At 46.6% G+C, this 142,160-nt stretch overlaps 5 protein-coding genes across 11 annotated transcripts; all 5 read right to left on the reverse strand.

Moving 5' to 3' along the window:
* Positions 1-7,365: 7,365 nt before the first annotated feature.
* Tom1 (target of myb1 membrane trafficking protein) lies at positions 7,366-43,430 on the reverse strand. The gene is made up of 15 exons (XM_057754065.1): positions 43,313-43,430; positions 30,043-30,127; positions 26,452-26,530; positions 25,216-25,365; positions 24,820-24,954; positions 24,581-24,727; positions 22,273-22,389; positions 19,581-19,714; positions 18,667-18,700; positions 18,048-18,141; positions 16,276-16,396; positions 13,411-13,486; positions 9,964-10,023; positions 8,313-8,352; positions 7,366-8,220 (listed from the first exon to the last, which is right to left on the reverse strand). Exons 1-15 carry the CDS (start codon positions 43,362-43,364, stop codon positions 8,066-8,068), a joined length of 1,479 nt encoding a protein of 492 aa, XP_057610048.1. The 5' UTR covers positions 43,365-43,430; the 3' UTR covers positions 7,366-8,065.
* Positions 43,431-44,782: 1,352 nt separating this feature from the next.
* Positions 44,783-91,396, reverse strand: Hmgxb4 (HMG-box containing 4). Of its 4 annotated transcripts, none has more exons than XM_057754364.1 (11): positions 91,348-91,396; positions 86,123-86,226; positions 85,351-85,499; positions 85,167-85,245; positions 83,450-84,402; positions 56,943-57,024; positions 54,730-54,794; positions 53,092-53,197; positions 51,620-51,786; positions 47,079-47,201; positions 44,783-46,707 (listed from the first exon to the last, which is right to left on the reverse strand). In XM_057754364.1, the coding sequence occupies exons 2-11, from the start codon at positions 86,151-86,153 to the stop codon at positions 46,663-46,665; spliced, it is 1,800 nt and encodes a 599-aa protein (XP_057610347.1). In that variant the 5' UTR covers positions 86,154-86,226; positions 91,348-91,396; the 3' UTR covers positions 44,783-46,662. The 4 variants fall into 4 exon arrangements, with proteins under 4 accessions (XP_057610347.1, XP_057610346.1, XP_057610349.1 ...); XM_057754363.1 differs by having other exon boundaries at positions 91,229-91,396; XM_057754366.1 differs by lacking the exons at positions 86,123-86,226; positions 91,348-91,396 and adding an exon at positions 91,229-91,343.
* A 3,467-nt stretch (positions 91,397-94,863) lies between these two features.
* Positions 94,864-99,046, reverse strand: LOC130863979 (leydig cell tumor 10 kDa protein-like). Of its 2 annotated transcripts, XM_057754307.1 has the most exons (4): positions 98,822-99,046; positions 98,681-98,736; positions 97,765-97,809; positions 94,864-97,235 (listed from the first exon to the last, which is right to left on the reverse strand). In XM_057754307.1, exons 1-4 carry the CDS (start codon positions 99,033-99,035, stop codon positions 97,095-97,097), a joined length of 456 nt encoding a protein of 151 aa, XP_057610290.1. In that variant the 5' UTR covers positions 99,036-99,046; the 3' UTR covers positions 94,864-97,094. The 2 variants fall into 2 exon arrangements, with proteins under 2 accessions (XP_057610290.1, XP_057610291.1); XM_057754308.1 differs by lacking the exon at positions 97,765-97,809 and having other exon boundaries at positions 94,865-97,235.
* Positions 99,047-99,911: 865 nt separating this feature from the next.
* On the reverse strand, positions 99,912-105,586 carry LOC130863397 (methylthioribose-1-phosphate isomerase-like). Its single transcript, XM_057753341.1, is given in 7 exon segments — positions 99,912-100,072; positions 101,971-102,195; positions 102,285-102,461; positions 103,943-104,060; positions 104,062-104,119; positions 104,705-105,087; positions 105,560-105,586. Coding segments are annotated over 7 exon segments (1,149 nt in total).
* A 649-nt stretch (positions 105,587-106,235) lies between these two features.
* On the reverse strand, positions 106,236-120,351 carry LOC130863737 (probable splicing factor YJU2B). Of its 3 annotated transcripts, none has more exons than XM_057753974.1 (10): positions 117,709-117,748; positions 116,190-116,422; positions 114,227-114,280; positions 113,757-113,839; positions 112,945-113,000; positions 110,156-110,216; positions 108,467-108,609; positions 108,202-108,390; positions 107,011-107,146; positions 106,236-106,833 (listed from the first exon to the last, which is right to left on the reverse strand). In XM_057753974.1, the coding sequence occupies exons 2-10, from the start codon at positions 116,190-116,192 to the stop codon at positions 106,428-106,430; spliced, it is 1,131 nt and encodes a 376-aa protein (XP_057609957.1). In that variant the 5' UTR covers positions 116,193-116,422; positions 117,709-117,748; the 3' UTR covers positions 106,236-106,427. The 3 variants fall into 3 exon arrangements, 1 of the variants encoding a protein (XP_057609957.1); XR_009055747.1 differs by lacking the exon at positions 117,709-117,748 and adding an exon at positions 120,322-120,351 and having other exon boundaries at positions 106,707-106,838; positions 107,018-107,152; positions 108,218-108,390; XR_009055746.1 differs by having other exon boundaries at positions 106,707-106,838; positions 107,018-107,152; positions 108,218-108,390.
* Between the last annotated feature and the right edge of the window lie 21,809 nt (positions 120,352-142,160).

A 142,160-nucleotide genomic window follows, 5' to 3' on the forward strand; every position in this document is an offset into this window, starting at 1 on the left:
AGGCCTCCATGTGGAGGCTCACAGACACCTGTAGCTCCAGTTTGGAAGACAAGCCCTCTTCTTCTTTCTTTCTTTTTTTTTTTTTTTTGGTTTTTCAAGACAGAGTTTCTCTGTAGCTTTGGAGCCTGTCCTGGAAGTAGCTCTTGTAGACCAGGCTGGCCTCAAACTCACAAAGATCCTTCTGAGTGCTGGGATTAAAGGCGTGTGTCACCACTGCCCAGTGACAAGCCCTCTTCTGACCTCCATGGGCACTGTATGCAAGTAATTCACAGACATACAGCAGGCAAAAACACCTCTAGGCTGAAGAGATGGCTCAGAGGTTAAAAGTTCTTTGCTCTTAGAGGGGACACAGGTTCAGTTCCCAACACCCACACCAGTGGCTCACAGCCACCTGCAAATCCAGTTCCAGGAGTTTCAATTCCCTCTGGCCTCCATGGGCACCTGCACACAGACTGTACATGACCTCACAAAGGCACACATGCACACACATAATAAGTAACAAATAAATCTTTTTTAAAAAGTCAAACCTTGACAGCTAAACCTTAAATCTCACGAGTACCCTCTTCTTGTGCTTCTGCAGCACCCCAGGTGCCTCGAGGGCTCCTGGTGTCTGGAGGGCGTGCAGGCCTATGTGCTGACACCACAGCTATGATGGCAGCATGGCAAACGGGCCAAGGCTGAGCTGAGAGGAGCCTGATAGAAGAGGAGGGGTTGGAATGCACCACTGTCCGGATGTGGAATGCTCCAGTCGGTCTCCAAGCCACACTTTGTGCAATACAGGAGAAAGCATAGGTGTCTGCTCCTGACCTGCAGCTAGCTGGTGGACTAGAGATAGCGCTCCTGGCACAACAGTGACTGAGGAGGGGTGAGGACATGGACACCAGGAGGGGATAACACAGACAATGGCAGTAAAACAAGAAGCCAGTGAAAGGCATAGGCTGCAGAGAAGGAGAAACGCCTTCAAGGACAGTGTGCACTACTGGGGGTTAATGAATGAGCATGTCCACAAGGTTGAGGTTAAGGTTGGCCAAGAGTATCAGAGGCTGTAGCCCAGTGAGTCTGGTTATCCTTAACTCCTGTCCTTTAGGGTCAGGGCTTCTGCCTCAGGCAGCAGGGCTGCACAGACTAAGGCTGGGCAGGTAGAGTGTCTCTGATGGGCAATACTGGATCCAGTTTGATTACTGAATTGTAAAAGGGAGAAACAGTAACTGCTTAGCATATTGAAATACAATGCAGACAAAACCACAAATGTGTACATCTATACATGAATGTAGACACAATGATGTTCCCAGCCTCCATCTAGCCCCATGCACAATCCCAGAATTTAGAACATACCAGCCTAATGTCCTCAGAGTTCCTTCTTTACCTTTTTTTTTTTTTTTTTTTTTTTTTTTTTGGTTTTTCGAGACAGGGTTTCTCTGCGGTTTTGGAGCCTGTCCCGGAACTAGCTCTTGTAGACCAGGCTGGTCTCGAAATCGCAGAGATTCACCTGCCTCTGCCTCCCGAGTGCTGGGTTAAAGGCGTGCGCCACCACCGCCCGGTAGAGTTCCTTCTTTAAAAAAACTTTAAAAACAATTTGTTTTTATTTCATGTGTATTGGTGTCTTGCCTGCATATGTATGTCATTGTGAGGGAGCCAGATTCCCTGAAACTGGAGCCACAAACAGCTGTGAGCTGCCATGTGGGTGCTGGGAATTGAATCTGGGTCCCCTTAACCACTCCAGCTTCTAGGGTCCCTTCTTTTTTTTTTTTTTTTTTTTTTTTTTTTCGAGGCAGGGTTTCTCTGTGGCTTTGGAGCCTATCCTGGAACTAGCTCTGTAGACCAGGCTGGTCTCAAACTCACAGAGATCCACCTGCCTCTGCCTCCCGAGTGCTGGGATTAAAGGCGTGCGCCACCACCGCCCGGCTTAGGGTCCCTTCTTGAAATGAGGCAGAAGTGGACCTTGACCTAGCTGGCCTCACCAACCTCATCCCTAGGGCTCTGGTAAGGGTTGCATCCCACAGGAACACAGTTACTTGCTAGGGATGGGACCAGGGGGCAGGAATGTACTCTAGCCTGAATTTCACTTCCCCCGCTTTTTTTCTTGAGACAGGGTTTCTCTGTATAGCCTTGGCCATCCTGGAACTCACTCTGTAGATCAAGCTGACCTTGAACTCAGACATCCTTCTGCCCCTGCCTTCTGAGTGCTGGGATTAAGGGCCTGTGCCACCTCCCAACTGGTCTCTTTCTTTTGAGACCTGCTGGATCTTTTCATCTGCCTATCCATCCAACCTGCCGACAGATGCTCTCCTCCCTTCGTGGTCTGGTGGGCAGCATAGTCTAACCCTGCTCTCCTGTCTCTACAGATGACTTGTGCTTCTTGTCTTGTGTTCTCTTCAACCTTCTCTGTTTTGAGACAGGTATCCTTCTGTAGCCCAGGACAGCCTGAAATAATATAATCCAGGCTGGCCTTCTATAGATGACTTGAGCTTCTTGTGTTCTCTCCAGCCTTCTTTGTTTTGAGACAGGTGATGTGAGAGTTCCCTCTGTGTGTTGCTTTTCTTGGTTAATGAATAAAAAAAAAATGCCTTGGCCGGTTGATAGGGCAGAACTTAGGTAGGTAGGGAAGACAGAACTGAATGCTGGGAGAGGGAAAGAGTCAGAGAGATGCCATGGATCCTCTGCCAGAGATAGATGTGCTGGAACTTTGCTGGTAGGCCACGACCTCATGGTGATACACAGATTAATAAAAATGGGTTAAATTCAGATGTAAGAGTTAGCCAATAAAAAGTTAGAGCTAATGGGCCAAGCAGTGATTTAATTAATACAGTTTCTGTGTGATTATTTCAGGGCTAAGCTAGTCGGGCAACTGGAAAATGAACAAGCGGACCCCTGCTCCTACAGACAGGAATCCTTCTGTAGCCCAGGCTAGCCAGAAATAATGTAATCCAGGCTGGCCTTGGACTTCTGAACATGGAGATGATAGGTGTTTCATTCTTTCCTGAAGGGGGTGGAGAAGTTTGAAGGCAGACTGGGAAGAATAGCATAGCGGGTGACACTTCTATGGGTTAATGGGGCAACTGGAGCCATTTGCCTCAAAGCAAACAGTATGATACATGGATGTGTGAAGCAGAAGCTGGTCCTGCTTGTTGACTCCCAGGAGGACTCCAGCCAGAAAGCAACTTTCTCAGAAAAGGTAGGCCTGGGGGTCCCCATGCTCTGGCCCCGCACTGCCTCTCCGGTGCTCACATCTGGCTGGGAGCTGTCTGTTCCCTAGGCTGAAACAGTGGTTATAGGTAGAGGTCTGAGTTCAGAGGTTGCCTGCCTCCTGATTTTTGTGCTCCCCATGCCTGACTAAAGATTGCACTAGGGACATATAGTTAGAAACAAACTAGAGACTGTTTATTAAGAACGGGCAAACAGCTGTGCATGGTGGTACACACTTTTAATCCCAGCACTTGTCAGGTAGAGGAAGGTGATCTAGAGTTTGAGGCCAGCCTGGTGCATAGAGCGAGTTCCAGGACTAGTGAGCAGTGCTGGTGAGCAAGGAAAAGACTTCAAGTCTCCTCAGTAAGTTGGCCTGAGCATACTCCACTCATTGTATGTGGCCTGGGTGGGGGAGTTTTCCAGTCTTTGTCACCTGGCTTTTTTTTTTTCTGGTATGTTAATCTTTTTTTGTTTTTTGTTTTTTTGGTTTTTCGAGACAGGGTTTCTCTGTGGCTTTGGAGCCTGTCATGGAACTAGCTCTTGTAGACCAGGCTGGTCTCGAACTCACAGAGATCCACCTGCCTCTGCCTCCCGAGTGCTGGGATTAAAGGCGTGCGCCACCACCGCCCGGCTTTTTTTTTTTTGCTTGCATATATGTCTGTGTTAGGATTATGCTGGCCTTCCTTGTCACCTGGCAGGATGAGCCCCAAACAGTAGCCTTACACAAGCTCCGCCCACTCCCAATATCTCCCTTCCCCCAGGGCAAGCTGCCCCCCCTTCGCCCGGTCCCATTCTTCTGAAGAGGCAGCCTCCTTCTCTCTCTCTCTCTCTCTCTCTCTCTCTCTCTCTCTCTCTCTCTCTCTCTCTCTCTGTCTCTCTGTCTCTGTCTCTCTCTCTCTCTCTCTCTGTCTCTGTCTCTCTCTCTCTCTCTCCCTCCCCTGTACACTCACCTTTTAATAAAACTTCACTCTCAGCACTCTCAGTCTCTGCCTGCAGGCCGTATTCCCGTCCACGTTCCTAACCCACCATGGGACCCTCTAGGCTCGCGCAGTAAATCCGAACACTATATACATGTCTGGAACCCGTAGAGGCCCAAAGATAGCTCTAAATTTCCCAGGAACTGGAGCTTGTGACGTTGTAAACTATCATGTGGATGCCGCTGTGGGGACGGGAATGCAGGATGGTATTTGGCAGGGTCAGAGTGCAGAAAGGCTAAGCAAGGGGGCGGGGAGGATGGGGATCCAGATGGGGGCCAGTGAAGCTTGCTTTTTGACCGGTAGGTGCTCCTTTTAAATGGGTAGGCAGAGTGAGCAGGTAGAAGCCCCAGCCGTACTTTCTGTCTCTTGTTCCAGCTCTGCTCTGGGTGGTTCTGGAGCTGGGCCAAGGATGAGCAGTCATTGCAGATCTCCATGATGGAAGCAGGTGTTACATGCCACTGCTCTGCGCAGTGGAGTCTGTGTGTGATAGTTATGGACAGGACATATCCTTTCAAATGCATATGTTGAAGTCTTTGGGTGTGACTGTATTTAAAGACAGCACCTCTGAAGAGACTAAGGTTCTATGTGGTCATTGGACAGGGGATAATCCAACAGACACCTTCCTAAGAGGAGGGTGTCAGGGTGAGGATGGCTATCTCCAAACCAAGGACATCTTTGCCACACCTGAATCTTGGACTTCCAGAACAAATGTCTGTTGTTCACTCAACTGTGACTCTTTGCTGGGGAAGCATGCAAGGGAACTGCACGGACCAAGGATCTCTGTGGAGCTTCTTGATGCTGGAGGTGGGGAGACCTCCTCCAGGGACAATTACAGAACTGCTCAGATGTGGGGGTCCGCCTCGACAGCAGGTTGTAGATGTCACTCCACTGTCTGCCCTTTCTCCCCTCTTCTTCCCTTCCTGTCCCAGATGAGTAGCAAGATAGCCACTGGTAGTGAGGGGACTGCAGTGGCCCAGAGGAAGTACAGGAGCCTGACACCCATGGGGTCCAGGGGATGATGGCCTGGAGGACCTCAGATAGGGACAGCAACAGATTGGTGGTGATGGGACAAAGCAAGAAGCAGTAAGAGTGGACCAAGTCAGCCATGACATGATGCCCGAAACCACAGCATTCAGAATTTGAGGAGGAAGGTTAGGAAGTTTGTTCAAAAAATGAAAAGTAAGTGGGGTGGTGCCTACTTTTAATCCCAGCATTTAGGAGGCAGGGGCAGGTGGATCACTGAGGTCATGGCCAGTCTGGTCTTCAGAGTGAGTTCTAGGACAGCCAGGCCTACAGAGAGGAAACCCTGTCTTGAAAAAAACAAAAGCAAAAACCAACCAACAAACCAAACAGAAAAATAAAAAGTAAAATGTGCTGCTGACTCCCTACAGTTCAAAAGGCAGGTGGGGTCAAAGCTGAAGGTTCTGGGAATCAAGTCCTTACCTGAATTTTGAAGGAGGAACTTCAATCCTTCAGCCTCTAGCTCTGTTTCACCAGAGATGTGAGGGTAGGGGTGGGGAGGTACTGCGTGTGTGTGTGTGTGTGTGTGTGTGTGTGTGTGCGCGCGCGCGCCCGTCTGTGTTCAAGCTGGGGAGGAAGGAGAGTCCCTGTGCTTGCAGCACTGCTGCCATCTTGTGGTTACACGAGACACTGATCCTGAAGCCAGGCCCACACAAGTCAGAGCAAGACAGCCTTCCAGCTATCATGGAGTGGGCAGAGGCTTCATGAAGTGCTGGCCTGAGCAGCAGACCTAGAACCAGACTCTGTGGTCAGTCTCCGTTTCACTCCTATTGCTGGGATCGAGTCAATTGTGACTATCTTTGCAAGGGGCATTCAAGGTGGGGGAGGGGGGGAGCCTGTGCTGTCTTCTAGGTCTCCAGTAGTTGTCCTGAATGGGCACATACTGGGAACTGGGAAGCAACACTGTAGGCTGCACCAAGGAACCAGACAGCTGTGCGTCAAGCCATGCTGCTGCCAACTGACCACCCTGAAGTCTACAGACAGTGCCTGGTTTCCTGCCAGCATCCCCTCTGCTAGCTGTCTGTATGGTCGCCCAGTCTTGGTGGAAACCTGGGGGTTGATCGATTCCCACTTCACAGTTAGTGCAGTGGCCCCTTCATCTCAGATCTAACCTTTACAGTCCCTTCCCTTTATTTACAAGTCCCCAGGCAGAACATCTGTCACATTCCCATTTGTATCCCTCACACTGAAAACCATGTCTGCCCTACAACCAGCACTTACGACAATATCGAACCCTGATAACACACAAGATGGTAGTAGTGACTACTGGTAAGGTCCTAGGCTTCTGGAGTGGTCTGTGGAAACTTCCCTGGGATTTCTAGTTTAGACAGTAAAGCGCAGCCTTGGCTTTGATCATTCCAAAGTCAGCTTCCCTAAAGGGGTTCAGATATGGAGAGAATGAAGGAAGCAGGCAGAGAAGTAGACTGGGGTCCCTTTCTTCCATGACTTACTAATTAAGTTACCAATCAAACAAGGCCCTTATCTACTTGTAAAGGGTGGTAACACCATGGATGCTGTGGGACCAGGCCAGAGGTGATGGGCTTGGCTTGGACATGCATTCAGCCCTTCCCCTGCTTAAAGACAGAACAGTCAGGGGCCATGCATGCTATCCCTAATCTGGTTCCTTCATGCAACTGTCCCTAGAGAGCTGGGTCAGGTCTCAAAGTGCAGGTACCAGACCCTGTGTGCTGACTACTTCAAGCCTTCTGCTCTCTTGCTGCTAAGGGTTGGGTTAGCAGGTACCCACAGCTCAGAACAAGGCCTCTTGAGGGTTGTGTAGAACCAGGGAAGGTCTGGATGCCTCACCTGATGTGTATGGCCCAGTGCCGTGTCCTCCCTGTGGCCTGCTACCCCAACATGCCAACACTGTCTACCAATACTAGGCTTCTTCTCTTGACCAATGTGCCATTGTCATAGGATGGGCAGAAGCATGGGGGCAGTAGTGTGTGAAAGAACCCAAAGAGGCCAGTGCTGTCCTGTGCAGAACAGATGGAGGCTGGATTTGTGTGGTGAAACAGGGGTTGTATCTGTGAGTATGGCTGTGTGCTCCACCCTGCTGTGCCATGAGTGTGGTCTCCAGACCATACTACATCTACAGGTGCCCACCTCTCAGATGGCTCAAAGTAGGCCCTGCTCATCAAAATGCTTCCTGCCAGAAGCAGATCACACTGGCAAGTGGCTTTCTACTTTTATTTGAGGACACAAAAGGCACCTCTTCCTGTCTGTTCCTGAGGACCAACCAACAGACAAGCCTCAGGTGGGTGAGCCCTGCTGGAGGAACAGAGCACAGATGGGGGAAAGGCAGTGGAGGAACTGGGGGGCTCTGGATACTCAGAATCCCCAAGGTCTCATCTTGACACCTGGACTAGTGAGGTCTTGCCTCACTGGGTGCAGTTTCGTACCTGGGACTGAAGGTAGCTCAGCAAGGGCCACCACAGTCCACCCCAACAGCCAGTCAAGACCTTCTTTAGGCCCTGCTCTGCTGGTACAGGGATGGGAGAGGCTGTAGTAATGCCTCCTCTATCACCTAGACTGGAAGTGTGGATGCTGGAGGGCTCCCATGAGCTTCCTCGGGGAAGGAGCCAGGGGGATTTCATGGAAGCAGTCTCACACCAGGACAATCAGGTCACATCAGGTCAGCTTGTCTGGGGCTCCAGGTCTCAGCAAAGTCAGAACGGGCAGGAAGATAGAGGAGGCAGGACTAGTCAGGACCCCCGTGGAGGGCTGACCCATTCCCCCAGTTCATCCCACCGTTGCCCAGGCTCCAGGAGGAAAGAAGGGGGGAACACCCCCAAGCAGCCTTAACACCAAAGGAGGGAGGGAGGGGCCCCAGTGGGTATGAGAGTGCCAGGCCCTGGGCTGCAGGGTACCAGGCCCTACATTCATAAGGCAAATAGCATGTCATCATCCTTCTCCTGGGTCTTCCTTCGAGGAGCTGTGCCAGGAGAAGGTCCTGGAGGTCTTTCGGCTGAAGGGCTGGCCAGGTTGGGCAGTCGATCAGCAGCCTTGGCCCGTTCTTCCAGAAATTTGTCAAATTCTAGTGAAAAAGAGTAGGCTTGTAGGCTAGAACCGGGGAGGACAGGGCTATTAGTCTCAGGGGAAGAGCAGGTACATAGGGTGGTCTGTTACCTTCACTGGTGACACCAGAGGCATCCTCAGTGCTGTTACCCTGAGGATGCAGACAGAAAAAGACAGAGGTTAGTACTGCTGGGAGCACGTATAACCTGCCACACAGTGGGCAAAGGCAGGCCCTTGGGAGCAGGACCAGCCTTGATGTTGTGCTTAAGTTAACCATGGTGTCAGGATATAGGCCTTGGTTCACTCCTACCTGAGCATCAGGGCTCCAGGTGTTCTAATTTTGATGAACCATGACTTTATTCTATTCTCCCTTGAAACAGGGAGGCTGGGGCTTAGCAGCTGAAAGCTCACACTATTCCTACAGATGACCTGAGTTCACTTCCTAGCACACATATAACAGCCTATAACACCAGGTTCAGGGGGAACCAATGCCCTCTTTTGACTTCTGCAGGCACTGCACTCACATGAATAAACACACACACACACACACACACACACACACACACTTATAAAATTAGGGCTGGAGAGATAGCTCAGTGGTTAAGAGCACGTTTTGCTATTGCAGAAGACCCAGATTTTGTTCCCAGCACCCAAATGGCAGCTCACAATCAATTGTGACTCTAGTTCCATGGGATCTGATGCCCTCTTTGACCTGTTCAGGTACCAGGTATGCATGTGATGCATATAAATACATAAATAAATCTTAAAAAATTAAATCTTTTTGTGTTAAGAAACAGGAAAAATGGCTATGTGTAGTGGCACATTCCTTTAAACCCAGCACTTGGGAGGTGGAGGCAGGAGGATCTCTGAGAGTTCAAGGCCAGCCTGGTCTACAGAGCTAGTTCCAGGATAGCCAGTACTACTACTTAGAGAGACCCTGTATCAAAACAAAAATAAACAAAGGAAAGAAGATAGAAAGAAGAACCTGCAGCCAAGGCTAAGCTAGTAGATACTGGAAGCTAAACACAGATAGTCAAGCCCTGGTGTGGTACCCTGCAGCACATTCCTTTCCTCTAGGATTCAGAGACAGGGACTGTCTAGCTCCATGGATGGAAGGTCAGCCCCCACTGGGGCTGTTAGAGCTAAAGCTGTGCCCATGTCTGCTGGAGGTGAGCTACAGCCCATTAACCACGTGAACATGCGGGGGCAATGAGGCTTCTGCTCAGTGAGCAGGGCCTGAGTCTTGCCTAGTCCTTGGTCTGATTTGGTTAGAATCAAAGTCTTGCTGCTTATGGGCAGCGGCCCTTGGAAGTGCCCAAGTTGTCACTGGGTCTTTAGTGTCCACAGAAGTGGGGGTGGAAGCTGGGGAAACACCTTGATGCCAGCTCAGGACTTGTGCCTTCTGGTTCCTTTATAAAGTGGTAGCCAGGAGCTGGGTCCCTTGCAGTTATCAGCCTTTTTGATATGAAATGTGGTGAGAATGATGCCTCCCTAAGTGGATTTAGGTCTCTAGGGGCTACTGTAGGTACACAGTTTAGTATCCCTCTTGGTCTATAACCAATGCCATCTCCTGAATGATGGCGGAGACACACAATGACACACTGAGGTGTGATCTGGGACAGGGAGGCTGTTGCCTGGGAGAGTATGGTGGTTAACCAGATGAAGATATTAATACTTATCTCTCTTTACTAGTCATTCACCAGGCCCCTCTATAAGACAAATGGATCTTTGCTTGGTAGGCAAGAGGGGAACCCCAACTTACCACATCTGTGGACAGCCACTGTTCAATGTCCTCCATGATGCGGGCCTGGTTGGTGGGGATCTGGAAGGAAGGCAGTAGTGAGGCAAGTAGGAGCAGTAGTCTGGGTGCTGAGAAGGAAGCTGAATAGTCCTTGGAATTCACTTCCCCACCCGGATCTGAGTTTCCTCTATGTCCTGCTGGGGTATATATCCTAGAATTACCTGTTCCAGCTACTTAGGACCACTCTGCCGTGGTACCTGGCTGTGGGTGAAGATGCAGAAGAGTAAGGAGGACTGTGCTCCCAGCAGCTGGAGTAGGCAAGGGGCAAATAGGAGAGAATGCATGTCTGGTCCTGACAATGGGAAGTGTGGGGAGGTATTCCAACTGGATTCGGTTTTATGCCATGATCCAGGACAAAGACAACCCTGATCACAAGTGTTCAGAGCACTGCCAGGGAGGCTCAGTCTCCTGGCACCTTGGCAGAGTTAGTTAATGGAAGAAGCAGAAACAGTAGGATCCAAGAGGAAGGAGGCACTGAGTACTTCAGAAAGGCCAGGGTGGTGGTCTCAGGGTCTAGATGGGCACATTTGACTCTGGGCCCAACACATGATGGCTCCTAAAGGGAACAGGGGCTGGGGTCTTCCACTGCTAACAGTTTCCACAGTGTCTATCTGGTTGGAGGTCATGAGCACAGACATAGTCTGCTATGGCCCCTGGAGTGACTCCCGGCATCTTACACAATGTTCTGGTGCTTGTCTTCCTGACAACATGACCACCATTCAGAGTGCTGTCAGGAGGAGGTAAGGCAGGCAGAGCCCATACAGAGAAAGGCTGGAAACTCCAAGTTCCCATTTGGCTATTTTTGCACAGAGGAGAGTTAGAGTTTCTGATCAAACCAGTCTAGGGCCAAGCTTATCACCTAGTGCAGGGAAGAGGCAGGGGCAACTTTCCAGCAGCAGGTGCTCTTGGCAGGCCAGGCCTGCCCAGCTAAGTGTTGCCCCTTGACTGTGAGAGGAAGAAGTGGTTAAATCGGAGCCTTAGCCCTCCTCTCTTGGGGCTGCCTAGGGTCACGCTCCCTAGTACCAATTCTGTGGCCTGACAATTCATGTAGGTTCTTTATACGATCACCTCTCAACCCAGGGAAAAAGCCTCACCATGGTGGTGGACAGTAGCGTTAAGTTCAGGGATAGTGGCGGACTGGTAGCCACTTCCATCTAGATGTTCATGTGTACATATGTGACTGTGTGTAGGTGTGTGCATACACAGGTATCACAGCAGAGACAAGGGATAGAGGAAGCTATACAGTGTGTCTCACTAATGGGAGAACCATGATGGTAGGAACCCAGAACTTCCAGACTGGGTTAATGTGAAGAACAAATAAAAAAACAATAACTCCTCGCCATTCCCACTGAATCCCAAAGGGTGGCGTGCACACTCTAAACTGAAGAACCGTGCCTGTCAGCCAGATTAGTGACTGGCCAAGGGTTTCTGAGGGCCACCCAAGTTTCAGAAAAATTGCTTTTCTCACCGCTTTCATAGTGACCAACAGCAAACAGGAAGACTTCTAGGCCCCAGAACAGATGAGTGGTGGAGGGACTCTGGTCCATTATTCATTGACCTCCCTGTCCACTCTACACAGACCAGTGTAGGCCTAGGCCACTGCTGCATCTCATGAAGAGAAGGAAGAGAATCTGGCCCTTCGTGCAACAATGTACGCCACACAAGTTGTGAGTTCTGCTGAGTCTTGGACAAAGGTACTGCCTACCAGCTTCAGTTTGGACTTTGGTCTTGAATCACATCCAGGCAATCAGTGAATTATGTGGCCTTGACTGACTGCCTGGGAGTAGGTGCTGGCTTGGTCTTCAAAACAGACAGCTGCCCAAGTAAAGGGGAGAGGGCACAAATGAACGTCATGCTTGTCAGTGAGTGGGGCTGTGCATCTATTTCCTACTGTGGGCTACAGCAAGGTGCTGTGGGAGTCTGGAAACACAACACTGGTCATGCCTGTGGTGGCTGTTTGTCCTGAAAGATGCCCCCATTTTTGGGTGGCAGCAGGAGTGGACTATGTGCTGATTCCTATGAGGGGAATGTGAGGGCTTAATATAGGGCCAAGCATATAGAGCATAGGCTCAAGAGGTGATGGCTCAAAAGCATGGATAGGCACCAAGGCCCAGTGCAGGTGTGCTTTGCTCTACCCAGCTGTGGCCCTTAGACTCCATGAAGCCTGCCTGCCTCACTGTTCTGGGCCTCTTCTGCTCTGACTTGAAATGGACCCCAAGCAAGGAGCTAGGATGCACAGGAGTGCAGATGGAGAGTTCCTGGGAGTCACTAGGTCCTGCTCCATCTGAGCAGGACCTCCTAATGGAGCTCTGGTTTCTTTCTGGAGTTGAGTGAGGTCCCTCCTGTGCCCAAGTCTTTCAAATGACTTTTTATCTCACCTAGGACAATGTCCATGGTCCTACCCATCCCTTAGACCTCTTCTTCCACTTCTCAGGCCCATCTGGCCTCAGAGTCCACCTGCCACACTCCTCTGTGACCTCCTGGCCCTCCCCTACCTCCTAAGTGGGGTGTGCTGTTTCTTTTTTTTTTTTTTTTTTGGTTTTTCGAGACAGGGTTTCTCTGTGGTTTTGGAGCCTGTCCTGGAACTAGCTCTTGTAGACCAGGCTGGTCTCGAACTCACAGAGATCCGCCTGCCTCTGCCTCCCAAGTGCTGGGATTAAAGGCGTGTGCCACCACCGCCCGGCAGGGTGTGCTGTTTCTTGCTACCCTCCCCTCCCAGTGGAAATCTTGTCACTGGGAAGGGTGGCCACAGAATTCTCAGTCTGGGCATGTGGCTTCCACTCAACACACAGCCAAGAAATTAACTGGACTTAAAAGAGTACCTGGGAGCCTGGGCAGTGGTAGTGTACACCTTTAATCTCAGCACTTGGGAGGCAGAGGCAGGTGGATCACTGTGAGTTCCAGGACGGGCTCCAAAGCTACAAAGAAATCCTGTCTCAAACAAATAAACAAACAAAAAATGAGTGCCTGGGAATTGCGCCTCTTGTTCTAGGGACTCCATTTTATTCCCCTCTGCCCATGCTCCTGTTAGTGACAGGATGGTGTTTTCTCACAGGCTGCTCTAAACAACTACTGCTGCTAAAAGTTCCAGGAAAGAAGATGAAACAGGGCTCGTGGGTTAATTGCCTGATGACCCAAGTTGGTAGGGGATGAAGTAGGATGTGAACTAGGACCACACTGGACATCAGCTCCTGAGGCAGAACTGTGTCTGCATCCTTGATGGGTGAGTGCCTCCTTGGCTCTCAACTGGGGAAAACAAAGCAAAGCAAAGCAAAACAAAACAAAAAAACCAACAACTGAGAGGCAAAAGGGAAACGGCTGTGCCAATCCATTGCTGAGCTCATAGTAGGCCCATAGTCCCTTCCTTTTGGAAGGCTATGGGTAGAACAGGACTTTTTTTGTACTTACCGCTCCAGTGTTTTGCTGCCGGGCATCCAGGGCTCCAGCCAGGCCATCTGTGGTTTGGGGGGCTTCATATTTGACCCTGAAATACAGAGCAGCATGGTATCAGATGCTACCTGACCACACTGGGCCTGACAGGCAATGTGTGGGACTAGGAGAGTCAGACTTGGGCTGGCCTGGGCAGGAGTGCCTCAGGTCAAAGGATGGCGTGGGAAGAAGGGGCTCCATTTTCTGCTATTGGGGATTATGCTCAGATATGTGCCCCATAATGATGTGCATCCACCAAGCATGAGAATCTAGGGATGGCATGTGACCAAAGATCAGGAACAAAATCACACATGGCTATGACCACACTGGGCCAAGTTGAGGGACTAGGAAATAGATTCTGACCCAACGCCCATGGAGAATTTTTTTTCTTTTCTTTTTTCTTTTTTGTTTTTTTGAGACAGGGTTTCTTTATAGCTTTGGGGCCTTTGGAGCCTGTCCTAGAACTACCTCCGTATACCAGGCTGGCTTTGAGTTCACAGAGATCTGTCTGTCTCTGCCTCCTGAGTGCTGGAATTGAAGGTGTGTGGGACCACCGCCTGGTGAGAATTTTCATAGGTTCATTTTTGAGCAGTTCCCACCTGAATTTCATCAACTTGGTTCTGTTTAAGGGTATATTTGAATGGAGGAGTCCCTTCTACTGTCAAAATGAGTGTGACTATCTGACACTGGCCCCACCTCTCTGACGAATGTGTTACAGCTCTTCTACGTGTCCCCAAAGGGAGGTCAGCCGGGCAGGCAGGTGGAAGGCTAGGGCTGGGAGGGATGGGGTTGGCACCTGGCTGCTAGAACATGAGGACAGGGAACGAGTGTGTGGCGTGGTGTGGTGTGTCTGAAGTACAGCCTCAGGGAAGTAAGAGGTCACCCTGGAGTGGGAGAGAGGTTAGGACAACAAGGAAACTATTGGGAGAAAAGGTCATCCAGGTGACCACATGGGAGGATCTATCACAGCGAGAGGATGGGCTAGCCAGTCAAGAGAACAAAGAGAACCTCACAGCGAGGGCCCAGTTCTGTGTCTGTGGGTGCATTCTATAGGGTGGGGACCAAGCATAGTGAGGGGTACAGGGAAAACAAAGGCCTAAGAGGGCACAGAATGGCTATGCTAGTCAATGGGAGCTGCAGAGATGTAAATCTGCTAGGAAATGCTTCCCCTGCCCGTTGCCCCTATTGCCAACATGAGGTCCTCTAAGTATCTGCTCCCTTTCTCATGTGTGTGCCCAGTGAAGGGCCAGAGCTCAGCTCTCTCACCTTGCCTCCAAGCTTTTGCACATGCTGTTTCTAGAACCTAAACCCGTGTCTGGCCTTGAGTCCTCTGAGAGCTACCTGCCCCATCAGTCAAGCACTGCACCACACAATGGTCATGCACACTACTACATAAAGACTGCTGCCCCAAAGGGCAGGCTGCATGTGTGCCTTCCCTGTGGAGGGATGATGGTGCAACAGTGCATTCCAGCCATGCTGGCAAACCAATCAGCACCAGGCACTCTCCAGTGTGCCCAGTCGTTTTGTATGCTGGAGTCTACGTGGACAGGCCACACTCTTGAGTGCGTGTCCCACTAGACTCATTAGCTTTCATCTGCACAGCAGTCTCAGCAGCATCCTTAACTCCATGGCAATAGTAAGCTGCTAGTCCCAGAGCCTCTGGGCTTGGCATAGTATGGACCTGCTGGCTGCAGACTATCAGATTGTATATGGATCTGTAGTGTACACAGGGATTCCTCTCTGGCCAATTTCAAAGTTCCTAATGACAGAATAGTCACTAAGGAGTGCTGTGGGAGTATCATATATCAATCTGTTGATTTCATTGGTTAAAAATAAAGAAACTGTTTGGCTTAGGTTAGAACATAGGTGGGTGGAGTAAACAGAACAGAATGCTGAGAGGAAGAGGAAGTGAGCTCAGATGCAGGGCAGCTCCTCTGAGAGATAGATGCCATGCTCCCCTCTCCCAGAGCAGACGCGATGAAGCTCCGACCCAGGATGGACATAGGCTAGAATCTTCCCAGTAAGTGCACCTTGGGGTGCTACACACATGAATAGAAATGGGCCAAGCAGTGTTTAAATGAATACAATTTGTGTGTTGTTATTTCGGGTATAAAGCTAACCATGCGGGAGCCGGGCTATGGGAAGAGGCTCGCAGCTCCCACTACAAAGGAGTCATGTGGGAGCAGATAGGAGGCTTCTAGAACTTTCCTTGGTTGTAAGACCCATAGCTGCCCATAGCTCAGTCAAGATTGTAAACAAAGGGATAAGAAAATAGTAGCAAACCTATTTCCTTCAACAAGCCACATGTGGAGAAAGTATGAGATCAGCGAAAGCAGGGAGTGGCCTTTGGAGACCTACTCCATTATATAGGCTCTGACTGACGACATGGCTCCTATGGATAGCCATAGGAAAAGACATACCTTCTCTGGGGATGAGGGTGACTATGGGACAATCATCAAGACCTGGAAGTCCCTAAGGCTTTGTTAGGGGCCTTCTTTGCCCATGGGGGTTTGGGACTGGCTACACATTACATAACACAGTAGGCCAGCCAGACACAATGTTTTGAACAAATGGCCAAAGGCTCCCAACATGGTGCTGTCCTGTGGCTCATGGTCAGCTCTGGTTCTGGTTCTGGTTCTGGTCAGATGCTGACATTCCTTCCCTGCACATCCCTTCCTGTCTGTGGACCACAGTGATCTCCAGGCCAAGCTGGACTGAATTTAGGGACTGTGTGTCTTTCCTTATGTCTGCCTACTTCCAATCCATGTTTAGAGATCCTGAGCGATGCTCTCGCCAATGGAGAGCCCCCATCTTCAGGAGAGTAGGACGGAACAGAAAACTTACCCTTTCCGTTGGTCAGCCAGCGAGCTACCCCGAGTCAGAGCAAACATGTCAAAGTCATCTTCCAGGTGACCCGAGGTCTCCAGAGATTGCAGGCCAGCTCTCACACTGCTGGAGCCAAGATCTGCAGAGACAGAAAGGCCGGGTAAGATATCCACCTGCTCCTCCCATGTCCCATCAGGGTCTAGGGCTGTCTGCTGGAAGAGCATCAGGGCTTAGGTGGTGGGAGTTGGACTTCCTTTCTGTTGAGTATACTCATCTCTAAGGTGGTCACACAATCACTTTCTCCTGGCTGCGGTGAGGATTAGAGAACAGGAAAAACACCTGCTAGAGCAGCAGTTCTCAACCTGTGGGTCACGATGCCTTGGGAAGTTGAACAACACTTTCACAGGGGTTGCATATCAGATATTCATATTACGATTCATACCAGTAGTAAATTTACAGTTATAAAGTAGCAATGAAATAATTGTATGGCTGGGAATCACCACTGCACTAGTGGAAGAGGCTGGCAGCAGGACAGTGATGAGATCTGACTTTTTACAAGTATAATGCCAGTTATTCAAAGTGGGAGCTGAGTGGATTCTTAGGGCTGGGCATGGAGCAGGCAGTCAACAACATTACACCCAATCTCAAGCAGACCTGGTGGTGCAGGCCTGTAATCCCAGGTCTAGGGGAGACTGAGGTTAGCCTGGGTTACAAGGCATGCTCTAGGACAGCTCGGGGAACTTTGTGAGGTTGGGATACAGTCCATACAGTTCAGTGGTAGAGCATTTGCTTGGCATACTTGAGGCTTTAGGCTTAATCCTTAGCAATGCACTGTATAAAACAAAACATCAAAGGGGGAAAAAAACCCCAAACAACAACAAAAAGATCAGGATGGTAGCTGTCCACGTTTATCACGAGTATAGTCAGGTGCACTCACCTGTCATCTCAGCATTTACAGAACTAAGGCAGGAGGATGGAGAAAGCTTAAGGCAACCTAGATGGGTTACTAAACATTTTTAACAACAAAATACATCAAGCCAGTGGTGGTGCTGCTCACCTTTAATTCCAGCACTTGGAAGGGAGAGGCAGGTGGATCTCTGTGAGTTCAAGACCAGTCTGGTTTATAGAGTGAGTTCTAGGACAGTTAAAGCTACACAGAGAAACCTGTCTTGAAAAACAAAGAAACAAACAAACACATCCAAAACCATGAAAATCAAATAAAACCTAAAACTATCCACTCTTCTGAAAACAAAACACCAAAAGAAATCAATAAGTGAGCTGGGAGCATAGCTCAGAGGCAGAATACTTGTCTAGCATGTGCAAGGTCCTGGGTTCTACCCCCAAGTACCACCAAAACACAGAGTGCCTTCTGGCTCAGCCCTGCTGGAAGCTTGTTTCTGGCAGTGTCTTGTTCTACCCTCCCAACCTTGAAAAAGGGCCCACTCCTGCTTTAAGTAGGAACTGAATACTGAAGCTGAGCAGCAGACTTTCCCAGTGCCCTCAGGTTGTTCAGGTGGGGGTGGGGTGGGGAAGCTATCAGTGCAGAGGTATGGTCAGAGCACAGTGGGATTTATTAGACCCAAGGGGCTTTGGAGCCTTGTTACTACCAAGGCATTCTCACAAATTTTGTCTCAAGTGTTCAACCCTGCAGTAAGATTTGGATTGGGATCTAAGCAAAGTGAGACCTGGACCAATGCATTGCTGTTGGGAGTACAGAAAGGCACCCCCAGAACTTTGAGGCTACATATGCATTGTAACATACCCTTGGCTGGAGCCCCCAACATACTTACTCATTCCTGCCAGTTGGGAGGAGAGGCTGTTGGTGGCTGTGGGGTCAGGACCCATGTCAATCAGGTCAGCGGCTGACTCAGTTTCACTGGAGGCCTGAGAGAAGGGAGATGATCCTTTCTGGATGCAGTGATCTGTCTCCAGGCCCCAGTTTCTCTGAATGGGAGTTGGGGAGCTTCTCCCCTTCCACTTGGGCTCTAGTTTGGCTGTACCCCTGGGAGGCTGGGAAGGCCTGAGGTACCAGCTAGTTACGGCAAAGCCTTATTTCCGTTAAAGGGGCAGTGGTATAAGAAGTCAGAGGAGGGCTGGAGAGGTGGCTCAGAGGTTAAGAGCACTGACTGCTCTTCCAGAGGTCCTGAGTTCAACTCCCAGCAACCACATGGTGGCTCACAACCATCTGTAATGGGGTCTGGTGCCCTCTTCTGGCCTGCAGGCATACATGCAGACAGAAAACTGTATACATAATAAATAAATCTTAACAAAAAAAGAAGTCAGAAGAAATTTCCCTATGAGTCTAAAATGTACCAGTACCCTGTGCAGAGCTTCAGGGAGAGGGTGAGAACTTCCCTCTCACTTCCTATCAATACAGCACAACCTAGTCCCAGAAGAGATGCCTCTTACCTTGGCTGTCTGGCCTGTTCGGAACCGTTCAAACCTACAAGACAGAAAAGACCCCTGTCAAAATGTCAAACAGACACAGTCCCCAGAGGACCCCTATGAGGGTTTGAAACCACAGGTCACTGGCAGGGTGATGAGATAGATACACTGGTCCTCCCTAATAGATCCAGTGTATACTTGTGGTTCCCACATCACCACTAGTTGAGCCCCTCTTTCACTTGCTCAAGGGCTGGGAGTTATATTTTCAGTTAGAAATCCACCCTGTAATTGTCGGCAAGAAACAAGTTGACAAAAACACAGAGAAAAGAAAGGGACACTAGCAAGAAGAGAAGTGTGCTGTTTTGTCAACTGACTCAGCTACCTGCTCTACACTAGGGATGATCTAACCCTGATCATCAAGGGACTGAGGAGGTGGATGGAGAGGATCCTGTGCATCCTACTGGAGTTGTGGCTTGGTGTAAAGGACATCACTTCTGAATTCATCTTCTGGTCTGGTATAATGTCTCTGGGTACCTGCCTGCCAGCTAAGGTGATGACTTAGTTGAGAAACTAAGTAGCAGTGGTTGTCACTGGAACAAACTGATGAATTAGAGGTCTGATGACAGGGTATCAGGGGTCTACCACACAGTGTACCTCAAGATGGCAAGGAGGAGGTCTTGCATTCTACTGGGCTAATAAACAGGAAAAGCTGGCCCATTGTTGCTCTCAGGGGCCCAGCCTCTCTTAACTGATTGCACATCACACAGCAAGTGGGGAAAGATAGAAAAGAGGCACACAGAGTAGGACTCCTCACTACCCAAGCATCTCAGTGTCGGGCAGGGAGTTAGAGGCATGTGTCCCTGCTGGTGTCTGAAGAAGGCACAGGAAAAATGACTGTGGAGAAGTCAAAGCCAGGGCCCAGGGTGGGATGGGACTACCGTTCATGACGCAGAAACACGTTGTTGAGGTTGTCATTGACCATGAGCAGTTCCTCGGTCAGTTGCTCATTAGAGATGCGTGGAATGAGCTCCAGGACCCGCTGCTGCATGGCACGGCAAGTGCGATTGAGTTCCTGCATGGAGAAGTGGGACATTCAGGCCACATGGCAGGACAAGGCTATCCTTCATGGATAGTACTTCATCTGGGCCTGTTGTGGGGGAAGGGTCTTCAAGGCACCACAAAATAGGTTTTGGAGCTCTACAAACCTGTTTTCAAGATCAGTTCTCAGGGTGCTCAATTGCAATTACATTATTTAACTGGGAGATGGGGGTCTTACTATGTTGCCTAGGCTGATCTGGAGCTTTTGGCTTCAAGTGATCCACAGCTTCTGGAGTAGCTGGGACTGTTAGGTTTCACGCTAACATTTAAAGTACAGGAACTCACCATGTTAGTGATTCTGCTGGCTTAAAGGAACTGCATGCAGACTGAAGAGTCAAGTTTCTGATACCACATTTGCCTCCTTAAAAACCCTCAGACTTGTGGACTAGTCTGGCACATGTGGTGAAGCAGCACAAGGCAGACATTGTCTCAGACAGAGTGGAAGGGGAGGACTGACTCCCTAACGCTGTTCTCTGACTTCTATGTGCATGCCGTGGTGTTCGCATGTCCTCACTCTTACACACATCATACATGCAGATGCTCACAAAAGGGAAAAACAAAGGAGGAGGGGGATGAAGATGACCATGACAGGTCTGAGAATGGGGGTTGGTGATGGGAACAAGTTGTAACTTCTTTGACTGTTACCCCCACATGTCCTGATTTTGAGTTTTTGACTCATTATTCTCATTAACTGACTTTTTTTCTTTTAATAAACGTATTTTGGGATAATTTTTCAGATTTATTGAAGAGCTGCAATGATGGCTCAGAGTTCCCATGTGCCTTTACTCAGTTTGACATTTATCCAGACTAAGACATTAACACTGGTATTAACTAAACCACATGGTCATGTTTTTTACCACCTTTTCTGCTATCTTTTTTCTGTTTCTGGATCCTGCACTGCATTTAGTTATCATGTTACTGATTGGCTTTTAATCACAGTTAAACTTGTTTTGGAAAAAGAAAAATATCAAGAGGCTGGGTGTGATGCTATGCACCTGTAACACTGGCAGTCAGTGGCTGAGGTAGGGGGGTAGAATGCTCAAGACTAGCTTTGGTTGCATAATGAGACCTTGATTCAAAGATAAAAAAAAATAAATAAAACCTCTTTTGGTCTATAGGCAACTGGTAAAACTGGCCACTTCTTACCCAGTACCTGTCACCTGGCTATGGACCATGGTCACATGCCAGCATACTTTCTCTTGTGGGGATCAAAGATGAGGCTCTGCACTAATCTTTGGCTTCCTGTGGGCCTTGTTCCCCACCCACTCCTAGTTCAGGCCTAGGGTTTCTTTATCTGCTCAGGTGACTTCCAACATCCCTGGGTTCCCTTTCTGTGCCTCCCATGATGAAGCATACCTGAGGATTAGTTTGTTTCCTATTGGGCCCCTCTGGACAGCAGAAGAACACAGCTTGAAGCTGTTGCTTCAAGATATGAATCCCAGCTTTGCTACCTATCAGCCATATGCCCTAGACATTTTACAAGACCTCTCTTTGCCTTGGCTTCCTGATCTGGAGAAAAGGTGTGTGGTCAGGGCTATGAGTGACTATATATCAAGTACCTACATAGAGTTTGACACATGCAGAGTGCCCTTCATGTGGGCACAGACTCTGGGTCACCCTGCCAGTTGGTTACAGTCTTCAGAGTATCCCAGACTGCACATATCTACGTGAACTTGGCTTGGGACAAATAAAACTAACAACAGCCCTTAGTCAACTCCCTTTCTTCATCTAGTTCTCACGCTCCAGTGTCTACTCAGCTAAGATACTCCTATTTTACCCTGCCCCTACCCCCACCAAGTATGAGGATCTTTGAGCAGTCACAGGGGCATAAAGACCTTGCCCTAAACTGTTCTCTGAGGGCTGGTGGGAGAGCGATGCATGAACAGCCCACTGAGTATTCTGCACACAAAACATCCTGCCCTCCATGCATTCTGGAGATTCCTAAGCTTTGGCACTTTCCAACTTTCTTATCTCCTCCCTGAGTGTCCTCCATAGGAAGGCTGCCTAGCTCCCTTCACTCCAGTACCGCACCCCATATGAGGATAGGATCAAGTGAATGTCATTGACAGGAGCAAAATTCAGCATTTCCCACCTGCCTCAGCTCCCCAAGACCAGATATTCACTCTCTCAAAGCCCATGTTGCTTGGTTCCTCTTGCTTGCTCCCCCAAATACTGTGAAAGGTAGAAATCAGCCCTTCCAGCTTTTCCCAGTGCTGCTCATGCTATCAGTACTGGGTGTAGGACTAGCTGGTTCACATGTACTATCTCATTTAATTCCCATGCCCCACTTGTAGCAAAGCAGTCACATAGATGGAGAAAATGAGGGGCTAGTTTGTTCAAACCAGAAAGCAGCAGAATAAGATCTGATTTCCCATCTGATGAAAATCCAAGGCTCCTCTTTGTAATATTTTCTATTGCCTCAGAGTTTCCAGCAAAACCAAAAGAGTGCCATCTGGGCAGGGAAGAAACAGGTATGCATGTACACAGGGTCACCTGGGTGGGGCTGAACCTGGAGGCAGGCTCTTTGCTCACCTGCAGTAGTTCCAGGTCTGCAGGCTCTATCTGGGTGGGTACCAGCTCTGTCAGCATCTCCGACATCACTCGTACATTTCCACTCACCATCTCCAGCTCACTGCGCAGCTTCCCAATCTGAAATGCACCAGAGTGAGGGAAGAGAAGGCAGAATCTAGAGCCCATGCTGCCACCACAGACATATGGCCCAAGAACTGCCCCACCAACACTTTCTCTGCACAGTTTCTCTCCTGACTTCTGGGTATGGTCTGTACTCAAGAGTCCCACCACTTAGCCCCTCACAGAGGTGCTACCAACCGCTGCCATCTCTAATCCAGGAGTCAGGTGCAGAGGAGAGGCTGAAAGAAGTGTAACAATCAGAGGAATAAGCCAGTGAGTGTGGTTGGAAGAGCACCAGCATCTCTTGGGCAAAGATGGCAATTAATGAGGCCCTAGGGAGTGGCAGTTCTCAAGGGCGTAGAAAGGTTGTAGGCCCCTTATGTCTGAGAGGACAAAGTGCTGTTCTGTCTATGTCTTTCCTTCTCTTAAGAGAATTGGGAGTTTGTCTTGTCTCGGTTCATTTTTGGGCCCAGGCTCATTCAAAAATAAGTCCCAGGCCTGCTACCCACTCAAACATGAAACTCAGATCCAGTACTTGTACCCGTGATCAAAGGCCTGGAGACATATAACAATAAAGTTGGTCAGTGTCCTCAAACAGATTAGGTCGTGAGGATCACTGTGCAGTATCTTTTGTGAACTCCAAGAGACTTCATATTAATATGCTCATGGGCACTGTGTCTACTTTGAATGCTGTGAATCATACAAAGGCTCCCCGAAATATATCTGGATCAAGACTCACCTTATAATGGGATGGCTCATGAGTCTAACGGTTGGAAGACTACATTTTGGGAAATACTGGCATATTCCAAATTGTATGGTTGAACGAGAGTGAATTTCATGATTATGACAGCAGCTACCATTTACTGACTGGTTAATGAGTGCCAAGCACTGAACAATACCATCATGTAGGCTCAGACACCTTTAAGGAGCTTGGGGATGAAGAAACAAGCATGTAGAAACAAGTACCATATCCACTGAAGCTGACCAACAGCACACCCACAGTGTCAGGCAGGGTGACTCGTTTAATAACTCTCTTGGTGTAAGTGGACAAGCTGCTCATCACCAACTTGCCACATCCAAACCCAAAGGGACCTAACCACAAAGGAGCTAGGAGTTACATCACCACACTGCAACATCTTAACATGCCCCAAGAGGCAATGAAATCAAACAGAAATACTCAGTTTTGTTTAACAAGAACTTTCTAGCACTAAAGTAATCAAGCAGTAATCAATACATAGGCATTAGAAAAAACAGTTAAAACTAGAAGCAAGGTAGACAATTGCTTTGAATAGCAGGGTAATTTTACAGTTTTGTAGGCTTTAATTACTTGCTTAGCATGCCAGCCATCTCTAGTCGTGTTTGCTGTGGTGCATGGTTTCATAACTTGCTATAAGATAGCATGGGAATTTCTCTTTGTGGAGCTGAGACTATGCACTGCACAAAAGTGGTCAAGAGACCGTTCTTTAGAATGAAGCTTATCTACATCATGTTTGTGACCCTTTACCTCCATCACACTAAGCAGCTAAGTGAAGTATGCTTCACTGATGATGGTCGAAGGTCTGTGAAGACCTCCAGCCAGCCCCAAACCTCATCTCAAGTGTCTGATGATCTAGATTACAGCCACCTGGTCTGGGGCAGGTAACCCTCTATAGGCTAGGAAAATTTCCCCAGAAGCCAGGCCACCAAGCTTTTTCATGAGGCATGTGGGAGGCCTCACTGCACTTTCTCATTCTCCCCCTCTCTCCACCCCACCCTCTTTTTCTGAGATAAGGTTTTGCTATGAAGCTCTGAACTCACACAGAGCCACCCGCCTCTACTACCTCCCGAGTGCTGGGATTGAAGGTATCCCACCAATCCCAGCAAGCATATAGATCCTTTAAAGTTGTCCTCAACTAGAATCTTAATTCAAATGAAATTCTATGTGAGGCTATTACAACAAAAATAAAGTGGAGTGGCCCAAGTGGAAGAGACTGCCTGCCTGCTGGCCATTTCCTCTCCTTGGTGCTGTACAGGAGGCTCCATGGAAGGAGGAATTTGGAGGTACTGACTGCATGCCAGTACAGATAAACTGGAACTGGTATCTCAAAGGATTCTGAGTAAACATTATCCTGAACACGGCAAGAATAGTACACATCTGTGGGCTGCTGGGAGGACAAAGAAATCTCCAGTGCTGGGGACCTTATGGTTCTGTCACAGCTTGTCTGTTTACCTGTTCAGGAGTTGGTGTGATGGGTGAGTCACCTGGGAGGACAGCTGGAGTGGGCAGAGGGGCGGCATGTTGGCTTAGATCTCCTCGCTGACTGGTGTCAGAGACCACAGAGTTCTGTGCAGATGGTGTCTCTGAGTTGAACACAGTCTAGGGGGCAAAATAAAGGGTAAGTAAGGCTTCCTGGAAAGGCACTATCGGCCCCTCAAGATAGCTCCTGCCTCACTCAAAGTTCTCCTTACCCTCTGCGGTGTGTGGATGGGTGACAGCATGTCCAGGTCAGTCATGGGGAACTCCAGGCCTTTCCTTCGCAGGTCCTCATAGACAGCAACGACACCTGTCAAATCAGGCGAGCTGCGGAACGCGTCAGCCCAGGACTGAGAGGGGACAAGGACATGGCCGGTAACTACTGCTCACCTTCTTTTTGGTGAGACTGCCCCACCATGGCACCTAGACAGAGGACAAAAGTGCTTCCCCTTCTTCCTTCTGCCTGGTCTTCTAACCCCATGCACCAGGCTCAGTAGACAGTGATAAGAAGACAGTGATAAGCAGTCCGTTAGCTGACAGAGGAAGATCAGCCTCGGCACTCCCTGACCCCTTGAGGTTACTAAGCTACCCCACCCTGTCAAAGGGCTCACCTGGATGAGGTTCAACACCTTGTCATGAACAATAGTTGGTGGATTGTTCTTTGGCAGGATGGTCCTCACCAGTACACTCTCCACAAACTCCTGGCTGGCCACCAGTACATGGAAGCGGTGCCCGCAGTTCTTAACACATGTTTCCAAGACCTGTAGGTCAAGGTGCCCAAGAGAGAGTCCTATCAGAATAGGTGAAATGGCTGCTGCTCCAGTGAGGCTCCTCTTCTGTCCCAGAGGGAAGCCAAGCAGAGGAAAGGAGGGTTCCAGAGGGTATCTCCTAGGACATGGGGATGGGAGCATTGCTAGATTCGGGGGCTTGCCACCTAGGAGACTGGGACATGCAGAATGATCTGACAGACAGAACTCCCTTCCAAGTAGGCCAGGGACTACTATAACATAACCCTACTTCCTAGCTCATATGGTCTTGATCAGTAGTTCTCAACTTCCTAATGCTACAATGCTTTCATACAGTTCCTCACGTGTGGTCACCTCCAACCATAAAAATTATTTTCGTTGCTACTCTATAACTGTAATTTTGCTATTTTATGAATCATAATGTAAATATATGATGCAGAGGATATCTGACATGTGACTCCTGTGAAAGGGTCATTAGACCCCCCAAAGGGGTCATGACCCATAGGCTGAGAAGTTTCAGAGGTCCTCCAGTAGGAATCAGAGACAACTTGAGTTTTCCCTACTAGTAGGCGACACTAGGACTCAAGGACCAAGCACTGGCCTTCTCTTCCTATACCTAGCCAGAGTTGCTTGTGCTTTGCAGGGTAGTAGGACCATCTGGATCTAAGTACCACCATGGTAGAGGCTAGGACAGGGTGTTCTCCTACCCACTCTTCAGCCAGAATGTCCTAAAGACAGGATGGATGTCTGGTGCTTGGCCCATGTTGGCCTGGCTCAGTGCTGTGGCCAATGCTGTTCTTAGATATTGGCATTTGTTTTATGTTCATTTTTCAGGGTGCAGTTTTAGAGGGTTGTGGTTCTGGTGTGTCTACCTGCCATGCTAAGGCTAGGAGCTCCTTCTCAGGTCTCTTGCTTTGCCATCCACCTCTACTAGCACTGTGGATGGGAAAGCAATTTCCCCATGGTGCTTTCCTTCCTAGTCCTCAGACGAGAAAACCACACATGGATAGGAGCCCCAGTAGACCTAAGTAAGAAGAAGCAGCTTTCAGACCATGATCCAGCCATGGGAGCGATTATGGAGGGACAGACAGACATACTCACCGTGAGGGCCAGCATGACCTCATGGAAATTTTTATTCCCCACGATTCGCTTCTTTATTGCTCGGAAGGCATCTTTGGGGCTGGCAAAAAAAAAAAAAAAAAAAAAAAAAAAAAGAATGGTGGGCATAGGTCATAGGTCTAGAACCCTCTTCCCCAACACAGGAGGCTAGACATCCACGTTCAGGAGACTCTGCAAAGCTAGAGTGGGTAGGATCTTCCCTCCTGCCTCTGCATGATCTGTGTGCCCTGGTTCTGATCACACCAGGATACTGTTGCCCCACTGTGGCCTTCTCAGGAAAGCCTGATCCCAACACCATGTAGACCCTGGGCCTCCTGTCATAGACTCATGTTGGGCAAGGTGTGAGTGCCTGTCAAAATTACAGACTCCTAGGCCTCAGCTGAGAGTTATCAGAACTCAAGAAGGGGGGAAGTCCCAGAATTTGCTATTTGTCATGTACCTCACAGCTCTCAGGGCCTTCTGGGTGTTGGTGTTAAGGACAAATGACCACAGGGAGAGTGTTCTAATCCCATATCTTAGATAGTTCCACTATCCACCTTTCGGCCAAGTCTAGCCAAGCACCTGTGTGTGCATGTGCGCATATACACTACTTCCAAGGGATCTGGGATAACCAAAAGAAGAATCAGTCTTGAGGGAAAATGGGGTAGGGTCTAAAAGACTCTCAAGGAAGTAGTCAACCCTAAAGGATGGGGAGGACAAATGGGAGGATAGCCAGAGAGAATGGGTTCAGTGCAGGGAGGGCTTGGTGGGGAAAAGCTGCTTTGGAAGGACAAAGGACAACACAGTGTAGAGGTGGAGGGCCAGGAACCTGGATGTGCCTACATACAACAGGTGATCAGAGGGAGCCTAGTGGCCTCCTGTCCTCCCTGTTCCATCTGCTAACTATTCCTCCCTAGCACTGCCAGAGCTGCTCTGCCCTGAAGGCCTCTGTGGGACCCTGCCCATGGTCCAAACCCAAGGGAAGATCCACGAAGCCTCCAAGGAGTTTTCCCCTCTAGTGTGTCTTGTCATGGAACACCAACCTATCTGGGCAGAGAAGACAGTTCCGAGAGAGCAGGCAGGCAATGTCCTTTAAACAGTGTCTTTCAGAAGAGCTGGCCCACTGCAGGTGCCCTGGCAGAGGGCTTTGAAGTTTATTCTGACTCTGCCTGTCTGTCAGGCTGACCTTTAAGGGCCACATGGAGACAATATGGGACCCTGGTAAGGCCCTCAGCAGAAGTGGAGGCAGAGGCACACAGTGCAGAGGCCAGGGCAGTACAGGAGCCCGTCCGGAAGGGTGGCAACAGTCTGCACTCATAACCTTAGACAGCTCCTGCTTTCCCTGGCCAGTTCCAGAGGCACCTTGACTTCAAGAGTCCTTGGTGTCGCCAGGCGGTGGTGGCGCACGCCTTTAATCCCAGCACTCGGGAGGCAGAGGCAGGCGGATCTCTGGGAGTTCGAGGCCAGCCTGGTCTACAAGAGCTAGTTTCAGGACAGGCTCCAAAACCACAGAGAAACCCTGTCTCGAAAAACAAACAAACAAACAAACAAACAAACAAACAAAAAAAGAGTCCTTGGTGTCAGACTCTTTGGTGTCTGCTATATTGTTTGGATCCTGAGTATCCCCCAAAGGCCCATGTGTTTGAAAAATGTTTTCATGCTCACAGTGGCACTGTTGAGACACTACAGAAATGTTGAGGTGGGGTCTAGGCTGGGGGAATAGCTCAGTGACAGTGCTTGTCAAGCATGGAAGACCTTGGGTTCCACCCCAAGCATGGTAAATAAATGGGGGGGGGGCGTGATGCTAGAACCTGCTGGTGGTCTGTGTGCCATCAGAAATGTGACTTCTAAGGGCACTGTGGAACCCTGGTCCCTGTCACTTTTCTTTGGCTCCTTGGCCATGAGGGGTGTGGTTGTAGCTCATTACACATTGTTCATGGTGCGTAACATCAAGACTGTGAGGCAAAATAAAAACTTCTGCTTCAGCTCCAAAGTGAATTTGAGGCTAGTGAGACCCTGTCTCAAAAACAATCAAAAAACAAACCAAACCGAAAAAAATAAATTTTTTTCTTTACAAGCAAATATCTCAAGGAGATTGCTATAGTTATAAAAAGGTGACTGACATAGTTGCTGACTTGTGGACCACGTTAGTATTTGTAAGGTACTTATTCCTACTTATGGAGTGGCATGGAGAAAAGGGGGCAGCACTGGCAATGGGCCATGAATGCACAATAACACAGATAAAGTGTATGGCAATGGTATGATTTCAATGAAGACATAAAAGTTTAGATAAGATTAGTGAGGCCAAGAGTCATGCCTGTCATTGCCTACTGCTGGATCCTCAATGCCCTGTGCTCAGATGAACAGTGACATAGCCAATGAACTCTGAATACAGTGCTTTCCAAGTTACCATGGAGATGGGAACACTGCCTGCTAGGCCTTTTCAGAGGCTCAGTAAGCATCTCTGCCTTCTGTCTTCTTTCCTGGTGGTCCTGACACCTGCCCACTTGCATCCCACCCTCACTAAGGTCTAGATGCAGATGTGGGAGTGAGTCACACAGCACAACTGAGGTCTCCCTGTACTTCCCACTGTACTCCCTGTCTCCTGACTGGGAGAATGTTCCAATTTACTAGAGCAGAGGCTCATCCTGCTGTACTCCCTGTCTGCTACGGCTACCCACACTCCATATTCACCCTACTTTCTACTTAGGACTTAGCCTAGAGTTTTGGCAGTTTGAGTAAACGTCCTGGAGAGGCGATGTGATTGTCTGTGGTCCCATCACACAGCTGGCTTGCATTAGGTAGAGGAAGACAGAACTTTAACACCTCACCCACAACACACCAAGTGCTCTGGCTGGGCTCAGCATTCTGAGTAAATGCCAGGGCCCCAAGCTTGGTGGCCTGTAGACACCCATTTTGACCTATAGCTCTGCTCTGCTTCACCGACTGCCCTCTCCACGCCCCGGAGGCCCTGCTGCTCTCTAGCCTTAGGAAGAGAAAGTGAGGAGACCCAGCTGTCCTAGGACCCCGGCTCTCAGCTGCAGACAGGCACCAGGATCTCCAGCTGGCTTTGTCCCAGGGAGGTGAGGCACCAAGGCTGGGGCTCCAGATCTGTGTGACATCTGGGCACAAGTTCAGAGATACTGTGTGTGTGTGTCACAGGACGTAGGGGCCAGCTGGCCACACATTGTGCCTTCATTTTTTTTCCCCCTGAGACAGGGTATCTCTGGGTAGCCTGGTTGTCCTGGAACTTGTTCTGTATACCAGGCTGGCCTTGAACTCAGAGATTTGCCTGCCTCTGCCTCCTGAGTGCTGGGATTAAAATTGTGGGTCACCACCGCTTGACTTACACTGTGTCTTTGAATCTACCTGGTGAAGGCACTGGACTAGATCATGGTCAAAGATGTTTAAAATGCCATGTTGTTGTCTAGGCTGGGGCAGGACACTGCATAGCAGGATTAGACTTTGTGACCACAACAGTGGGGGGCTAGGTAGGTCACAGATATGAATCAGTGCTAGTGTGTGTGTACAGTGTTACAGTTAGCTGTCACAGCCCGTACCACCCCCCACACCCCTCCTTCCCAGGGCCCTTACCCTTCCTCAGTCTCGTTGATGATGTCACAGATCTCCATGTTGAGGGCCCAGTCCTCGCTCTGTAGGGAGCCATCTGTAGCTTTCTCTGTGAAGAAACTATGAGTCACAAATGTATAGGGAGTCCTAAATAGGCAGACCAAATAGTGGAGAAGGGAATAGATAAGACAGAAGATAGTGAGTGCTTGCTTTCTGGGTACCCAGGTTTATACACTGTCCCACTTGTCACTGGATTGTACCAGTTATGTGAGGCCAGAAGTGTCCTAGCTTGTTCATGGGTAATGAAATTGTGGCTCAGAGAGTCATAAGTACATAAAGGGGGCCGAGAACTGAGGCAGGCCTGGCCTCAGAGGGCTTGTTTGTAATAGGGCAGCAGAGACCATGTATTGCTTTATTAGTGTAGGCAATACACAACTCTTCACTTCATATTATCCTTTGAGTTGAAAGTAGTCACATGGTTTAAAACATAAAAAATTACAAAGAAGTATTCAATGGGGAGAAATTGTCTCTACCTCAGGTCTCATTTCTATAGGCTGCCACACATGACACTCACACTCTGTCCCACCTTCTGTCATGCCTGGGCTGGCAAAGCAAATGCATGCATTTTTATCACATGTAAGCGGTGGCATGACAGTTTCTTCTATTCTCTCCCGGATGGGACCTGGCTTTCCATACCACCATGAGGCAGTTCCTCTCCATAGATTGGGCCAATGTAACAGTCTCAAGCTCAGGCAATGTTCAAATGGCATTTTCTCAGAATGGTTATGAATGTTGGCTGGGGATTATTCTGTTCCTACTGGGGCCTGAATGCTGGGTCTCATGCATGGCAGGCAAGGCTTCTACCAATGAGTTGCTTTCCTAGCCCAATTCTTCCTTTTAAATTGATACAAAAGTCATAACACAAAATAACACCTTGAATTGTGTAATTAGCTGGTACAGTCATAATGCTGTGTAACCACTTCCACCCCTCACAGTATTTTCATGCTAGGGTGATCCTTGGGGTAAGCTCTGATGGGTAGGTGAGCATGGTGGCATGCATGCATAATCTCAGGATTTGGGAGACAGAGGCGGAGGGACTGAGTGTTCTAGGCCAGCCTGGTGCTACACAGCCAAGTCCAAGGCCAACCTAGGCTACATAATAAAACCCCATCTCAAAGAGCATCAATGGGTGTTAAGTGAATGATGAATCCAGGAACAGACAATGTGAGGGCTTTCACCAACCCTTCACACATACACTACCATGTCTATTATTCACATACAACACTCATACTTTGTTCTACCTCCTGTCAGGCTCGGGCTGGCACAGCAGATGTATTTTTACCATAAGTAAGCTGTATGATAGGCTAACATTCAATATTCAGAGGGTGAGATCCTTGATGTCTGCCCAAATTCCTCTCCTCCTTAGCTGCTATGCTGTCTTTCAGACTCTGGCTGTAGGTGGTGTACTGCTGATCAGCCAGTTTGGCTGGTAGTGTCACTTGTCACAGGGAAGACTATCTTTATTGCTGGGTGGTGCTGACAGCTTACCACTGCATAGTTATTTGTAAGCCAGGCCCATTCCAGGCACTGAGATGTCTGGTGGACAAAATGGTACAGTTCTCACCCCATGGTATCTGGAACAGGCCCTAGTATACTCTCAACAGCACGAGGAGAGGATGAGGGTGATCTCCATGTGACCGAGTGGCCCTGCTCCTTTCAGGGTGCAGCAATGCCCCTGATGGGCTGAGTAGGCAGCCTTCAGTTTTACCTTTGGTTCCTGCAGACAGACAGATGCTTGTGTGGCCCAAACATACGACAGGAGGCTGAGATAGAAGGGCAGCTTTGCCACTGGCTTATGGCCAGGGGAGGAAGACAGGCCTTTAGAGGGCTGCAGACAAGCCTGTTCCTTCCACAAATATCTACTGTGTGTGGCTTTTGTGCTCCACTTCTCATCTTGAGGCCAAGTGTCCCCTTGAGCAGATTATGACCTGCTACAGACTGCCTGGGAGCAGGGGCTGCTTAAACATGAAAACTTGCTCCCCTTCCACAAGCTATACTCAGTCAGATGGCCAGCAGGTACCGAGTTATCCTTGACCTCAGAGCCATCTCTAACAATCCCACCTCCCAAGTCCGTATTGTGTCTATTCTCTTCTCGCTTCCTCCCCATGTCTCCCCCTTCCATGAAAATGACCATGTCCTTCCTGTGCCTCACAGCCTTCCAGGGTTTCCTAGTCTTTGTCTACAAAACCCTTCTGTAATACTTTAACCTCTTGAGCTATATACTATATAATCACCAGTGTAATTAGCTAGTTATATAAAACACAAGATTTAATTGTCACTCCATGAATTGTATACTACTACCTCATCTCACCAGTGAGGAAACCAAGACAGAGGGGTCAGTCCCTTAAAACAGACACCCAGGCTGGCCACAGTGGTGCTCACCTTTAACCTCAGCACATAAGAGGCAGAGGCAGGCTGATCTCTGTGAGTTGGAGATGAGCCTGGCTAACATAGCAAGGCCATCCAGAGCTAGTCAGATCCTCTCTGAAAACATCAAAGCCAAAAACCAAAAAACTCAGAACAAAAAACAAAATACCAGCCATCTTATGGAAAGGGGTGGCTGAAGAAGACAAAAACAAAACAGCAGCCATCCTATGGTGAGGAATGGCTGGTCTTTTGCAACAAACTCGCCAGGTTTGCCTTGCTGCCTGGCTCTTACTGGGGTCAGGACATTCCAAAGCATCCTCCTGACCTTCCTGGGGCTGTGTACTCTGCCCTCCCCGAACTCAGTCTTTCAAGGGCCTCTCAGCAGTTCTGCTGCTGCTGGCCACTGACACACCCTGGTAACTGAGCACCTTCTTCTCCTGGGGAGAGAGCTGAAGTTTCAGAAGAGACATAGCTCTGTGGGAAGGCCAGAGGCTGGGGAGGGAAAGCTGGGAAATCACAGGTGGTTATGAGGCAGGGGCAGAAGTAATCTAATTAGTGTGGCAAGGGCACCAGCAAAGGTGAAGATCTGGGTGACAAGCAGAGGGGAAGGGGACTATGACCTAAACATAAGGGGGAGAAAAAGAGGAGGTGGGGGCAATGGTAAGATCATCTGAGCAGTTTAAGTGGAAGTTAATGAAGGAAGGCCTAGTGGGTCTGCGCAGGCCACTGCTTCTCAACCCAGGTCTTCTGGGGACTGAGTAGCTGCAGACTCCTGAACTCCCTTCTGACGTGTCCTGTAAGTGTGGAATCTGACAACACAACAGTGGTGTCATGTTTTGCTTTTAACCATGAAAATAACTTGCTATTTTTTTTTTTTTTTTTTTGAGACAAGGTTTCTTTGTGTAGCTTTAGCTGTCCTAAAACTAGCTGTGTGGTTCTGGGACTTGAACTCACAGAGATCCACTTGCCTCAGAGAGCCTCCCAAGTGCTGGCTGTGCACCATCACTGCACAGTATAACTTGGCTGGGTGGTGGCACACGCCTTTTATCCCAGCACTTGGAAGGCAGAGTCAGGTGGATCTGTGTGAGTTCAAGGCTAGCCTGGTCTACAGAGCAAGTTCCAGGACAGCTAGGACTGTTACACAGAGAAACTCTATCTTGAAAAACCAAAACTAACAACAACAAAACAAAAAACCAAACCAAACCAAACCCCACTAACCTGGTTACTAGCTCCTAGAGCACAGTAACTGACTCCTTCACCTCCAGCTGCTGGGAGGTGACCTTCCAGGGCTGCTGGGCAATGGCTCTTGTCTCCCAGTTCCTGCAGGTCTCTGCTGTCATTAAGGGCTTGCTAATGCTTAGGGATAGCAGTCCTGTGGTCAGCAGTTTGTCCTGATGTAGGTGTGTTCTGTCTAGAGGGTCCTTTGTCTCTTATCTGGCACAAAGGGAACACTCCTCCCTTTATAGTGACTTGATTGGGCAGTGGCCTGGACCTGCTGGCCATAAACAAATTCACCTATGGGCCGAAACGAGCAAGTTCATGTCTACATGTATCAGATCAGGTTGAACCTGCCCGCTTCATGGCAGTGTGGCTTCTCAAATCAGTTGTCTCACGTCAGGTGAAAGCGGTGATGATCATCTGGGTCTGACTGCAACTTGGGCCAAAGGAAAGTAAGGAGCCACAGCCAAAGGTCATGCACTTGAGTGTGCTCCAGGCAGTTGCTAGGTGCCTGCCTGCCATCTGTTCATCGTCAGTGCTGATCTACAATCTCTGGCAGGACAGCTGCCCTCGTGGTACCACAGGGGTCCTGCTCTTCTGTCTCTTGGAACTATTCTGTAGGTGCTCAGTAGAGCTACAGACAGAATTACAGCTATGGACCATTGCTTTCCTGTTGCCACATCAGTGGTCTTCTCACCTGCACAGGTCAGAAGCTGCCAAATCTCTTATGACAGGATAGCTCTGGACCAGGTGCCATCAACTGCTCAGGCCTGGACTGTCGCTCCCATGTCCTTTTCCTCTAATGCAATTCTAAGCAGCACACTTTTCTGTTGAAAAGTTATCTGTAGCTTTGCTACAAGGGTCATAATCCAAACTCTTCAGAGAGTGAGGAAAGCAGTCAATATCGAATTCTACCTTCAGAACCCTTTCTCTTTCACATTCTTGGGTCCTACCTGGAGGCCATCCTTCATGCAGTCAGACAGACAGTTCACACATACATGAAACATAGGACTGAGAATGTCCTGCACACAGTGACACTCACTACCTTCAGAATAGGCTAGAACAACTGGGGGAACAGAGAGGTCTGTAACTTGTTCACAGATGCACGATTGGTAAGCTGCAAAACAGAGATTCACACTCCAAAAGGTCTCCTCCTCAAACCCACTCACTCTTTTTTGTTTAGAGAAAGAATCTTGTTTTAGTATTTTATTGACACTCCTGGAACTTCTTCTGTAGCTAAGGCTGGCCTGGAGCTTTTTTTGTAGAGAGAAATGGCTTAGGACTTACTGTGTAGAGAGGATTGGTTTGGGACTTACTGTGTAGACCAAAGCTGGCCTTGGATTTACTGTGTAGATAAGGTTGGCACAGAACTTACTGCATAGACAGGCTGCCTGGTGCTCACTCTGTAGGCAGGGCTAGCCTGGGATTCACTCTATGGGTAGAGCTAGCCTGGGACTTGTATTGGTCCTCTTGTCTTTGCTTCCCACCTGGATTACAGGCTTAAAAAGACCTGTAACCACTATTACATGTCTCCCAAATGCCTTGTAACAAGTCTAGGCTCTGGAGGAGACATTGGTGAGCAAGGCCAACAAGGTCCTGCCATTAGCAAATGTATAGTCCAATGGAGGTTATGGTGGGTGAGGCAGACAGTGAGACTGAGTCAGCACATAGGCGGTGGGGCTAGGAGGCAGAAGAGGAAATGAGTCTGCTAATCCACTCCCCACCCTTACTCCACCCACACCGACCATTAACCATCTCCTCAGCTAGCCTCTTCCAGTACCATGAACTCACCAGAAAACAAGATCAAATGACCAGCACTCACGAAGCAAGTGTCTGTGCACGAGCTCCATGACCCTCCCTTTCCTGTGTCACCTTGGTGGTGTGTCAGTCAATGCTGAAGACAGGCAAAGTCTGCTTGCTTGCACTAACCCAGAGAGCTGGCGGCTTGCCCTGTCCCCTGAAATCTATACTACTACTTGCTCAGCTCATAATTCTCCAGGTCCACACTCTGGGTGTCAGAGAGGAGAAAGTTCTTGCTTGTTTGTGCAACAATGTGCTGAGTCTCCATGCTGCCAGGTGTTTGGTTCAGTGCTATAGCCTGGACCTCCTTCTCCCAGTACTGTTTGCTGCATTTCATACCTCAGCCTCCATGCTAATGACAGAGTAGAGCTTTGGTAAGGACAGTATTGAGATTTCAGCCCAGATTTCTTGATAGGTAAACAAGTGGTTTCCTGTTGCCAGAGGCAAGTGGATTAGGATTCCTCTATTGGGACCTAGGGCTGGCTTTCCTACTGGCTATGCTGTGGTACCTATAGCATGAATTTGAGCGTCCTAGGCTTCCTGGAGTTTGACAGTCAGGACCCAAGCGCTGGGATGGTCTGAACCTTCTCATAGCTCAGCTTCCTAACTGCTGTGTCTGGGCCTTATGGTTCAATTCTTCTGGGACTGTGCCCTTGTCACTTAAGTCAGGTCCTAGGCCCAGCAATAAGGTCAGGTGGTCTTCTGGATACCTTGAGTCCTCTCTGTTTGCTCCTGCACTCAGTGGGCTACCAGCATTTTGCACAGAATATAACTCTTAGTAACTCTCCAAGAACCCAGGTTTGGTCTGTCTGTCCTTTGCATTGGAGTGTGATGCTCCTGGAGGCAGGTTAGAACTCATGAGTCTCCCAGTTCTCTATGGATGACGCCTGCAGGACCTGTTTGCAGTGACTGGATGGTGATGAGGCTACATTTTCAGCATTGTTACCTGTACAGCACTTCAGTGAAGAGAAGCACCACCTCCATTTGACATTCCTTGATCCCTAGTAGCTATTCTTCTCTTCTCCCTCCCTTCCCCTCCCCTCCCCTCTCCTCTTTTATTTATTTATTTATTTATTTATTTATTTATTTATTTATTATACAATATTCTGTCTGTGTGTATGCCTGCAGGCCAGAAGAGGGCACCAGACCCTGTTACAGATGGTTGTGAGCCACCATGTGGTTGCTGGGAATTGAACTCAGAACCTTTGGAAGAGCAGGCAATGCTCTTAACCTCTGAGCCATCTCTCCAGCCCCCTCTCCTCTCCTCTTAGTGCTTTTTCATGACAGGGTTTCTCTGTAACAGTCCTAGCTGTCCTGGAACTCACTACGTAGACCAGGCTAGCCTCAAACTCACCTGCCTCTGCCTCCCAAGTGCTGGGATTAAAGGTCTGTGCCACCATACCTGGTCCAGTTCTTTTCTTTTCTTTTTTTTTTTTTTTAAAATATTTATTTATTTAGTATGTATACAATATTCTGTCTGTATGTATGCCTGCAGGCCAGAAGAGGGCACCAGACCCCATTATAGATGTTTGTCAGCCACCATGTAGTTGCTGGGAATTGAACTCAGGACCTTTGGAAGAGCAGGCAATGCTCTTAACCTCTGAGCCATCTCTCCAGCCCCTCCAGTTCTTGTCTTAATCTGCCCTTTGACCTAACATCCTTGCCCCTAATGTAAATTGATTCTGGACATAATCCCCACACCAGCACCATCCCAAGTGAGCCCTGGGATGCAGGATAGTTGTGCCAGCCACCTGGAAGTACAGCGTGGGCATCTACACATGGTTGTAACTCATCTGCTCACAACGATACTAGGGCTCAGTGGACACCTGATATATGACATTCGTGAGAAGAGGATTAAAGTGTGCATGTAGAGCATGCCATGTCCACTGAGTACAGTTTAAGCACCAAACAAATATTACCCACTAATGTCAGTCATAAAACCATAGTCCAAAATTTCAAGCTTTTCCATAAAAAATTCTAAAATCATACAGAATAGCCAACTTTTTTCCCCCTCTGTAGCCAGCAAGTTGTCTTGAAGCTTATTTTCCAAATGAACAATTCTTTCCAGACCCAGACTGGGAAGTTCTATCAGTGTTGAAACGCCCTTTCTTAAAACCCTGGTTGTCTCTCCCTGTCATTTTTTTTTTTTTAAATCATGGCCACGAAAGAAACTTTAAAATACCTTATGGAGGGTACTGCTTCCTCAGTCCACATTTTTCAAGTTGATGTAACCACAATTCCTTGCTGAGAAACTTTTGGTTAGACAGAGGAGAGTTTCTTAAGCTGTTTAGGCAGGAGGGTTGGTAACATTCTCTACCCCACTTGGGATTGTGCAAGATGTGTGGACAGTCTGGGTATAGAAGGTAAAGACGGTGCTGGGATTAGTTAGGTTTCAGAGAGATGGAAGAAAGACTAGAGAGACAGTTTGGTTGGTTATGTGTTTGCTGTGTTTATTTAGACCTTGTTTCTGATCACCAGCACCATGTAAGAAGCTGAATGTGGCGGTGTGTACCCAGTGTACAACACTGGGGAGGCAGAGACAGGAGAATACCAGGAGCTGCTGGACAGGTAGTCTTGCTGAATTGGTATACTTCAGGGCCAGTGAGAGAGCCACTCTCAAAAAAAGTGAAGAGCAATCAAGAAAGACATTTGACACTGACTTCTGACTTCTACACACATTCACACAAGTGCACATGACACTATGCATACACATATGCATGCATATACCATGCAACCCATGCATACAAAATAAAAATAAAAGAGAAGACTGGAAGAGTCTGCAAAAGAGAGAGAGTGTGAGCATACAGATATCAGTGGGCTCATTGATTTAAGGCATGCACACCTATGACTGTAGAGGCTTGGCAGGTCCAAAATCTCAAGTCAAGTGAGAATCAGCAACAGATGTGTCTGTTGGCAGTTTCTCTTGCTCTGGGGATGTCAGTCTTTCTAGGAAAGTCTTCAATTGATTGGGTTAGGATCATATACATTATAGAAGGCAATCTGCGCCTGTCAGAGTCTACTATTTCATTATTAACCTCATCTAAAACTTAGCTTCACCAGGCTGGTGAGATGGCTTAGTGGGTAAAGGTGTTTGCTGTCATGACTTCAAGGATGTAATTGTGAAGGATAAGGTTAAATGAGTGAGTGAGCCAACTAAAGGAACACCTATGAAAATAATAATAATAAAGGAGGTATACAGATACAAAGGTTAAAAGGCGGCAGATGAATGTGACAGTGTGAGGACCTAGATCAGGACCTCCTTCATCAGAGGGTTAAGAGTTAAAAGTATCCCGAATCCCTGGGCTCCACACTGAGGGCTTTAGTTTAGCTGCCTAAACACTACCCCCGGAGAGCAGAAATCCAGGACTTTACTTCTCAGTGCTCCATGTGAGAACAAAACCTATTCAGCAGCTGAGTCCATAGCCAGGTTGTGCCCTATCCTCAGGAGAAGCTGCTCCACCCTACAGCTTGAAACCTAACCTGCCTGTGAACAAACATGCTGCCACCCAGGCAGTGACTGCTCATATCCCAGGGACACAAAGACCAACACAAAAGCTGCACTGGAGTCTGGGCCCTGCACTGTTACCTTAGCTCTGCCACTAAGTGTGCCTAGGAACAGTGACACCACCAAGGGGAGTCCCCATGGTTTACAGCTGTGGATTCCTCTTGTCTGGCAGGCACCAGGCCAAGTGCTTCAAATGCCACACATTACACAGCAATCCTACCTGACAGGTGTTATTATTAGCCTCCTTTTGCAGACAAAGAACTGGAAGATAGTAAGGTTAATAACCTACTCCAGGTCACAGAGCTATTGTTCTGACTCAAGGTCACCTTGGGCCTTACTAGTATTTGTCCAGCCAAGGCAAATCCTTAAGTAGACACTGTTTTGAGATAGGGTCTCACTACGTAGACCAGGCTGGCCTGGAACTCAGAGATTTGCCTGCCTCTGTCTCCTGAGTGCGGCATTAAAGTCATGCAACACCACACCCCCCAACAAGAATAACATTTAATGGTACATGGAAATGACATGAACTCAAATTCCATGGCCCATTTAGTTTTATTGGAGATGGCCACGCCCATTCATTTACCTATTATCTCTGGCTACTCTTAGGCAATAAGTGCCTTGTTTAGGTATTTAACAGAGACCATATGGCCTTCCTAAGCCTTGAGGATTGGCTATGTGGTCATTTGCGGAACAAACCTGGTCTAGTACACCCTGTCAATTGATGCAAGAGTCCTTTTTCATCAAGAGAGGGCAGGGGAGCTCATTATAAACAAGATAGTGGGCTCATCTCTGACTTCCTATTGTAATACCACCCTGTCCCTCTGTGCCTTGTAGTGGGGGCTCCTTTGTGTTTCATCACAGACGGGGATGGGAGAAATAGGACTGCACCAGTCAGCAGTAGACAGAGAATGATACCATCTCTTCTAACCCAGCCCAACGACCACAACATGGCCTAGCCTGTGGGTTTCTAGCCCATCTGCTCCAAAGGATACTCAGAGCCCTGATGCTGATCATTCACTTCTGATTCCTGTCTACAGGTCCACGGGTAGGCTTTGGAAAGCCAAGGACAGCTCTAACCTGTGTGGGTGTGTGTCCCCTCCCTCTCTCCTCAAATAGCCTGGCTCACTGGCTATGTTCTCCCTTTAATCTACAATAAACTTTCTCCTCCACCATGCTTAGGAGCAGTCATATCCTTTTTTTTTCTTTTCTTTTCTTTTTCTTTCATTCACCCATTCACCTTAGCTAGGTGCTAAGACAGTAGGAAAGGAAGGGATAGATAGCTCCTGACCTCAAGTCGAGCCCAGTTTGAGGGCAGACTTGCAGGGATAGTGGTGCATCAGTATGGTGGAGGTGGAAACAGTAAATTACAGTAAGGCAGCAGGAGCTGATGCTCCTCACACCCTCTCACTGTGCAGGCACTTTGCAGAACTGGCTTTTTTTTTTTTTAAATATTTATTTATTATGTATACAATATTCTGTCTGTGTGTATGCCTACAGGCCAGAAGAGGGCACCAGACCTCATTACAGATGGTTGTGAACCACCATGTGGTTGCTGGGAATTGAACTCAGGACCTTTGGAAGAGCAGTCAGTGCTCTTAACCGCTGAGCCATCTCTCCAGCCCCCAGAACTGGCTTTCTTACAACCACTCTCAAGCAAGAGTTTAAGTTTACAAACCAAAGCTCCCAGAAAAGCTACACAAGGCTGAATGTCTACAACTCTGTGGTTGTGGAGAGTGGAAATGTTGCAGATCTCGAGACCAATTAATAGAAAACTGTGTCCACCAACCCAAGAGTCATTAGCTAGCACCTGAGACGTGCAGCATAGATTTTTGTGCTTTGAGGTAACTTATTTGCCTGATTTCTGGCTTGCTTTGTTCTGCAGCGACAAAAAAATATCATGAAACCATTTCCCACATTGGAACATGTTATTTGGGGTGATATGAATCTGTGTTCCTGGGTCATAGCAATTCATATTTGGCTCAGGGATAAACTATCTCTGATTTCCCTTGAGGTGAGAGCTGTGTTTTGCCTCTGGGAAGCACAGGGACAAGAGAAAAAAAGAGCAGAGATTGGAGGAGGAGTTAGGAAAGGCCTCGGGGAGGAGGTGATGGTGCCCGTGCTCTAAGGGATGAGCCCAGCTCACACAGAAACAGACCAGCAAACATCAAGGTGTCTGTGAATTGTGAGGCCAGTAAGTTCCTGATTAGCACCATTTAGTGATGCTGTCTTCTTATGCTGACCATACAAGACTCTCCTTTCAGGGCATGAAGTCAGACCTGAGAAGACACCATTTTACTCCTGTAGCAAGGAGGGGCCTAGATTACAGGAATATAAGCAGCTACCGCCTGGTTGCCGATCATCATGGCCAGCCAGGCCCACTGTACAGGTGCAAGGTCTTTAATACCTGTAAGCTGGTGGGGGAGAACTGCTTGAGTCCATAAGTTACAGGCCAACCTGGGCAATACTGAGACTGTCTCAGACAGACAGACAGACAGACACACACACACACACACTTTCAATCTCCAGTACTTCTGTCTACATATGGATGAGTACAGCACACTGATATTGCTATTCAAAGTAGGGTACTCTATGTAGTCCAGGCTGAACTTGAACTCAAAATATTCCTGCTTTAGCCTCCTGAGTGCTGGGATTATAGATAGGCCTGCTCCACCACACCCGGCTTTTACAGCCTCTTCAGTAGACCCAGAAGGTCTGTTTCAGTTGTGTTATCAATTCACTGGACTTTTGGGTTTCAGTCATCACCATTTTCCCTTTTTAGAACTCAGTTCCTCCCCTCAGTAACAGGACTGTGCAGATTGGTAGTTTTGTTTTGATACAGGGTCTTATTCTGAAGCTCATCCTGCCCTGAAACTAGTCCAGATAGCCTGGGATTTGGTGGCAATCCTCCTGTCTTAGTCTCCCAAGTGCTAGGATTATAACCTCTGGTGGGAGGTTCTAAAATTTGTGGTCTCCCAGCCAACTGCAAAAAAGCACTACTGGTAATCCCACAGCTGCCAACCTGAATCTCGGATGGGTCCAGCCTATTCTGACATGAACCCCAAGGCAGAGAGAGCCCAGCAGTGATAATTAGTCAGTGCGCTGAGGTACTGATGTAGCAGCATTCTGCCTGTCCAGAAGGCAATCTTTCAGGGCAGGAAGAGATGTTGAATTCTGAACAACTTTAAGCATACTGAGCCCAAATAAGCTTCTCCAGAAAGTCTCAGGACTTTGTGGCTGGCTTTTCAGACCAGACTAATTTGCTGTGAAAAGGGCTGCCTTCTCTTTCCAGGTCCCAAACAAGGATTCACGATGGGGCTTTTGAGAAGCACCTGGGTTTCAGACACTAGCAGTCTCCTGCAGAGAACTGACGAGAACCTCAAAAGAGCCACTAATTGCCGCAGTGGCGGTTACAACACAGAGCTGAGCTAACGACTTCGGGGAAGCCTTGGCTGCAAAGGCAGGAAGAATGCAAAGAATGATTTAACCAAAAGATCCAGTCTTCCCAGTCTGGACTCAAGGCGAAACGCCACCAAAATTTCACAATGCTGTCGGGATCCTTCAGGCAAGAAGTGTGTGTGTGTGTGTGTGTGTGTGTGTGTGGTCACACCCAGACCACCCATCTCAGGGGAAACGTCGCCGCCTGCCCTCCGCCCGAGAGTAGGTGCTGGAAGCCGGCACCTTCCGACGGGCTTCAGCCCCACGAGGTGGTATCATAGTGGCAATGACAAGCGTCAGTCATGTGTCAGCAGCATCCTCAGTGCCTCGCGCTTATTAATGCATTTAATGATCAAACAAGTCGAGGAAGGCCGGGCCACCGTCCCTTTACTACAGGCGAGGAACACCACTGGGGCGACGTCACACAAGTCTCCCGACCGCGAGGACAGAGGCGCGGTCGAGCCCAGACACCTCGACGTGCCGGAACGTGAGGGGCCGGTGACGCGGCGAATGACCTGAGCGCGGTCAACCCGGGAGGGGCCCTCAGCTTGCGCGAGCCCGGCGGCAGCGCGGCCCAAAGCCTGCTCACCACAGCAGTCCCTTTAACCCAAACTTTCTCCCTCTACTCTGGACCCCAGCACACACGCGTTGGCTGAGGCACATCCGCCTGGACCCGCCTTCTCCTCCTGCCTACTGGTCACCCTCAGCATCAATCCCCATACGGGCCTTACGATTGGCCCGTGATCTTGTCAATCAGGTGAAACATAGGAGGCGGAGCCAAGAGCGCCGCGCCAGCCTCGCCAGCCTCGCCGCCCTCCTTCCAGCCCTGACTGGGGACTCCGACAGGTCCCAGGGCCGAGGCCAGAACGGCACACAGGGGCGGGACTGCTCGCGGCTCCCGGGACTCACCGATGCGCTGTCCCACCGGAGAGCTGAACGGGTTTCCCAGGAGAAAGTCCATTGCCGCGGCTACGGCTGCCACCAGCTCCCAGAATCAGGTGACAGCAACCGCCGGCGCCGCCGACCCATCACGTGACCCGCTGGCCGACCCGCGGGGCGGGGGCTCTGGAGCACAGCCACGAGGCCCCGCCCTCTAAGCCACGCCCCTGGAAGGCTTCGGCTCTCGCAGTGGAACCTGGAAGCCTTCACATCCGGCTACTGGGTCTCTGGCCAGGGAAATACTTGGGTCAGGTTACACAGGCTCAAGCTCAGGCTCCTATCGTGTCTCCCTGCTTCTAGGGCCGCCCTGTGTGTACCCAAGAGAAGGCAAGTGCCTGGGTTTGTGCTTCTTTGAGACAGAGAATGAACTTGGTCTACAAACCCACCGGCCTCTGTTCTTACTTGGCAAACGGGAAAAGTGCTTTTTCTGCATCTGTTCCCCTGCATTGTAAAGGGGGACAATATTCATAATGCTTCGAGAGCATTAAAATCAATAACATGCAGGTGTTATTTCTTCCTTGATGTATCCTTATAAAACAAGTTTTAAATTACATTACTTTTTACTGTGTGTGTCAGCATCCGTGAATCATCTCACCCCCCCCCCCCCCGTTTCTTTGGAGTCAATCCTGCCTCCTGAGTGCCATTATTAAGGCCTGCGCCACCTCGGTCCAGTTTTATCCTCCCAATTTTTGGCAATGCTGGGCTTTTGCTACTTAGAATTTTTAACATCTTGAATGTCCACAAACTTTTTTTAACCATGAAAGGTCAAATTTCCATATATTCAATGCTCATAATATTACCAAACATTCACTTTAGGCAGGCGGGCTTTAGACTCAGAGACAGGGAGGTGATTTCACTTTTTTTTTTTTTTTAAAAAAAAACAAAAACAGACAAGACTCTGGAAGCTCCTGAAACCATAAACTGTATGTTTTCAGCATAGGATTTTCATGTAACCCTGACAAAAGACTGATGATACTTAATTTAGGCCAATACCATAATGTACATGGTTTTATTTGTCAAGCATCAGAGCCACAATGATCAGATTCTCTAGTTTTACAATATGCAAGTGATATTTGGGACCCCGAGACCCACGATAGGTAGGAATATGAAGACTTGACCTCTATTTCAGGTTTTGGTTTAAAATTATTTAATTTTAATTATGTATATGGTGGTATCTCTGTGTGGGTATATGTACTTGTGTGCTGGTGCTTAAAGAGGATATAGAGGGTGCCTGATACTCTCTCTGGAGCTGGGATCCAACTTGGGTCCTTTGCAAGAACAGGAAGTATTCTTAACTGCTGAACCATCTCTCCAGTCCCCATCCAATTTTTTAAAAAAAATTAGGGTAGAATAGAGTGAATGACATGTTTTACAATTTTATAGCAACTATAATTAACCCAATTATGGAAAAGACAGATAAGACTGGACTACAAATATTAAAAATGAGATCTTTAATATAAGTACAAAATTTTGTTTCTTTATACAACTGCAGTATGATTTGCATCAAACCACTAGGATTTATTTAAAAAACAAAATAAAACAATGATATAAAAACAGCAAGAGGGCCTGAATCCAAAGGTTTTCCTCTAATAGTACCAAATACCACAAGTTACAGATTATTATACAAATGTGTACAAATCTTTAATACAAATACAGTAGGGCTAGGCTCCAGAGGAAAACAAACTCGCAAAGGCCGGTTCTCACCAGTTCATTGCTGTCTGTAGCAGTGACAATGGAGGACTGACTGGCTGCGTCCTGCACCAAGTGTCTTCTTGGCCTCTCTCTCCTTCACACCATTTCTCAAAGGAAACTTCTGCAGGTTCAAATGAGGTTCTGACCTGTTAACTCAAATTTAAATTTCTGCTCTTCTTGATTTCAGTTCCTGCATATTCCTCTTTCTTTCTCCACTTGCCAGATTAAATCTCAAAACTGTTCTGAGCCGAGAAAGGGACCGAACGTCCAGAACACCTGTGAGACTCTCAGCTGTGAAGCAGAGCGAGGCTATGTGAAGGAACTAAACAGGATGGCAGCTGGCTACATGGTCCAAGCGTTTACTGTTATGCTGCCCTGTCCCATGTAGGCCAGAGGAAGAAAGCATGGCTACCTCACCATGGTTTTGGAAGGGCATCTCACACCAAGTTTCCAAACAACCCTGGAGTGCTCAACTATCTTCTAATGGGGAGGCAGATCTGGTGCTTTGGGAATAAGGGCAGTTGGGAACTGTGACATTCCTATTTCACTTTCCTAACATTATCGAGGGCCATGAAGCTCCTTTTTGAATCATAACACCTTAACATATGGATGACCTGGAGCTTTCAGGCAGACACGAAGAAATGACAAGTCTGTGTGCTCCACATGCTACTGCTGGTGGAGGCTTGTTATTAAATTATATATACAGAAATTTACAGGATAAATTAAAATCTAAAAATTCTAAATAGTTAAATACACATAATTATACACTCACACACAGTTATACAGATATAACCAACTGAGAACCGATGACTCCTTTGTGACCCACGTGCGTGTGGGATGCAGAGCACAGTCTGCCTGCCAGGGGAACCAGAGCTGAACCAAGAAGCTGCAGATCTCTCAGGATTCGTGGTTAACCAATGCTGTCAATGAAAGACACCAGCTTTGGTTTTTATAGATCATGCTTTCTTGGCCAGCCAAAGCAGGTTCCACAGGTGGTACCAACAGTTTTGGCCTCTCCAAAGCATTTCTCTGCTGCCAAGAATCACATGACTGCGGTGCCAACAGTTACAATAAAACTGGAGACACAGATACCTGCTTAGTAGGAATTGGAATGAGTCCCCTTATCAGTCCAACTAAGCCATCTATCTCCAACTCTCCCGGGTCACTTTGAGTCAGTTTGTAGTCAGCTGGCATCCTCCCATAATCTTTACTATATTTCCATTTATAAGACAGGTAAGGCAAATGGTCAGTGATGGGTCTGGAGGTACAAGCAAGCTTGGAAAAAAAAAATCACATTTTAGCTGTCTATAATGAGATACACATGGCACCCAGAATAAGCCCCTATTCGCCAAATTACACTGATTTTTAAGGCAGATATTTTTCATACAAGAAATAACCCCAAGTCCACATTCATGCCAAAGTCCTTTTTAGCTGAATCCTTACCATTTCATAAAATTATTAAAAGCAAAGCAGTTATAATCCTATGTATGTACTGTACACTATATACATATGTATATATAGATATAAAATTTAAAACCTACACCCAGAGACCAGTGGAGGATCAGGAACAGTCATGTATACACAAACTAGTAAGGGGAGACAGGTTTTTGTCCCAGGCGTCTTGGAGGTCACAGTCCAGGCATGATGTATGCAATGTTGTCCAGCGTGTTTGACTGCAAAAAGGAGAAAGGGCTCAATTGTGGCATGCCTCAGTGCGGTCCCTGAGACATGTTTTGTGCAGGGAGAGAGGGAAAGTGGGCTAGGCTGCTGCTGTCAGCTGTGCCAGGAGCTTCTTTGCTTAGGCCTCACCTTAGACCCAGCGGCAGGAAGTCCCTCTACTGCCTTTTGAGTTGGAGCCCCTAGACTACACTGCTTTCTCTAAAGTACTGCTGTGGAAAGGGCAGGTTCTGAGGGACAATGATATGTGACAGATGGGCCACGTGCCACCAAGCCCCAGGGGCAGTGCCTGTGTACTCATTAAGGAGGGTTTTGGCTCCAAAAGGCCCCAGTCTTAAAAAGTTAAGGAAAACAACAACAAACTCACCAAGACCTGTTTGGGACAGCCATTCAATTCAGGTAGTTGTGTGGTCAGGCAAGCCAAAGGGCCAAGAGCACAGATAATGGAATCCAGGAGCACTGACAAGCTGCCGGACACTGCTACCATGCCCTGCAAGAAAAGCAGATGGCAACTGAGTTGCACCTTAGTTGCTCTTCCTGCTCAACTCTCTCCCGTTTGTAAGGTCTTGTTCCATCTTTTCGACCTTCCTGACAAAACACAGCAACAAAAGGCACTGTGGGTAGTCAGCAGAGGATCTGTGATAGGCTGGACCCACAGGCTACTGTTTCTGTCACTTCACTACATTGCTACTGGACCTTCTCTCCTCAGTGCTGGTCTCTTCACTCACAACCTAAAACAAATTTTCTCAGAAGGTCAAGTAAAAACTCTACCAGCCCCGCTCCGAAAAAAAAAAAAAAAAAAAAAAAAAAGCCTACTTAAAAACCCTCTGCAGTCCTAGAACAGGAAACTACAAATACTTCTGTGTATTTGGCTTGGATGCCTGCCTTCTCTTCCCACCTCAACAGTAAGCAGGAAGATTCTTCTAAAGGTCTGCTTAAAATAGGCTGGAGCCTAAAGCCTCAATGGCCCCCTTTCCATCTTCCTCCCCCTTCCCAAGGGGAAGAACCAGGCACCTGCTGTCTTCAGTTCATGTCTCTCCAGCGATCCACCCCACCCTCTTTCACCAGGCCTTTGACTCCCATAACCCAGCACAATGCTTCCTTTCTCTCCTTTGGAGACAGAGACTCTTTAGCTCAGGCTGGCCCAGAACTCAAGTTTGTTTGTTTTTTTTAAAAAACTATATTTATTTTCCTTTTAAGCATACTGGTGTTTTGCCTATATGTATGTCTGTGTGAGGGTGTCAGATCTTGGAGTTACAGAAAATTGTGAGGTGCCATGTGGGTGCTGGGAATTGAACACAGGTCCTATGGAAGAGCAGTCTATGCTCTTAACCACCGAGCCACCCTCTAGGCCCCACAGCAACCTTGCTGACTCGGGCTCCTGGCAGTAGAACCACAGTCCTATGCAGCACCAATGCCTAGGTGACACTGTTCTTTCTGTCACGATAGTACAGGAGAGCAACACGAGGAGGGGAAGGCCAGGTAGGCACTATTTTTGGTATTAAGAGTTGTATAAAATTGTGATAAGGCTCAGGTATTCAATGCTTACACTAATGAACTATGTAAATCAATGCTCCTGAAAGTGTGGTATGCAATTTCAGGCGGCATACATATGGACTTTAACTATTTTAATAGTTACTTGGGTTCTCAGCACCCATATGGTAGCTAACAACCACTTCTAGCTCCAGCTTCAGGGGAGTGGAATCCTCTTGGCCTCCATGGTCACTGCACACTTGGATCTTAATTACACTCACACACATACACCTTTGGGAAACCAAATGAGTGCTAATGGACTTTGAGTTTCTTTTCTTTTTAAAATATTTATTTATCATATATATTATATTTATCATAAAATAAATATTATATATAGTGTTCTGACTGTATGTATGCCTGAAGGCCAGAAGAAGACACAAGATCTCATTTTGGATAGTTGTGAACCACCATATAGTTGGTGGAATTGAACTCAGGACCTCCAGAAGAGCAGTCAGTATTTTTAACCTCTGAGCCATCTCTCCGGCCCCAGGCTTTGTTTCTTTCTGGGGTAATGATAATGTTTTAGCGATAGTGAAGGGCCCAAAACTCTGAAGAGTATTGTCAGTAAATCCTGCACTGTAAAAGGTAAACTTTTGGCATGTGAATCATATTTTTTATTAAGGTTGTTACAAATGAAAAGCGAACAACAGAATCTATAAACTCTTTCTGGTTATGGTAACCATTCCTTATCTGCAGTTCCCCTTTCCATGGCTGTAGTTACTCAGGTTTTTTGGATGTTTCTTTTGCAGACAGTGTTATGTTAAGTACTACAGGCTGGCTTCAAATCTGTCATCCTCCTGCCTTAGCCTACCAATTTCTGGGGTTACAGGCATGCCCACCACTCAGCCTCAATTCCCAATTCTAAACTGCATTCATGCTGTTGGAATGGCATGATATAAGCTCAGTCCTATGTGGACTATATTTAGCACACTGATGCTGAATGATATCAGATCAACCACTGTACACAGTGGTAAGTGCTAGCTGTGGGTTTGGGCATGTAGCTGGGTGTCTGTTGCCTGCGGTGTATGCACAAACTCTCAAAACAGCTCTTCACACATGTGTGCATGTTTCTGACTGTTTATTACATAAAATTACCTTCCAATTAGATTGTAGTAAGCATCCTAAGACAGTCAACAGACATTTAGGTTTTTCTACTCTGTAAATTCTTGGAATAATCTCATAGAACTCAAAAATATTATTTGCCAGGTGACTGATGGTGGCCCACGCCTTTAATCCCAGCACTCAGGAAGCAGAGACAGGTGGATCTCTAAGTTCAAGGCCAGCCTGGTTTACAGTGTAAGTACCAGGACAGTTTGGCTATTACACAGAAAAACCCTGTCTTAGAAAACAAAAGAAAACATTTCCAAACAAAAAGTAAGTATTTTGGAAAATTTGGACAATGAATGGTGCTTAAGACCGTTTTACTCTCAACTGTTTAGAAAATATAATGGTTAAATGTGAAAATTCAATAATGATAACAACATTTTATTGGAAATACTTTTTTACCTAGTTGGGTATTTGAGCATGTAAGATGAGAAGGCCCACATTCTTTTACCACCTGTTGAATTTTTAGAAACTTAGCCAAAGAACTCAGATGTAGATTCAACTCCTGGAGCTTTGAATGATAATTTAACATTTGCATAAAAACTAGTCATTAGCTTTTATATTTCTGCACTGCTGTTATTCCAGCCCCTCTTTTTTCATTTTTTGAGACAAGGTCTCTCTATGTAGCTCTGGGTATCCTGGAACTCACTGTGTACAGCAGGCTGGCTTCAAATGCACAGGAATCTGCATGTCTCTGCCTCCCGAGTTCTGGGACTAAAGGTGAGTGCACAGCTCCTTTCATTCTTTTGAGATTGTAATAGAATGACATCATTTCCCCCTTTCTTTTCCTTCCACCAAACCCTCCCACACTCCCCTCTTTGCTCTTTTATCATTAACTGTTGTTACACATGTGGGGATGTCATGTGTGTATTTTTCTCCAAAACACATAAATACAACCTGCACAGCCTGTATAATGTTACTTGTATATATGCTTTCAGGCTGACCATTTGGTATTGGATAATCAAGTGGTGTGCTCTTCCCCGGGGAAGACTATTTATTCTACTCTAAGCATTCCTTAGCTGCCTGTAGGTCTTTGTATAAGGTTGAGCCCTGTGAGCTTTTTCCTAGGACCCTTTCTTTCTCATGCTATAACTTCTTATTATCTTCCTGCTTCTGGCTCCTGAATGCTGGGATTTTCAGAGCATGATGGGAACTCTTCTTATCCCTGTATAATCTTGTCTGATCATTCAGAATTGCAGAAACTGCATTAAAACAATTCCAGCTCTCAGAAGGTGCCAGAGTGTCCACTATTTTTTCCACTGCATTTTAATTCACTTGGGCTCATTTTTTTGAGACAGGATTTCAGTCTGTAGTCTAGGGTGATCTTGAACTTGCAGCAATTCTCCTGCTTCAGCCTCCCAAATTCTGGGATTATTAGGCTGTGCTGCCATGTGTGGCTTCCACTTAATTTTTTAAAAGAAATTATTTTATATGTATGGGTGTTTTACCCATATGTATGTCTGTACACCACATGCATACAGTGTCTAAGGAGGTCAGAAGAGGGCTCCAGATTTCCCAGATCTAGAGTTGTAAGCAGTTGTGAGCTACTTGTGGGTGCTGGGATTTGAATCCTGGTCTTTGGAAAGAGCAACCAGTGTTCTTAACTACAGAGACATCTCTCCAGTTCTTCCACTGAACTTTTCAAGACTAAAACCCACTTACTGTTGTAATAAGAGCGGCAGGGCTGCGTCCCTGGCACCCGGCCGCCCGCATGGCTAGCTTATGCCCCGAAATAATTACACGGAAACTGTATTCTTTTGATCACTGCCTGGCCCATTAGTTCCAGCCTCTTATTGGCTAGCTCTTACATATTGATCTAACCCATTTCTAATATTCTGTATAGTACCACGAGCTGGCTTACCAGGAAAGATCTTAACCTGCGTCTGTCTGGAGTGGGAGAATCATGGCGACTCACTGACTCGGCTTCTTTCTCCCAGCATTCTGTTCTGTTTACTCCACCCACCTAAGGGTTGGCCTATCAAATGGGCCTAGGCAGTTTCTTTATTAATTAACCAATAAAAGCAACAGATTAATACAAGACCCACCTCCATCAACTTACAGGGTATCTTGACTTCTCTTAGTGCTGTTTATAAAGAATGGTATAATGATATAACCCTGAGAGCCAGTAGTCAGAGTCTGAATCTTTAGACAGCTTTTCACTATACCATGGGTACTTGGCACAGTTTTGCATAAAGTAGTTGTTCACTAAATGAACAAATGGATCTAAATGGCATAGGACACAGGAATCCTGCTAGGGAGTACTGTGCTTACCTCTGTCTCCTGCAGGCGGTGCCCAATGAGGCTGAGGGACTCTCCCAACAACTGGAGATGAGCAGCAACATCAATGGGCTCTGTTTCAGGGGCTTTGGCTGGTGAGGCTGGCAAAAGCATTGTGGGTGGGGACTTCTTTTGGGGTGACAGTACTCCCACAGAAGAAGCTGAGAACAGAGGGATAAAAATGTGTCTATGGCCTTCAACATCACACACACACAAAAATGACAATTTTCTGTCTTAAAAAACTATACCATATGGAAGCCGAAGATGGCTCAGAGGTTAAGAGCATTGGCTGCTCTTCTAGATATCCTGAGTTCAAATTCCAGCAGCCACATGGTGGCTCACAACTATTTATAATGAGATCCGATGCCCTCTTCTGGTGTGCTGGCATGCATGCAGACAGCAGTGTATACATAATAAATAAATATTAAAAAACAAAACAAACTATACAAGGCATTAATTAACTTATGTTTGTGAGCTAAAATTAGTTTGACTTCTTTTGTTTGTTTGTTTCGAGACAGGGTTTCACTGTGCAGCTTTGGAGCCTTCCTAGAACTTGCACTGCAGGTCTTTTTTTTTTTTTGGTTTTTTTCGAGACAGGGTTTCTCTGTAGCTTTGGTTCCTGTCCTGGAACTAGCTCTTGTAGACCAGGCTGGCCTTGAACTCCCAGAGATCCGCCTGCCTCTGCCTCCCGAGTGCTGGGATTAAAGGCGTGCGCCACTACGGCCCAGCTCAGAATGGTCTTAAACTCACAGAGATCCACCTGCTTCTGCCTCCCGGTGCTGGGATTAAAGGCGTGCACTACCACTGTCTGGCTACTTGACTACTTTTGTGTGATCCTTGAGATAAGAATAGTTTTGCTTAAAAATGTTTTATTTATATTTTATGTGTACGGAGTGTTTGCCTAACATGCAGGTCTATGTACCTACATGTGTGCAGTGCCCAGAGGTCAGAAGAGGAACTGGAGTTATAGTCAGCTGTGAGGCTGGGGTTTGAACCCTAGTCCTTTGCAAAAGTAGCTAGTGCTTTTAACTGCTGAACCATCTCTCCAGCTCCTAGTTGTATACATTTAAAGCGTTGCAAGAAAAACAAGCAAATAAACAAACAAAAATGCAGGTATGACTGGGAATGCACTCAGATCCTTTATATTTTTTTAAAGACAGGGTTTCACTGTGGTCCAGACTAGTCTACAATTTGCTATGTTAGCTCAGGCTATAGCTTTGAATTTGTCACTCTCCTGCTTGCTGGATTACATGCAGGCAGAAGGCCCCTGCCCTGACTTATTTTCTGGATCTTTACAGCAAAGTCTCTGACTTCTTACAGTTTCTAAATTTACACTTCTTTTATGCAGCCTGTCAAGGCTTACTTTTATTATAAGCTGTTTGCTCTCCCAACTTCCTAGCAAAGAAGCAGAATTCACAGGGCATTAGAGAAAATCTGTTCATAGCAGAAGAGAGAAGTGACTGTACCTCTGACTTTCCCGGAACCTTCCACACTGGACGCTTTTCTCTTCACAGTTGTGGCTTCGGCTTTGTTCTGTTTGTGCTGCAGATATTGAGCCTTTTGCTTCCAGATCTGCAACAGATTAGCCACACAAAATTTAAAAAGAAAGGCAAAAGAGGCAGAAAGGGAGCAAAAAGCTGGGAGAAGTTGGAGAGAGAATAATAACTTAGGATCTTAGGTCACTCAAGTGGATTCAAGCTGATAAGCTGGTATCTTAAATGCAGGCCTCTAAACATCCCCTCTGTAGCGCTAAGCGTCAAGTGGCAGTGCCGTCAGAATACTCTAAGGCTAAACGCAGGTCACATAGCAAACACCTGGCTCAGTATAACAACCGCGTGGCTAACCACTTCCTCTAGCCTGCCTGGCGGTGGAAAACAGCAAGCTATCAAGAATAATCTGGGTGGAAGAGAGCTGTATCATCTAAAAAAGTAATTCTTTAAAGGAAGAATTGCAATTCTAGCTCCCACACTACCTTTGTACCAAAGACGGGGATGCAACTACACGTGATTTAGATGTGCTAACATTGTCTTATTGGCTCTTTTATTTTCCTTAAAAACAAAACAAAACAAAAAAAACACGCCGGGCGTGGTGGCGCACGCCTTTAATCCCAGCACTCGGGAGGCAGAGGCAGGCGGATCTCTGTGAGTTCGAGACCAGCCTGGTCTACAGAGCTAGTTCCAGGACAGGCTCCAAAGCCACAGAGAAACCCTGGCTCGAAAAACAAAAAACCAAAAAACAAAAAACAAAAAAAACAAACAGACTTGTTATATAGCCCAAGCTGGCTTTGAACCCACAACTTTCATGCTAAGTGCTGAGATTACAGGCATGAGCCACCATACCCAGAAGTCTTATTAGCTTCTTGATAAGAGAATACATTGCTAATGGCTAATGAGAATGGAGTCCCAGAGTCTGGCTAAGGGAATTCCATGCTTTTCTTATTTAGAGGGTGAAGATTCTCAGTCCCAAGACCATGGCCAATTGGCATTTGCAGTAGGGTGCTGTGACTTTCGATTTTTTAAAAATATTTTAATCAACTTTTTGTTTTACTTAAACATGGTTTTTGGGGAAAAGTAGACAGCACTAGAAAAAGACAGTCTCCTTACAGCAAGAAAAGCCTGACTCAACAGTGACCATGTCCTCTGCTAGCCCCTTCTATGGCTTCTTTCTCTCTATTCTCAGTGTTGTGTTGCAATGGGATGCTTCTGTATACTGTAAATATGTATTGTTCCCATTGATAAATAATAATAGCTGTTTGACCAATAGCCAGGCAAGATAGGGTTAGGTTGAACAATCAAACTGAAGACATGGATGAGGAGGGGCAGAGTGGAGAAAGAGGTGAGCAACACCCAAGAATCAACATGACAGCAGACCAGTAAAAGCCAAGGCCACGCGGCAATATACATAGATTAAGAGAAATGGGTTAATTTAAATGTAAGTGCTAGTTAGTAATAAGCCAGAACTACAGGCCAAAGAGTTTGTAATTAATATAAGTTTCTGTGTGATTATTTGGGACCGTGCAGTCAGGAAATGAAAGTGCCACCTCCATTTACATTGTGTGGCTGGCAGGCAAAATCAATGAAAACTAGGCAAGAAAATAGACTTACCAGTTTGTCTTTTTCTGGCAACTGCTTCCATACTTCGGCCAGTTTTTTACTAAGTTCCCCAAAATCTGATACAAAAGAGTTAAAACAAAACAAACAAACAAACAAACAAAAAAGCACTGTAAGAAAACAGAAGACTGGGGAAGCAGAAACTGGAAAAGGGTTTGGTGGAGCAGAGTTCTTTTTCTTTTTCCCCCCATGACAGGATTTCTCTGTGTAGTCAGTCCTCTGTGTAGTTCCATCCTGGAACTCACTTTGTGGACCAGGCTGGCCTCAAATTCAGAGACCCTCCTGCCCCTGCTTCCCAAGAGCTGGGATTAAAGGTGTGCCCCACCATGCCTGGCAATGTCTACGTTTCCACAGCACCTTTGTGGCGTGGACAACCACTTTATATATAAGCCCAATGAGACAGAGATATAACATGACTTGTGTAAGGTCAGGGTAGTGTCTGCTCACCTAACTAAGTGCTAACACAGAGACAAGCACCAACACTACAAAATACATACAAGGGAGCTCAAAGCCTACATTCTTGGAAATAAAAAGCATATTTTCCATATTTATGTGCATTGGGTTTTTTGTTGTTGTTGTTGTTTGTTTCTTTTGAGACAAGACCTTGCTATAACTGCCCAGGTTGGTCTGAAACCTGTGATCTTTTTAGATTAGCCCCCCCCCCAACCCAGGGATTACAGACATGGGCCTGGATCCTATATCTGTTTAATTTATACCTTAAAAAAAGGGAGGGGGGTTTCCTGGGCGGTGGTGACGCAAGCCTTTAATCCCAGCACTCAGGAGGCAGAGGCAGATGGATCTCTGTGAGTTTGAGGCCAGCTTGGTCTACAAGAGCTAGTTCCAGGACAGCCAGAGCTAAACAGAGAAACCCTGTCTCAAAAATAAAATAAAATAAAAATTAATCAAACAAACAAACAAACAATAACCCCAAACAAAACAGAAAAAAAGAAAAAGAACACTGACATTAAAAGTGTGTGCCACCACCACCCAGCATATTTTCCTCTTTCATTGGTTAGGAAATATATACTGGGACTATGGCTCTATGGACAGAGTGCTTGCCATACAACCATGAGGACCTGAATTTAGATTTCTCAAAACTCATGTAAAAACCAGGTGTAGCAGTGCGCATAGAATCTCAGCTCTGTAGAAATACGAGGAACTCTGGAGCCCACTAGCCATATGGCCTAGCAAAATAGATGAGTTCTAGGTTAAGTGAGAGACCCTACCTCAAAAAGAAAGACGAGACCAATAAAATGGCTCTGAGGATAAAGGCACTCACCTCTAAGCTTGCTGAACCTAAGTTTAATCATTAGGAGGGAGAACTGTTTGTCAGGGAGAACTGACTCCTACAAGTTGTCCTCTAACCTCCACTGTCATGCATACACACATGTACACACACACACACACACCCCTCAATAAGAAGGATCTGGAGAAATGGCACTGCCTGTTCTTCCAGGTCCTGAGTTCAATTCCCAGCAAACACATGGTGGCTCACAACCATCATGGAATCTGATGCCGTCTTCTGGAATGCAGGCATACATGCAGACAGAGCACTCATACATTAAAAATGAAAAAAATAGCTGGGCGGTGGTGGCACACGCCTTTAATCCCAGCACTTGGGAGGCAGAGGCAGGTGGATTTCTGTGAGTTCGAGACCAGCCTGGTCTACAAGAGCTAGTTCCAGGACAGGCTCCAAAAAAACCACAGAGAAACCCTGTCTCGAAAAAGCAAAAAAAAAAAAAAAAAAAAAAAAAAAAAAAAAAAAAAATAAGATAGAGCTGACATGGTGGCACATACCTTTAATCCCAGAGAGGGAAAAAGGCTCTGTGAGTTGAGGACAGCCTGGAGGGAGTTCCACAACAACTAGAGCTACGTAACAGAAAACATACAAAATACTAATAATAATTAAAAATGAGGTGTAAGCAACTGAAGACCCCTGACATCATCAATCTCTGGAAAACTCTTTTGTAGGCATGGTGAGATAAAGTGTTTGCAGACCTGAGGAATTACAATCTGTTTGAGACAGGGGCTTATTCTGTAGCACAGCCCCCCTCAGCCTCCTTGGGATTGCAGGAACGAACAGCCCAAACCCACTTCAATTTGTACTCTAATGCTGCATGATAATCCAATTAATTAAATGCACTGCTTCAGAGAGTAGAAAGTAAAAACAAAACAGAACAAAACCCAAAGCTTGGAAAGGTTCTTACCTATACCTGGATGGTCAGCCACAATGGTTAGCCGGTACTCTTTACAGAACACCTGGTAGGCAGACATGTTCTTCTTTTTCGGCTAGCTCCACAAAGAAAACAGAATAGGGCAAAAGATGATTAGGACACAAGTAATATATTTTCTATATTCTTCAGCCCCAAGAGTTATATTCTATGATTTTTCAGAACAAAATCTGTATTCAAGCCAGTTCAGCAAGGGAAATACGAGATTCCTTCTCATATTTTCTAACTCTCCAATGAGGGTTATACTGTTGAATATTCTTACCTGGAAAAGAAATTAAATATCTATCCAAATCTCCCATTTGTGGATAAAAAACAGCAAACAGAAACAGAGGTTTGCTGAAGGTCACGACTGAGTGGGTAGTGTTAGCCCTCTAAGGACTACTGTGCAGGGTGGCTACCATGGGCCAAGGAGACAGCAAAGATTCCTCACAGAAAATGGAGCAGTATCACCCTGTAAAGGTGTCCTAATGAAGATGTTTTCAAAGTGTCTTTTCTCAACAAAATACCTCAAAAACAAAACAAAAAAAACAAAACACCACCACCACAACAAGAAACCAAACCAAAGAACAGGGAAAAATAAACAGATAAAACCCTCTCACTTTCTTTATCTAAATGTTTCAAAAGCTGATAATCCTAAGAGGTCTTTGTGGTCTTATATAGTTAGTATAAGGATACACCCAACAATACAAAGCCACTGGCAACTTGTTTGCCTTAAGAGTCTGATTTGTGACTAAAACCCAAGTAACAACACATCCCTTTGTGTCACTTCACAGAGCTGCTTGTTTGATCAGGAAAAGCCTGACTGTTTTCTTTACTGCCTTGGTCACCAACACTTACCTGAACTATAAATGGTGTGTTTGTTGTGAATCTATGCTGACCTATTTGCATGTCTGAAACGCACTTGAGAAGGAAAAAAAGGTAACTTGCACAAGTCTGTACATTTCTAAATCTTTCTCTCCAGGAGAACCTATCTCACTGCTAAATATTGAAGACATTAGGAATAATCTACACATTAAACTTTCATCTCATCTAGACGCCAACAGGCATTTTAACAATGTTGTCTCAAACATGCTTCAATATTGTTACTTTCCTCCTAGCCCCAAAGCTACTTAGAGCTTAACATAAACTACCTTCTTAAAATTAACCATAGTTTTTGGTCAATATCCAAATTCACACACTGAAGGAAAAAAGTTGCCCCTATTATAGAGAACTCTGTTCATTATAAAGCAAACAAACTGGTATTTATCAAAAAATTATACTGAGTATAATAGAATGAATGAACGAAAGAATCCCAGATCTTACTCACAGGAAGTTAGAACATCAACTGGGTGGGAGTGGGGAAGGGGGGGGGGGGATGGAGGAGGGAAAAGGTGGGGGAGGGGATGGGACTCCACATAGGAAACACATGAACTTTGTCTTTAAAGGGCCACCATCTTATCTCGGTTCTACTACACAGTTGATCTTGAGTAAGCAGACAAGAAATGGGTAGCTTTTCTGATATGTGGTAAAAAAAAAAAAGTATTTAAACCAGGGTGGGGTGGCTCACATTTATAATCCCAGGACTCAGCACGCAGGTGGATTACAGAGAGTTCTAGGCAAGCCCATTCATTATTACAGACCCATTCATTTATAAATATTTACTGAATATTCATCATGTGCCAGATGCTGGGAATAATATAGCCAGGATTGAGATGCATAATCTAACAGATAAGACATAATTTTTTTTTTTTTTTTTGGTTTTTCAAGGCAGGGTTTCTCTGTGGTTTTGGAGTCTGTCTTGGAACTAGCTCTGTAGACCAGGCTGGTCTCGAACTCACAGAGATCCGTCTGCCTCTGCCTCCCGAGTGCTGGGATTAAAGGCGTGTGCCACCATCGCCCGGCCCATATTTTTTTTTTTTTGGGCAGGGCAATAACTGCCCCCACCTTGGGAGGCAGCTGAATCTCTTGGAGGTCAAGGTCTGTCTGGTCTACAAGGTAAATTCCAGGACAGTCAGGGCTGCAGAGAAACCCTGATCCAAAACAAACAAACAAACCAACATTTGTCAGAATAAAACACAGAAGTTGAAAGAAAAGTGGTTGTAGCATACCCTTTAATCCCTGCATGGAGGCAGAGGCAGGTAGAACTCTGAGTTGAGGTCAACATGATATACAGAGCGAGTTCCAGGACAGCCAGAGCGACACTGAGAAACCCTGTCTCGAAAAACTAAAACAACAACAAAACCCCACAGAATCTGGAGACCAACAGAGAGATCCTGACCAAACCAAACACCAGTTACACAAATGGTTTCATTTTCCTGAGTTTTAGCTTCTTTAAATAAAATGTAGATGGTTGAAGAGGTAGCGTGAGAGCCAAGCCCCTTGCTCAAGGAAAGACAGTTCCTGAAATGCTATTGTTTATGGGAGATAACAAGCTAGTTTGACCCATCAGTACTAGATTCACAGGTAGGAATATATCAGGATGTATGTTTGCTTCTATTGGACCTGATGGGGGAAAACAATTAATTATGGGTTTTCCTTCCTAAACTGCTGTAAAATTGTGACTTGAGGCCATTTTGCAGGATCCTGGGTAAGGATCTGGCCAGAGTGCATCCACCTAGCCAGTATTTAATTAAAGCTTGCTTCTAGGGGCTGGCGAGATGGCTCAGTGGTTGCCATTCCAGAGGACCCAGGTTCAATTCCCAGCACCCAAATGGCAGCTCACATCTGTCTGTAACTCAGTTCCAAAGTAGCCCAGTGGTGGAACACTGGCCTAGCATGCAAAGCCATCTTGAAACACACCATTACTCAAAGGTGTTCCAGACTTCAGCAAGTGCTCAATGATGTTTTTATGGTAGGAAGATTTCCAAGATGCCCTCCAAGACTGTGCTTCTTGATGTGCATGTCTTGTAGTGCTCCTTTTGTGAACAAGGTGTCGAACAAAGAGACTGGCTCCTGTAAATTATATTACACAGCAGAGGAGATTTTGCAGTCATAACTAAGGCATCTAATAAACTGAATCTGAGTCATTCAAAAGGGAAGTTTTCCTGAATGAGTCCTCAATTAAAAGAGACAAGACCAGGTTGGGTGTTTGATGGCACACACTTTAATCCCAACACTCTGGAGGCAGAGGCTGGTGGACCTCTGTGAGCTCAGTCAGAGCTACATAGTGAGATCTGGTCTTAAAAGAGCAAAACAACAAATGAGACAAACCCATAGTTACCACAAACTGAATCAAAGTTTGTATAAAGAGGTACAAGACCGAAAAAGAACCAGCATGGTAATAAAAGGGGTGCCCAAGGCCACTATTCACCACAGTGGTGCAAGCAGTACTGACTGGTACAGGAACACACATGCACACTGATGGGACACAGCAGATAGTCCAGAAATATTTACAGCAATGTGCTCAACTGATCTTTGACAAACAACAAGGCAACACAACAGAAAAGACAATATTTTAAATGAACCACTAGATAATTACAAGCTGGGGGAGTGTGGGGCGCAGGGTGGGGGTTGGGGAATAAAGGTGCTTGCTTGTTGCCAAACCTGAGGACCTGAGCTTGATCCTGGGGCCCACATGATGGGAGGAAAGAACCAATTTCTGCAAGTAGTCTTCCCCTCCCCGCCAAAATAGCCATATGGAACTCCTGAAGTCTCCATGACCTGGGGTATTTTAGATAAGATGCCAAAGGCTTAAAGCCCAGGAGAAAGAACTGATAAGGACTTCCTTAAAATAAAAATTAATCTGGGTGTGGTGCATGCTTGTTTCAACTTTTAAGAGCTCCACTGTCAAAATCCAAAAACTTAAATTTTTTTTGTTTTGCAAAAGGCACTATTAGAAGAATGGAAGTCCACAGACTGCGAGAAAGCACTTGTATAAGACCTATCTGATCAGGTACTGTTATCCAAAGTGCACAGAGAACTCTTAAATCAATTAAGTAAATATAAACAGGGTCAAAGAAGCTAAAAGACACCTCACTAGTAAAGATAAAATGAACACAGATGGAAAAGGATCCACATCATGCTCTTAGAGACACACGTATTACACACTGAGACATTATCAGACCACTGACCATACAGGCGGCTCCCTCAAGGATGTGGAGTGGCAGGAGTTCTCAACTGGCAGATGTTTGAAATAATCTTCTTTTCGGATTTGGTAGAAGTGCTGAGACAATTTCAGGTGATCAGAACTTTAGTAAGGATGGCCACCTACAAAGGAGGAAGCTGAACAGAAGAGCCCACAGACACTGAAGAACAAAGGAAAGAAGGAGGAGGCTTCTAAACTTAGTAGGAGGAGTTTAAATTTAGCATAATAGTAAAGTCTCTAGATTCTATTGTTCTGCCCTGCTTAGTGGTTGCAGCAGGCTAGGTTAGGGAGGGTACTAGATAAGAGTGGCTGATCTCCTACAGAGGAATTGGTGTATGCAAGGGGTGGGGGTGGGGGATGTCTGAAGACTGTTAAGGCGGTTTTTTATAAACTAAATATGCCTCATCATACAGACTTTCACTCTCCTTTGTATTTTATTTACCCACTGGAGCTGAGAGCATCTCTCCACATAAAACAGATGCACGGATGATATCTATAGAAGCTTTTGATCCACAACTGCCCAAACTTGAGAGCAGCCCAGGCAGCCTGCACTTGGTGAACAAATGAACTGTAACTGTGGTTCAACCAGACAACAAAGTACAATTCAAGAGACAAGTTTTGAAAAAGGCAAAATATGGAGACGAAAAAAGGTGAGGTGAAGAGGTGAAGAACTCAGAATTTTAGGGTAAAGTACTTTGTGATGCTACCGCAGGAGAGAGGATATTTTTCACAGTCACAGAACGGACAACACTGACAGCACAAACCTATGTACACTATGAAGATATGCCAATCTGGATTTGGATTCATCTTTAACAAGTACACTGGTAGGGATGCTCATAGTAGGCCATGTACGGGCAGGACAGGGAATATATGGTATATGGCCACATTTTCTTCTCAATCTTTTTTTTTTAAATATTTATTTATTTATTATTTATACAATATTCTGTCTGTGTGTATGTCTACAGGCCAGAAGAGGGCACCAGACCTCATTCCAGATGGTTGTGAGCCACCATGTGGTTGCTGGGAATTGAACTCAGGACCTTTGGAAGAGTAGGCAGTGCTCTTAACCACTGAGCCATCTCTCCAGCCCTTCTTCTCAATCTTAATACCATTCCAAAAACCTTTACTTATTTTGTTTTGTTTTCTGAGATGGGGTCTCACTAGGTACACAGCCTTGGCTGGTCTGGAACTCACTATGTAGATCTGGCTGGCCTCAAACTTGCAGCATTCACCCAAACTTTAGAAATTTTGCTCTACAAAAGTAGTCTGAAAAGTTCCTTCCCAGGTGTGGTGACTGCTCACTTAGAAGGCTTAAGCAAGAGTATTCCTAGTCCAAGGTCATCCTGGGCTACAGAAGAAAACTATCCCAAAGAACTTAAGAGTAAAAACCATTAATTGACTTCGGTCTTGTGAGATCCCAAGAACAGAACTGGATGAGAACACAGGGATGCTGGTTTAAATCACTATGTTTGTGATAGTCTACAAGCTATGTTGCAGTAGTAATCAAATAGTTCTTCTCATTCCCTCTGTATATTTAAAAATAGAAGCAGTGGCATCCAGGGAGCCAATAAAAACTTTTTAAAAGTAGAAACTGTGGTGGGGGAGGACTGAGTGAAAATGTTTGACGCAAAACAAGGGAAGCCAAGGACTAACAAAGTTTTCATTTAAATAGTAAAGGTCACTTGCAGAGGTATTACAGACCTTCATTCTCAGTATTTGGGAGACAAAGGCAGGCAGATTTCTTGAGTACTGGCCAGCCTGATCTAGTACTGAGTTCCAGGCCAGCCAGAACTACATAGTGAGACTGTCTGGAAAGTAAATCTACAAACACTCCCTAGTAATCCTCGGCCCCCTCTGACAAGGCAAACGATCAGGAAGGCTAACAGCACACCTTCCTCTTCTCATTCCAAGCTCTGCAGCAGAGTATCATGGCAGCCCCTGCTCTAGGAGATCACACAGATCCTCTCCTCCTAGCCCCTTCTCCACTCATTCTTTTATTCCAGTCCCAACTCCAGCAGACACTCCCTGGGAACCAATCTACAAGCCACACCTTTCAGGACCCTAGAAAAATTTCCTATCAGACAACACACACTCCTAAGAACCAGGAAGAAAATAGAAACCAAGGAACTAAATACCCAGCCAAAAAGTACAAGACCAAATACCAGCACCTAGAATTACAATCTTCCCAAACCCAGATGCTTAGATGCCTGTGTAAAAACAACCAACAACAGCCAGGAAGGTAAGTCTCCACTAGAGCCCAGGAATGCTACCACAGCAGGCCCTGAGTACTCCCATATAGCTGAAGCACAAGAAAAAGAAAACAGCCTTTATGAATAGGATAGAGGTCTTTAAAAGAAATCTATGAAAAGAAATAAGTAAAACAGTTGAAGAACTGAAAGTAGAAACACAATAAAATTCAAACTGAGGAAATTTTGGAAATGAAAAATTTAGGACCTGAACAGGGAACTACAGAGGCAAGCCTCACCAACACGACACAAGACAAAGAAGAATCTCAGGCATAAAAGACACAATAGAAGAAATATCAAAGAAAATGTTAAATCCTGCCGGGCGGTGGTGGCGCACGCCTTTAATCCCAGCACTTGGGAGGCAGAGGCAGGCGGATCTCTGTGAGTTCGAGACCAGCCTGGTCTACAGAGCTAGTTCCAGGACAGGCTCCAAAGCCACAGAGAAACCCTGTCTCGAAAAACCAAAAAAAAAAAAAAAAAAAAAAGTTAAATCCTAAAAACAGAAAATCTGGGACACTATGAAAACAAATCTAAGAATAATAGGAATAGAGGAAGAAAAAACCTGGGCCAAAGGCCTGGAAAATATTTTCAATAAAATCATTTCCCTAACATAAAAAAGGAGATAACTATAAGAAGCTTACAGAACACCAAACAGATTAGAACAGAAAAGAAAGTTCCTCCCATCACATAATAATCAAAGCACTAAACATACAGAACAAAGAATATTAAAAGCTGCAATGATAAAAGACCAATGATAAAACGCACACGGACTTAAGGGAATTACACCTGACTTCTCAATGAAGACTCTAAAAGCCTGGACAGATGTGCTACAGATTCTAAGAGACTGCAGACACCAGCCCAGCAAAACTTTCAATCACAATTGATGGAAGAAATAAGATATTCCAGGATAGAAACAGATTTAAGCAGTAACTATTTAAAAATCCAGCTCTAAAAGTGGCACTGCAATGAAAACTCCAACCTAAAGAGGTCAACCCCACCCGAGAAAACACAGGGAACAAATGCTCCTAGACCAGCAAACAGCAAATTAAAAGAGAGGAAGTGCATCTCCATCACCCTCCACCCCACTCCCCCCAAAGTAACAGGAATCAACAAATACTGTTCACTGATAGCTCTCAAAATCAATGGTCTCAATTCCCCAATAAAAAGACACAGACTAAAAGAATGGATGAGAAACAGGATTCATCCTGCTGCATACAAGAAATATATATATTGAGATAGGGTTTTGCTATAGATTTGGAGCCTGTCCTGGAACTACTAGCTCTTGTAGATCAGGCTGGCCTCGAAATCACAGAATCCACCTGCCTCTGCCTCCTGAGCGATGGGATTAAAGGAGTGTGCCACCACTGCTTGGCTAAGAAAAACAACTTAACATGAAAGATAGCCTGATTTACTTCAGGGTAAAAGAAAGGAAAAAGATATTCCAAGCAAATAGACCTAAGAAGCAAGCTGGTATAGCCATTTTAATATCTGACAAAATAAGACCAAACCAAAACTAATTAGAAGAGATAGGGAAGGACACTACATACTCAAAGGAAAAATCCATCAAGAGGACACTGCAATTCTTAACACCTATGCACCAAACAAAAGGGGGCATTGTAGTGGTTTGAAAGAAAATGGCCTCCAAAGGGAGTGACACTATTAAGAGGTATAGTTTTGTTGGAGTAGGAAGTGTGTCACTGTGGAGGTAGGCTTTGATGTCTCCTATGCTCAAGCCACTCCCAATGAGACAGTCTACTTCCTGCTGCCTGCATATCAACTTGTAGCAGCTCCAGTTCCAGTACCATGTCTGCCTGCATGCTGTCTTGCTCCCTACCATGACGATAATAGACTAAATGTCTGAAACTGTAAGCTGCCACTGTTTGGGTCCAGGCTTCACCCCAGCCCCTGGCATTCATATGTCTGGTGAGTCTGAAATGTTAGGGTGGAACTTTCCATTCCAGACTCCACCTCCAAGAAAGGCTGCCAAACAGTGGCCCCTCCCCAGAAAGGGTCAAGACCACTCCCACAGGATATTTAAACTGCCCTCCAGAGAAGGAAGACATGGTCTTCTTGGTCTTCCTGGGGGCAGGGATGGGGTGGGGGGTTGCGGGGGAGAGACCTGCAAGGCCACCTGGGAGGGCTGGCATCCATTAAACCTGGGCTTTTCCTAATTCAGTTTGACTTGGTCTGAATTGGATTATTGCATTGGTGGAGAGGTTTATCAGGGCCGTAAAAATTTTTCATCCGCCTGAAATTAAATGTTGTCTTTTATAGGAGCTGCCATGGCTATCTGTTCATAGCAACATAAACTCTCAAATAAGACAGGCACCCAAGTTAATAAAAAAACACCATTACAAGTCACATATTGATCCTACACACTGATGGTAGAACACTTTAATATCTGACAGGTCATCTGGTCAAAAACTGAACAAAGAAATGCTAGATCTAACTAATGTTATAAATCAAATGGCCTTAACATATTTACATATTTTCACCTAAACATAAAAGAATATACCTTCTTTTCATCACCACATAAAACCTTCTTCAATATTGACCATATACTTGGACATAAAACAAGACTCAACAGATGCAACAAAATTGAAATAACAACCTACATCTTATCTGACCACCATATATGAAAGCTAAGTATCAACAATAGAAACAACAGAAAGGTTACAAACTCATGGGAACTGAACAACTCACTACTGAACAAAAAATAGGCCAAGACAGAAATTAAGAAACAAATCCAAAACTCAGGAGGCAGAGCCACGCAGATCTCTGTGAGTTCAAGACAAGTCTGGTCTACAGAGCAAATTCTAGGACAGCCAGTGCTGTTACACAGAGAAACCCTGTTTTGAAAAACCAAAGAAAAGAGAGAAAGAAATGAAAGAGTGTCTAGAACTGAATGAAAATATAACACACATTTATGAGAGAAAATGAAAGTAGTTCTAACAGGCAAGATCATAGCACTATGCCTACATAAAAAAATTTGGAGAGATCTCACACTACCAACTTAACAACACACCTGAAAGCTCTAGAGTAAAAAGAAGAAATCATATCCAAAAGGAGTAGGTAGCAAGAAATAATTAACTCAGAGCTGAAATTAATTAAATAGAAACAAACAAAAACAATATAAAGAATCAATAAAACAAAAAGTTATTTTTTTTAAATATTTATTTATTTATTATGCATACAATATTCTGTCTGTGTGTATGTCTGCAGGCCAGAAGAGGGCATCAGACCTCATTACAGATGGTTGAGAGCCACCATGTGGTTGCTGGGAATTGAACTCAGGACCTTTGGAAGAGGAGGCAATGCTCTTAACCACTGAGCCATCTCTCCAGCCCTATTTTTTTTGAAAAAAAAATGACAAATTACTATCCAAATTAACTAAAAGTCAGAAAGAGAATATTCAAATTAACAAAATCAGAAATGAAAGGGAAGACAAAAACAGACTCTGAGGAAATTCAGAGAATCATAAGAACATACTTTAAAAACCTGTACTCTACCAACTTGAAAATCTAACAAAAATGGATAACTTTGTTGTACATACTACTTATCAAAGTTAAATTGAGATAAAAAATTAATTTACTGAAACAGAAGCCGTCATTAAGCCCCCCCAACAAAGCCTACAGTTAGATGACTTTAGCACAGAATTCTACCAGACTTTCAAAGAATTCATGCCAATATTCCTTAAATTATCTACCATATAACAAACTGAAAGAAGAAAACATATGATCATCTCATTAGATGTAGAAAAGACCTTTGACAAAATCCAACAGTTCATAAAAAAATTCCTGGAGATATTAGGGATATGCCTAAACATAATAAGGGAAGTTTGCAGTAAACTCATAGCCAACATTAACTGAAATGGAGAGAAGGTAATTCCACTAAAATCAGGAACAAGACAAGTTTGTCCATACTTTGCATACCTATACAAAATAAAACTTGAAGCCTTAGCTAGGGCAATAAGACAATTGAAGGAGATCAGGGGAATACAAATTGAAAAGGAAGAAGCTAAAGTTTCTTTATAGGTAGATAATGTGATAGTATACAAAAGCACCTAAAATTTCACCAGGGAACTCCTATAGCTGATAAACACATTCAGTGAGATGGCTGAATACATGATTAAGTCAAAAAATCAGTTGTCTTCTTTTTTTTATTTTTTGGTTTTTCGAGACAGGGTTTCTCTGTGGTTTTGGAGCCTGTCCTGGAACTAGCTCTGTAGACCAGGCTGGTCTCGAACTCACAGAGATCCGCCTGCCTCTGCCTCCCGAGTGCTGGGATTAAAGGCGTGCGCCACCACCGCCCGGCAGTTGTCTTCTTATATACAAATGATAAATGGACCGAGAAAGAAGTCAGAGAAATAATACCTTTGACAATACCCTCCAACAATATAAAAAATCTTGGGGTAACTCTAATCAAGCAAGTAATAGACTTATGTGATAAAAACATTTAATGTCTTTGAAGAAAGAAATTGAAGAAGATATCAAAAGATGGAAAGATCTCCCGTGTTCATGGATTGATAGGATTAATATAGTAAAAATGACCATCCTACCAAAAGCAATCTATAAATTTAATGCAACCCCCATCAAAATTCCAACATAATTCTTTACAGATTTTGAAAGGCCAATTTTCAGCTTCATATGGGAACACACACACACACACACACACACACACACACACCAGAAAAACCACAATTCCAAATAATAAAAGAACTGTGGGAGGTATCAGTATCCCCAATTTCAAGTTGTACTAGAAAGCTATAGTGATTAAACAGTATGGCACTGGCACAAGATTCCATTGATCACTGGAATCAAATTGAAGACCCAGACATAAATTCTTGGACACCTGATTTTTGATAAAGAAGCCATAAACACACACTGGTAAAAGAAAGCATCTTCAACAAATGGTGCTAGTCAACTGGACAGCTGCATGCAAAAGAATACAAATAGAACCATACTTATCACCCTATATAAAATGCAACTCCAATGCATCAAAGACCTCAACATAAAACCAGGTACACTGAACCTGATAGAGGAGAAAGTAGGGGCCTTGAATGCATTGGCACAGCAGACTTTCTGAACAGAACACTGATAGCACAGGGACTAAGATCAATAATTAATAAGTGGGACTTAATGAAACTGAGACCAATAGGGGGCTAATATCCAAAATATATTAAGAACTCAAAAACAAGGTATCAAGAAAACAAATAACTCAATTAAAAAATAGAGTACATACCTTAACAGATTCTCAATAGAGGAAACGCAAATGGCTGAGAAACACTTAAAGAGATATTCTACATCCTTAGTCATCAAGAAAATGCAAATAAGTTACTTTTATATTTCATCTCAACCTGTCAGAATGGTGAAGATCAATGAAAGAAGTGAAAGGTCGTGCTGGCGGAGATGTGGAGCAAGGGGAAATGATCCATTTGGTGGGAGTGCAAACCAGTGCAGCCATGATGAAAACCAATGTGGTGGTTCTTTAGGAAGATGGGAATTGATTTACCTCAAGTTTTAGTTATACACAAGCCAAAGAACATTTCATTTTACCACAGAGATATTTGCCCAACCGTGTTCACTGTGGCTCTATTCATAATATCCAGAAATGGGAAACAATCCAGATGTCCCTCAACAGAAGAATGGATAAAGAAAATGTGGTTCATTTACACAATGGAATATTATCAGTCATTAAAAATATCACATCATGAAATTCACAGGTAAATGGATGGAACTAGAAAAAAATCATATTGCATGAGGTATCTCAGACCCAGAAAAATATTATACGTTTTTACTCATATGTGGGTATTAGTTGTTAAGTCAATGATAACCAAGCTACAACCCATAGATCCACAGAGATTAGGGACAGAGTAAGAGATCCAGGTACAACAAGATCTCATTAGGAAAAGGAAATAGAATAATTATGGAAGGATGGATGGGAGGCTCAAGTGGGGAGGAAAAAGGAAAAGTGGGGTGAGGGAGGGAATATGGGAAGAGACAGCTAAAATTCAGGGCAATTTGAGTGGTGGTATCGAAACCTCCCAAAACATATACATATATTGCAGTGATCCAAACGAAATTGTCAAATAATGGGGGAAACAAAGTACCAATTAGCCATCTCTTGTCATCAAATAAAGCGTCCAGTATTGAGACTGGGTCACATCTAATTGACTTGTTGGCCAAAGGGGTTCCATGTGAGCCCCCAAACAACCCAGGCTATTGCTAAGACTACGGTTGCTCTCCACAAACTGACATCAAGGCCCCATTGCTGAAGACAACACCTAGACAGTGCACTGAACATGGAGAAGTTGAGATGGTGCAGACACAGAGCCTTCACCCACACATCCCAGCATCTTTGGTAAAGGAAGGTACTCTACATGGTACAAAAAGAGAAATGCAAACACAATCCCAGCTACAAACCATTTTTATCTACAATGGTGATCTGTCTGCAAAATATACTCGGGAACGGTGGCATAAAGCTTGTGGGAATAACCAACCAATATCTGATTTAACAACTTAAGGCCCACTCCATGAGATGGAACCCACAGCCAGACACTATGCAGAGTAAGAGATTTTGGGACAACACAGCCCTAAGTGGAATCTCCCCATCAAATCCCTCCCCTTAAGATGAGAACCCCAAGAAAAAAGAGGCAGAAAAAGTTTAAGAGCAAGAGGGGATGGAGGACACCATGAAAATAAGGCCTTCTAGGGCCGGGCGGTGGTGGAGCACGCCTTTAATCCCAGCACTCGGGAGGCAGAGGCAGCTGGATCTCTGGGAGTTCGAGGCCAACCTGGTCTACAATAGCTAGTTCCGGGACAGGCACCAAAGCTACAGAGAAACCCTGTCTCGAAAAAAAAACAAAAAAAACAAAAAAGAAAAACAAAAAAAAAATAAGGCCTTCTAAATCAACATGATTAAAGCTCAAATGAACTCACAGAGACATGCACAGGGCCTGCATGGGTCTATACCAGGTCCTCTGTGTATATTAGGGCTTCCAGTTTAGTATGTGACATTAAAGGTACTTGCTATTAAGCTTGATGACCTAGTTTGAACTCTGGGGACCACACTATGAAAGAAGAGAACCAATTCGTTCAAATGTCCTGTGCTCCAGACACATTAGTAGCACATGCACCAACACACATTCTAAATAACAAAGGAAGAGTAAAGGTTCATTTCCAGCATTTGTCTAGTGACCTAGACTGCAATGTTGTAGGGGAGCTCTGGGAGTTTCAGTGGCTTCATTTACTTAGCAACAGTCTTAAATCCCTAAATTAGGAAAAGACTTATTTTAAATATGTGCACATGTATCTGTGTATGTGCAGTACCCCTGGGGAACAGAAGTTGCCTGCTTCTTTGAAGCTGGAGTTATAAGCAGTTGGGGGAGCCGAATTCAAGTCCTCTGCAGGGAAGTGTGTGCTCTTAATGCTGAGCAACTCTCTAGCCTCAATCCTAAATGTGTCTTAACTAAGACTCTTCCTTTCATACGCCATTAAACACATGCGCGCGCATGCACATACACAGAGGGGGGGGGGGCTATATCAGGGCATTTGTACAGATGACATGATATATGGGGTTGGGGAGAAGAGTCTGATGACCCTGTCATTTATTCTACCCTAAGAATCTATATTTGTACAATTATTGGTGTGTGTGTGGAGGCCTGGATAGTTCAGCACTAAAAACACTGGCTGTTCTGCCCAAGGACCCTGACTGATTAAGTCCTTAACACCTACATGGATGCTCACAACCATCCGTGACTCTACTTCCATGGTATACGATTCCCTATTCTGGCTTCTGTGGGCAGTAGGGATACAAATGGTGCACAGACATAAACGTCAAGAAAATACCCATACACATAAACTAGTTAAAATAAAACAAAACTAAGGCTCCCGAGCCTATGCCAATGACAGACATCATATGGCACCAAAAAGAAAACTAGGTTACATTAGGAGATACTCTGTAGGTAGAGGATCTACTCATCTTCAAAGTGAAGCCTTCCCGGGCTGGAGAGATGGCTCAGTGGTTAAGAAGGACTGGCTGTTCTTCCACAGGTCGTGAGTTCAATTCCCAGCAACCACATGATGGGTCACAACCATCTGTAATGAGATCTGGCGCCCTCTTCTGGTGTGTCAGCATACATGAAGGCAGAATGTTGTATACATAATAAATAAATAAATAAATAAATAAATAAATAAATAAATAAATAAATAAAAAGTGAAGCCTTCCCAAGGGGTTTTGACAGGAAGTTCTACCTACTACATGATGAAACTGACATGCTGATTTGGAACCTAACCATTGTGTAAGATGCATACCCAGTCTGTGGATCTAAAGTTCAGATTTCCAAGTAAAGGGCTGAGCATTTTCTACAGCACAAGCAGTTAGAAATGTAGGAAAGGTGGATGATATTCTCCCACACAAAATGGTTGTATGAGACCCAAATGCAAAGCCAGGCAATCCTCCCAGGGGTTGCTAACAAAGCAAGCTTCAGAGATAGTAAGCAAATCAAAGATGGATACAGGTACTGAGTCCATAAAATGGTAACACTCTCAAAACTTGGATATTGTTACCAAAAACAAAGTACTTGTAACAAGCAAACTCACTAAATGTCCTTAGATACAATGTTACAGGCAGAAGTCGCTTGGTATTTGATAAAGTAAGTCACAATAGGAGGCTTCAAAAACCAGCTTCTTGATCTTGTTTAATAATCCTGTTGAACTTTTTTGGATCACACAACCAAGAAACTGATGAAAATCCCTCTTTGTAATGGTAATTTAAGAGTCAGTTTCAACAATGAAACATCATGGGGTTAAGACAAAGCAAAGGTTATGAATCTTAAAATTGGGGGTTTCCAGAGTAGCTCAGTAGTAAAGTGCTTGCCAGGCCAGTGAAATGCAAGTGTTCAATTTCTAGCACACACTCATAGGCACGTGAACACACATGCACACAGAAATAGCATGCACATATGCAGAGTTAGCTTTCTTCTGTTAGGAAGGAAAAGTGGGAGTCAAATCCTCTCCTTTCCCTAATGTGACTGATGGGGACAGTATCTCTACTGTACCAGTGTTGTTACTGGCTAGGAAGGAGACACTTAAAACAACTAGATCCATTTAAGCTTGCTGACCTGAGAGCCAGAGTACTAGACTAGTGGCCAGAAGGCTAGCCCGTGAATACATGAGCTGACTTCCAGGACACACAGGTATCCTACCCTTGTCTGATCCACTTGACTGAGAGCCCAGATCTAATTGAAGGGAAAGAAAGACTGCAAGGAGGTTAGTTAGGTACTATTCTCCATTGCTCTTACAACAAACCCCTGAAAGTACACTAGAAAGAACACAGACCCAAATTCTGAAAAACTGAATCTAAATTCCTGCTTTGCAATTAATAGGGTAGCATTCTGTGCAGGTTATTTCATGTCCCCTTATATTGTGAGACTGGAGGGTTGTGGGGGTATCCGGACTTCCTTGGGTCCCAGTGGAAAGTTCAAGGGCCTACCACAGATAAAATTAGCATTACAAATCTCAATGCCTACAACACATTAAGTACTCCATGTTCTGTACCTACAGCACATTAAGTAATCCTGGGACTGTGATTTAATACCCACTCAGCTCTCCCTCTCCTTTCATACAAGGTAGGCCTCACACTGATCCAATTCTTTTTTTTTTTTTTTTTTTTTTTTTTTTTTTTTTTTGGCTTTTTGAGACAGGGTTTCTCTGTGGTTTTGGAGCCTGTCCTGGAACTAGCTCTTGTAGACCAGGCTGATCTCGAACTCACAGAGATCCGCCTGCCTCTGCCTCCCAAGTGCTGGGATTAAAGGCGTGCGCCACCACCGCCCGGCCTTGATCCAATTCTTGACTTGTATAGGTACACTGTAAATTTCTACTAGCTTCAGGCTGGGCATGGTGGTGCATGTCTTTAGTCCCAGCACTTGGGAGGCCGAGAGTGGTGGATATTTGTGAATTCGAGGACAGCCTAGCATAGTTAGTTTCAGGACAGATAGAGGTGCACCGAGAGACTTTGTCTCAAAAGCCAAAACCAAACCCAAAACTTCTGTTGGCTTCATTTCATGTATGTAGACTTTGGATTCCTCTCAATATGAAGATACTCACGTCTCAGCATCTTCACCTATATTTTTCTGTCCCTGACCAAAGTGCTTGCTCCTCTTTTCCACCTATTAATTCCTACATGGCTTTAAGGTTTGGTTCTGATGATACCTTCCACAAAGATGCATCACCACGCCTGGCTGCAGACACCATCTTATTCCTCTCTGTGTCCTTGGCATCAGGCAAGTGCCTGGCACTATATAGCGTTGAATACATCTGTACTCAATGTATACTGGAATCTCAGCAGTGTACAGAAGAGGATAGAGTACAGGGAGCACTACTATCCCACCTTGGCCTCATCACACTTCTGTAAGTGAAGGGGCTGGGTGCTGAGTCTTTCTTTTAAGAATAAAGGAACAGCAGAGTGCCCTAGAATCTCTCTCATTCCTTTTGCTGATCATGACCCTCTCTGATGAAATTCTGTGAATTCCTGGAAATACTTATAACACCTACTTTTGCAATTCTACTTCCTTTCTTATTTTTTTTCCCTCCAAACAAACAAACCATGGCCGACCATGGTTCCCTCTACACAAGCGCAGTCACCACGAGCCCCTGAAAGCTGTACTCTGACCTCCACATGTGCACTGTGTCACCTGTAGCAACAAACATCTGCACGTGTCACACACATCATTTTTAAGAGTCTTTGTGCTTGCTGGGCGATGGTGGCACACGTCTTTAATCCCAGTGGATCTCTGAGAGTTCGAAGCCAGCCTGGTCTACAGAGTGAGTTCCAGGACTGGCTCCATAGCTACTGAGAAACCTTGTCTCAAAAACAAAACAAAAGTCTCTGTGCTTAACCCAATATGTAAACTGAGTGACTAAGCGGTTTTTAAAGTAGATTTTAGTTTTCTGCACAACAAAAATGACAACCGACATCTACAGAGCTGAGTTGTATTCTAAACGTAGGTGTCTTGGGTTTGGTTCCCTAGCATAGCAAAAGTAGAAGAAAACACAACCCTAAAACTAATAAGGTGCTCAAAGGTACATAAAGTTTTATGTACAGTGGAAGGATTATAGGCAGAGTTAAGGGATCTGTGTTGGTGATACTGATCAATGACTGATGACTGATAGATAAAAAGGAAGCCTGGCACATGCAGTAACTAAACAGATAGTAATTCTTACCATTTATTCCTGTTTGTTATTCAGCCTTGGTTTAACCAGAGGAACAACTTACACAGCATTGTTCTAGGTCAGCTGTATCTTAGGATGTAGTTTATCAGTGGATCAGTAAGTATGCTGGCACTCTCCACCTTCCTGTCCGTCCCCACAGACAAATAAATGACTATAATAAAAGTTGTTTTTTTTTTAAGAAAACATCTATCCTAATGTAATTAGCCTTAATTGGAAATCAAGACATTATTGTACAACTTCTCTATTTCATAGAAAGCAGGAGTCAAAGTAAGTTATAACTTCTTCTCTTCCTTCTTGTATACAGTACTTACGGGCTAATGGCATCTCCTCTTTCCCATTCACACACTTACCTCCTGCACATAATCACCTGGTTTATTCCAGTTTCAACTATTTTCCCAAATTCTGGGCTATGCATTCCATTGCTCCCTGACTGGATGATGATTTTAACAACTAGCATTTATTGAAATGCTAGCCGTAAAGCAAGCTATAGCAAAGATGAAGTTCCTAAAGTTTGCTGGTTCTCAATGTTCAAGTGGTTTTTGCAGTGCTAGGGATTGAACCTACATTCTGTCTGTGTGTATGCCTGCAGGCCAGAAGAGGGCACTAGACCCTGTTTCAGATGGTTGTGAGCCACCATGTGGTTGCTGGGAATTGAACTCAGGACCTTTGGAAGAGCAGGCAATGCTCTTAACCTCTGAGCCATCTCTCTAGCCGGAACCTAAAGTTTTTGGAAATAAAAATGACTGTTTTCTGAGCACTTTCCTTGAGGCTTTTGATGTCATACTTGTTTTGATTTTTATCAGAGCAATCCCAGAAAACAACCTTTTTTAAAGACTTTATTATGTACACAGCTTTCTGCCTGCATGTATGTCTGCAGGCCAGAAGAGGGCACCAGATCTCATTACAGATGGTTATGAGCCACCACGTGATTGCTGGGAATTGAACTCATGACCTCTGGAAGGACAGTCAGTGTTCTTAACCTCTGAGTCATCTCTCCAGCATCAAAACAACCTTTTTAAAGGCACCATCATGACCCAAAGAAATGTAGGAGCTGCTGAGTCTGGAAATGACTTGAGATAGTAGTTCCTAAGACACCTAAAGCTTGTCATTGGGGCAGCAACACCCTCCTAAAACACCTAAAACATACCTGAGGGAGACCCCAAGTGAGTTTGCATGAATCATTTTATTTAATAATCCTCAGCAGTCCTACATTAAGTAGAGCTGTTACCCTTCACAAGTTACAGAACTTGTCTAACATTACACAGCTTCCGTTGTTAAAATAAGTTTTTAAATTACATTTATCTGGGGAATAATGTATGTCCTGTTGTGTACATCAAAGTCAGAAGACAACTTGTGTGTGTCATTTCTCTCTTTCCACCCAACACCTGCCCCTTGGATGGAACTCAGGTTGTCGGGTTCCTCCATAAGCTGAGTCATTTCTGGCCTGACCCCACTTCTAATGACCCACTCATCTATGTTATCACCTATTGGTGATGCTTGTTTCTCAAAATCTCAATGAAAATTACCATCTGTCAAGCTAACTATTCTTCTCATCTTTATTCTTGCTATAATCCACCACAGAATCTAAGATGAAGTAGGTCACTGAAGTTTTAGCACTCCTACCAGGTGGTCACCCAGTGTCCACTCATTTCAGACTGAGGGAGCATACCCAAAGCACTTTTCCTATTTCTGGATGAACTTTTCCCTCAACTTATCTTTTTTATGTGTATGTGTATGTGTGCATGTGCAGGTACACAAAGTCTCCAGAAGATGTCAGATTCCCTGTGCTGGAGTTACAGGCAATTATGAGCCACCTAGTTAAGAATATTGGGAACCAAGCACAAGTTCTCTGCAAGAGATTCAAGTGTGCTAACCAGCTGAGCCATCTCTCCAGCCCCATCCCTGATTTAGATTTCCCTTTTCAGACATGCATTTACTGAGCATGTACGTATGTGGATGTGCATGACAGTGCTGCAGTAGAGAGGTCACGGGAAAACTTGCAGGAGTCAGTTCTCTTCTACCATGTGGACCCCAGAGATTAAACTCAGGTTGTTTAAGCTTGGTGACAAGTGACTTCCTTTACTCTTCCAGCCACTTCCCCCGAGGACAGTTATTTTTTTATACAAAAGTTTAGGAAAAGATACATTTTAAACTTCATAGGGAATTCTATGTCTATGTCATATTTAAAAAACATTATATATACATCATAAACATCTGTTGAATAAATGATTCCATTCAAAATAAAACTATTTCCCACTTCAGCTATTTGCAGCTTCCCACTTGTAAGATCTTATTCACATTTCCTTCAGTCTCCTGAATCCATTCCTTCTCTTTCCCCAGGGTTCTATCGGTGTCCTCCGCTCCTGCAGTCCTATCTGTTAGCTGTTCTGTCCTAATTTACCTGCTCTTGTACAGCTCTGTCATTTCATTGTCAGACTGCCAGAGAACATACCACTGTGTGCCTTAGAAACCAGTTAACTGCCTTTTTCCATTTAAGAGATTCTCCACACTCTGACCCCTTTCTACTTTCTCAATACTATTTTATCTACATACCCACTTGCCTGACAGACAGATAAAAGACAGGCACCAAGGATGATGTCAGACTTAACAGAGAAGGAAATGGAAAAGCCAAGGTGAGGAAAGGAGTTTGGCACTGGGTGAAGGAACTCTCGGGATTGATGGTGATGTCTAGTTAGCTTAAAGGTGAGTGTGCATTTATCAAAAAAAATCATAAAATGGTTTACTTTCCAAATGAGCATTTTACCCTATGTAATTTTTATGTAAGAAAAAAAATTTAAAAAGATCAGTAGGTAAGTGATGATTTTGTTAAAGCCTGACTTTGCTACCTCGCAGTGTGGTCAATAAATTATTATAGCAAAAGAAGGAAAGACAAGGAAAAATCATTGAAAATGAATGTTCAATTCAAGTTAATGACATACAAGTTGAATCTGGCCATGGTGGTACACATCTATAATCCCAGCACTCCTGAGGTGGGTGGGTAGAAGAATCATCTCAAGTGCAAGGCCAGCAGGGCTTATGATAATAAAATCATACACAGAGTATCAACCCGGATTTAATCAAACAATTTGCAAATAAACAAAAAAACCCCTAACATATCCAGACCTGTGCTCACAGTGACTCTTGGATCCAAGGTATGGCTTTTACACACACACACACACACACACACACACACACACACACACACACACACACACACGGATGGTGTTGCGGGAGGTCCTTCCGCTCCTCCAGCCAATAGCCACTGAGATACCAGCCCATTGGGGCGTGGTCTCTTTCCCTTTAAAAAAGCGGCTACTTCCCTCCTCGCTCTCTTTATTTCCTGCTCCGGTTCCGGCGACTAGACTTCTTCCTAATTACGCAGAGGGCTGTTGTCTGGGACGGTGATCTGTAAGTTTATTCCCCTTTAAATAAATACCACCCTATTAATCACAATTCCAAACTGGTGTGGGATTGTTTATGACTTGCGCCTTCATCTGGCGCCCAACGTGGGACACTGAATCTACAGAAAGCCTGAGAAAGCTTGGGAAAGAATAGAGTAAAGCATGTTTTCTTCGTAGCAGCAATTTCTCGGGTCTGCTCTGCTTGCTAGATGCAAGCAAGCGCTCTCATCTAAGAGAGGCTTCCTGGCTCAGCTTTAGCGGCAAAACCCTGCAGCTCTTAAGAGGTCCTGCCACAAAACACTTAAATGGTATTGATAAAAGCTGACTGAATGTTTGTTTGTTTTCAGCTGTAGCAGGAAAAAAGTTGTGCTGTTTTAAAATGCTGGCTTTGTGGGCTATCCTGCTGGGGCAAACTCTGACTCTTTGAGGTAGGAGGTCAGCTACAGAGAGAGCATTTGAGTGTTGTAGCTTGTTTGCTGGCAAGGACCTTGAAACACCACAGAGTTGTGGTGATAAACATGGCTACAGCCAGTACCTCCGCCATGAGGCTGGAAAGCTAAGGAATGGGCTGGATCTAGCTGGCAAAGCCACGGCTTTAATCCTACCCATATTGTTCAGTAATTTAAAGGCTCGTGTGGTCAGAAAAAGAGAGAGATACAGTAAAGAGAGATTCAAAGACAAAGAAAACCTTTAAATGATTTACAGTGTACTTAAAAATATATGCAGACTAAATGTTAAAGTTCTTAAAAGTAAAAAAAAAAAAAAAAAAATAAGGAAGAAAGTAGTTGGGTGTGGTAGTACACACCTTTAATCCCTACACTTGGGAGGCAGAGGGAGATTTACCTCTGTGACTTCAAGGTGTGGTAGCACACACCTTTAATCCCAATGCCTGGAAGGCAGAGACAGAAGGATCTCTGAGAGTTGAAGGACAGCCTGGTCTACAGAGTTATTCCAGGACGATATACAGAGAATATAAAATAAAAGTAAAAATAAATGAAATAGAGGTTAAAATAAAGCCGCACAAAGATGGAAAATACACAGAAAATCTTGATACTGTATGCTATTATGCTCTCTTTGAATTGTTTGAATGCTGAGGAAGGAGCAACAGCTGCTAAAAGATATTTGTTTATAAATGTTGCTGAACTAATCCAAGATAGATATTTTCAAAATACCTTGACTTCAGAATTTGGATCTAAGGATATGATACTTTGGAAAAGAGATTCTTCTTTTGTTTTCACAGAGAATGAGACTCTATGGATTGCTTCTTCGATCCCAATATGGTATGATAGACCACGCCCTCCTGAAGGGTTGCTGTGAACACCCTTAAAAAATTGCTTCGCTCAACTGCCAACTGAGATGAACCTAGCAGACAGGTTATCCCATAAAAGACCCGAACAACAGCGCCCCCATTCAGCAGGAAGCAGTTTGGAGAGAAAAAACTGCATCCATGTTCCCATATATTGTTTATAAATGTTCTTTTACATTTAAAGAGGGAGATGATATAGATGTGAATAATTTGCATTGATATGAATCTTGGTTTACTGATACTAATTTAAGGTTAATTTTATTATATGTATATGTATTTCTGATATTGATTAAGGTATTGTGATTGTGTAGTTCACTTAAAAATGTAATGTATATAGGTTAATGGATAATTATCAATAATAGTCAAGTTTGTAGTCATGTTAGTTAGATTTTCTAGATGTACATAGATATATTTTAGATAGGCATTCTTCATATCTTTCAAAGATTATAGAATATGGCATTTTAAATGTTTTAATAACTTAGGGTTTTTCATGACAATGAGACACTCTGCTCCTGGCAGCACCAATCTACTTCAAGGAGAAGATGGGCATCGAAGAGGCACCTTATGGAGTTTGATAGCTATTTGGGCAAGAAACTGCTCTTGTCTGGACTATTGTATAAACTGGACACAGAGAACCTGCAGAGACAGGACTACTCAACTTGCCTAAAGGCCGAAGATGGATGCCCCAACGGTACAGAGGAACTTTGGGTGACTGTCCAGGCAGTGAGATGTCTCTGTGATTTCTAGAGTTTTGTAAGTTGCTTACTTCTCATTTACTTAGGTAATATTATATCCTTCTGGAGTCTTTGATGGAGTTGAAGAATAGATAGATAGTTATAGTTTTCCTTAGTTATGATAAAGATAAAATAGATGTAAATATTGTAACTGTAATTCTTACTTGATAACTGTTTTGCTATATGTAACTTTGCTATGTTAAAGTTAAAGCCTTCCTTTTTTGTTTTTTGTTTAAACAGAAAAAGGGGAAATGATGGAGGAAGGTCATTGGTTAAAAAAAATAAAGAAACTGCTTGGCCCTCATAGGTTAGAACATAGGTGGGTGGAGTAAACAGAACAGAATGCGGGGAGGAAGAGGAAGCGAGCTCAGACGCCATTTCCTCTCCTCTCTGGGGCAGACGCCATGCCGGTGTGCTCTAGAGCAGACGCGATGAAGCTCTGACCAAGGATGGACGTAGGCTAGAATCTTCCTGGTAAGTGCATCTCAAGGTGCTACACACATGAATAGAAATGGGCCAGGCAGTGTTTAAAAGAATACAGCTTGTGTGTTGTTATTTCGGGGCATAAGCTAGCTGGGTGGCGGGAAGCCATGCGGGAGCCAGGAGCCGGGGCGACTGGAACGCAGCCCACTGCAGCTCCCACTACAGGATGGTAGAGAAAATCACTTAAAACCTATTTTTTTTCTTTTCTTTTTTTTGGTTTTTCGAGACAGGGTTTCTCTGTGGTTTTGGAGCCTGTCCTGGAACTAGCTCTGTAGACCAGGCTGGTCTCGAACTCACAGAGATCCGCCTGCCTCTGCCTCCCGAGTGCTGGGATTAAAGGCGTGCGCCGCCACCGCCCGGCTAAAACCTATTCTTTATAGACAAGAGATAAAACTCATTCCCAAATTATTTTCACTTTAAACTTTGAGACAGTCTTGCTGTGTAGCAACATAAGCTGGCCTAAACTTGATTCTCCTGCTCTTCTTTCCAAGTGCCTGTTACCACATTTGCCTTTTCTGTTTTTTCTTCCTTCCTTTTTTCCCTCTCCTTCCCTCCCTCTTTTGTTTTGTTTTCGAGATAGGGTTTTTCTGTGTAGCCCTGATTGTCCTGGAACTAGCTTTGTAGACCAGGTTGGCCTTGAACTCATAGAGATCCACCTACTTCTAACTCCTGAATGTTGGGATTAAAGATGGTATCACAATGCCCAGCTGGTTCTTTTCTTTTTTCCCTTTTTTTAAAAAAAAAACAACAACAAAAAAACAGAGTCTTATGTACCCCAGACTGGTTATGAAATTGTAATTCCCCTGCCTCAGCCTCTCAGATTTTAGGGTTCCAGTCTTCTACAACCAAATGACACCCAAGTTCTAAATATAGTTGGTTATCCTTTTCTTAGTAGTTTTTCTTTCAGATTTTGTATATTTTACTTTGCAGAAATATAAACAAAGAAAATGAAATAGCTGTTTCTAGATGACACAATTATTTGTACTTTCTGTTACTGAGAGAAAAATTGGTAACCTTTTAAAGCTCTAGTTAATTCATTTATGGAATACAATTATAATAAGACTTCCATATTTTATTTTATTCCTGAGCTTATAAATTTATTTTTTCTTTTTCTGTTTTTTGCTTTTTTATTTTTTGGTCTTATTTACACTGGCTTTGAACTTTTCTCCTACTGAGGTGTAGACCAAATGACAACAATTGCTTCTTGACAAAGTTCCAGCATTTCAACTTTTTGGATCAGAATTGTCCAGCACCATTTTACTTTCATTTTTAATGATTCTCACTATGTGTTATGGGAGCTCCCTTATGCCTGTCCCTTTGGAAAATTTTGTGAAGCTTTGGTGAAGGATAAAAATGTGTACAATAGTAGCCTCCAAATAATTGTTTGGAAAAAATCCCCACTACATTGGGCTGGAGAAATGGCTCTTCCAGAGGACCAGGGTTCAATTCCCAGCAATCACAAAGCAGCTTACAACTGTCTGTAACTCCAGTTCCAGGAGCTTTGACACCCTCACACAGACACACAGACATTTATTAAGGCAAAACACCAATGCACATAAAATAAAAATAAATTGTTTAAAGAAAAAAAATCCCCACCACTGTGGTACCAGATAGCATGATAACTGCCTATTCCCACACAAGTTAACACCAAGCTGCCACAAAATTTGGATGAGTAATGTATGCTTGATAAATAAGGTATATTTGATTTATCCCTTCTTAAGGTCTACTAAGGATCACAGTTTATCTAGCTCCATCTTTGCTCACCTTTAAGCTTTAGCTATTTGGGTAAACTAAGTCATACAAAAAAACTACAATATATTCTATAATGAAATGTCTGACCCCCCCCCCCCCCAAAAAAAAGTCCTTTTCCCAAGATCAGGCACTTAGACAATTCTCCATTTCCTCAGGGGCTTGTTAAAAATTCTTAATCTTATCTCTTGCAAGAGGAACTTGTGGGCAGTAAGGCGAGGCTGGTGCCTATTGTCAAGGTCAATGTTAGCTTCCTCAAGCCCAGGTCTCAAGGTACACCTCAGTTCACACACGTCTGTTCTCCCATTTAATCCTATATATAACTATAGTGTTTAAATGGTGTATTCTTGCTGGGTGGTGGAGGCACACACCTTTAATCCCAACCCTTGGGAGGCAGAGGCAGGCAGATCTCAGTGAGTTCAAGACCAGCCTGGTCTACTAAGTGGGACAGCCAGGACAGTAACACAGAAATCCAATCTGGGGGGAGGGGGGGTGGACAACGACAACAAAAGGCAACCCCGTCACGATTCACCTTCAGACCATCTGCTCCCTTCCTTTCCCTCCACACATCATCTTTGGGACCCGAACACCCCTACCCTGCCTCCTACCCCCTGCTACCAAAGCTGGTCTCCTGTTCTCCTGCCTCAGCCTCCTTAGTGTTGGAGTTACCTGAATAAGCCACCGCACCCAGCTGAGTCTATAAATTCCTAACAAAAATAGGTATTATTTGATAACAGGGTCAAACTGTTTTACCAATTCCTAAAATACATCTGCTGGTAAGGTGACCGATTTCTCACTCCCACCTGTCTAATGGACAGGGAGTTCCCCAAGGACAAGAACTGTGTCTTGGGTTGGAGTGATGATAAGCCATTAAGAACATAGACTGCTCTTACAGAGGACATGGGCTCAGTTCTCAGTAACCCACATATCAGCTCATAACCATGGGTCATTTCAGTTTAGAAAATCTCCTCCAAGATGACCAAAAGGGTACCTTTGCACATTTCTCAACTGCCCTGGGAGACAGTGGGTGCTAAGGGAAAGAAATGCGTGTAGGTGCTTCTAGGACTTTTAAGAATGATGGTGTTTGATCAATAGACGGGAGAGAACAGCCAGGAATAATTACACTGCTGCCACTTTCGCCCCAGACAAATCTAGCCATTGGTAAAATTTACTCTTTGTGCCGTGCCATCCCACCAGATCAACAACGACTTGGCTCAAGGTGACCTCCAACTCAGGGAAAACCTGTTTCATGAAAACCCCTTCTCCTTACCTTTTCTCCCCTCTCTCTCTCTCTGTCCTTCTCTTCCTTTTTCTTTTTTTTCTCTCCATGTCCATCTGAGTGGAGAGCAGGAAGTGGTAGGGTGGGGATACTGGGGGCAGGGCTGGGTGTCACCAAATGCTCCCGAGCAGTGCCATGCTCTCGGGCAGTGCTTGCCGCCAGCCCTGAGCTTCTCTTGGTACGAGAGTGCCGCTTCTCCTTGTGTCTGTCCTTGTCCTTCTTCTTCTTGCTCTTCTTTGACTTCTTCTTCTTCTTGATTTCCCGGTAAGAATCATCTATGATAAGCTCACCGGCTTCCAGTTCCCCACCAGAGGACGACTCCGAGTCTACTAGCATAGGGTCAAGCCCTGTAATATCGAGGTTAGCACTGTGGGGCTCTGGAAGCTGGGAGGCATCAGATCCACAGCCTTCGGGGCCAGGAGACGAATGTGAGTCTGAGGAGGACTTGTGCTTCTTCCTGGCTGTTTTCAGGAGGCTCTGTAGCTCGTGTCCTAGGAGTAAAGCACCTGGCTCGTCCCGAGCCAATTTCTTGGAGGATTTTTTCAGAGAAGGCTGTTGGACAGGGTACTGAAAAGCCTCCTCCTCCACTGAACTGCTTCCCTTCTCCTTTGGAGAAAGAATAAGTTTCATCTTTAAGCCATCAGGCTCCCGAAGAGTCAGTGTCTCTGTGTTCACATAGAGTGGCTTCATTTTTTTGGGTTTGTGGGCACTGCTATCCTCCAAGGAGAGCTCCCCACTGCTTCCGTTGCCCTTCTTCTTATGGTGCTCCTTTCTGCTCTCCAAATGGCTTGAAGAACCGGAGGACTTCTCCCCTGCTTTCTTGGAGGACTTGGCACCAGCTGCCAGTGGGGAGGTAATGGCTTTTAGCAGGTCCATTGCTGTGTCGGCAGACTGTGGGCTGGATTTCTTCTTTTTCTTCTGTGATGATTCCAAAGACGAAAAGTCTAGAAACAATCAAGAGAAGTACTGTCAACAGGACCGGAAGTAACTTCTATCAAGTGTCCTCTCTCAACAAAAAACACCCAATTGGCATGAGGAAAAGGCTAATAGGAGCGATTTTGAAGGGAGGTACTTTGGTTCCTAACATTCAGAACCCCCGTGTGCTTCTTGACTTGGTAGATTCAGCCTTTGGCTCTCGAGACCATTCTTGCTGCTAAAGCTGATTCTCTTCCTTGAGTCTTCACAAGAGACAGAGAAAGCATACAGGGAATAGAGCTGTGGGATTAAGGGTAGTTACAATCTAGATTAGATTGCAGATGGAGTGTCACTGGTTCTTGTGCTGAGGACAAACTCATTCTAGTGAGAGGTTAGTCTCATCAGCTACATGTAGAGCACAGCTAAGAAAATGAGTTTTGTACGTGGATATATGCTGGCTGAGAAATGCCCCATAGATATGCAGAGGGCCCAAGGATTGCATTTGGCAAAGGGATGCTAAATAACAATGGCATAGATAAGTGGATGATTCAGGGGAGAAGGAACCTGGTACCTTGTTTATCACAAATGAAGACTGTTCTTCTATGCTGAATCCTCCAAAATACCAGCCCTCCACCTCTCTCCTCCTTCACACTGGTTTATCGGCACTCAGAACAAGAACCACTGTCCTGTTAAATAGGCCACTGAGTCAGCAATATCTGGGATCCCTTCCCCTACCCCGACTCCAAGAACCAGAGATGTGCATATCCCACCTGTAGCCCATTCCCATTCTCACCTCCATAGTAGTAATCATCAGGGGAGTACTTCCTCTTCTTCCTGTGTGTGTCCGTCCCCAAGAAGAACAATTCACTGTCCTGTGGTTAAAGAGGGAGAAGAATTGGCGAGCAATAAGATGGCGAGATAACGGTTTGGAGCTGCTCTCCTGGGATCCTGGCTTTGAAAAAACACCTGGAACTGACCTTGGACTTCTTCTTGGAGGAACTCCTGACCTGCGCAGCAACCTCTTCCTCTTCCCTTAAGAAGTCTTTGTAAGACCGTTTCTTTTCTCGTTGGCTTCGGCCAGCTGCAAGTCCTATGTCCTCAAAGCTGTGATCACCATCAAAGCAATCTGGGAAGCACAGGTTCATTTAGGAATGGAAATGACCAAAGTACATAAGAAATATAAATGCAACAGTCCCATTTCCAAGTTCAAGTTACATCTCAGTGCAGCCAGTGAAATGCACGGCTAACCCCAGAGTGCCAAGATGACTTCTGATAACCTGGCTTCAAACACAAGACTCAAACCTGAAAACACAATGCTTCCATGCTATGCAAATGCCCATTGTGCGTCCTCAGATATGGTTTCTTAGTGGTGATTTGGCAGGTAGACACAGACTTGCAAGGGAAGGCTGAAAAGGGTAAGGATTCATGGGCTGCGCTGCTCTGTGGGGGTCCAATGTGAGATTCCTAGTCTCAGACTCATGCACACTGGAGCTGGCAAGGACTAAGAGTGCTGTGGGGATCACCCCAATAAACTAAAAGCCTCTTATTTCAGACTCTGGTGTAGGAACCCCTGTCCTGGTTTTCATTTCCATGGGCCCAGTCTGGGAATGATGGAGGCTGTGTCTCATACAGTACTCTGGAGCATCACTTGGTCTAGGCTGTGGTGCCCAGTCTTGGTCTCTACATCCATGGACTGCAGGGAATGAAGAGGTTATGCCCTTTGGAATGCTTCTGAGTAAGGGGTCATACCTTCTTTCTTCATGGAGTCATCATAAGCCATGGTGGTCCTGCAGGGCCTTTGAGAATGTGTTGTGTCACTGTGTCCAGGCTCCTTCCCGTCTACAGGACAAGGTCTGAGAAACAAAGAAGGAAAACCTTCCTGTAATGTGAAATCACTGTGGAGAAGCAACCTTCCAGGTGGAAATTCCAAGTAATCCAAGGGCTGACTGGAAGGAACACAGGAGTGTCTTCTCACCTCCACAGTCTGTGCATATATTGGAGTTGAACTTGCAGAGAGGATGCTAAGCTTAACTGGATTTAATTCATGTATCAAAGTTGACATATGAAGAAATATATAAAATACTTCTTAGATTAAAAAACTTCCAAAATTAATGAGAATTTCTGGAATGCCAACAGGACTAATGACACTGAGACAGGGTGGAAACTGACATTAAGTCAGAGGCAAGGGTTCAACCATGGTCACAGGATGCACAGATGAAGCCAGATGCCTAGGAAGACAGAGAATATCAAATACCAGAGGACCATAAAATCCTATTCATGAGACTGGTGAGCCATTAGAATCTGCTGTGTTGTAATTTAAACAGAATACATACAGATAGTAACAATTTTAAAGCTTTGCATTCTGCTGGGCTTTATAAACTTGTTCAAATTCACTGAAGTTGGAAATGGGCATACTTCTTACATTTGTTGGCTATATGGAAACTTTCAACACTAGCAAGTTTTTTTTAAGGCTAGAAAGTAGTATGGAGAATTGCCATTTATCAATTGATGATGAAATTATGATTAAGATTTTTCACTAATTTATAAGCACTATAATTTAAAAGTTCTCAGTACTGGGTTTTGTTGAGACGGGGGTCTCCTTATGTAGCCCCGGCTGGTCCAGAACTCACTATGTAGACCAGACTGGTTCAGAGATCTGCCTGTTGAGCACTGGGATTAAAGATGTGTCATCTTACATAGTTCTAAATATTATAGAACCACTTAGAGCAGTGGTTCTTTCTTTGGGGGAAGGGGGAGGATTGGAGACAGGGTTCTGCTGTGTAGCCCTGGCTGTCCTGGCACTCACTCTGTAGTCCAGGATGGCCTCGAACTCACAGAGATCTGCCTGCCTTTGTCTCCCGAGGACTGAGATTAAAGGTATGTGCCACCACACCTGGTAAAGCAGTAGTTCTTAACTAGTGGGTTGTGACCCCTTTGGGGGGTGTCAAAGAATTCTTTCACAGGGTCATATAAGACCATCAGAACACAGAGATTGACATCATGACTCATGCCAGGGGCAAGATCACAGTTATGAAGTAGCAATGAAAATAATTTTATGGCTGTAAATCACCATAACATGAGAACTGAACTGAAGGGTCGCAGCAATAGGAAGGTTGAGCACCCCTGCTATAAAGCATTTTGGGACAGTCAAGTTTAGATGTCCACATTGACTTTGAAGGTGGCAGAGTTACAGACTGCACTGTAAAGTAAAATCCTTAAACTACCTTTAGGACAGAAAACCTTTGCAGAATTCTTTTTTCTTTCTTTCTTCTCTCTCTCTCTTTCTTTCCTTCCTGGTTTGAGATAGGGTCTCACTATGTAGCTCTGGTTGGCCCAGAACTCACTTCTTTGCAAAATATTTAAACTGATAATTATTTTGAAAATGTTTTCATTCAGTTAGTTAATCTAATTGGTAATTTAATTTTATTTTTATGTTCATTATTATAAATGGATTTAGGACTACTCATTATTGAGGATTACACATGACTAAACCCCTTTGCTTGGTATGGAGAAAAGAGCATATATTTTGGGGGGATGGAAACATTAACTGAATTAACAGGGGAAAGTTTCAAAATTTAACAGTTTAGAATTTTTATAGTGAAGTGTGGTGGTGAATGCCTTTAATTCATTTAATCCCAGTCCAATCTGGTCTACACGAGTTCCAGGCTGACCAGGGCTTCAAAGTGATACCATCCTGTCTCAAAAACAAAACAATAAAAAAAATTTTTTTTTCTTGTTCAAAGCCACATAAATTCGATGCACAGCTAGACCAAAGTTGAAAACACGAAGAGAAAAAGCATTGCCAAGGTTTTCTAAGTCTAAGAAATAGAAAATGTGAAGCGAACAAAGCATTTGCTCCAGGTAAGGGAACCCAGAGTGAATAAACAACATGAACTGGATTATTTAGAGAGTCTGCATACTGCTTGCTCAAAGGGCCTTTACATGAAATAAAGGGTGAGAATGTAGGGTCAGGTCTTCATGTAATGTGAAGAGACATTCAGTCAGTTTTTCCTGTTCGGACATTTAATTACTCAAGTTTCTTAATTAGATACTGTCCTTCGCTTCCCACACATTGGTGAGGACTTAAAAGGGAGTAAAGGTGGGTCACTGGGAATAATATCCATTCATTTAAAAAGGGCATTATTGCCAGGTGATGCACACCTTTATTAATGCCAGCACTCAGAAGGGAGAGGCAAGTAGATCCATGTATTTGAGGCCAGCCTAATCTACATAGTGAGTTCTAGGGCAGCCAGGGCTATTTAGAGAGATCCTGTCTCAAACAATGGCAATCTTCTCACTAATACAGGACAAGTTTATTAGAAAGCCATACAGGTCACCTTGCCTTTCAAAGACTGATACCAAGTAGAATAGCTTGAACTGCAATTTTAGGCTTTTCACACCAGATAAATTTTGGCACAAAATTCCTGAGAAACAATGCTCCTTGCCCACAAATTTCAATAACACTCTTATTTAACCTTATAATACAGCCATCAGTCCTTGGTCAACACACACAGACTTGTAAATGAAGGCAAAGGTAGGCCCAGAGACATGTGTAGGCTCTCCCCTTGAGAACACTGAATAGAATTAAGTTGTCTTATTATTGGGAGGGAGACTGGGTTTTTAACTACACATGAAAAAGTTATTTTTCTGACTGCTGTGAAAAACTAGTAGATATTAAAAAAGACGTTGAAAGGAACATAGAACTAGGAAATGCTCCTGAGGGCAGCTTAACACAGACGGTTGGCTTTATGTAGTAGGGTTAGGCCTGATATTGGAACTTTCTCAAAAATACTTAAGAACATTTTACAGGGGAAAAAAAATCAGTGAGCCCTGAATGCAAGTCCAGTTCACCAACATGTGAGGCGGTCCAGAACCTGAGAAATACCATGGACTAGTTTATAGGCTGTGTAGACGGACAGGCCCTGAATCGTGGCTGAGGGTTCACAGGTAGCTGAATCACCAGAGAAACACAGTACTGGGGGAAAATGTCTCAAGCAGCAGTGTGAAAGGGAGCAGAGTTCAGGCAACATTTATACATGATTAGATGAACCCCTGCTATTCCTTCCAAGTCTCAAATAATATCCAAGATAAAGTGAGGGTTCAGGGGTCGGAAGCAAACTGGGAGGGTCAATGAGGATGAAAAAAAATTTAGGTTTGATTTTCACATCAGAAAACAGCTACATTAAATGTTGGCAAACATAAAATAGGTGCTAAAACCCATTCTCTTGAATTCCTTAATTTTGGAGTTTACAATATTCGATGTTGTCAACTTCATGAGGCAGGATAATTTTAAGCTAGTATTTGCCCTAGCGTGCAGAGAAATGGCAACACAGTAAAAATAAGCGCTCATTATTTATACTGCTTATGCCATTATAAAAAGTGAATGCTTAGGAAACTTGAAAATTATGAAGTGGCTCTTCTGAGGTTTTTCTTCAGGATTTGAAAAAGAAGCAGGCTGCTGTTCCACTTGAAAGTAAAACTGCAAGTCAACCTTCAGGAGCGGGCTTTTTGGATAGCCAAGTCAACCTTCAGGAGCGGGCTTTTTTGGATAGCCAAGTAATTATGAAAAAAAAAAATCTTCTGAGGTCGTATTTTGTTATTTTGGAAGCCCAAACTAACTATGAAAAGGAGTTCCAGAAAACAATTTTTTGGAGGTAATCTTAGTTCCAGCAATCACTAACATGTATCGTCACCCCAGAATAGATAGGAGAATTGAAAAAGAATACATAAAATCCACCCAGTAAACTGGGCATGGAAGGTCTCCTACAGGCGGGAGTTTTCTCCATGGCTGTTTCAGGAACTCAAGATTGTCCGAGCAGGCAAAGGAAGAAACACATCCAGCTATTTACAGTTTCTGAAATTTTGTTGTTACTTTAGGACAGCGCAGGTGAATTCTTCTTATTTCAGTGAGTTTCCTTCCATCACTAATATCTCTGAATTCTTGCCACACCCTTTTCCAAGGACCTACCTATGCAGCACTCCCAGTCCCTGCCAACTTTGGAACCTGCAGAGATCTCCACAGGCAGGAATGCGCACTGAATCTTCTCATTGCAATGCAATTAAGCGGAACCACAACCACTGCACAGATTGGCTGACAACACAGTTCCAGGAGACCAGCGATCCAAATTTTGACAAGCCATGTGCAATCAACAGGCTTTACTTCGGATGTAGTTTTTAAAATTTACTTTGCCACAAAGGAATAGAATCGGCCAGTAGCTTAGAAATAGGGGTGGGGTGGGTGGTAGACATTTCTTCTCTTCTTTATGATATAAAATAAAGTGAATCTACAAGTTGTGGTTCTGGAGAAATGGGCCTGTATGGAGGAGCCTCCAACGAAGGCATGCTCAAATTGGGTCGCACGCAAAGAACACACACAATAAGAGATTGTTTATCCGCACAGTCCCCAAGACCACCGTTCCGGGGTCCGCGCTGTTACCCCGGCAGGTCTGCTGCAACAGCTACTTCAACAAACCTCGGCGCGGCGCAGGGAGCTGCCCGCATCCTGCCCGGCTCGCCGCGCGCCCAGCTCTCCCGTCCGCCCCGGGACCTCTCCTGACAGCCCCAGACTGCCCGCGCCCCGGTCCGCAGCCGCGCTCCGCCCGCCCCGGATTCCCGCGTCCCGGCGGCCTCCGGCGCCCCGGAGCGCCCAGACGGCGGCGCAGGGGGAGGGGCGGCGCGGGCCGCGGGTCCCCGGGGCGGCCGCACGCCCCCTCCCGGCCCCGCAGCTTTCCCGCCTTCCCCGTTTGAACAGCTCCCGCCGCCTTCCTCCTGCTGCCCGCTCCAGCCCCTACGCCGGGGCGGCTGCGACCGCTACTCCAGTCCCCGGCTTGGTCCCCGAGCTAGGCCGTAGCGGACCTGGGGCGCCTCCGGGACGGTGTCGCGGGGCCTGAGCGGTGGGCGGAGGCCGGGCGGGGCCGTTGCCGCCACGGGGTGGGGGTCCGGCCCGTCCTGGTGGGGGCTCCGCTCGCCGCTACCTTCACTCGACTCGCTCGGATCCCGCCTCAGCGCCGCCGCCCGCCGCCATCTTGGAGAAGGAGAGAAAGCGCGAGCGACCAGGGAGCCTCAGTCGAGCCCAGAGCGCAGACTCCTACTGCAGCGCGGCTATCGCGCCGGCCGCAGAGCGTCGAGTGCATCGAATGGCACTCGCTGAGCGCGGTCGCGGTAGCATTTGAGAATAAGCTCAGTGCCGACTTTGGGCTAAGAATCGCTCTCAACATATAACTTCCCAAGTCTTCTAATCAATTTTCAGTTAAAAAAATCAGATTTCGGCAAAGAAATCACAAAAAAATACCAGGCAACTAGATTGACTCGACCATCTCTGTAAAAAGTCTTTACAGCTCCCTGACGATCTATGAAAATAGAGCAGCCGTTCCGAAAGTGTGGAGCTTCACTTTGGATCTTACAGGTTCACTATCAGTTATATTTGTATGCTCTTCTCTACCACATACAAAACCAAACCAAACAAACGCCTGAAAACATACAAAACCAAACCAAACAAAAAAACACCTGAAAACTCCACGTCAGACAACATAAGAAAAACAGTTTTGTATTCTCTTACAAATTCGTAGTCCTATCTACATTCCCTGGCCTTGCTGGTCATCTAATAGTACCCTTGTTCTTTTTGCCTTCAAGTCTTCTGATTCTTAAGGAAGTGCTTTTCCCCCCAGTATAATAATCTAGACATTCAAGACATGACGATAAATAGCAGTATTTATTTATGATTTAACATCTACGTCTGGATATTTGCCTGTGAGGTGAAGTGGAAGAACATACATTTGTAGGGCACGCTGTAAATTTGTTTTCTCACCAAATCGTCACCCCCTTCCCCCACATGCACACTTAAATTTTCATTTAAATGTTTACAGAACTGGAGAAGTGGTTTAGTAGATTAAGGCACTTTACACCAAGCCAGTGGACACCAGGAGCCCACATGGTGGAAAGAAAAAACTTATTCACTCATGTTGTGCTTTGACTACCACAGGAGGGCTCTCATTTATTCATTTCCTTATCTCCTTCCTTCCTTCCTTCCCTCCCTCCCTCCTTCCTTCTTCCCTTCCCTTCCTTCTTTCTTTCTTACCAGTTTGGTGGAAAGTTCCGAGCCCCCTCCCGTGGGAGTTGCCACAGTCTAGATTCCACCTACAAGAAAGCCCGGCCGAAAGGTGACCTCTCCCCAGGGAGGGTCAAGACCACTCCCACAGGCTATTTAAACTTCCCCCAGAGAATGAACAGGTGGTCTCCCCTATTCCCCCCCCCCCCCCCCCCCCCGTCTTGTTTTTCCGGAGGGCCACCCTGGTAGCGTATTGAGTCCCGAGATTTGGCATAGACTTATAAAAATGGACACTTACAATTCCAAGCCTGATCTCCAAATGTCCTTGGACTGTCTTTTACAAAAATCCTTTAAAATTGGGGCTAACACCTAAGGTAAAACTCCAGATTATAACAATTCTGGAAAAATACAAACATGTGAGTAACCTCCATTTTAACCCCACCACCATCTTTAATAAGAGTACCTACCTGTGCCAGTATTCTTTGACTTACTAAAATATTCCTTTTAATCTTCTTAGATTTAGTAGCATAATTGGGTAAAATACATGTCTAAATTTGACTTATATGTCTAATTTAAATATAACTAACAGGTAATGGTACCCAATTCTCAAGTGCCTTTACAGACCTGAGAGAAGGCATTTAACAAGAGAGCTTCTAACACCGAGACATGCCAGCTCCTGCAGCATCTGATAGCTACTCCAAGAAGATGCATGGTTACAGAAGATCTTCTGCCTGGAGGCTTGCCTTTGTGTATGGCAAAGCCACCCACACAGCAAAAGTCTCATCAACTTCCTGGATGCTATACTGGAGGGGGGGTGTGATTATCTCATCCTGCCAAGACAGATAGACTAAATCTTCCCCCCACAGGAAAATCTTTGGGCCTCTTGTACTCAGCAGCACTGCTTCTAAGGCTGGTGTTCTCCTAAGACTATGGAGAGACTTGGGATTGCCCGCCTAGATAAAAAATCTATCTCATTTCTGATCACTTATCTCTCCCAGATCTGTCTTTTTTTTTTTTGGTTTTGGTTTTCCAAGACAGGGTTTCTCTGTGATTTTGGAGCCTGTCCTGGAACTAGCTCTTGTAGACTGCCTGCCTCTATCTTTTTTTTTTTAAAATATTTATTTATTATGTATACAATATTCTGTCTGCATGTATGCCTGCAGGCCAGAAGAAGGCACCAGACCGCATTACAGATGGTTGTGAGCCACCATGTGGTTGCTGGGAATTGAACTCAGGACCTTTGGAAGAGCAGGCAATGCTCTTAACCTCTGAGCCATCTCTCCAGCCCCTGCCTCTATCTTAATGGCATTTGATGACTTAAAAGTACTGGTAACTCATTACTTCATTTGTTAAGTTTCCTGCTAAAAATACTGGCAGGTGTGCCTCTTTCACAGTCCAGGACTAACAGGTTTAGGGTGTATCTTCAGAGATCCAGAGCTCCCAATCCCTTTAATTGTCTTCTAAAACGTTCCTGTTCCAGCTGTCTTACAGAGACCTGCAGGTTCCTGGAAAAAGTTCTGCTCCTGTATCAAAAATCAGGCCTGGTAAAAACTAACAGTCTCCAGAGCCTATTTTAACCCCACCCATTTTCAAGCATATTTTACAGGTCACTCCTGCTGTCTGGGCCAAGAACAACTTACAAAAGGCCCTCCAGTTAACGCCAACACCTGTAACAACTCCTGGAACTTCACCATTGGTACCAAGTCTCCCAGCTCAAAAGGACACCTACCAGCTAAAATCTGGTTTTAAAGGACATATCTGCTCTGTGTCTAACTTATTCACCCAAGCCTCTCCTCTACAACCAGGGCACTTCTCTGTCCCATTCTTTCTGGCAGTCAATGACCCATCCCATGGCTAGCCCCATTCATAGGACTAAGAATAACAATATATTTTCTTCTCCTAGCCTTCTCATCTCCCTCAAAGAACAGATGCCTGAGGTCTCCAGGATAGCAGTAAATCAGATGCCTCTCCAGCCACACCTCTCGCTGAGCGTGAGCCCAACTCCCAACACTCCCCTCTCCCATGTCACCCCATGCCTGCAGGAAGTAGACAGACTTGAGCCAGCACCCTCTTTATCCAAAGAGTCTGGAATGTTTGGTGGAAAGTTCCAAGCCCCCTCTGTGTGTTGCTTCTCTTGGTTAATGAATAAAGAAACTTCCTTGGCCTGTTGATAGGGCAGAACTTAGGTAGGTGGGGAAGACAGAACTGAATGTTGGGAGAAGGAAAAAGTCAGAGAGATGCCATGGATCCGCTGGAGACAGACACTGGGAATTTTACCCAGTAAATGTTGCTGGATTTATACCCAAAACAGAAATGTAAATACAGTGAAAATGGTTTATTACAGCCTCAGCCTCCTCAGTTCTCACCCACTGCACAAAAAGATAGTCAATGGGTTTCACAGAAGACAATAATTTGTTTTTCTGGGATGCCGTCCCTGATTTAGGTTTCCATTAGAAGCATTTAAGAACCTTATAAATATATTTTATTTTTGTTGTTTAATTCCTGAATGCACTTGCTAGCATGTTTTCTGTTTTAAGTGATAAAAACCCAGTTTAAAATAGTTAACCAGACTGCTGGGCAGTGGTGGCACATGCCTCTGATCCCAGCACTTGGAGGCAGAGGCAGGTGTATCTCTATGAGTTCAAGGACAGGAGGATCTCTGTGATTTGAGACCGGTTAAAGATGTAAGTGCTAGCTAGAAATATGTCTGAGCCATTGGCCAAGCAGTGTTGTAATCATAGTTTCTGTGTGATTATTAGGGTCTGGGTATCTGGGAAATGAAAGTGCAGCCTCCATCTGCCTCTGCCTCCCAAGTGCTGGGGTTAAAGGCTACCACTGCCTGGCGCCATCCCATTTTTATGGCTGAATAATATTCCACCGTGGCCGGAGCAGATTCTTGCTCAGCCATTACCGCAACGGCAGGCTGTTTCTGCCCCTGTGCTAGTGTGAAGCATTCCATCAACGCTGGTCCAAGCACCCATGGAACATTTGCTCTGCAGGGTGCTCTGGGGGAACCAACAGAATATAACACGAAGGGACATTTACTGGATTAGCTTACACGACAGCAGCTGAGTAGTTTTTCTTTTGTTTTCTGAGACAGGGGCTATGCAGCCCTAGACAGCTTGGACACCTCCAGAAGTCTGCCTGCCTCAAAGCACCTGCAGGGCTAGAGCACAAGCCCAGTAGCTAACAGCTTCCACTCATTATACCCATGTAGGGTGGCTCACAGCCGCCCGATTCCAGTTTCAGAGCACAGGCTGCCTCTGGCCTCCCGAGACACTCAGACTCATGTGTACATACACAGAGACCCTTTAATCTCAGAACGTGGGAGGCAGAAGCATGTACAACTTTGAGTTTGAGGCCCGCCTGGTCTACACAGGGAGTTCTAAGCCAGCTAGGGCTACACAGGGAGACCCTGTCTCAGAAAACCAAACTAAACCCAAGGAAGGCCACTGATGAGCTCATGGTTCTGGGTCTGTATCCACAATGGGATGGACCCATTTCTCAGGATCTATGGTGAGGGTACCAAAAGGTAGACATGGTGAGGCGCTTCACCACAAGCCAGAGGCACTAACAAGCCCTTCAAGGTCCAGTCTTGAAGTAAGCCACAGCCTCTAAAGGAGCCCTCCATGCTCAGAGCAGAACATCTGTGTCCTGGCAGGACTAAAGTCCAGCAGGTCCTTCCTCTGCCTTGCAAGTGCATTGGGAGTTTAGACTAGGGTGTGGCTCAGACAGCTCGCTAAGCACACACAAGTGGATCTGATCCCTAGCAGCCACGGTGAGCCAGGAGCCAACACGGGAGCATCAGACAGTCTTAACATTAAATTCCAACTGTCTGGGAACAAATTTACCCAGTCAGGGCTTGGGGCAGTCACTAGTAAACCCCCACTTTTCTGCTTCCTCAGTAGGCAAACTGGCTGGGCATAAAGGAATAGGCCACCAGCGTACTCATTGCTTGTCCCAGGGCCACACCAAGGGATATGGCACCACGTCCAACATCCTGCATAGAACATTTCAACATCTGGTCCAACAGGTTGGAGGGACTGCCAGGGGTGTGAGCCCCTCACTGGACAGAAGCAGAGCTGTGCCATGGAGAAGGGTGGCTTGAGCTGACCAGGTCCCGGTTCCAGAGTGTCATAGGTAGTGCAGGAAAGCACAAGAATGGCACATGGCCTCTGTGAGCACAGCTTTATTGGGTAACACTGGAGCACCCCCAAGTGGCTCTGGATCACTAGTGTGACAGGATGAGGTGGCACCTCACTGAAGATACGGAACCTTTCTTTATGTACAGGACAGTGACAACATTAGGTGACTGGAGTGACCTGGGGAAGAGACAATTCCAGCTGCCAGCTACAGGTATAGATGTCATCGCTCGTTCTGGGGTCTGTGGCTGTCAAGGGCACTGCATGGGCGAGAGAAGTTTCTTGTGGAGACCAGTGAGGCTCACCTAGCCTCCAAATGGCCTCTCAATTGAACTGTTTGAGAGCTGGCGGGACAACAGAGCCAGGTTCATTACGACGTGTCACCCACAGAAGTCGAGTGCCTCTTCAGTACCAGGAAGCTTCCAGCTTTATCATCACCTGCCCATTGCTGTCCCAGGTGCCATCAGAACTGGAACAGGGTCCTCTTCAGGTCCGGCCAGCCTGTGGGGTCACGTGCAAAGTCCCAGTGCCTTTAGGATGGTGTCTTGTTGGAGGTGGTGGCCCCTGTCTTCTTCGATGCACCCTTCAGCAGTGTAAGCTTTTTAGGCAGGCTGGAGTTGGCCTTCATCACCACATCATGCTCAATCTTCTTCCAGATCCCCACTTCCAAGCTCTGTGGGGGACACAGAGCAAGCCCTCATTCTCCCCAGCTTGAACACACACACACACACACACACACACACACACACACACACACACACACTCTTCCTTTTGTTCTTTGAGAACGGCTTCAGATTCAAGCTTCCCTTGCCTTGCCTTACCACGATGGGCCTGTGTGTTACCATGCTCAGGCGAAAAGAACACATCTAGCAGCGGGACAAAGAGTCCTTAAAGGGCCAGTAAGGCCAGAGGGACAGAAAATAGGATGAAGGCAGTGAGGATGGAGACGAAGGACTTGGGCTTTTGCTGAGCAGGAAGCAGCCATGGAGGGTTATGGGCAGAGGCAGATGCCTCAGCAGCTACAGCAGGAGAGGATAAAGTCGACTAGGGTCCAACCTGGAAGGTGGGTGAGAGGTGGCAGAAGTAGGTGGATTCTGGATGTATGCTAAAAGGACTAGACTGTGTAGGAGCGGAGTTCAAGGAAGCAAAGTGGTCCCGCGGCACTGTGGAGGGAACTCACGTAAGGACCTGAGAGTGGGTACCTCAAGGAGCAGAGTAGGCTTCTGGGTAACCTGCCTAGGAGAGATCTGGGGAGATAGAATGATCTACTCAAGATTAAACCAGATTAGAGCCCCTAATTTTCCTAATTAATTTTTACTTATATGTATGAGTGTTTTGCTCACATGTATATCTGTGTACCACATACATGTAGTGCCTGTAAAAGATGGCATTGGAGATCCCCTGGGACTGTTACAGGCGGTTATGAGCTGCCATGTGGGTGCTAGAAACTGAATTGAGATCCAGTGGAAAAGCAGCCAGTTACTTCTAGCCTCTCTGGGCATGGGCTCACACCCACCCACCCTCCCACATATAATTAAAATAAATAGTCTAGGCTGGCCTTGAATTCCGAGATCAGCCTGGATCTGCCAGAGCGTGTAAGGATCAAAGTCGTGGCTACCACACCTGCCTGCAGCACTTGTGATCCCTAAAACCACTGTTCAGTTCCCAGAACACACGTGATGGCTCAAAATCGTCACTAACTCTAGCTCTGGGGGATTGGGCATGCTCTTCTGATACCAGGCACACACTTGATGCACGCACACACAGGTAAAACACTAATACACATATAAACACAAAACCCAAGGCTACTGGCTGACAGTCCCTAACACACACCTTTTTTTTTTTTTTTTTTTTTTTTTTGGTTTTTCGAGACAGGGTTTCTCTGTGGTTTTGGAGCCTGTCCTGGAACTAGCTCTTGTAGACCAGGCTGGTCTCGAACTCACAGAGATCCGCCTGCCTCTGCCTCACCCCCAGTGCTCGGATTAAAGGCGTGCGCCACCACCGCCCGGCCTTAACACACATCTTAACACACTCAGAAGCTAAGTGCGGGTCTGGATCCACGGAACAAGGGAGGACACAGACTCGGAACCGGGAGTCCCCTCCGCCCGCTCCACTCACATTCTTCAGCTTTTGCTGCTGCACGACGCGCGCCTTCTTGGGAGCGATGACTCGACCTGCGAGTGACACCAGCCAGTGAGACGTGCCCGCCCTCCCCGAGCTCCGCTGCCCTCGCGCCCTCCTCCGGACCCGGTTCCTCACCGCCTTTCCTCGGCCCTCGGCTCCGCTCCGCAGTCCCTGTAGCCTCACCTAATGGTGGAGTTCCAGGTCCAGAAACTCTCAACACATTAAAGCAAAGCAGGTTGTAGTGGCTCACACTTTTGACCTTTTGCTCAGGAGGCAGAGGCAGGAGGATCTCTGTGAGTTCCAGGCCAGCCAGGGAGATACAGAGATGCTGTCTTAAAAGGACAGACATTTATCTTGATTACTGAACTTTGGTATCCTCTTTTAGAGCACTTGTTGCTCTTGCAGAGAGGACCTGGGTTCTGTTCCCAGCACCCACATGGCAGCTCACAACCATCAGTAACTCCAGGCCCAGAGGATCCACTGTCTCTTCTGGCCTCAGAGGGCACCAGGCACTTGCAAGTAAAGCACTCACACATAAAATAAATGGCCAGGTGGTAGGGGTGCACACCTTTAATCCCAGACTCAGGAGGCAGAGGCAGACAGGATCTTTGTGAATTCAAGGCCAACATGGTCCACGAGTTCCAGGACATCCAAGGTGACCTAGAAAAATCCTGTCTTGAAAAAAAAAAATCGGGGCTGAAGAGATGGCTCACAGGTTAAGAACATTGCCTGCTCTTCCAAAGGTCCTGAGTTCAATTCCCAGCAACTACATGGTGGCTTACAACCATCTGTAATGGGGTCTGGTGCCCTCTTCTGGCCTGCAGGCATACACACAGACAGAATATTGTATACATAATCAATCAATCAATCAATCAATCAAAACAAACAAGTAGTTCAAAGACAGCTAAGATCATTCTGATTATCCCTACATTGGTTTTCTGTTTTGTTTTTCAATCCGTAGGCCAGAGTAACCTAAAACACAAAGAAATCCTCCAGCCTCAGCTTCCCAGGAGCTGGGATTACAGGTGTGTACCCCCTGACACCTGCCTTGGCATCGGTCATACAAAGGATGGAGCCGGAATGCGATCGTGGGCAGCTTTGTTGTGGATGCTGGGACCCTGCAGAGCCGGGTAAATCCAGTCTGCTCTCACAGCTGGAGGAGGGGTATGGGTGAGGATGAGCTTTGGGGCAGCCATTTGAAAACTTTATTACAGAATCAGGGGAGTCACATCTGGGGACTATCTAGGGTCTGTCCCTCTGAGGAGATGGAGGCACTTAGGGCTGCTTGGAGCTCCTCAGGGGCAAAGACACCCAGCTCAGTGATGATGCCACCAGTGATGAGTTCATGGGGGGTGACATCAAAGGCAGGATTCCAAACCCGGATTCCTGCAGGGAGAGAGGGAGGGCATGTAAGGCTGGCCCTGAGAACACCCTGGTTGCTGTTGTCTGTCCTCACCACAGCAATTTTTTTTTTTTGAGACAAGGTTACTCTGTAGCTTTGGAGCCTGTCCTGGGACTAGCTCTTGTAGACCAGGCTGGCCTCAAACTCACAGAGATCCACCTGCCTCTGCCTCCTGAGTGCTGGGATTAAAGGTGTGCGCCACCACCGCCCGGCTGGGGTTAGAAAGTCCTTGAGAATCTAGGCATTCACCACACCAAATAGTTCAAGACGGTGCAGGTACTGAAGCTAGTAACACAGCCACAGTTCCTGCTGCTCAAGAAGGCCTCAGTCTTCTGGTCCCCAATCTTGCAGGCTCCAAAGATTTTAAGACCTCCAGAGTCTGTTTTTTGGGATTCTGAGCATGGGGAGGAGTCCTTCATCGATGTTTTAAAAGTCAATTTAAAAAATATGTAATTACTTGTCTAACACGGGGTCATACACGTAGCTTGGGCCGGCCTCAAATTTTCTATGTAGCCGAGGCTGGTTTTGAAGTCCTCGTCTTCCTGCCTCTACCCCCTAGGTTCATCAGATGTGTACCACCGAGATCAGCAAATGACTTGAAAATATCTTGTTTATTCTTTAAGACTTTCTTATGTGTATACAATGCATTTTGATTATTTTTAACCTAAGAAGTTTTTGATGTATATTGGAATCTCAGGCCTTGTGCATTCTGGCAAGTGTTCCATGTCTTAGTCACATCCTTGGTCCCTTTAGCTTTGGAGCCTGTCCTGGAACTCGCTCTGTATACTAGGCTGGCCTCAGACTCAGAGATTCACCTGCCTCTGCCTCTCCAGTGCCGGGATCAAAGGTGTGTGCCACCACTACCTGGCTCTTTCTGATTTTTGAGATGGGGTCTCACTATGTAGCCCAGGATAATCCTGAACTCTCAGCAGCCCTCCTGCCTCAGTCCAATGCTGGGAGCCCTGTTATGTCCCATCGTCCCTGGCTGTCTGTGTAGACGCTTGTTCAGACAGAGCCTCACTTGGCAGAACATACTAGCCTGAAATTCTCTTCTACTGTCTTGTCTTGAGCCTATGCGGCTCTGTTGCCTGGGCTTCCGGAATGCTGGGCTTACAGGGTTATACCACCACTCCAGCACGCATGTGCTCTTGCCTATAGAGGTTAGTAGCCAACCTCAGCTTTGGTTCCTCAGGAACCATCCAGTTTACTGTTTGAGACAGGGTCTCTCACTGAACCTGGGACTGGCCAGAAGCTCCAGGGATCTGCCTTCTCTTTCTCCCCAGCACTGGGATTATAAACCTGTGCCATAAACTGGGTGTGGTTGCACATGCCTTTAATCCCAGCACCCAGAGGCAGAAGTAGGTGGATCTCTGTGAGTTCGAGGCCAGCCTGGTCTACAGAGTGAGTTCCAGGACAGCCAAAGATACCCAGAGAAACCTTGTCTCGAAAAACCAACCAACCAACCAACCAACCTGTGCCATGCTGGGTGGTGGTGGAGAGTGCCGGTAATCCCAGGATTTGGGAGGCAGAGGCAGGCGGATCTCTGTGAGTTCAAGGTTATACTGGTCTACAAAGCAAGTTTCAGAATAGTCAAGGCTATCTGCTCAGAGAAACCCTGTCTAATAAATAAATAAAGACAAAAACAAACAAAACACCTGTGCCACCACAGCTGTCTTTTTAAAGAGTTAGTTCTGGGCACCAAACTTAAGTCCCCACCCCAACACTCTACCTACTGAGCCCCATTTCCAGACACCAAGCACCATTTACAAAGTCTGACTTCGAATTTTACCTCCACCACCAGAATCCCGCTGAGGAGCTTGAATGAGCAAAGCAGCTCCTGCCACCGAGGCCCACAATACCGAGCGTCACACCCACACCTTACCCTGTGCTGCAATCCTGATTCCATTCAGGTCAGTCAGCTCCTGGCTAGGGCGTTCCTCTATGACAATCTCCTTGCCAGTCTCCAGATGGAGGTCACAGGATGAGCTGGGGGCAGCCACGTAGAAGGGGATGCCGTGGTGCTTGGCGACAATGGCCAGCTGGTATGTGCCTATTTTGTTGGCTGTGTCTCCATTGGCAACGACACGGTCAGCTCCCACTACCACAGCTGGGGGAGTGGGGGAGAGTTGGAAAAGTCACATACCTGGCTTGGGATGCCCACAACACTAGCCGGCCCACTGTGCCCAGCCCACTGACCTGATACACCCTGGTGCGCCATGGCAGCGGCGGCCATGCTGTCCGTGATGAGAGTAGCAGGAATCTGCTCATACACCAGCTCGAAGGCTGTCAGCCGGGCTCCCTGGTTGTAGGGCCGGGTCTCTGTGCAGAAGGTATGCTCCAGTCGGCCCATCTCATGTAGGGAGCGGATCACACCTGCGGGGCAGCCGGGAGACAAGCAGGGTGGCCCTGAGAGTGGGCTGCAAGTGCTGAGGCTCATATGGCCTCCAGCCTCTGCTGTAGCTATTCCCCGTGCCTGACTCTTATCATCTTTATATCCACTTTCTGATACCCCGAGATTCCTCAGTCTCACGAGGCAGCCCCACCACTCTGATCTTTAGTCCCTGCCCTGTCCTTGCCATTTAGGATGTTCAACACTCTTGAGACAGGGTCTTGCTATGTGACTCTGATTAACTCTTCAAATATGATCTTCTTGCCCCAGTCTGCTGAGGGGCTTTAGTACCTTCTAATAATTTATTGTTCTGTGGTGTTGGGGATGGATGGAACGCATGACATTGCATTTGGGCAGCAGGTACTTACAGCTGAGCCACACACCCAGCTCCTTAATGGAGGATGCCCAGCGGTGCCCCACTACCGACCCACACCTCTAAGTCCTTTGTCATTCCTCTGTACTCCAGGCTGCAGATGCCTGGCATCTCTTCCGCAGTTCACAGCCGTGTTTCCACTCCCTGGAAGTTAGTAGTGGCTGGGTGAATGCTGGCGGAGTCAATGAACGGGACAAATGAGCCTTGTTCTGAAGACCTGGGTTCCCAGGATCCAGTGCTGGATTTAGGCAGAGAGGAGAGCTTCCTGGACAGCCAAGGGCCAGCACGACTCTGCTGCCTTGATTCCCAAATCCCTATGTCCTTGACCTGGTCACAGCTTCCCCAGTCCTACTCAGGGTATGTCTCTCTGTTCCCAGTCCTCTGGAAGTCAACACCATGCCCCTTCTCCAGGCATGTGGCCGAAGTCAGGCAGGTGACCCAGGGAAGTTTCTAGTCTCTGATAGCAGAATTACTTCAATCCATGGGCAAAATGAAGGATAGTGTCCTAACGCCATTGGTTGAACTCCTTGATATACCCACACCTGCAAACAACTTCCCAGTGTCTGTGTACAGAAACGAATCTACAGGGGTAGGGAAAACAACAACAAACTAATACCCTGGGCTGGAGATGGCTCAGGGGTTAAGAGCACTTCTGTTCTCAGAAGGCCTGACTTGGTTCCTAACATCCACATGGAGGTTCACAACCACCTTTAACTCCAGCTTCAGAAGATCCAACACCATCTTTTGATACTGTGTGGTATTTGGAAAAAACCAAACCAAAATCCACATTTCTGTGGCTGAAGTAATTTGAGTACAGGGTTTCTCTGTAGCTTTGGAGCCTGCCCTGGAATTTGCTGTGTAGACCAGGCTGGCCTTGAACTCACAGAGATCCGCCTGTCTCTGGGATCTCTGTGCTGGGATTAAAGGCCTGCGCCACCACTGCCCAGCTCAGCAGTCCAACTCTTTAACTGCTGACCCAGCCCCAGCTAAGCAGGTACTCTTGCCACTGAACAATACCCCAAGTTCAAGGTGCTTTGCCTTGCACCCCAAAAGGACCCTCCCATGCCCCAACAATTGACGGTGCTGCCTCACCTAGGGCTGTACCATAGCCAGCAGTAGCCAGAGCGCCAGTGTTACAGTGTGTCAGCACGGTCACCTTGCTACCCCTGGGGTTGGTGTGCTCCAGGAGGTGGCGGGCTCCCAAGTCCCCCGATGTTCCGGTTATCTCTGAGGTTTTTCTCCAACATATCCTCAGCGAAGCGGATGACTCTGGGAACAGTAGGAGCTCTTAGCACTGCTGGAAATGACCTGGCTAGCTGGTCTTCACCCCTCAAAGTTGTGGGGCTCTCCTGGGAAATTCTCTGGGGATACACCTGCCACTCTACTCACTAAACCCATGTATGGGAGCCAGATGCTGGGGGTGGGGCACAGTAGCAAACACAACAAACCCTCTGCCTCTGCGATGATGACATTAGGGTAAAATGAAGGACGTGAAGGCAGAGCTGGGGACAAGGTGTTATTACAGAAGGGAAGAGGAGGGAGCAGGAACCTGACAGGTTCAACAGAACACTGAGGACGAAGTGGTTTGACCGGAAGTGGGAAGGGAAAGAGAAATGTAGAGAGGAAAGCAGGAGAGAGCTAGAAGACCTCATGGTAAAACCTAACCGGACGGGTGTCATAAAGCTGGCGTGGAACTGCTAAGGGGCTGAGTTCAAGGACCTGGAGAACACGGCGCAGGGATGGACTTTCAGTCCTACCAGTGGGCCCTAGACACGGCACACGCCTGCTTCCTGGTATATGTAGAAGGGGAAAAGGGAGTCTTCTGTTTGCACTGCCTGGTCCAGGATCCCGTACCTTTCCCGCACCGTCTCCTCGGTGGCGCCTTCCCGCTCCGCGTCCCGAGCTGCCACGCGAGCCAGATCGCGGGCGGCACGGGCCATGTTGACAGCAGTGGGCCTGGCGGCGACGAGGAGGCACAGTTGATCTTGCACGAAGGCCACCAGAGCTGCAAGTCCGGGACCGCCGGCGCCAGCCCGCAACTCCACCGCCAGGCTGAGGCAGCCCGCTAGAGCCATGGCGGGGGCGCCGCGCACCTTCATGGCGCGGATGGCATCCCTGGCCTGCTGCACCGAAGCCAGTGCCTCGTAGCGGCAATGCTCAGGCAGCTGTAGCTGGTCGAGGATCTGCAGCGAGCCGGGCGAGTAGCGAATTGCTTCCAGACGCGTGGTGCCTGGCGCCTAGGGCCACACTGCAGCTCGCACTGACTGCAGGGTGGAGCCTGCTGGGGCTTGCGCATGCACGCACGCAGCCCAGCGATTAGCTTTTTCCACGAGGGTGCTTGGTGGGCTTATTTTTGCCCAGAACCGTTCATCGGTTACTGAAGCGGTAATTCGGCAGTCTCAGCCTTGCTGGGCTTTGGTTCACAGACACCTAGCGCTTAATCACTGAGACAACGACCTTCTTTGGACCACTTTTAGCCCCATTTCTTTAAAAGTACAAGCCAGGCGACGGTGGCGCAAGAGGCAAGCGGATCTCTGTGAGTTCGAGGCCAGCCTGGTCTAAAAGAGCAAGTTCCAAGGACAGCTAGGGCTGTTACACAGAGAAACCCTGTCTTGAAAAACAAAAACAAACAAAACAAAAGCAAGTACAATGAAGAACTTTTATCCTTAAGGACTGAAGAGATTGCTGAGTGGTTTTAATAGTTCATACCAGAGTTTGGTTCCCAGATGGCTTCATGTCTGCCTCTACCTCGTTACAGAGGCCCCTTCTGACCTCAGTGGGACAACATACTTGTAATACAAACGCTTAATTAAAAATAAACCTCAGACCTTAATCTCAGCACTTGGGAGGCAGAGCTCTTTGAGGCTGAGTTCCCCTAGTCTACATAGTGAGTTCCAGGGCAGCCAGGGATAGAGAAACCCCATCTTAAAAAACAAACAAAACACAAAACAAAACCACACACCCAAACAGGAATTTCCCTTTGTAGCCCAGGTTAGACTGGACCACACCTTGTCTCTACTGGGGGTGTGCTCAGCACTGTATGGATTAGGGTGTTTTTGATGGCTGTTTCACAAGCCCCCCTACTAGCTGGGTCATCATGAGTGGCTGACCCCAGCCTATGTCATGCAGCCTGGATGTCCTTCCTGCCCAACTCTAGTGTTTTGTCTGTGGCTCCAGCAGCCTGACCCTCTTTCAACCTTCCTGTGTAGTCCCTGACAGCTCATACAGGAGGCCACCCCAGGCCATGGCCAATCTTAATCCCGTATCTCAAAGCCCCCATCCTGCTGTTGGGGACACTGCTGTCATGATAGTGGCTGCAGCAACACCTGCTTAGTTGGGTGGAAATGAAGGAAGGACAGCTACTAGGTGACTCTAGCAACCCAAGGCAGGGACAAAGAACAGGGCTTTAATGTTACGGTGTCAGGGGTTCTACCAAGGCACAGACATCCTCAGCGAAACTAAATAAATAATGATCTTTATAGGGAGAGAAGTCTGTAGCTGGGCCAGCAGCAATGAGGCCTGCAGTCCGTAAGGTCTGGACGAGTAATGGCTTCTGGTCCCTGGAATTCTGACTCCCTTACTCGCTCTCTGAGTCCAAGTAGTCAGCCACCAGGGAGGCACTGGGGTTGCTGGGGCGCAGCAGGTCCTCCTGGGAGGAACCCAGGGGTAAGGCCTGGTCTCTACAGTTCCTTGTGGATTCTGCTGTCTCTTGAGGTCTGTCCTGGGAGGCTCCTGGTGGCCCTCTTGGTTCTGCTGACAAGGGACTGTCTGCTGCACACTGGAGACTTTCTGGAACTTCTTGAGATCTTCTCCTCACTATGCCCAGGTCCCCCACTGTGCCTGTGGTGCTGGGGGGTGGTCTGCGGCCCTGGCACAGCTTCTTCAGGACATTGCTAGCTTTGCTGCTGCTAGCACTGGGTCCCTGGGCCCAGGGGAACCAAGAGCGGTGGATGATCTCCGTGCGCTTGTTTCTGTTTGTCCTCCTAGGCTGTGGGGAAGAAAAGGTATCGTGCAGGTTCAGGGGCAAAGTGTCCATAGCATACTCACACCCCTTGAGCTTCCTCCCCACCACTGTAAGCAACAAGGCCCCCTAGGGACCAGGTGCCCCTAAACCCGGCATGCAACCTCTGCCTCCCATGAAGCTCCTGGTCCAGTGCCACCACTCACAGTTCAGGGTGTGCAGCCTTAGCAGGGCAGCCAGTCTGCGGTCGTCCTCTGACTCCGGCACGAGAGGGATGGCTAGGCTGGCCTTCGCCTGCAGTGCCTGGTCCTTATCTTCATCCTCCTGCATGGCTTCTTTTCCTGTGGGAGGGTGTGACACACAGGGAGTGACACCAGAACCTTGCCTCCTTGAGATGCATGGGTCTCACTCCAGCCAGTGGGTCTGCTTCTCCCTTGACACTGAAGCAAGGGAAGGGCCCATACAGTACCTGCGATGCAAAAGTGGCCCCACGTGCAGGGCTCATGAATTTGGTCCCTCAAGCCCTCAGTGTCAAAAAGATGACCGTGTGCTATATTACACTACATGCTGACCAATGATGGGCTGCAGGTGTGACCCACTAGATAAAGTCCTAAGATGTGATAAAGGAGGTGTGGTGGCCCATGCCTGGAGTCCCAACAGGTCCAGGCAGGGGATGGAGAATTTAACCACACTTAAGCTTGAGCCATACTGTAATTCGAAGGTCCTAGATTTTTTTTCTACTCCCCCCGACTTTTGGGGGTGGGAGGCACGGTCTCCCTTTGCAACCCAGATGGACCTGGAACTTGAAATAGTTCCCCTGCCTCAGCTTTCTGAGCATTGTGGTTATAAGCACGAGCCAACAGGCCCAGCTTTCTGTTTTTGAGGTTGGACTCCGACCCCTGGGCTCTGGTGAGCCTCCCATTTCAGTCCCCCACTGGCTGGAAGCACAGACAGACATGACCAGAACTGGCTTCCTGCTTGTTCCCTCTGTGAGGCTTTGGGCAGGTGACCAGGTCGTGAGGGTTCTCCCTCATCAACAGGGTCAGTGCCTTACACAGGAGTCCCCAGGGTGCCTGTGTGTCCTGTCTGTGCCTTGAGGATCCAACAGGAAGTTCCGAGGAACCCAACCAGGCACTCTGTACACAGTCAATTTGTAGATGCCTCAATGCTAGACTTCCGGCTTGTACAGCAGTGACTAATCCATCTCAGATGTAGACTTCCCAGTCTGCGCTATGCTTGTTAGAGCAGCAGGAAGAGATTAGGCAGGGACATGACTCTGTGCTGCATACAGGGAGCCTGGGGCTCAGAGGGAAAATGACCAGCTCGCAAATAGGATGAGGGACACGGGTCTGAACCACAGTCCCCCAGCTCCGAGCAGGCTGATGTCCACTGTGGGGTTTCCTCACCCGGAAGCGCCTGTGCAGCATGCTATTCAGAGCGAAGTCGTCCTTCCAGGCGTTCTGTGCCTCCTGGATGTGGCTGAGTGTAGGCAGGGCCTTCTTCAGCGTGCTGCGGTCAGCCTCGCCATGCTCCAGGCGGAACATGGCGTCCGTCTCCAGTTTCTCTTTCTTCTCATGCTCTGCAAGGACCACGTAAGCATGACTCTGGGGAAGCCACCTGGGGTCACGTGGGGTGGGCAAGCATGTGGTGCTCACCTGTGGTCAGCACCTGCTCATTGTCTTCCATATCCCGGCGCTCCTCCTTGCGGCTGGCACCACTCACGATGACATAGTCACAGTTGGCAGGGTCTGTTTGCATCTCGATGTAGTTGACGCAGAGGTGGCATTTCATTCGGAACCTACAAAGGACCTGGAGTTAGGATGCAGTGATGCTCTCCTGAGACCCCAGAACCACTGTCCGAGCACCCACCGCACCCAGCTCAGAGCTGGGAGAACCCTTGAAAGACCTGCAGGCTTGCATCCAGAAGAGCAACCAAGAGGCTGAGGATGGGGTTGGGGGTCCAAAGTACAGGGCCTGCTCAGCATGCTCCAGTGTTGGCTTTCACCCCCAGTGTGACAAAAACCCAACATTTAATGCTAGGTGTGGTGGCACCCACTTGTGACCCCAGGGTTCCCTAGGCTACACAGTAAGACTCTCCGCCTACAACCAAGCACCCAGACACTAAAGCTGGCTCTTTCATTCATTTGTCCATTCCTTGCCTACTTACCCACCCACCTATACATTCATTCATCCATCTACATGTCTGTCCATCTACCTACTAATCCATCATCCACTTCCCTGCCCACTGGTTCATCTATGGATCCACCCATAGATCCACCCACCAGCCATCCATCCAGTTACCCATCCATCTATGGATCCACCCATAGATCCACCCACCAGCCATCCATCCAGTTACCCATCCATCTATGGATCCACCCATAGATCCACCCACCAGCCATCCATCCAGTTACCCATCCATCTATGGATCCACCCATAGATCCACCCACCAGCCATCCATCCAGTTACCCATCCATCTATGGATCCACCCATAGATCCACCCACCAGCCATCCATCCAGTTACCCATCTATCTATGGATCCACCCACCAGCCATCTATCCAGTTACCCATCCTCTATCTATTCACTCTTGTACTCGACAGGTCACCACCTGGGCATCCTCCCACCCTCCCTTTATTGGCTACTCTGTGCCAGGCTGGTGCCAGCAGCTGGGGATGACGCTGGCCAGCAGAGTAGGACAACCTGCTCTGGGAGGGGCTGATGCGATGATGGACATGTGAAAATCAGCTAGGGAGGGGCTGATGTGACGATGAGCACATGTCAGCGAAGAGTGACCACATAAGAGGTGATGGCTTTAAAATAGGTCCCTTGGGGCTGGAGAGATGGCTCAGCAGTTAAGGGCACTGACTGCTCTTTTAGAGGGCTTGGGTTTCATTTCCTAGCATCTACATGGTGGCTCACAAGTGTCTGTAACTCCAAGATTCCAAGATCTGACACCCTCCCACAGAAATATATATATAGGTAAAATACCAAAGCACATAAAATAAAAATATAAACAAATAAAACCCACCATTTATTAAAAGAAAAGAAAAGAAAATGTGCCTTTGAAGGCAGTGTCTGAGTAGCATGGGGATGGGGCCATTTAGCTTCCTGGAGCAGAGGCCGCAGGGCCTGAAGTGAATGAGGGGCCTGAGATTTTACTGGGGAAGGTGGGGGCCATGAAGGGTTGGAGGAAGGGACAAACCCTGACTGACAGGCCAACATGGACAGTTATACAGAGAATGGCTCTAGAGGAAGATGCCAAGTTCCCTTCCCCTTCAAGACTCCTCTATGGACCCTTTAACCTGTGACGGCACACCTGTCCTAAGGTGGCACCAGGTGCTCCTACCTGTAGATTGGAGTTGTGTAGTAACTGCCGACCTTCTTCTTTTCTGCATTGTAGCGCACACCTGAGAGGGCAGGGAGAGAGAGGCTGGGACCAAGGCACCTGCATCAGCTTTTCTCTGGGTGGGGGAGAAGCTGGTGTTTTGTTGCCTGGCAGGGCAGGTGCCCTGGAAGGGAGGGCACAGAAATTCAAGGTAGGAAGAACGAAGTTTGGGAGGCACTGGCGTACCCAGGCCATAGGAAAGTGTGGACTGGACCAGCAAGGCCCAGATTCCAATCCTGCTTTCACTGTGTGCCCCTAAGCAAAGCTCATCACTCAGGGCCTCAGTTTCCCACCTAGTCAACAGAGAGGATGGCTATTCTGGTGACACAGGACCCTGGGAGGAAATGTCAATGGAGAGCTGGATGTGGGGGTACACCTGAGACTGCAGCATTTGGCAGGCAGAGGCAAGGTGGAGTTTGCCTGGGTGACTTAGCACCTGGCCTGGCCGTCTTCCTCTCTCGGGGAGCTGCGTTGGTTCTGGCTGGAGGGTGCTCATGGTGTCTCGAGTGGTTAAGCTCCCACTGCTCTCAGTGCTGGGAACAGGACCCAGGGTCTTAGTCCTGCCCTGGGTCTAGTTTCTCTGTCCCTATGGTCTGAGGCCCACAAGTTTTCTCACTTCCCTTGACTGCACAGGCCTTGTCCTTTCCTTTCCACAGCCACCTTGTCTCCAGGCACTGTGCGTCTGGCCGCCATCCCTACTTCCTGGCTCCTAGCTGAACCCTGTCTGAGGCAGGCCACAGACACAACAATGTCTCTGCCCTATAGCCTACCATAGCAACATCTGTCCTTGCTTTTCTGTCCTGGTGCTAGATCCAAAGAGAATCCCAGCCCTCCCCTTACCCAGAGGTAGGTTCTAAGATCTGCTCACTGCAGAGGGGTCCTGTCTCTACCCAGGATAAGCAATTCCAAGAAGAGGCTCAATGGAGGTCTCCACAAGGTGCTAGGACTCTTGGATAGCTGGACAGGGCATGCATGGCTCCTGTGTAACAGCCCTGGAACTAGCTCTTGTAGACCAGGCTGGCTTTGAACTCACAGAGATCCACCTGACTCTGCCTCCTGAGTGCTGGATTAAAGGCATGTGCTATCATCACCCAGCTTCATTTGCTTGTTCTATGATGAACCAATCCTCAATCATTATTACCTACCTATCATACCCATCCACCAGCTTTTATCTTTCATTCATCTGAGCATGTATTTTATTTTGAAGCTGAACCCAAGGCCTTGCAGATGCTGGACAAACATCTACCACATGTCATACCCAGCCCTCACTTTTCTGAGACAATGTTTCACTGTGTAGTTCAGGCTAGCCTCTAACTCGCCATTCTGCCTCAGCTTCTCTAGCCCTGGAATAACATGTGTGTACAATCAAGCATGGTTGTAGCTTTATAATAAACCAGTAGATGTGCTTCCATCAGTTCTACCAGCTGTTTCAGACGGCTGCGGAATTCTGAGCAGGATTCATTGATCAGGCCCAGGAAAAGATCTCTGGGGCAGGGGAGGACTCTAGAGTCTGTTGGGGTGGTCCTCGGAACAGTGCTCCCCTCTGGGGATCGGATATGATCACGAGACAGGGCCTGACAAGACCGAGTGCATTACCGACTGCTTGGCTAGTACTGGCTGCTGCAGAACGGCTTGCTGTGGGGACAATCCTCACCACCAGGGACCAGAGCGGATGGCACGTCTGTGAGGTTCTGTGGTTGTCCTGGCTAGTTTTATGTCAACGTCACATAAGCTAGAGCTATCAAAGAGGAGGGAACCCCCAATTGAGAAAATTTCTCCGTAAGATCCAGCTGTAAGGCACTCAATTAGTGGTTGATGGGAAGGGTCATCCCATTGTGGGCTGGGCCATCCCTGGGCTGGTGGTCCTGGGTTCTATAAGAAGGCAGCCATGAGGAGCAAGCCAGAAAGCAGCACCCCTCCATGACCTCTGTATCAGCTCCCGCCTCCAGGTTCCTGCCCTTGCTGCTTTTGATGAAGAACTGTTATACAGACCTGTGCGTGAGACAAAGCCTTCGCTCCCTCAGCGCCTTGGGTCGTGTGTTTCATCACAACACGGCGACCCCTAACTAAGGCAGCGGTGTGATGGTGAACAAGGGAAGCTCTGAATCCAGATGGGACGGGATGGGGTGGTGAGACAGCTCGGTGGAAAGGTGTCTGCTGCTAAACTGGACGGCCTGAGCTCAGTCACTGGAAACAGCGCAGCGGAAGGAGGGAATCAACACCCGTAAATTCTCTGACTTCCATAATTTTGACACACACTAAATAAATCAAATTAAAGGAACATGGGATGGGATGGACTGCTGTGGTGTGGGAACAGAGGGAAACAGAGGCATTTGTCCCACATCCCAGGGTGGAAATGGAAGTCAGGAGGGTAATTGCCCGAGTGTCATGCTGCTGACTCTGTGGCTCGGCTGCGGCAGTCAGATGGGAGCAGAGCGCAGCCCCAGCCCTCTGTCAGGAGCATATACTGCAAGAAGCACCTTGAACATGCACGGGTGGGTCTCACCCCAGCTTCACTTTACAGACTGGGAAACTGAGGCATAATATCCAGCTGGTGGGTAAAGGTCGCCTTCTGGTGACTGGCAGGGACAGGGTCTGGACCCCAGGACCTAGCCTTCTCGTTGTTTTCTAGCTTGGGGACCGGCCACCTTCCGATTTGGTCTTGGGGCTGACACTATCTCCAGTGTCTCAGAGCACCTGGCACAGGGGGTCTGGAGGGGCAGGCAGGTCACAGGTGATGGTGAACTCACCCATGCTGATGTGGTTCTTGCAGCCATCACACCAGATGTTGTACGGCATTTCAAATCTAAAACAAAGACAAGGATTTTCAATGTTGTTTTTCTTACATTTACTTATTTATCCATTTTATGTGTGGCAGTCAGTCAGAAGACAACGTTCATGACTTGGGTCTTTCCTTCCACTATGTGGGTTCTGGGGATTGAATGAAGGGGCCTGGCTCGGGAACAGATGCCTTCACTTACTGAACCACTGATGCTCCCCCTTTTTCTTAAGGCATATTCTGGCTATGTTACCCAGGCTGTTCTTGAACTCTTAGACCCAAGTGATCCTCCTGCCTCAGGTCATCTAGTATCTGGGAGGCCCTGGCTGGCCACTCTTCCTTCTGTGGTCATGTCCTTGTGCATCACTCTGTGGCTCGTCCCACACGGAGGAAGAGTCTGGCCCCAGCCCTGGAGTGAAGGGAAAGAAGGGACAAGTGTGGTTGGTCTGGGTCTGGCCTTTAGAGTCCTGGCACTTTTGCAGGCTCTTTTGGAGCCATGATACTGCTGGCCTGCTGGAACAAAGACCCACTGTGGAACCGTTTATCTCTACAGGCCAAGGCCCCACTGATCAGCTGGTCTTCAGCTACCAAGCCCCCACTAATGAAGGAAGAAGACCGAGTCAGGTTCTTCCCTGCCCAGAAGAGGTACCTAGACTTGTTATCAATAGCAAATACTTAATGTTTGTTATGCAGCAATGGGTGACCCATGCAATGTCTTCCTGCATTACGGAATTGGAACCTTGCAGCACCGGGCCTATCAATGGGAGAGGGGCAGCTTCTTACCGGATGACAAGGATGCCTTCTGACAGCTTCCGAGCCCGTTCTCGAAGGGGATGGCTGTTGTGGTATTGGTTGAGAGAGCCATGCTGTATGGAAAGGGTGAGTGAAGGTAAGCAAGGCCAAGCTAGGGTAGCTTGTTCCTCAGCTCTTCCTACTGCTGGGGGACAAGTGTCTCCCTGGGTAGAAGGGGCTTCAGTCTTATATCCTACAAGCAACAAAGGAGGTGTGGACATCTTGGGAAAGCAAATAGCCTGGAGCCAAGGACAGAGCTGTCCTTGGTATCTGAAGGAAGGCGTTCCAGGAGCCCCCAGGGACACCAGAGTCGACAGAAAGACTTTCTACTTGAAGGCATGGTAACCTTTCTACGCAAGGCCATGCTAGGTGGGAAGCCTGCACTCATCCTCCAGGTGCCTTGGAGTCTTCTCTAGTGACACTTGGTCCCTGAAGCTATGGGGGTCATTGAAGCTGCTCACCTTCTCTGGGTTGAAGTCCGGGGGGTAGTACTTGTTTTGGCCTTTCCTTTCACCCTGAAAACAGAGGGGAACCATGCGTCAGAGAGGGTAATGCAGGGTCCTCGGGACACCCTGAATTTTCCATCCAGTTTCTGATCTATAGTGGGAACTAGGCTGAAAAACCACTTGTTATAGCTTTGGGAAATGCCTTAAGGCCACACTGTTTATAGGCATGGCTGCATGTTCTTGGGGACTGCAGGCAGTGGTAAAGAAGTGGGGATGGCCACTGACTCCTAAAGGTTTTTAAAGCAGTGTTTCACATAGCCCAGCTGGCCATAAAGCTGAGACTAGCCATGATCCTCATGCCTTCCCCTCCCAGGTTGGTACTAAGAGCGTGCTTCACACCTGGTTAAGGGGGTCCTGGGGATGGAATCCAGACCTTATGCTAGGCTCTTTAATGCAGTTCCTCATGCTGTGGTGATCGTCAACCATAAAATTATTTTGTTGCTACTGCTCTGAATCGTAATGTAAAGCCCTGCTATGCAGGACATCTGCTGTGTGCCCCACAAAGGGTCTCGACCCACAGGTTGAGAACTGCCAATCTAGACTGATAAGTGTAGTCTTTACCCATCATCCAGGAAACTTCTCTTAGCTACAACTCTTAGAGACCACTACAGAAAACCACAACCAATCAATATGCAGAGTTGTGGGGCCCAGTCCCAGTGAGTACATCTACAAAACACTCCCACACCTAAGGTTAGGGAACTCTGTGGAAGAGGGGGCAGGAAGGCTGTGAGACCAGAGGACCAGGGAGTTTGCTGTGAGACTGTGTCTCCTAGAAACATCAGAAGTTACATCTGCAAAGTCTCAACCACATGATCACCCAAACGTGAGTTGAATAAGGACACCAACAAACATGCCAAAGTGGGTAATGACCACGAGGCCTCAACAAAGAGCTACAGGCAACAGAGGAAAGCTGAGAGCAGGAGAGGCGGCTCTCCCCAAGGAGAACACACTACTGGGTTGTCCAGCCAAATGGTCAGTCCTGAAAACAAATACACGCATGATATTATATGGACTCAACAGATTATATTTGGGAATACACATGTATGTACAAATACTTCATCCACATAAGAAAGAGTGGTGAAGGAGGAGGCCATGCATTTGAAGGAGAGCTGGGAGGGATATATGAGAGAGTCTGGAGGAAGAAAGGGAAGGGAGAAATGTAATTAAAATACAATCTGAAGAATAAACTATAGCAAAACACATGATCCAGTGCTGTATGCACAGCACAGGGACAAACACTTGCCTAGAGTCCTGGGCCAGCCCTGCCTTGAACACCATGCTGCGTGTGAAGCCAGACAGGCCGGCACACGTGCTCATGGCAGGGGGATTCAGAGTCTGAGGCAGCTGAGTGGGTGTCGGGACAGTGAGGAGGGAAGGACAAAGAGTGACTATAGGGCTGAAGAGATGGTGGCTGCAGGTGTCACCTGGATCTGAAGCCTGGGACCCACATGGGGGAAGGAGTTGACCACCACATGCATGTGCGCCCACTCTACGATAAATAAGTACAATTCTATACATTTGTAAAAGACTGACTGATTAGCTTAGCAGTACAGGCTCCTTTCAGAGGAGACAGTCTCCTAGAGCTGCACTGACGGAGTGGGCAGGACCACTTCACACTTCCCAGTGGCTAATGTGGCTCAGTAGCAGAGTGCCTGCCCAGCAAGCACGAGGCCCTGGTTTCCATCCCAGCTCTGCAGCAACGAGGCATAATCCTAGCACGAGGATATGGGTGTCTGAGGCAGAAGGGTCAGGAGTTTACGACAGTATCAGAAAGGAAGGGAAGGGGCAGGGAGGGAGCAAGATCAAGATGGAGAGAAGACCTGCTGGGTGGTGGTCTGAGTGCCCAGTAAATGTCTGCCACCAACAGCTACCACTCAGGAGCCTGGGAGAAACCCAGGCTTGGGAATCTTCTACTCACCATCTTGGGAGCTGCCTATGGATCCTCACTCACAAGGGTGTAACTGGGAAGTGGCCTGGTCAATGCACACATAGGGGTGAACCCCCTATGGGGCCTGCAGAGGCCACAGGCTGCCCTGTACAGATGTGGCCGTATGGCGGTCTGGCTAGGCTCTTCCTAGTTCTTGAAGTTCACAATGGTTGAGTTGTGCCTGGCACTGAGTCTCCACAGGGTGAGAAGCATCCAAGGACAGCCTGGAGGGAGGGAGGAAGGAGACAGAGTTTAGAGAAGCGTGTGGCTCCAGACTTTTTGCTGGGGTGATCAAGTAGGGATGGTGGTCTGTGTGCTAGCCCTGCCCTCAATTCCATGCCCACCCTGCTCCTGTGCAGAAGCTGCCAAGGGGCTCCTTTTACATTTTCTTATTAAAAATTGATTGTTATGTGCTTGTGTGTGTGTGTGTGTATGCATGGCATGCCAAGCATGTGAAGGTCAGAGAACAACTCGTAGGAGTTAGTTTTCTCCTTTCCCCACTTCAACTTCTCATCAAACTCAGGTTGTAGGCTTGGTGGAGTCAATGAAGAGTCTCACTGGCCCAGCAGGGGTCTCCTATAATATGTACTAGCATGCCATGATCCCTTGGCCTCCGGAAGCTCTCAGTTGATAATCAAACCTACAGAGCCTACTGCCTCCCAGCCTTTGCTCTCTGAGGTCACCCACCCCTCTCCTTTCTCTGTTCTGGTCTAGCTGACTTCCTGGCTATCTGCAGGAGCCAGGCAACTGAACTGTTCCTGAACTACTGGGATGGATTCAGCCTCACAAAAGCTAAGACAGTACTCTACCTCTGAGCCCCACTTCCCTGCCTCTCACTAGGGGATTCTAGGCAGGGGCCCCAGCTCTGGGCTGTAGCCCTAGGTCCAAAGATGTAGCTTTTGTTGTTCCTCTTGAACGCCAGAGGCCTCATTCAATCACACAATCTAAAGTCACTTCTTGGAGCCAGGTGTTAATTCTTATAATCCCAGCTACCAAGAATAACATGATTGAGATAGGAAGAGTCCAAATTTGAAACCAGTATGGGCAATGTCAAAATAAAACTAAAACAGTTTGGAGATGTAGCTCATGGGGACTGTGCTTGCCAAGCACGCAGAAGATCCTGGGAGCCATCCCAGTACTGAAAAATAAATGAATAAATCAATTAAAAACTAAAGTAAGAGCTGGGGAGTAGTGGTGCATGCCTTTAGTCCCAGCACTTCAGAGTGAGTTCTAGGACAGCCACGACTGTTACACAGAAAAACCCTGTCTTGAAAAGCCAAACCAAATAATAAATAAATAAATAAATAAAATAAAAAGATAGAGATATGGCTTAGTTAGTATAGTGACCGTGACTGTTCAGCATGCAGGAAGTCCTGAGTTCTACTGATTACATCACTGGCGTGTGGTGGCACATGCTCAGCACTCAGAAGGTGGAGGCAGGAGGATCGAGTTCAAAGCCAGCCTGAGACCCTGTCGTGAGATAAATGCTGGATGGGCAACAGATACTCACCTAAGTTAAAGAACGGTCACGCTGGGAGGAGGGGACAGCCCTGTCAGGGGAGAAGGGGTTCCAGAGTAAGCCCAGGCAGGTAAACCTGCTGTGACAGGATGGGTAACACACTTCTGTCTTCTTACCACTGAATATCCCTGCTCAACTGCCCTAGGCTACAAGGATGGATAGCACGTAAAAGATTGACCTTGGGAAAATCAATTAAAACAAAACAAAACAAAACAAAAAACGATTATTGTGTGTGCACAACGCGTGTTAAGTGCAGGCCACAGGCAGTTTTGTGTTCCTCCAAATTTACATGGGTTTTGGGATTGTGTGGCAGGTGCAGTGACACACTGAGCCACCATTCTGGCCCCAATTTTATTTTTATTGGTAAGTTTGAATTACACATAAGTGTAACCTGTCTTCTGATAGTCTCAACGATTTACACTTGATTTTTACCAGAAGGCTCAGATGTGGTTCCCAACCACTTAAAACTTGGAAGACTGGGGCCCCCATGGTGGAAGGAGAGAACAGACTTGGTCTCCACATGTGTCATGGCATATACCATTCACATGAATGCACACAAAATGAATAGATAAAATGTAAAACAAACGGTTTTCTTTGCTGTTTTGGTTTTTCAAGATGGGTTTCTCTGTGTAAGAATACTGGCTGTCGTGGTGGTGCACACCTTTAATCCCAGCACTTGGGAGACAGAGGCAGGCGGATCTCTGTGAGTTCGAGACCAGCCTGGTCTACAAAAGCTAGTTCCAGGACAGGCTCCAAAACCACAGAGAAACCCTGTCTCTAAAAAAAAAAAAAAGAATGCTGGCTGTCCTGGAACTTGCTCTGTAGACCTTTCTCAAACTTAAAGATTCACCTGCCTCTGTCTCTGGAGTGCTGGGATTAAAGGAATGCGCCACCACTGCCCAACTTGAGAATTTTTTTTTAAAAAGATTTATTTTTAAATTGTGTGTGTGTGTGTGTCCGCGCATGCATGCACACAGCCACAGAGTCTAAAAGAGGATGTCAGATTCCCTGGAGCTGGAGCTACAGGCCACAGTGAGTCACCTGACATGGTACTGGGAACTGAACTCAGAGCCTTCAGAAAAGCAGTATGTCTCTTAACTGCTGAGCCATCTTTCCACCCCTAAGTTTTTTAAAAAAAATCATTGTGTGTGTCCAGGTACAGACGTGCCAGTGTGCGCAGGTCAGAGGACAACTTGGAGGAGACAGTTCTCTCCTTCCACTACGTGGATCCAGAGATGGAACACAGGTGGTCAGTGTCCTCACCTACTGAGCCATCTTTGCTGTCCCCTCACCCAAATACTTAACTGCTTGCCCAGGTTTGGGGTCACGGCGGCCTGGGTCTCTGGCTTTCCTGGAGCCGTTAGGAGGGAGTAAGGTCCAGGAAATGACAGCACACTCCTCATGCACTTAGGGGGCAGAACCAGGGGCACAGGCTGAGTTCCAGGACAATCTGCTTTACACAGCATGTCTAGGCCAGCCAGAACTACACAGTGAGACCCTACCTCAAAAAGCAAAAAAAAACCCACAAAAGTTGAAAATGGGGGGTATTGACAGGAGGAATGAATTTGGGGCTTGTTGTAATGAAATAAGTGTATGGGGACTGCCTATAGTGTAGATGCCCAGCTTGTGAGTCAGCGTGTGTCTGGGGTCTGTTTTACAATGTTTAACAAATTTGTTTTGGAGACACGCCCCTCTATGGGGTTCAGGCTGGCCCTGTACTCCAGGTCCTCCAGAGTCAGCTTTTGAAGCCTTAAGGTGGTTCATCACCGTCGGGAGTACCACAGCCAGGTTACACACAGGCTGCTCGGCGCATGCTCAGCGATGAGGTAGGCCATCAGAGCCAGGGATCACTCCTGACTTCAGTTGCCTGCACAAACGACAGCCTACCGGCCTCTCTGCTGCTTCCTAGCTGCCTCACTCCGGGCCAGCTGCACTGGGCCTCACTTTCCGAAATTAGGTGAAAAAAGAAGTTTTCTACAGGATGGAGCTGCCGAGGCTGCGAGTCGTGGCAGGTGTTAAGCATTGAGAAGGAAACGCATGGGACTAACAATTTTAAAAATGATTAAGTTATGTGCATGTTTGTGTATTTATGCACAAGTGACTGCAGGTGCTCGAGAGGGTAGGGTTGATTCGCTGGAGCTACAGGCAGCTGTGAGCTCTGGGACCTGAACCCCAGTCCCCTGCAAGGGCAGCACAAGCTTTAACCGGTATGCCAGCTCCTTAAAAATTCCATGTTTTCTGTGTGTTGGGGGAGTGTGTCAAGAAGTGTGTGTAGGTCAGAGAACACCCCCACAAGAATGGATCTTTTTTTTTCACCATGCTCAGGGGCGAACTCAAGCCGTCAGGCTTGGCCTCAAGCGTCACTGCAGGCGAAACCGCCTCGCCGGCCCTCAAGCTACTGTTTCTAAGCACCATGTTCCACACTTGGGCTTGGAGGGCTCATCTTCTGCATGAAGACGGCTAGGGGCGCCTTCGGCGGGGAACGGCTGCAGGGCCCTGGGAACCCGCTCGCGTCCGCAGCTCTCCCGCGCCAGGCCGCAGGGGTGGGATTGATGTCCTGCCACCCCCGTCGCCGCCGCGGACCGCTCCGCACCCCGTACCTACCTGCCCTCCACCAGCCAGAAGCACACCCGGCGCCGAGAACGCGGAGAGCCCGCCTCCGAGGAGCGGAGACGCCTGCGCGAGGCGGGGCCAGGCACTTTCGCCATCTCGATTGGCTGAGATTCTCGCAGGCAGCCCAATCCAGGCCCGTCTAGCTGGAAAATCCCCGCCCACTCGGCGGGGCCCGATCTGAGATGGCTGCCTGGCCCCGCCCTCCAAGAAGTGCTAACCTGGCGGCTGCGTTTTCAAAAGGAGCTGATTCGTCATTTTAAAGCTTTGATAATTGATTTTTGAGATTCTTTTGTCTTTATTAGCCCAGGTTGGCCAGGTATTCATTATATTGCTCTGAGGATGACTCTGAACTTCTGACACTCCTTGTACTCTCCAAGTAGTGGAATTACCGTGTGCTGTACAGCACCGGCTATTTATTTATGGATTAAAAAGGAATTACATTTATGGCCAGTCGTGGTGGCGGATGCCTTTACTCGCAACATTCTGGAGCCAGAGACAGGTAGTCTGGTTTACACAATCAAAGGCCTGTCAGGGGTACACAGTGAGACCTCTTCTCTTCTCTTCTCTTCTCTTCTCTTCTCTTCTCTTCTCTTCTCTTCTCTTCTCTTTCTTTCTTTCTTTCTTTCTTTCTTTCTTTCTTTCTTTCTTTCTTTCTTCTTCTCTCTCTTTTCTTTTTTCTTTTGTTTGAGACAGAGTTTGTCTTTTTGGCCTTGTCTCTCCTGGAACTCAATAGATCTGCCCGCCTCTGTCACCCGAGTGCTATGATTAAAGGCATGCACCATCACTCCCAGGCTTGGTCAAGGTGTTTATCACAGCAATAGAAACTGTGACTAAGACAGATGTGTGCACTGACTGCTCTTGCAGAGGACCTAGATTCAGTTTCCAGAACCCACACTGGACAGCTCACAGCTGCCTATAACTGCAGCTCCAAGGGATCTGACACCTTCTGACCTCCATGGGCACCAGCACACATGTGGTGCACATAAACTCACACAGACACAGACAGATGCACATAAAAAATAAATTTAAAATTCTTAAAACATAAAAACAGCTTAGAAAGGGAAATTGACCAGTGTGAGCAGGTCCTCCAGGTCCTCCATCGGTGCTTGTTTGTAAGGCCAGAAGCAAGCTGGGTGTGATGCTACATGCCTGGCATGAAGAGTCTGCTTCCTCTCTGACCTCCATTTGACTTTGCAAAACTTCTTTGTTGCCTCTTAATTATTATTTTTAGAATACACATTTCTCATTTCTCTCTCTCTCTCTCTCTCTCTCTCTCTCTCTCTCTCTTTCTTTCTTTCTTTCTTTCTTTCTTTCTTTCTTTCTTTCTTTCTTTTTCGCACAGTGTTTCTCTGTAGCTTTGGAGCCTTTCCTGGAACTCACTCTGTAGACCTGGCTGGCCTTGAACTCAGAGATCCATCTGTCTCTGCCTCCTGAGTACCGGGATTAAAGTTGTGCACCACCACTGCCCAGTGGAATACACATTTCTTTTTTACTGTTATTGCCTTTAAACTATTTAATTGACATTAAACCCTTTCTTGCCCCCTAAATGACAGCACCACATCCTCTATTTCCCACCGCATCCCCTAGCTCAGTGTGCTCTGAATGAGCATACGGTTGTTCTGTTGATGGGGCCAGAGCTCTGTGACCCAACCACTTCCCAGGACCCCAGCCTCGAATGCTGCTGCAATGAGAACCACATCCTCGGTACATGACTTTTGGGGGGCATTTCAGTCGAGACCACAGCTTCCCTGTGTCCCTGTCTCCCAATCCTCAGGGGCTCACAACAGCCTCTAACTACAGCTCTAGCGGGGTGTCCGATGCCTCTGCCTTCCCAGAGCCCCTACCTGTGCATGTACCCACACAGAGATACAGATATACATAACTAAAAGTAAATCTGAAGCCAGTAATGGTGGGCAGCCCTCAAAGACTTTAGGGAATTGTCTCGTGTGTACTGGTCACTCTTCTTCCTGCTGCCACAGAACATCTGGTAGAAGCAAGGTAAGGAAAACAGGGTTGTTTTTTTTTTTTGGGGGGGGGTTGGGTTTGTTTATTTGCTTTTTTTTTTTTTTGAGAAAGCGTCTCACTATATATCCCTGGCTGGCCTTGAGCTAGCTATGTAACTGGGAAGTAGGCCACCAGGGATCTGTTTTGTCCCTAGCTCCTTCCGTACGGCTCTTTTGCTTCCTAGCTGCCGTGAGCTTCTTCTACTACCATGTTCTGCTTCACTGCAGGCCACAGAAACGAATGACCGTGGGCTGAGGCTCCTGAAACACTGGGTCCAAATAAAACACTGCTCCTTTAAGTTGATTTTCTCAGGCATTTTGTCACTGTCATGGGAAGCTGATGTTTGAATGTGAGATGTCCTGGGTGCGCACCTGTGTTTGAGCACTTGGTTCCCTAGTTGTTGATGCTCCCTGGGAAGGTTGTGGAACCTGTAGGGGATGGAGCCACACTGCAGGAAGTAACCACAAGGGGAAAGTCTTGGGATATTATAGCCCATTTCTTCTTCTTGACTTTGGAAATCATGTGACTAACCACCACATGCTGCTGCCACCGTGGAGGTGCCTACTGCCATGCCTTTCTGCTGTGGTGGACTGTGTTCCCTCAAACTGCAAGCCACAATAAGCTCTTTGTCCTTTAAGTTGCTCCCTGCCAGGTATTTGGTCACAGCCATGAGAAGAGTAATTAATATAGAAGTCAGCACAACAAGGAACCAGGAGCCAGCACGAATTGGCAGCATCTGTTTTACTTTTTTATTTTAAATTTGTGGGAGTGGGTGTTTTGCCTGCAGTATTTCTGGGTACCATGTGCATACCTGGTACCCATGGAGGCCAGAGGATGGTTACAGATGATTGTGAACCACAATGTGGGTGCTGGGAATCGAACCAGAGTCTTCTAGAAGAACAGTCAGTTCTCCAACTCACCAGTTTTATATATAGAAAACATTATTTTGAGTGAGGTAACCCAGACACAGAAAGACAATTATCACATGTACTCACTCATAGGTGGTTTTTAAACATAAAGCAAAGAAAGCCAGCCTACACACCACAATCCCAGAGAACTTAGACAACAATGCAGACACTAAGAGCGACTTACATAGATCTAATGTATATAGGAAGTAGAAAAAGACAAGATCTCCTGAGTAAAATGGGAGTATAGGTACTTTGGGGGAGGATTGAAGGAGGGAGGGGAGAGGCAGCGATGGGAGCAGAGAAAAATGTAGAGCTCAATAAATATCAATAAAAAATGTATAACAAGTTGGAACACAAGTGGCTGAGAAACACAAAGAAATGTTCAACGTACTTAGTAATCAGGATCAGGGAAATGTATATCAAAACTACTTCCATATTTGATTTTTTTTTTGAGACAAGATTTCTTTATGTAGTTCTCACTGTCCTGGAACTTGCTCTGTAGACCAGCCTGGCTTTAAACTCAGAGATTCAGCAGCCTCAGCTCTGGAGTGCTGGGATTAAAGACGTGTGCCACCATGCTTGGCTTGTGATTTTGTCTTTCACCCGTCAGAATGACTAAGGTCAATAACCCAAGTGACAGCTCTTGCTGGAGAGGATGGAGTAAGAACACTCATCTTCTGCTGCTGGGAGTGCAAACTTGTACAGTCACCATATAAATCAATGTGGTGGTTCCTCAGGAAACTGGGAACAGACCTACCTCAAGATCCAGCTACACCACTCTTGAGCATATAGCCAAAGGGCTCTACACCCTACTACAGAGACACTGGCTCAACCATGTTCATTGCTGCTCTATTCACAATAGCCAGAAATTAGAACCAGCCTAGATGGCCATCGATGGATGATTGGGTAGACAATGTGGCACATTTACACATGCAATATTACTCCACTGTTAAGGAAAAAATCATGAAATTCACAGGTAAATGGATGGAGCTATAAAAAAATCATCCTGAGTGAGGTAACCCAGATCCTAAAATACAAATCTAGTATGTATTCTTTTCCATGTGAACGTCAGCCCCTACCTCTTCAGTAAGTATGTCTAAACACAGAGGTTAGGTGTAGAGTAAGGGACTGGGCAGGAGGAGGGTTTTCCTAAGAAGGGGAAATAGAATAGATGGTTATGGATGCATGGGGTGAGGAGAGACTGGAATGGGAGGATCAAATAGGGAGGGGTGGGGAAGAGCAGTAAAGGAGGGGATATGGGAGGGACAGCTAAAATTAAGGGCCATTTGTGGGGTCATATAGAAGCCTATTGCATATACACACGTGAAAGAGATCTAAAGGGGATTATCAAATAACAGGGAGACACAGCCCCAATTAGAGAGATCTAAAGGGGATTACCAAATAACAGGGAGATACAGCCCCAATTAGAGAGCTCTCACCACCCAATTAGACATCCGGTGCCAGGAATGAATTACATGAATTTGAGCTGTTGGTCCAAGGAGCCCTATACAACTCCCGGACAACCCAGGCAATTGTCAAAGCCATTGGTTGGTTTCCAGAAACTAAGGGAAAGGCTCTATTGCTGCAGACAGTACCTACGTATCTCAGTGAACACGGAGAAGTTGAGTTGGTGCCTCCCTAGGCCTACACTGCTACTGACTAGTGTTCATGGTCCTGGAAGGTACTCTGTAGTATGAGGGAGCAGGCCTGCTTTTCATCCCGCCCGACTCCCACATGGCTAGCTTTACACCCGAAATAACAACACATAAATTGTATTCATTTAAACACTGCCTGGCCCATTAGGCGCTAGCCTCTTACTGGCTAATTCTCACATCTTGATTAACCCATTTCTAATAAGCTTTTGGAGGTTTTTATCTGGGCTTTTCTTTTTTTCTTTCCTTTTTAATGTTTTATCTGGGTTTTCCTTTTTTCTTTCCCTCTTTAACCTACAGGTCTTTTGCTTGTTTACTATGATTTCTGAGTTTGTGTCTTTTGGGGATTTTTATGTGTGAGAATGTGTATGTCAGGAGGCTGGATGGGTGACTCAGAGGTTAAGAGCACTGACTGCTCTTCCAGAGGGCCTGAGTTCAATTCCCAGCAACCACATGGAGGCTCACAACCATTTATAATGAGAGTGTGTGTGTCTATGTATGTGTTTCTTATGTCTGTCCTTCCTTCCTTCCTTCCTTCCTTCCTTCCTTCCTTCCTTCCTTCCTTCCTTCCTCCCTCCCTCCCTCCCTCCCTCCCTCCCTCCCTCCCTCCCTCCCTCCCTCTCTCTCTCTCTCTCTCTCTCTCTCTCTCTCTCTCTCTCTCTTTTGTTTCTGGAGTTTCTCTGTATAACAGCTCTAGCTGTCCTGGAACTCACTCTGTAGACCAGGCTGGCCTTGGACTCACAGAGATCCACCTGCCTCTCTGCCTCCTGAGTGCTGGGATTAAAATTGTGCTCTACCACCCAGGATGCTTTTTCTTTTATGATTGATTGTTTTGTCCTATTCAGGTCAGTTTTATTTTATTTACTTTTTAAATTTTATCTTTTTTTTTTTGTTCTTTCTTTTTTTTAAGTGTTTTTTTTTTTTTTTTTTTTTTTGATTTTTCGAGACAGGGTTTCTCCGTAGCTTTTGGTTCCTGTCCTGGAACTAGCTCTTGTAGACCAGGCTGGCCTCGAACTCACAGAGATCCGCCTGCCTCTGCCTCCCGAGTGCTGGGATTAAAGGCGTGCGCCACCACCGCCGGGCATCTTTCTTTTTTTTTAAAAAAAATGCTTGTTTGTTTTCTAATGAGAAAAAGATCAAAAAAGGGTATGGATTTGGGTGCGGGAAGGTGGAGAGGATCTGGGAATAGTTGGGAGAGAGGAAACTAATCAGAATATTCTGTATGAAAAAGTTATTTTCTATAACAATGAAGAGAGAAAAAATTACACTTTTTCTTTTCATTTTAGTTATTATTTAGATTCATATATTTATTTATTTGATAATCCTACAGTCTTTGGGGAGGCAGTGCAAACAGGAAAACCTGAAACTTTCTGCTTAATTCGAGTTTCTGTTGCTGAGACAAAACACCATGACGAAAAGCAACATGGAGAAGAAAGTGTTTATTTCACCCTACAGCTTGTAGTCCACCAACCAGGGAAGTCAGGGTAGGAACTCAAGGCAGGAACTGGGAGCTAGAATCTGAAGCAGAGGCCACGAAGGAGTTCTGTGTTGTGGGATAATCTTTTTGTACATTGTGAAGATGTGTCTCTGCCTAACTTGCCTTTTGATTGGTTTACTGAAGAGCTGAATGGCCAATAGCTAGGCAGGAGAGGGTAGGTGGGACTTCCAGGGAGAGAGGGGAACTTGGGAAGAATCTGAGGCATGCAGGTTTAAGCCAGTGAGACTCAGAGCAAGTTGGATGTACAGTACTGAGGAGACGAGACACGTGGCAGAGCATAGACTGATATAAATGGGCTAATTTAGGTTATAAGGGCTAGTTGGGGACAAGCCTAAGCTAAGGCCTAGCATTCATAATTAATAAAAGTCTTTGTGTCTTTATTTGGGAACTGGTGGTCCAAAGAAAGTCCAGCTGCAGTGCTTACTGGCTTGCTCGCTATCCTTTGTTCAGCCTACTTTCTTATAGCACCCAGGGATGGCACCGCTCACAGTAGTTAGGACTCTCTCACATCCATTCACCCACCCAGAAAATGCAGCACTGACTTGCCTACAGGCCAATTTTTATGAAGGAGGGAGAGAGAGGAGAGAAGGAGAGAGAGGGTAATACTTCACCTTTCCTCACCACAACTGGTTTATTTGGTCTCCAAAGTCCTTGTGGAAACAAACCTGGAAAGGGACCTGTGCTTACAAACCTTCCCCTCCTGCAGCAGAAAGGCGGGACACAAAGGACTCTGTGAACACGCAGAGCAGGGACACTATTTACTTGGCCTGTGAACACACTCAAGGGAAGAGGACAGGCAATAAAACAGGAAAAAGAAACCTCCCTCCCAAATGTGGGAAGACACTTCCTATCAAGGCCATGCACATTTGGGAGTCTGCAAAAGGAAGGAGAGACATCACAAAGGAAGCTTTAGGTGGAAGCGTTCCAAGTCCCTGTGTATAACCCCCAAACAAGAATCATGACACAACTGAGCGGTGGTGGCGCACGCCTTTAATCCCAGCACTCTGGAGGCAGAGGCAGGCGGATCTCTGTGAGTTCGAGGCCAGCCTGGTCTACAAGAGCTAGTTCCCGGACAGGCTCCAAAATTACAGAGAAACCCTGTCTCGAAAAACAAAACAAAAAGAATCATGACACTTGGGACTGGGGAGGTGGCTCAGTTGGTAAAGTTCCTGCTGTGCCAGCACAAGGACTTGAGTTCAGACCCTGGCACCATGCAGAAGTTGGGTGTGGCAGCACATAGCTGTAACCTTATTGCTGGAAGGTGGGGGTAGAGACGGCAGAACACTGGTCCAAGCAACTGCTCTACCAACCAAGCTACAATTCAAACCCACAGAGGCTGTTTTAATTATTTTTTTCTCATGTACACACCAGGGTATCTTATGTTTAAATACCATAATTTCCCACAAACAAGCCCCTCGCTATGGGTGGAAACCACCACTGTAATTTACTTGTTAGAATCGGGCATAATATGCATTTACCCGAATTGGTGTTCCAGCTGTATGGAGGTGAAAAGCCCAGGGGTGGGTGGGGAGGTTGCAGAAGCAGCTCAATAATTTATGGCAAACATAGCAATTGGCTTAGTGGGTCAAAGAGGACTCCAGGACCTATCTACATACTCACATAGCCAAAATCCATTGTGCTGGGTAGCTTCTGCCAACTTCACACAAACTAGTCTCATTCGGGAAGAAGCAGCTCAGTTGAGGAAATCATGGCCTATAGGCAATGATACTATGGGGGATTTTCATGATTAATGATTGATGTGGGCCAGCTTAGACCCCTGTGAGTAATGTCACCCCTGATTACATGCAAAAGAAAGTTCCAAGGAGGTAGCCCATAAACAGCACTCCTCCGCGACTCTGCTTCAGTTCCTGCCTCCAGATTCCTGCTTTGAGTTCCTACCCTGGCTTCTTTTCATGGTGGCCTGTCACCTGTAAGATGAAGCAACCCCTTTACTCCCCATGTAGCTTCTGATTGTGGTGTTTACCACAGCAGTGGAAACCCAACTCAGGCGGACGCTGGTGACAGAGTGAGCAGTTGCTGTGACAGACCTGACCACGTTGTTTCAGGATGACTCTGAGAGTGTCTGGAAATTTGGGCTGAAAAAGCCATTACTGTCCTAAGTTTGGGCTGCCCATGGCAGCTTGCAAGATAAAACTGTTGAGATAACCATAGATGATGGAAGCCTGGTTTGCGAGGTTTCGGAGTCCCCTAGAGACTCTCAGGGCTTGTATTAAGAATTTCTGATCTCTGGTCATCTGGGGCTGAAGGGTCAGCTTTGGTGAGCAGGAGGCCAGCACAGATGTGAAACCTTGCTTTCCTGGGAGAGATGCTCAAGGGCTTGTATTAAGAAGTGCTGATCTCTGGTCATCTGTGGCTGACATGTTTAGTAGGAGGCCAGCACAGATGTGAAACCTTTGCTTTCCTGGGAGAGCAGGTGCCCATCTGCTGGGGCTGAAAAATCAGCTGTGACTAAGAAGAGGACAAGATCCCCAAGGTGGAATCCAGGACGTGTTTCCTCAGGGTCAGCACACAGAGCTGTGGTCCAGAGGGGGCCAAGGTTGCATCTCAAGCTCCAGCTGATACTGATAATCTGCATGTGAAAGGGCCTAGGAGCTGGCACAGGACACATCCAGACGCCAAATTCTCAGCACAATGGAGCCTTATTTATGGGTAGAGAGAGGGACCCAAGCAGGGGTCTGATTTTGGACCAGGCAAAGACAGCAGCAGTAGCCTCAGCAATAGTTTTTTTTTAAATTATTAATTAAATTTATTTATTTATTTTGCATTCCTCTTGCAGTTTTCCCTCCCTCCTCTCCTCCCATTCCCTTCCCCCACCTCCCACCCCACTCCCCAATCCATTCCTCCTCTGTTTCTATTCAGAAAGGGGCAGACTTCCCATGGGTGTCAATGAAGCTTGGCTTATCAAGTTGAGGTAGGACCAAGATCTTCCCTTTGTATTAAGGCCAGGCAAGGCAACCTAAGAATGTTCCTGAAGTCAGCCAAAGCATTAGGGACAGGCCCTGCTCCCACCACTAGGAGTCCCACAAGCAGATAAAGCACAACTGTCACACATATGTGGAGGGCCTAGGTCAGTCCTGTGCAGGCTCCATGGCTGTCCTATGAGCTCCTATGAGCCTCAGTTAGTTGATTATGTGGGTTCCCTTGTGATGATCTTGACCCGCCCTGGCTTTTACAATCTTTCCTCTCTCTCTTCAACAGATTTCCTGGAGCTCTGCCCAGTGCTTGGGTGTGGGTCTCTGACACTCTGAGAGTCCCTTCCAAGACAGGGGACACCCTGAACATGACTAATGCAATGGGAACTTGCATCAGCACCCACCTCCACTAGGAATAAGGAGAGCGAGGGCTTGGGTTCTGGTGGAGTGGGGTGCTTTGATGTTTTACGGCTGGAAGGAGATTCCTCCCAGAAGAACCAGGGCTCAGTTTGGTGGAGTATTCCTTTACACCGTGTGAAGATGTGTCACTGTGACTGGTGTAATAAAAAGCTAAACGGCCAATAGCTAGGCAGGAGGTATATTAGGGACTTCTGGACAGAGAGAATTCTGGGAAGAAGAAAGGCAGAGTCTCCAGCCAGATGGAGAGGGAGCAGAATGGGCAGTGCAGAATAAAGGAAATTGACCCACATGAAGGAATGTAGATCAGCTGGGTGGTGGTGGTGCAAGCCTTAATCCCAGCACTGGGGAGGCAGAGGCAGGCGAATCTCTGTGAGTTCAAGGCCAGCCTGGGCTATAAGAGCTAGTTTCAGAACAGGCTCCAAAACTACAGAGAAACCCTGTCTCAATCTCCCCCCCCAAAAAAAAAGAATGTAGATTAAAAGAAATAAGTTAATTTAATTTATAAAAGCTAATGGGGAAAAGCCTAAGCTATAGGCCTAGCTTTTTAAATAATAAGACTATGTTGTTTTTTTGTGATCTGATGACCCAAAGAAAAACCTGTCTACAGCTGAGGCTTAGGCTGTCACCCTGAAGGCGGGGAAACTGGACCCAGGGACTCATCATCTTCCAGGGAGGTAGGATGGGAGAGGGAAGACATCCCACTGGGAAGTGTTTAAAATTCAAACAGAGGGTTAGGAGTGGGCTAGGGGGAAACGTTCTTTCTCTGTTGGATGCTGGCATCCATCGGGAGCTTTAGCTGTTTGTCCAGAACACACGTGGGTACTGCTGGGGCCACAGTTCAAATACCCCTCCCTCTACACACCCCTTCCCCTAAGCCAGGCTCTGTTGCGGCCCTATTGTGTGCGCCTCTGATACTACGGGAGTCACTTGGCTCTGGGGCTACCTAGGCCAATGGAGGTGGAGTGGGGAAGGAAATGGTGGGATCGTGGGCTGTTGGGCTGTCAGTGGGGCTCAGCAGTCAAAGGCTTACCTAAAAATGCAAGGGACATATATGCACATGTGTGTTCATGTGTATCTCAGGCGTTTTTCCTCAGGAGTGGTACAAGTCGTCTTTTTGAGACAAGGTCCTACTGGCCTGGAGCTCACCTGTTAGGTTGGGCTAGCTAGTCAGTGTGTTGTGGTTGGTCCGTGGTTCTGCAAGTCAACACAAACAGACGCAAGAAGGTTCCACAAAGTCAGATTTATCACCGGGCAACACAAAAAACCTGATCGATCTGGGTGGCAGAACAGACTCAGGGGCTGAACTGTGATCCTGAACATTCATTCATTCAACAAGTATTTAAGCACAAAATCCACAAACGGTGTCAAGTTACAGTTATATTTTTTCACCAATCAGAATTCAAAGATTAGGGGTTTTCCCTATGTGTTCCATCATTGTCAACCAACACAGGATGTAAGCTTTTCAGTCCAATCAATCAGATTCATTTGTTCTTTCTGTTGTTAGGGATAGCCATAACGTTATTAGAGAATAATAATGGCTGTCTCTATGATTTAAAGAGGAGGTTGGTTAGACATTGGAAGGTTCTCAGCTCCTCCAGGGCTTGGGAACTTGAACTTGGTTTTGCCCTACAGGTAATATGGAGTCTGAAGTCAAAATGGTAGTACTTAGGACAAGATACTTTTGCCTGTTTCCAGCAAGCAAGCCCCAGGGAGTCCCCTGTGTTGGTGTTAGAAACAACGCACAATCTTGGTGTCACATACAACAAAGTAAAAGCAACTCAGCAAGGCAATTTCTGTTTGTAAAATGGGTGTATGTGCAGGACCTAAAGCAGATGAGTAAGCCGCACACCAGCTCAGAAGGTTCCCTTGGGTTTTCATTCTAACACAAGTGGTGACTGTGTTCTTGCCCCGTAGCCTGGGGTCTGACCTCACAGTCCTTTGAGACAGGACTGTTTAAAAAAAAATCAGTGTAAGAGCCCAGAGAGATGGCTCAGTGGTTAAGAGCATTGGCTGCTCTTCCAGAGGTTCTGAATTCAATTCCCAGAACCCACATGGTGGCTCAAGACCACCTATAATGTGATCCGATGTCCTCTTCTGGCATGCAGGTGTATATGCAGATAGAGCACTCACACAAAATAAATAAATAATAAAAAAATCTTGAAAAAAATTCAGTGAAAATCAGGCATGGTGGTGCATATCTTTAATCCCAGCACTTGGGAGGCAGAGGCAGGCAGATCTCTGAGAGTTCAAGGCCAGCCTGGTCTAAAGAGTGAGTTCCAGGACAACCAGTGCTATGAGAAAACTGTCTTGAAAACAACCAAAACAAGGCTGGAGAGATGGCTCAGTGTTAAGAGCACTGCCTGCTCTTCCAAAGGTCCTGAGTTCAATTCCCAGCAACCACATGGTGGCTCACAGCCATCTGTAATGAGATCTGGTGCCCTCTCCTGCCTGCAGGCAGAATATTGTATACACAATAAATAGATAAATCTTAAAAAATAAAACATATCAGTGGAAAGGAAATGAAGGAATTGGAGAAGGGGTCAGCTCTTCCAGGCCATCAAATCCCAGGAATGAGGTAGAGGGGAACTTGTATAAACAGCAGATTTACTTGGTGGGGGAGACTGGAAAATTCCCATACAAGTTTCACAAGGGGGGATTAAATGAGGAGGAGTAGTTACAGAATACTGGTCCTTGGGGGCCATCGGTCTTTACTAGAAAATGTTTCTTACAGTCTCCCTGTCTTTATCATGCAGTTTCTTTAAATTCCCAGCAAACATTGCAGTCTTGAGTCACAGTGAAGGTTTGATACAATAAATGCATGGATTGTTTGGTCTTGGTGAAGCTCTGGATCTCCAGGAGGAGGAACAATTATTCCATGTGTCTCTTTGCTATGGCTGAAGGTGGGTCTGTCTTTCTGGGTCCTCCCTTGTCCAGGTGATTGGCCAGGGAAGATTCTGTTCTCTTGACCAGAGGGAGCTTTCTCCTAACAGGCCTTCACTGCTGCTCCAACCCCTACCCCTGAAGTCACTCTGAAACTGTTTAGGAGCTAGATCACAGATAAGAGCTCCAAATACTTTTGTCATCTCTGTCCTCCAGCAAGAACGAGGCAGCCAAAAGTCCTAAGGAATTTCTGCCATTTAGCTAGGATAGGGACCTGCTACTTCTCTGTGGGGTCTTTTTACCCCAAACTGCCAGATCTTATCTCCTGTTTTCATCATCCCTTCCCTTCCCTGAAGAGGCACCCCAAATTTCCATTAGGAATTAGGGCAATGACCTATCTGGCTTCTTCTAGCTGACTGGGGTATCATGTGTGGCAGTCAGAGTTCCCCTCCAGTGGGCTTATCTAAAGGACTCTTATTTGTGTGATAACCAAGTGTAGGGAGGAAAAAAGTCTTTGGGGCCTGGAAGGAGATGTGAGGGAGGAGGGAAGGCTTGTTGTTAGTCATGGGTACTAGGCAGGGAAGCAAATCAAGCTGGAGTAGGGTCTCTGGATGTGCTCACAGTACTGCTCCTCTGGGCTCCCATGCTGAAGCTGGTCTCCAGAGTGATGAACCCGGGATGCTTCCAGGCCTCGAGGCAGCCGTTGAAGTGGCTGGAATAAGTACCAGGTCCCTCCCATATGGCTTCTGGATAGAAAAGGGACATTTCGCCACCTTTTGTGTGTTAGGGTAAAATGATAGCGGGCCTGTCTCTCTTGGCCACAGCTCATGCTCAGTGAGCTAGGATCTGAGATTCCATCTGGGCAGTGTTTCCTTATAAAAAAGATCACATGGTGGCTCACAACCATCTGTAATGAGGTCTGGTGTCCTCTTCTGGCCTGCAGACATACACACAGACAGAATATTGTATACATAATAAATAAATAAATATTAAAAAAAACAAAAACAAAAAGATCATTGTGAGAAATAGCTGCCAAAATAACATCCTGTGTGGAGGATAGCCTAATGTCCGGGGAGTGTGACCCCTTGGACTACTGAGGAAACATTAGTAATTTTAGTCTTTGTGTTTTCCTGCTGTGTGGTCAATACCCACAAGTAGCCAAAATCATCCCCCCCCCCCAGCCCAGTTGAGGATCTCGTCCTCAGCGCTTTCCTGGGCCTGGAACGAATGCCTGGCTCCCTAGCCTGTGGCTCCCTCGCCTGTCTTTAACCGGTTGTTTCATGTGTGTGAGGGTAAGTCAAAGGCCTTGCTTGACCATGGCTTTGCCTGGAAGCATGGAGGAAAAAAATTTCCCTTCACATTGACTGTCCTTTTTGTAGACTGGGCACTGGTTAGAGTTCATCAAATGGGGTCTCCAGGGGTCCCATGAGCAAGAGAACCAGTGCCACCCCATAGTACAGGACATTGTGAAAGATGTCCCACCATCCCTGGAGCCTGTCAGTCCCTTTTATCCCCTGACCACACAGACTATCACTTACTAATACTCCCTCTCTCTGACCTCGGGCCAGGCCTGCTGGTGCTCCTTGTTTTAGTTGCCCTGGTGATGTCAACAGCGTTTGCAACAAAGTCTTTGCCATTTAAATTACTGGTGAAGGAAGCAATCAGTAGCCACTCTGAAGCCAGTGCATCTTGGTTTCCCGGCAGTTCTATCCCTTTGGCTCAGTTCTTAGCACCGTTTATAACAAAAGCACATGTGTTGGCAGCTTCAGTGTGGCATCTCTTCTGTTCTCAGTCAACCAGCAATGGCAAACAGATACCATGCTGTTGTGAACCATGAGTTTTCTAGTTAAATCTTACATGCTATAACACGAAAAAAGACATGAATTCAAACACCTAGTGAAAATGAAGCGATTTTTAAATATACCAGTTTGAAGAAAGGGTTTGGTGCTGATTTGGTGCAAGATAAAATCTAAAATCCCTGGTCTGGAGAAATTCCTGTACTTCTTTCCCCATATGCTGGGACCCACCCCAACCCCAAGTTCCCCATCCTATTGTGTTAGTACAGCGGTTCTCAGCCTTCTTACTGTTGTGACCCGTTAATACAACCCCCACCATAAGATTATTTTTTATTGATACTTCATAACTGTAATTTTGCTACTATTATGAATCATAATGTAAATATCTAATATGCAGGATATCTAAGAGATGACCCCTGTGAAAGATTCGACCTCCCAGAGGGGTTTGGGGCTTGAGACAACGTCCTCTTCTGATGTGGACAGTCACATAGCCAGCCAGCTGCCTATAACTTCCCAACTCTGAGTCCTCGGAAAAGCTAGAGGAGGGAGGGGCTTGTCCGAGCCTCTGATGAACTCTACTGGGCTTCCTACTGCAAATGGCCTGTAACGACCTCTCCCACAAGCAGACTGGTGCCCACCAGCTGCTAGCTGTCGCAGCTCCCTGCTTGCAGCAGTTTGTCTCGTACCTGGCAGTCTGTCCTTCAGGTCCCAGCTGGGATCTGTGTTTCCCAAAGACTGCTGCTAATTCGCATGAGCTCTCCAAGCCCAGCTGTCTCAGAGTGGCATTCTCCATCGGGAGCTGACTACTGTCAGAAGTGAATGTCTGGGAAACTCGTAAGTCCCCTCTAGAAGCCAGGCTAAAACAATTGCCAAAAATACAGACTTCATCATCAAGATCTAGTGTTGCCTCCTCAGTTTGATATGAAAATGCAATGACCTTGTCACATGACAAGAGAGCCCTTACTGGAGTTCCCACTGGGTTTTCTCTTCCCATGATCCTATTAATCATCTGAGACAGTGAAAACCAAAACGGTAAAAAAAATTGGGACAAGAGGATTGGGTCATGTGACTGAATGTCTGCGGTGCAGGAAATTCTAAGGGTCTGTTCATTTCCTGAGAGTTCAGGGGTACAGGAAATTTTATGGGTGCTGCCATTTTGTTTCATGTCATGTGACTGTATTAACTAAGATGGTAGTGAAGTCACATGGTTGTCACCGTCTTGATGACATTACTATGATGGCAACCACATCACATGTTTGTCTCCATCTTGAAGATGTCACTAGCCAAGATAGCAACAAAACAAGACTGCTTTCTTTAAAACCCCAAAATTGCCAGGCAGTGGTATCATAAACCCTTAATCCCAGCAGGAGGCAGAGGCAGGTGGATGTTGTGAATTCAAGGCCAGCTTGGTATGTAGAGTGAGTTCCAGGACAACCAGTCTACACAGAAAAACCCTGTCTCAAAAACAAACAAACAAACCAAACAAAAAAATTAAGTGCTATAGAGATAGCCAGTGGTTAAGAACACTTGCTGTTCTTTCAGAGGACCCAGGTTCTATTCCCAGCACCTACATGGTGGCTTACAACTGTCTGAAACTCCAGTTACAGGGAATTTAATGCCCTTTTCTGGTTTCCATGGGCACCAGTCATACCCATGGCGCACAGATATATGTGCATACAAAAACACTCACATACATAAAATAAAAAATTAAATTGAAAAAAGATTTGATTTTCTATATAAGAGTGCCTATATATATATGTGTGTGTGTGTGTACCCTGTATGTGTCTGATGCCTACAGGAGCCAGAAGGGGGCATTAAATCCTGGGGATTCCCGGGACCTGGACCGTGTGGGTGCTGGGAACCAGATCTGAGTCTTTTGCCTGAGCCGCAAGTGCTCTTAGCCAGTGAGCCACCTCTCCAGCCTTCCCATGGTTGTTTCTGCTGTGACAAAGCTTACATTTTAGCAGGACACAAGTCCCCATGGGCTCCACATATGCCATAACACACACACCCGTAACATACACAAATACCCAACACACATAAACATATCTATGCAACACATGCAAACATGCCTACACACATATTGTATACACACATACCAACACCACAGATCCACACATTTCTGTACATATACATATATATACATATATATATACTACACATACCACACACACACATACACATACAGCATTCAACATACACAGAAACCAAACAAACATATCACACACATCTATATACACATCACGCACACACTCTAGCATACATATACACACCATACACATAAACATACCACATATATATGTATATATACATACACACATACCACACACACCACACAAGTAGAAACACCACACATGTACACACATACACCACTGTTGTGGGGTATTTGTACACCGTGTGAAGGTGTATTCCTGTGATTGGTGTAATAAAAAGCTGAATGGCCAATGGCTGGACTGGAGGGGTAGATGGGACTTCTGGGTAGAGAGAGAGGAAGTAGGGAAAGAATCTAGGCAGTAAGGAGATGCCAGGAGACAGAAAGGTGAAACAGGCTGTGCAGGATGAATGGGAGGTAATGACACATGATAGAATTCAGATGAATATAAAGGGGTTAATTTAAGAGCTAGTGGGGCGAACATAAGCTAAGAGTAAGCTTTCATAATTAACAAGTATTCATGTCATTATCTGTGGGCGGGTGGTCAATGAGAAACTATGTCTACACACACACACACACACACACACACACACACACACACACACACACACAGAAAAGGACCCCAAAACAGACCAAAGTAGCAATTGTACCAATGAGTGTGGCCCAGGGTGCATGTGGAGGTTGCTGGATGACTGCTGAGAGTCAATTCTCTGCTTTCACAGTGGGTTTTAAGGAGCAAACTCAGGCTGTCAGGCTTGTGGTAAACACTTTTACCTGCTGAACCACCTCATTGGCTCAAACTAGGGATTCTTTAAAAATTCATCATCATCATCATGATGTGTGTATGTGTGTGTGTGCATGCTCTCCTGTACACTCACATGCTTTATACGGTTGTGGCCCAAACTAGGGATTCTTTTAAAGTCATCATCATCACTGTGTATGTGTGTGTGTGTGCAAGTGTGTGAGTGTTCTCAAGTGCTTGCTTCACAGGGATTGAGCTCAGGTTATCAAGTTTCCTAGGCAGTCACTTTACCACATCCCCTCCTCTTTTCAATCATTTATGTATTTATTTATTTTTATTTTTTATAAATAATTTTTTAAATATTTATTTCTTATGTAAACAATACTCTGCCTCCATGACAGAATAGGGCACCATATCTTATTATAAATGGTTGTGAGCCACCATGTGGTTGCTGGGATTGAACTCAGGACCTCTGGAAGAACAGCCAGTGCTCTTAACTCTGAGCCATTTCTCCAGCCCCCTTCAATCATTTATTTTTTATTTTTTTGTTTTTTTTTTGAGACAGGGTTTCTCTGTAGCTTTGGATCCTGTCCTGGAACTAGCTCTTGTAGACCAGGCGTCCTCGAACTCACAGAGATCTGCCCACTTCTGCCTCCCAAGTGTTGGGATTAAAGGCGTATGCCACCACTGCCCGGCCTGTTTGTTCATTAGTTTTAATTTTAATTTTAATTGTATGTGTGTTTATGTGTGTGAATTCAGGTGCCTTTGGAAGCCAGATCACTTGGCTTGGAGTTACAAGTAGTTTGGTGTTAGAAACTAAACTTGGGTGCTCTTAACTCTCCAGCTCTGAGCTGTTGTTTAAACCATAGTTAATCAGTGTGTGCCGCTTAGTCCTACAAACACTAAATTCCAGTAAAAGCCAGTGACTAGCCAGGCAGAGGTGGCACTTGATGTTATTTCCCAGCACTTGGGAGGCAGAGGCAGGTGGATCTCTGAGTTCAAGGCCAGCCTGGTCTACAGAGTGAGTTCCAGGACAGCCAGGGCTACACAGAGAAACCCTGTCTTGAAAACAGAACAAAACAAAAGAACCTAAAAAAAAAGAAAAAGAAAGAAAGATAAAAAGAAAAGAACGATGTGGAGAAAGGGGTACCCTCATCCATTGCTGGTGGGACTGCAAACTTGTGCAACCACTTTGGAAATCAGTGTGGCGGTTTCTCAGAAAAATTGGGATCAACCTACCCCTGGACCCAGCAATAGCACTCTTGGGAATATACCCAAGAGATGCCCTAGCATATGACAAAAGCATTTGTCCAACTATGTTCATAGCAGCATTATTTGTAATAGCCAGAACCTGGAAGCAACCTAGATGCCCTTCAATAGAAGAATGGATGAAGAAAGTGTGGAATATATATACATTAGAGTACTACTCTGCGGTAAAAAACAATGACTTCTCGAATTTTGCATGCAAATGGATGGAAATAGAAAATACGATCCTGAGTGAGGTAACCCAGACCCAAAAAGAAGATCATGGGATGTACTCACTCATAATTGGTTTCTAGCCATGGATAGGGGCCACTGAGTCTATAATTTGTGATCCTAAAGAAGCTAAACAAGAGGGTAAACCCAAGGAAAAACATATAGATATCCTCCCAGCTATGGGAAATAGACAAGATTGATGGGCAAAAAATGGGAATCTTGGGGGGTGGGGTGGGATGGGGATGAGGGGAGATGGGGAGAGAAAAGTGTGAAGGAGAGGATGAGGGGAACTGGGGGAATCGGGGTGATTGGGGGTAAAGGAAGGTTGGATGGGGGAGCAGGGAAACTCATACCTTAGTTAAGGGAGCCACCTAAGGGTTGGCAAGAGACTTGAACCTGGAATGGCTACCAGAAGCCCAGGGCAATGTCCCCAGTTAGTTCATTGGGGCACCTGAGGATAGGGAACCTGAAATGAAACTATCCTATAATCATACTGATGAATATCTTGCATATCGCCATAGAACCTTCATCTAGCGATGGATGGAGATAGAGACAGAGACCCACACTGGAGCCCCGGACTGAGCGCCCAAGGTTATAATGAGGAGCAGAAGGAGAGAGAACATGAACAAGGAAGTCAGGACCATGAGGGGTGCACCCAACCACTGAGACGGGGGGCCGATCTATTGGGAGCTCACCAAGGCCAGCTGGACTGCTACTGAAAAAAACATGGGATAAAACCGGACTCTCTTAATGTGGTGGACAATGAGAGCTGACGAGAGGCCAAGGAGAATGGCACAGGAACTTTCATCTGGTGATGGATCGAGAGAGAGACAGAGACCCAATTTGGATCAACCGTCTGAGCTCTTAAGGTCCAAATGAGGAGCAGAAGGAGGGAGAACATGAGCAAGGAAATCAGGACCACGAGGGGTGCACCCACCCACTGTGACAGTGGAACTGATCTATTGGGAGCTCTCCAAGGCCAGCTGGACTGGGACTGAATAAGCATGGGTTGAAACTGGACTCTCTGAACAAGGCAGACAATGAAGGCTGATGAGAAGCCAAGGACAATGGCACTAGGTTTCGATCCTAATACATGAACTGGCTTTGTGGGAGCGTAGCCTGTTTGGATGCTCACCTTCCTGGACCTAGATAGAAGTGGGAGGACCTTGGTCTTCATGTAGAGCAGGGAATTTGGACTGCTCTTCAGTATCGAGAGGGAGGGGGAGTGGACTAGGGGGAGGAGAAGTGGAGTGGGGATAGGGGGAGGGGAGCGGGGGGAGGGGGCAATATGTGGGAGGAGGGGGAGGGAAATGGGAAACGGGGAGCAGTTGGAAATTTTAAGTAAAAAAGAATAAAAAAAAAAAAAGAAAAGAACGAAACAACCACCACCACCACCAACAAACCCCAACAAAAACAGTGATGAAAACACCCCAAAGAAAAAGCCAATGACTGTGACTGTAGTGATGCATGGCTCTAACACCGGGATGCAGAGTCGAGAGATGGTAAGTTTGGGGTCACCCTGGCACAGAGAACAATACCTTTTCTCCAAAACAGAAGACTGGAGAAAGTGACGGAGAGCATGCCTTCCAATCCAAGGCCTCTTTTGATGCTGCAGACAACAATACACAAGCTACTGAGCTGCAGATAAGAACACCAACAAGGTCAGCAGCAGGCAGCTGGAGGTGCTGGTGATGTCTGAAGACTCACCTCCATCCTGGAGCTATTGTCTTCTGGCCACCAGAGCTTCCCCTCTGATATGGATGACAAGGAGGGGGATAATGAGGAAGCCATGCAGAAAGAAGCTGGTGACTCAGAGGCCAAGGCAGTGGTCCTGAGAGGGATGGAGTTCGGGAGTGTACCAGGGGAGCTGAAAAATAAAACAAAACAGAACCCAGCCAGCCAGATAGATAGCTCAGAGGGTAAAGATACCTGAGACCAAGAATCCATGTGGTAGAATGAGAGAACTGATTTCTGCAAGGTGTCCTCTGACTTGCACACATAATGCACCATGGGACACATCCCTTCACACACACACACACACACACACACACACACACACACACACACACACACTCGTACATAAATGGAATAACATGTTAAAATAATCTATACTACAATACCAGCAAGCCTATCTTGTTTCTTATGTTTTGCCCTTTGTGTTGCTTGCTTGTATTTGTGCTTCCGAAATAAGCACTTCAAAATTGCATGCTGGCCTATGTGGCTTAGAGATCACGAGCGATAACTTCAGTCTGTATTAATCACTAGCCAATCTCCGCAGCCAGGGGCGTCGTCGTCTGGAGGGTTGGCTTCTTCAGGGCTTTGCTAGGTTTCTGCAGGGCATGCAGTCACCAGAGTACCAGCCCCCCCTTTTTTTGTATTGTGCATTCTTTCCGCTGCCGCCAGGAGGTGCCTGAGTCTTCATTTGTTAAGAAAAGTGAAAATTGGGAAATAAAATACCAAAGGGAGTGAAAGTGGGAGGCACACTGATTAAAGGTGCCTGCTGCAAATCAGGAGACCCAACTTCCATCTCCTGGATCCACACGGTGGCCGGAGAGAACCGACTCCCTGAAGGTACTCCCAGATTGACACATGTGGACTGGAGGCATACACAAACACGATTAATTAATATTTAGTACACCAAAATTTGGGATGAGGAAGTGCTTCAGCAGGTGAAATGCTTGCTGTTCAATAGCCAAGGATGCAGCTTGGATCCCCAGCACCCACATAGATCCTAGGGGGCTGCATGTGGTAACTGGCCTGTCATCCCAGAGCCAGCTGCAGGGAGACCTCAGATTAAGACATCAGCAAACTTTGGGTTCAAGTGAGAGACATACTTCCATATACAAGGGGAAAACTGATCAAGGAAGGCATGGGCAGGGTTCTCTGGTTTCCAAATGCATGCCTACGTACACATGTGCACCCGCACACACGTGAACATGCATGCACAAGCCACTAGACCTGGTTTGGTGGCAGAGGCCCACCAGTGGGTCACTGTAGAGGCTGGGCAGTGTGGCTGTCGGGAGGTTAAGGGCAGACTGGGAACGTGATGTGTTCCGTGTACAAAGTGAGAAAAACAAGTCAGGAGTTGAGTGCGTGGCTCGGTGGCACAAAGTTCTGGATCAGGAGTGGCATCGAGTACATGGACTATGTTGTGTGACCAGCATCTGGGTCTAGTTTCAGAAAACCTTCATCTGCTTGGAACAACTAAATTCTCAGCAGCAAGCGCTGGTGACAAACAGACCTGCAGCGTGGTAGTCATCAGAAGCAGGTCTGCCTTTTGATGGAGGTTTTGCATTCAATGGCTCTCATTTGTACACAAGTCGTGTGTGTGTGCACGTGTGTGTGCATGTGTGTGTGCGTGCATGTGTG

Source organism: Chionomys nivalis, chromosome 21 (genome assembly GCF_950005125.1).
Source record: "Chionomys nivalis chromosome 21, mChiNiv1.1, whole genome shotgun sequence".
Lineage (NCBI taxonomy): Eukaryota > Metazoa > Chordata > Mammalia > Rodentia > Cricetidae > Chionomys > Chionomys nivalis.

Bases quoted from the DNA above. Each gene is read 5' to 3' on its own strand.
- Tom1 (XM_057754065.1), bottom strand. From the start codon at position 43,364: ATGGACTTTCTCCTGGGAAACCCGTTCAGCTCTCCGGTGGGACAGCGC. The intron at 19,715-22,272 runs GTGAGCAAAGAG...TTCTCCATGCAG, and splicing joins CAGACCTGGAACTACTGCAG to GAACTCAATCGCACTTGCCG. The intron at 18,701-19,580 runs GTAGTCCCATCC...TCTGTCTTGTAG, and splicing joins GTGTTTCTGCGTCATGAACG to GTTTGAACGGTTCCGAACAG.
- Hmgxb4 (XM_057754364.1), bottom strand. From the start codon at position 86,153: ATGGCTTATGATGACTCCATGAAGAAAGAAG. The intron at 84,403-85,166 runs GTGAGAATGGGA...GATTGTTTCTAG, and splicing joins TGATGATTACTACTATGGAG to ACTTTTCGTCTTTGGAATCA. The intron at 53,198-54,729 runs GTAAGTCTATTT...AATCTGTTGCAG, and splicing joins TGCCAGAAAAAGACAAACTG to ATCTGGAAGCAAAAGGCTCA.
- LOC130863979 (XM_057754307.1), bottom strand. From the start codon at position 99,035: ATGTCTGTCCTTTTAAGACAGCATCTCTGTATCTCCCTGGCTGGCCTG. The intron at 97,810-98,680 runs GTGAGTGGAGCG...CTATCTCCCCAG, and splicing joins AGCAGCAAAAGCTGAAGAAT to ATCTCTCCTAGGCAGGTTAC. The intron at 97,236-97,764 runs GTACCCACTCTC...TGTCCCCCACAG, and splicing joins AGCCTACTCTGCTCCTTGAG to AGCTTGGAAGTGGGGATCTG.
- LOC130863737 (XM_057753974.1), bottom strand. The intron at 113,001-113,756 runs GTAAGAAGCTGC...TCTTTGTTTTAG, and splicing joins GAAGGCATCCTTGTCATCCG to ATTTGAAATGCCGTACAACA. The intron at 107,147-108,201 runs GTGGACATCAGC...CCACAGGAAAAG, and splicing joins CCGGGTGAGGAAACCCCACA to AAGCCATGCAGGAGGATGAA.